This window comes from Ciconia boyciana, chromosome 4 (genome assembly GCF_034638445.1).
Source record: "Ciconia boyciana chromosome 4, ASM3463844v1, whole genome shotgun sequence".
NCBI lineage: Eukaryota > Metazoa > Chordata > Aves > Ciconiiformes > Ciconiidae > Ciconia > Ciconia boyciana.
This window is the reverse complement of record NC_132937.1, coordinates 91,736,094-91,841,254: the sequence shown is the minus strand read 5'-3', so window position 1 is coordinate 91,841,254 and position 105,161 is coordinate 91,736,094. Positions and strand designations below refer to the sequence as shown.

General features: G+C 45.1%; 1 protein-coding gene across 3 annotated transcripts; it reads left to right on the top strand.

Moving 5' to 3' along the window:
- The first annotated feature begins 41,224 nt into the window (after window positions 1-41,224).
- Window positions 41,225-95,668, top strand: MUSK (muscle associated receptor tyrosine kinase). 3 transcript variants are annotated; one of them, XM_072859682.1, is made up of 17 exons: window positions 41,225-41,303; window positions 45,544-45,670; window positions 48,917-49,068; window positions 50,502-50,629; window positions 51,153-51,294; window positions 67,298-67,422; window positions 71,321-71,480; window positions 73,013-73,019; window positions 75,826-76,092; window positions 80,715-80,890; window positions 81,307-81,330; window positions 84,428-84,516; window positions 84,857-85,016; window positions 86,248-86,437; window positions 86,782-86,973; window positions 92,594-92,742; window positions 94,992-95,668. In XM_072859682.1, the coding sequence occupies exons 1-17, from the start codon at window positions 41,225-41,227 to the stop codon at window positions 95,666-95,668; spliced, it is 2,844 nt and encodes a 947-aa protein (XP_072715783.1). The 3 variants fall into 3 exon arrangements, with proteins under 3 accessions (XP_072715783.1, XP_072715785.1, XP_072715784.1); XM_072859684.1 differs by lacking the exons at window positions 75,826-76,092; window positions 81,307-81,330; window positions 84,428-84,516; window positions 84,857-85,016 and adding exons at window positions 62,303-62,324; window positions 65,295-65,302; XM_072859683.1 differs by lacking the exons at window positions 75,826-76,092; window positions 81,307-81,330; window positions 84,428-84,516; window positions 84,857-85,016.
- Window positions 95,669-105,161: the final 9,493 nt, after the last annotated feature.

The following is a 105,161-nucleotide window of genomic DNA, read 5'->3' as shown; positions in this document are numbered from 1 at the left end:
CTTGGTGCTCTGTTCATGTTCTAGGCACACTTAACTGAAACTATGTTTTAAAGAAATTATGATTTCATTTTGGCCTTCAGTCCTCTGTTCACTGAAGTTTGTGTGACTTCAACCACTGATTTACTTTACATTAGATGCCAGGATTTTAGATAGATTTGGTCTAAAGATCTCCATTCTCTTGCTGTGATGTAGTCTTTGTCATTGGTGAAGACAAAGGCCTTCTCTGTACCAAGTGCTGTGGGGGAGGAAAGAGGCTGAGGGAGGGAAGAGCTTCGGCTGAGGGCAGCCAGCAGCAAACCTTTATTCTGCTTCAGCAGTGTCTCATTCTCAGACATTCCAGGGTACAGAGCTGTTATCAGGGCCATGCAGTAAATACCACTGCATGGCCAAGCTTGGCTTCAACTACAATCTACTGCTGTTGGCAGCTTTGCCATCTTCATCATCAGGGATGTTACAGCCCCATTTTCTAGATGAGTTATAATAGCCTGGTGGATCTTGATAAAAGTCTTATGGCTCATGGACTTCTAAGAGAATCAATCAACTTCAAGTTGGCTTAGACCAAGCCTCTTAAAATCACAGGAGTGAAACTTTAAGCAGATGTTTTTACCAGAAATGTGGGATGGAATCACTTAGGGCAGTGTGGAGAAGTTGTTTATATCCAACAGGATATAAATAGCCTTTATAAATACCTAGTCACATGTTGGGAGGGATATGTCAGGGCTTGTTAGTAGCCATTAGGTAGGAACTGAAGGTCCTGGATCATGCACTCTCTGTAATGAGGTACTTTGGCTCTCTCTTGTTATTTTCTTTCCTGCTCATTGGTGGTTTCAGTTCTCCTTCCAAACTTAATGTTTACATTTTCCCTCCTCATCCTTTGTATGTACACATAAAACCTATGCTCTGGATTTTGCCCCTTCTTTTAAACATATCCGTGCAATACCCTGATACCAGTATTCAATAACCAGATTGCATTCTGATCTTTCAAAGAGCTCCTTCAGGTCTGCAGATAACCAGATGGCACCTGTACAGGCTTCGACTCAGAGTAGACCCATACTATTCTCGTATATACACCAAGCAAATGGGGACAATTTCTGTTCATATCTTTAAGACACCATTATTCACAGAAGGAGCCAACAAAATGACAGAATTCCTTGTTAGATACAATGCCTAAAATATCTTCCTTGACATCAGCAGAAGTGTCACAAGAGAACATAATTGGTTTGAAACCTCTCTTTGTGAATGGAAGCAATGGCTTATTTCACCCCAACTTAAACTATCTTTTAGACTCAAAGCTTCTTGTTTATAAACACTGTTTGCCTGCTTATTTACAATTAATGGCACATACTTGCAAAATTATTCCACAAGGAACACATTTTTTTCTCCAGAAGTACAAGAATTGCTTCCCTTCTCGTTGCTACGTTGTTTTGCTTGTGCATGTGCAAGTGCCAGCCCATGGGTCACTCCTGTTTGATACAGCTGGTCAAGGTGTTTACAGGTTTTATCACATGACAACATTTCAAAAGGAAAGAGTGAGATTTTTAGAAACAATTATTTTATTACTTAATAAAAGTAATGGGGGCACACACAGTTTTCAATGTTGTTATCTTCAAGAATTAACAGACTCCCAGCAGTAACTGTCCCTGCCCTTCCAAATTAACAGAGTACACGTAAACTCTTTAAAGATAATTGACAGAGTTGGTACCCATAGCAGCTAGCCACTTATGTAAACTGATCACCTTAAAGCACACCAGCTTCACTAAGACCCAACCATAAAATGGTGGGTTTTGCTGAGGATAAGATCGCTTTTTTCCTCAGCTGCTATGTGCTAGAGCCATGCTAATAGAAGTTTACTTTCTCTGTCTTTCCCTCTCTTGTCGCTGTTGATGAGAATTTTAACTTCCAAGGAGACATGGTGATTTGGATAAAAAAATTTGGAACAAATCCCACTTACTTAAAATTAGAGGAACAAAGAAAATGGCAGTTGGGTGCCAAACATATTTGCAGACCTCTTACCACAATCTCTGAAAAAAAAATCTTTCTTTCCCTGGAGATTTCTTCTCATTAGGTGATAAACCCTTCAAAAGCTATAAAAAGTCAAAGTATTTTGTTCCCTCTAAGAATTTTCCAGTTTCCATGACCAGGAACTTTTGCAGGTTTTCGTGTTCCACTTGCAGAAATAAACAGATTAGCAGTGTACCATTATTGTAGTTAAATAAATATAAGAAAAAGGAATACAGTATATCACAAATATACATTGTTTATTACAGCTTGGGGAAGTTTTAATGTTAAAAAATGAAGTGTAAAGTACATTCACATGCCTGGTTTTAGAGTTCCCTGAATTTGCCAAACACTGAAAAAAAGGCTATACAGGCAAGAGGGAAGAGGAAGCCTAATGCTGCATGAACTCTAAAAGCAAGTTTTACTACTGTGGTATCCTTAAAAAACTAATTAGTTATGGTACTGGACATGTTTCTTAAAGTCCTATAGGTTTATAAACCCCCAAATTATCGATTTCTCTTATTTCCTTTTTCTGTCCTATGCAATCTTGAGTTCACAGCTGCAGGAGTTGCCAGCATGCCTACAGAAAGTCATGAAGAAATTGATATGCATACATGCATTTAATGCTCCAGTTCAGGTATGTAACCCTCCCTGGTCAGGAAAGGCATGCATGATAAAAAGCTCAAAATCAAAGCCAAGTTCAGTGACAGCTCAAATTCACACTGAAGTCATTAAATAGTTGGATTTAGAGAAAGAGTGGAAAGTTTCAACTCCCAAAGTAAAGTTTGCAGAACTGAAAGGGAGGTAGTAATGGAAATTGCTTTTTGTCCTTAATGAAAGAGTAAAGGAATACAAAAATGTTCCTTTCCACAAAATAGTAGTGTAAAGTCGTAAAACTTGCTAGTTTCATGTACTATATTTTATTAATTTATTACCAGCTGCATAGGTTACAGACCAGCAAGCAAGAACCTTTTAAAATAACAAATGTAGCTAGGACCTAGTTGAGCATTAGGGTTTTTTTTTTTCCCCTCCATTAAATAGAAAGAAGAAAGTGTCTTTTCTTCTTTGTTTCATCCCTTCCCGATCATTATTTGCTTCTGCTTCTTTCTCCTGCAAGCACATTTAAAAGTTTACATCTTTCTGGAGTGTTAAAACTTAGGGGAAAAAAAACCCACAGAGAACAGCTCAGAAAGATCCAGAGTAGAAGAGAGACGATGAACTCTTGGAAAGCTGTGAGGGGTAAGGGAAACAGTTGCCCTTAGGTGTGGAGGCTAGTTTTCTTACTCCGGATGATAGGGAAGAAGGGATGCTGCTTTTCAAGTTTTAAAGGCTAGGGCCAACCATCCTTTTCAGTATTGAATACACCATTATGTGTGTATATGATTATTACTCATGAACTATCCCATAGAAAGCAGTGGGGCTGGAGGTGCTTTCTAATGTAAACACTGGAAAGGAAGAACATGAACTGAAGTATCTATTACAAAAATAAATACTGGAGTATTTCATACTCTTCCTGTGTCTTTGTCATGGCTGCCTGTCTCAAGCCGTCTCCCCAGTGCACAGATGGAGTGAAGTGGACTGGCCACTGCTATACCTATGAGAAAAGCGTGGTGATTCCCTACCATCTAACCATTACCTCACCTTATAACCTCAGGGTGAAGAAGGACCTGTTGATGGCTCTTTGGATTGTTGCTTCTTAAGGATGGCCAAATACAGAGGCTTATAAGGTCACTAACAAAGGTTAAGATAAAGAGCGTAAGGGCAGCTGGAAAACAGAAGGGGCTAAGGATTCCTTTTTTCAATGATGTAAACCTAATCATGGAGGCTACAGAGGCAAAAAAAAGCCAACCCACTACACTAAGCTTAAGCAAAGCCAGATCAATTGCAAATAAAGACAGATGAACTTTATCTGAACAAAACAAGGAGGGATTTGAAGCTTATCTAGATAAATGGGATTTTGATGATAGAGCATGGCTTTTCTCATGGGCATCATTTATTTTAATTATCCTACACATGGAAAAAAAGGATGCTTTGGACAGAAGGAATTTTGCTCAGACATCTTGACCTAATTAAGAGTGCATTGACATTTTATATTTGAATTCTGTCACTAACATGCACATGACCTTGGAAAGTCACATTGGTTATTGTTTCATAAAACAATCTTAAACTGTCACATGAAGCAAAATGGGAAAGCTCATTTATTTTTCTGGGCTTTGAATATAGAAGGATTTGACCACTTGCACATTAAAATGCTAAGATCACTGCACAAGTATGCCTAGAAACTTTTAACTTCCTTGGCCCGGGTTGTTAAATACTCTGCATAGTTGTGGCAAAAGGTTAAATGGCAAGATGCTTAGTTCACCAGTAAAGGTTCTGGCATAGCATGGATGAACATACAGAACATACAAAATCCACGTGTTATTCACTGTGCTCCTATGCTTCGAGAACAAATAAAAGCAGCATGAAGAGCATGTGTCTTTCTGGAAAGCTTATGGCTCTGCTCTTCCGACATGATTTTTCTACATGCTCTCCTCACCACAGGATTTGTTTGGGGTTTTTCTTGGCAAGAAAAACAGGAAGAATTGTATTCGGGCAGTAAATGTAGGACTAAGAAAGTAATATAACAAAAAAAATTCATAGCCTAGAAAAGTTATTAAGAGCATTTCTACTGTTACCTTGGCCTTTGGTTCAGGGCTTGTGTGGTGGAGCATTCAGCTGCTGTCAGATCCACAAGGTGGCACTTGTTTTAGAGCTGATAGACCCACTAGGTTTACCCAAAGGCTTTCCAAATAGGAAAAATACTGTCCTCATTTAACAAAAAATAATTTTTGATAAAGTCTTGCATACAATTTGAGAGGATTCTTGAACCGAACGTGACAGATCTGCTGCTGAGAGGTGGAGAGCGTGTGCCCTGGACTTCTATGTCTGGGGAGAGCCATTTTGTCATGATTCTGCTTCCTGAAAGCATTGGAAGAGCTTTGTTTTTCCTCTAGCACACATTGAAAACAAGTTTTGAAACCTTGAGAGCTGTTGTGAAACAGTCATCCTCTGGCAAGCTCTCCTACTTTTGCTTTCCAAATATTTTAAAATTTATATTGTGTCTAGCACACCATTTTTCCAGAGAGCCATGGGAAACATGCAATCTCTGTCTGCTACCTTAATCCTATATTTAAGACTACTTGAAAAGTTTGAGGGATACATTCAGGTTGCAAAAGCAGTTACTCTGAGGCTGGGAAATAACACAGCTAGGTTGTCGTTTTGACACTTGGGACACAACTGCTTGCACTGAGCAAGGCAGCAGTATCATGAATAAGGAGTCCTGACATAATTAGTCTTGCTCCATATATGCACACACCTGGATGAGTCTGAATGAAGGCTGTGCCTCTCACATGGCCAGCTACTCCATACAATATTGCTGGATTCTTTAAATGGACCAACAACTATTCTTAGTAGCTTGCCAAACACTTAACAGGCATATCTGTTGATAGAAACAGGATCAAGGGGCTTGCAGGTCTATAGGCTTCATGCTGTTCTTCTGACTTTGTTTATAAACGTATTCTTAGTGAAGGTTCAGCATTATGTGGATGTCCAGAGTCCTTTAAAGTCAGCTTAAGCTGAACATCTGGTTTACTGTCTTATACCCAAACACCAAACACACGGTAGTAAGTGAGCATTTACTACTAATTTTAAAAAGTGTCAGACTTCAGCTCCAAATTGGAAAAGGGATCAGCTTTTTTTGTCATGCAGTTGTTTTGAAAAGAAAATCCAACAGGAATAGAAGAGACACAGGGAGGAAGCATCTCATTGCCATTCCACAAATACATGAATTTTGCAATTAGTACAAACCGGTGCATATATAATGCTACACGCTACTCAGATAAGCTCCAAAGGTTACCTACGTCACGCAAAGTAATGCAGCCACCACTGCAGCTCTCCCTGCCTTCAGTAGAAAGAGGGCAGTATTCAACATTTGAGAACATGGCTCCCCACTTCCATACTTTTATGCCAAATGAAACTCTGGTGTACACCTGAAAAGTAGGTTTTCATAATGTATTATCTGCAATTTATTTGCAGAAGAAATGCTCATGCTGGGCCAAAGTAAAACTGCTCCTTCTGAGCATGATTTGACACCCACATCCATCAAACTTTCTGGACTGCTGCTTTTTCCTGGTTATCTCAATTTTGATCGCAGGTTGAAAAGGTGAAATAACACCCACTGCAGCTGACACAGCTCTTGCAGTGTTTGTTTTATAGGAGTACCTCTTTTTTGGCTGAGCTGGTTGTCTTTTTCCTGCTCACTTAGGAGCCTCATGAGCCCACTGACTCCAAAGAGACAATGCAGGAAATTGCGTGGATCAGTTTATTATTCTGAGCTGTTTGTTTAGTTATGTGGGGCTTTCACTATCTCTGGCATTCCAGAGCAGCCTTACTTTGAGGACTGTGCTGATGCTAGTTAGCAAATAGGTGAATTAAGCTGTCTGTTCTGCTCACTCTCTTTTGCCTGAAATACATCTGAAAGAATCAAGACAAGGTGAAGCAGTTGCACTCCAGGTCAGAAGTCCAGCAGTTATTCATTAAAGCTGAGTTTCAAAAGCTAATGAACCAGTAAATTTATGACACCTTCGTTAACAGGGTACAGTCAGTTTAGTAGGATGGATGTAGAATTGGACTGGCTGCAACATACATTATGGACAGCATTCCTGAATGGTTGAGTGAAGAAATGAGCCTGAGCAGCAGAAGAAATGAAAATCCAGACGGCTACCAGATTTGTATTTTTACAACAAGCATAATTTCCACCTGCTTTCTGCTGTTGTGGTCCAGATGGAGGCCTAATCCAAATGAAAGAAAAAGAGAGCCCACTATGCATTATGTTGTGACAGTATTCTTGCACTTCATGAAATTTCAAGAATTTCATGAATTGCCCAGGAGCTTGCGGGGCTCATTGACAGGGCTTTAAACTAGATGGGAAGGGGCAGGGGGAACATATCAGGCTTACCTGAGGCAAGCCATGGGAGGACACGCAATGGTTAGAGGGACAGGGTGCTAGTATAGGCCCTCAGCCTGTTGCCCAGGGCCATGCTGGGGACACTGCACCACAGTCAAAGTCTTGCGGAGATGAGCTGGGGCTCCTGAGGTAGTAGGAGCCAACAAGGAAACTTCTGTGGAACACCTTAAGGGAAATAAGGGGTGTTCCACTAGGAAGGTGACATGGCCAGCAGCCCAGATGAAATGTCTCTACACAAATGCACGCAGCATGGGCAACAAACAGGAGGAGTTGGAAGCTACCATGCTGCTAGAAAGCTATGACCTGATTGCCATTACTGAAACCTGGTGGGACGAATCCCATGACTGGAGTGTGGCTATCGATGACTACAGGCTATTCAGAAGGGACAGGTGGGGAAGGAGGGGCGGAGGTGTTGCCCTCTATATCAAGACATGGATAGAGTGTGAAAAGCTGTCCCTGAAGAATACCCACGAGCAAGTCGAAAGCTTATGGGCAAGAATTAGAGACCGAGGCAACAAAGGGGACCTTGTGGTTGGTGTCTACTACAGGCCGCCCCATCAAGGGGAGCCTACTGATGAAGCCTTCTTTCTCCAGCTACAGGAGGCTTCACACTCGCAAGCTCTTGTCCTACTGGGGAACTTCAACCACCCTGACATCTGCTGGAAAAGTAGTACTATGAGCTGTAGGCAATCCAGGAGACTCCTGGAGTGCATTGAGGATAACTTCTTAACCCAGGTAATAGACACCCCTACCCGAGGGCATGCAATACTGGACCTGATAGTCACCAATGCAAGTGAGCTCATCAGTGACATCAAGATTGGAGGCAGCCTAGGCTGCAGTGATCACACATTGGTGGAGTTCACAGCCCTGAGGGATATGGGACAGGTGCGGATTATAGTCAGGACCCTCCATTTTAGGAAAGCAAACTTCCAGCTCTTCAAGGAGTCAGTCAGTAGGACCCCCTGGGAAACAGTCCTCAGGGACAGGGGAGCAGAACAGAGCTGGCAGATCTTTAAGGATGCTTTCCATAAAGCGCAAGAGCTCTCAGTCCCCAGGTGTAAGATACCAGGCAAGGAAGGGAAGAGACCAGCATGGCTGAGTTGAGATATGCTGGTCAAACTCAAGAGCAAGAGGGAACTGCACAGGCAGTGGAAGCAGGGACAGGTAACCTGGGAAGAGTATAGGGACATTGCTCGCTTGTGTAGGGATGGGGTCAGGAAGGCCAAGGTGCAGTTGGAGCTGAACTTGGCAAGGGACACAAAGAATAATAAGGGCGGCTCCTACAGATATATCAATCAGAAAAGGAAAGTTAAAGAAAGCGTACCTCCACTGATGAACAAGAATGGTGACCTAGTATCAACAGACGAGGAGAAGGCTGAGGTACTCAACAACTTTTTTTCTTCAGTCTTCTCTGGCAACCGCTCTCCTCACCCCTTCCAAGTCAATGGACAACATGTTGGGGACCAGGGGGGTAAAGCCCCTCCCACTGTAAGGGAAGATCAGGTTTGTGGCCACCTGAGGAACCAGAACATATATAGGTCTATATACTCTGGGATGCATCTGATGAGATGCATCCCAGAGTCCTGAGGGAATTGGCTGATGTAGCTGCCAAGCCACTCTCCATGATATTTGAAAAGCCATGGCAGTCAGGTGAAGTCCCTGGTGACTGGAAGAAGGGAGACATTGTGCCCATTTTTAAAAAGGGTAGAAAGGATGACCCTGGGAACTACTGACCTGTCAGCCTCACCTCTGTGCCTAGGAAGATCATGGAACAGATCCTCCTAGAAGCTACGCTAGGGCACATGGAAGACACGGGGGTGATTCGAGACAGCCAACATGGCTTTACCCAGGGCAAGTCCTGCCTGACCAACCTAGTGGCTTTCTGCGATGGAGTTACCACGTCAGTGGACAAGGGAAAAGCAATGGGTGTTATCTGTCTGGACTTCTGTAAAGCCTTTGACACGGTCCCCCACAACATCCTTCCCTCTAAATTGGAGAGACACAGATTTGATGGGTAGAGTGTTCGGTGGATAAGGAATTGTTTGCATGGTCACATCCAGAGGGTAGCGGTCAACGGCTCAATGTCCAGATGGAGATCAGTGATGAGTGGTGTCCCTCAGGGGTCTGTACTGGGACCAGTGCTGTTCAATATTTTCATCAGTGACATTGACAGCGAGATGCAGTGCACCCTCAGCAAGTTTGCAGATGACAGCAAGCTGAGTGGTGCAGTTGACATGCCAGAAGGACGGGATGTCATCCAGAAGGACCTGGACAAACTGGAGAAGTGGGCCTGTGTGAACCTCATGAGGTTCAACAAGGCCAAGTGCAGGGTCCTACACCTGGGTTGGGGCAATCCTTGGCTTCAATACAGGCTGGGGGATGATGTGATGCAGAGCAGCCCTGTGGAAAAGGACTTTGGGGTACTGATGGACGAAAAGCTGGACATGAGCCGACAATGTGCACTCGCAGCCCAGAAGGCAAACTGTATCCTGGGCTGCATCAAAAGAAGCGTGGCCAGCAGGTCGAGGGAGGTGATTCTGCCCCTCTACTCTGCTCTGGTGAGACCCCACCTGGAGTACTGCGTCCAGCTCTGGAGCCCTCAGCACAAGAAGGACATGGAGCTGTTGGAGTGAGTCCAGAGGAGGGCCACGAAAATGATGCGAGGGCTGGAGCACCTCTCCTGAGAGGACAGGCTGAGAGAGCTGGGGTTGTTCAGCCTGGAGAAGAGAAGGCTGCGGGGAGACCTTATAGCAGCCCTCCAGTACTTAAAGGGGGCCTATAGGAAAGACGGGGACAGACTTTTTAGCAAGGCCTGTTGTGACAGGACAAGGAGCAATGGTTTTAAACTAAGGGAGAGCAGATTTAGACTGGATTTAAGAAAGAAATTTTTTACAATGAGGGTGGTGAGGCAATGGAACAGGTTGCCCAGAGAGGTGGTAGAGGCCCCATCCCTGGAAACATTCAAGGTCATGTTGGATGGGGCTCTGAGCAACCTGATGTAGTTAAAGATGTCCCTGCTCTTGCAGAGGGGTTGGACTAGATGACCTGTAAAGGTCCCTTCCAATCCAAAGTGTTGTATGATTCTATGATTCTGTGATTCTATGATTCTGTGTTGGAAAAAAGAAAAAATCCTATCAGCTTCCTCTTATAGATACAGAGAGAGAACAGAATAAAAAGCATTGCATCCTTATATAAACCTGTCATGTAGCTACATCAATATTCTATGCCTCTTGTCTTGCCTCATCTCAAAGACAAACTAACAAAAGAATAGCAAAATCATCAAATGTGTGAAATAACTGTTGCTCCTGGGAATGCAATGATTGAGAATGCAACTATACAAAGCATAGGTGCAGAGGATTGAGAATTAATGCTGTTAATAATTCAAGGGCTAAAGGCAACAGACTTGAAATACAAGGCAGCCAATTTCAATCAACAAAAATAAGTTCTTTCCCCTTTTTTTGGCCTCTTCTCCACTATACACACTACACAGGTTAGACTCTGAAACTCGCCTAGAATGGAATATTGTAGAGGACCAGTGATATGAATGGTCTAAACCAGGTTCAGTAGATTCAAGGAAGAGAAATATGTATGGCTATTAAACTCTATTGAACTCAGTACTTCAAGTCTAGACTCAGTAGCTGCCATGCCAGAAAGTTCTTACACTGTTAGGCACTGGAAGCTGAGACTTTTGATAATAATAAGAAGAAAAACAAGAGGTTTTAACTTGTCCTGTTGTATGGTTTTCTTAAGTTGTCATTAGTGGCCACTGTTGGAAATGAATGCTGCTCAAAGCAGCATTTGGCCTCACCCAGCATGGCAGTTTTTACATTTTTTGGCAGTGCATTTTAGAGCTGGTCACTCGACGTCTTTTCAAAATCTTTTGCTGGCTTTTGCAAGAACACATTGAAACCCCTTGTTTCGGTGGCCAACAGCCCATGGTTCTAAAGAAATCAATTTGTGTGTGTGGAGGCAGCAAAGGGAACAGCACACACAGAAGTTAAGTTATGGACTAAGCTAAAGCCAGCTTACTCTAGGAATGCAGAGAAAAAAAAATTCTCTGCTGTTTACATAACTGGAATGTTTCCCCACTTGTAAGCAGGTCAATACTTTTATCATGGCTGTTCAACAGTGCCAAGATGGAAAATCTTGTTTCCTTCAGGTACCTCAAAGTACAACAAACACGTGATAGAGCAGCTTTACAGTTTATCAGAGCAAGCCACTTACTAATGGAGCAGGACATGTTCTGTTGTAAACCATATCTAGCTTGTCACTGCAGGAGTTGTGTTCTTGAGTGTGTTTGTGCATCCTGCTAACCTGGATGGAGTCAGCAAGAACAGAGCACAGTGCATATCTGAGAGCTGAAAGTCTGTTTCCCACCCATGTTAAAGACAGACAGAGAGGGAAAGCTCACTCCCAGAGGCGTTGTTTAAACATAACAATTGTTAGGTCAGAGCCTTGGAACAACAGACAGACCTAGAGATACCACCCAAGAGATGGGATAGCCTGAGAGCCCTGTACAGAGAGCAGAAGAGATTTGGAAATGTCTGACAGAGGAGGAACCCCACCCAGCTTCCAAAAATAATGCAGAACAAGTCTCACTATGCAAACTTATGAAAGGTTTGTACAGACTATATACAAGTTCACGGTAACTTGAAACTGTCATTATTCATTTTGCAGGGGCATTTCTTAATCTGTTTCCCTTTGCTCCCACTTCCTTGATTGCAAAAAAAATTCTTAAGCTTTCTGTTCAAGATGAGGAACAATGAAAAGTACACACAAAGAGGGTATTCAACATCCATTTTGAAGAGATTAATTCTTATATATGCAATCCAGAGAACATTTCTGTTATGATGGCTCTTAGTTATGCTGGTGCTTGCATCTGATATGACAATGCATGTGCTTAGAGTGCACATTCATACTAAAGGCTTGGCTGGATCACAGCCATGATACTTGGCTTAGAGATTTTGAGGTGCCAGAGAACAAACAGATTTTCACCATACTAGTGTCAGTTAAATCATAAAGTATCTTTGCACAGAATTAGCTCTTTCTGTCAAACTGACAAGGATTTTTTAGACAAAGCATTAGCAGTGCTAAGGCAGAGGATGGCTGTGTAAAATCCTTTAGATTTCTAAGACTGTGATATAGTTAATCCCCATGATGAGAACCAAGGGCTACCGTACTACAATCTGTTCAGCTCCCTTCATTTGCAACCCAAGCAAGGGAGCTCTTGGGCCAGTTGTTTTCTTTGGCTGTAAAAACGATCCAGAATCTATTGCAAACCTCTCCTTGAATCATGCCCATTTTTATCAACTTCAGAGTGAAACTTCAGATGTAGCACAGTTGCAAACCTAAAATCAGGGCCTTATGTTAAAAGAACTCACTAGCAGTCAATTGATTTGCCTTGCCCACATGCGTTTGTGTAGATCGCATGTTCCACCCTGGGCTACAACAGCAATAATCAGCTCTCCCGACTAACTTCTTATATCATAAGCAGCTTTGAAGATCAGGTTTTTGTTTTCACATACATACATCTTACGGCTTTCGGAACTGAACTGCAAGCACTCTGGTTATAAACAAGTCAATAATTAATTCTAATATATTGTTTATGACCTTTTCAGCATAAGGAAACTAAGTGCAGGTGAATATGTAATGTGTGCATCCCACATAGTCTTTGAACTTGAGGACAGCCCTTCATGACAGAGTATTAGAGAGTCTCAAAGACACTAACAGATACTGAGTTACTGTAAGCTTCATGGGAACAAGCAGACCTTAGGAAGAGAGACACCATAAGAAGGAAAGACAGCTGTACAAGCTTAATCTTTACTAGACATCAGGGAAGCTGAATTGCATAGAGGGAACCCCCAGCAACACAAAGCACATGGTGTTTGCAGCGGGCATTTCTTAGGTGCGGTGATTCCCTCCAGAGGACACAGAGCATGAGGACAGCTGTTCTTCAGCTCATGGAGCAACTTGTTATATGCACTGTTGCAGTACTGCTACCACCAAATCACTGATACGTAAAAGCAATAGCATAAAGGGTGTGATTTAATTAATTGCAGGCACACACACGCTGATATTTCCCGTCTGTTTTTTCTGTCTCATAGGAATTCCTTTTTGACCAGATACTCAGGAGCCTTTTTTACAGGTGTGCATGGTCTTGCTGACTGTAAGGACAAACCTGATGGCAATGTTTCTGGCTTAGCATGTCGGTTTATGAAATTTCCTTGTTCCTTTCTCTTAAAGAAAGGAGTCAGGCAGGTAGGGAAGGGACAGCACAGAGACAGTAATGTCCCCCCCCAACCATGGGGTCAAGGGGAGAGAGGCTAGCACAACGCTTTTGTCTCCTATCATTCATCCAGCCACAGGCCTCTGTCCTGTAGAAAGTGCATGGGGGGATAAAAAAGTGATGATGGTTGGCTAGGACATATATAATCCACAGGGGAGACCAAGGGCTTCCTGAGAACTGCTTTCACTGTTCATGTGGAAGCATCTGAGATCACTTGAACATGCTGATCTTCTCCTGTTATGCTCACAGTTTTAAAATACTATTTCTCCTTCCCATTTGTCAACAGTTTATCCAGGAATGGGTATCTCAAAGGAAGTGGTTCACTTTCATTTTTCTTCACTTTTTGCAGCTGCATGAATTGGAGCACCAAGTCATGTATTTTGGTCAAGATCAGAAAGAGTTTGTACATCATCAAGGATTGTCAGCCAAGATCTTCACAGCTATAACCAGACCCCAAAAGATACAGTACTGACCATGTGCCTTGGCCAAATATGGATCTAACTACTCCCTGTGAAGTACCTGTAAGGCCAAGGACAAATCAGACATCTTAACTTTTGTGTAAACACATTTGACGTAGTCTCAGATGTCTTGAGAAAAGAAGAGGAAACAAAAGCCACAGCCTGTGTTCCAGAGGGCAGAGGTAAGTGTAAGTAAGTGTGGTAAGAAGAATTCCTTAATTAATCTGGAAAGGCAGAATAAATGCCACCAATACATACTGAATAGATCACTGTAGAAAAAGGAGGTGATCACAGGATGAGAGACTGAGGGCTGCTTCAAGAGTCTAACTACCACGTGAATACACTGCATTAAAGCCTGTAACAGTTTTTGTGATGCTGGAAATGAGCACAATTAATTTAATCTGGTGTACCACTCCCTCATATTTTTTTAGTCCATCAGTCTGGCTTCATGTGCCCTCTCAAATTCATATCTATTGCCATCCAGGCTTAATTTCTCTCAGTCCTAAGCTGTGTGTGGCCAGTCTGGGCTGAAGTAAGATTCTTGCCTTATTTCTTTTTCAAACCTGCTGGCAGTGCAAGACCAGCTCCATGTGAGAAGTCTGTAGAGCAAAGCCTTCTCCATGCCATGGCCATGTAACTACATGCATGGGAGGGCAGTAGGAGGCACCATGGGCTAAGATGGAGACTTGGCAAGTTATGTTTTATTTTTCAGATGTTGTGCTGAAGCAGGCTGCTTGATGGAGCCATTGGCAGGCTGTTTCTCGCACTTGGTCTGTGTGTCACTCAGCAAGCAGAGGAGAACAAGCCTCACTTTTAAGTCGAATTGCTTGTGATTAATTCAGACAGATATGACAGCAAAATGTAAACAGCATTTGGCAGAAGTCACTCTTAATGAGAGTGTCATTAAGAAAGTCACTCCACGGAGGACGTGCACACAACTTCCCTCCCTCTCATTTTTCTCCCAACCACTACAACATGAAAGATGACAATCTGGGTTTGTTTTCCTAAAATTATAATCCCCATTGCTACCACATCACAGATTTACTAGAATAGTTGTTTCAGCTTCCAGCTAAATGAGGCAGGATTTTTGGACATCTGCCCTGCTTGCTGCTGCGGATGTATGCTGGAAACAGACCACCAAGCTCTGATGTTAGGATACCCTAGATAATGTCCCATGCAGAAGAATGGAGGAGAGAGATAGAAGAGAGCTGGAACTGCAGGCTAGCACTGGAAGTCTGCTGCCACCCAGGCTTGATTATCCTCGTGTTAAGTAGTGAGTGGTCTGGGCTGAAACCTCAGTTGTCATATATGCAGAATACCTTGGTTAGAGTACCCTGAGGATAAGACTGAAGAATAGGGTTTGGGTGTGAATTAATGAGCAGAAACAGTGCTTCAGCTAAATTTGTAGTTAAAATTAAGAATGTATTTTTTTCCCTTCTAACAGCAACAGCCTCTGTTCCCTGGAGTGGCTACAGCATCATCTAGTGGAAACTGACCAAAACTATTCAGGTCATGGTTGTATGATCCAGCTGTCAAACATCAATTCATGCCCATACCATTTTTTACTTGTGGCAGGAAATATTATTCCATTTCCTCCAGGGAGAAAAGGTTACTTAGGAAGAACAGCAGGACCAAGAACTTGGTCCAGCCAAGCCAGACGCAGCCTGGTGTAGTAGCTTCTAGATCAGCTGTGTATCTCCACTCAGGCTGGTCCTCTCCTTCTGCAGAGCTCTTCCTAGACAGTCCCAAATTAAGCCTGCAAAGGCAGCAGTGAAGAAAACCATGCCAGTACACCTATGAACAGTTCTCTATCTCTATGCCAATGAGTGGAAAGTGTTTTAAGTGCATTGAGGCTCTTTTGGCTTTTTCTTTTGCTCACTTTCTTACTCTTTTGAAAAGAACCACTTCGGTCCTAGCTGGGAAGCCCCCAAAGACCATCAATGCCAAGGAAAAAACAAGTCTGTACTGTTGTGTAGAAGCATGCACCTTGGGTCCTGTAAGAAATCATGACTAAGCAGCAACCGTACAAAGCTGTGGCAAACTGCATCCTGGAAACTAGCATTTTAGCAACTTCTTTCCATAGAGGCAACACTGTAATGTGTAGAAGACAAGGTCCCATTTCAGTGATTTTTCTCTTGAAGCTAGAAGGTTGGAGAACAGTAACTGCTATTGCTACCACATGAGAAGAGTGAGTCTAGTCTTCCTGCTAAATCTGAGCAGCATTGCACAACTGCCACACAAGAGCAATGACTAAGGCTCTTCTGGTGGGGATTTCAGTCCCAATTTTCTGTGATGTCTTTCAAAAGAATAAAGACAGTAAATAACATTTACTGTTTCAGGAAATTAACATGTCTTGTGGATCAAAAGAACAAATGCAGGGCAAGGGGTGTTTGTACAAGCTCAGCACTGCAAAACTGCATCAAACCCCAGGAACACCGGCCGCAACAAGGCATCCTGCTACCCTCTGGTGATGCTCTGGTGAAACTGTAGACAGCAACAGCAGTTTCTTGGACGGTCACAAACACGACTGCTCTCTTAAAATGTGATCCAAACCTGGAAAAGACCGATTTCTGTGATTGCCCATCTGGGTCTGTTGAACAGAGCATGCTTGAAACTACTGGTGAAGATTGATTAAAACTGAGGAGTAAGTCAGAGCTGTGCTTTGCAATATAGCTGGGAAAAAAAAAAAAAGAAAAAAAAGAAAAAGAAAAGGCATTTTTAAGATATTGCTGCATGCTCTGTGATTTTACATATGCAGGACTCAAGGTGTGGAGATGGATACAAGAAAGGCTTAAAATTATGCAGGCTACAAATATTTACATACTATACACATAATGACATTTGAAACTGCTCTAGTGCCCAAGGGCTCTCTGAGCAGAATTTGAGCACCCACCAGTTACTGAGATTTTCAAGTATTATTATTCCACCCACAAGTGATTTGAAATAAGCAGCGCAAATGAGGGAAAAGAAGTCAATAAACCAAGCAGCAAATCACTTCTGCTTGCAGACATAATCTCATGTCTCTTCATCGTTTGGGAGGCAGGGAAAAGCCCTGCACTGCAGAGCAGGCAACAAAAAATGGCAATTTCCCAATTAAGTCTTTTCCAGAAAGATTACTTTGTTTTGAGACTGCAAGAAAATAGATGGTTTAAAGCAACTTCCTCAGAAATGCATGTTGTTTGAAATGTCAGACTGTGCCATTTCAACACTTCTAAAATTATGTTTATCCAAAGGGAATCTGACTCCATAAATACTCAGTTTTATTTAAAGATCAATAAGATTTTGTTTCTTTTTCAGCCCAATATTCCTGTTTTTCAGAAGTTTGAGATCTTTTCCTCTCCATTTCAGGATGGTAGAAGAATAAACAGTCTTGTCAGCTGAACAGCCAGGAAAGTAGTATTTTGTCCCTCTCTTTTCTTCATCCCCTCTTCTATCTGCCCGGTTGCAGCATCCATGATGACTTGCATCACTTGAGCCACAGGAAGTGTTCCTGTGGTTGAGGCCCTGGTAGATGCACGGGCAGAGATATCCATCAGCAATGCTGGTGTCACAGCTTTTTAGGTGAAGGGACAGAGAATGATGTTAAAAGCGATGAGGACAAAATCTAGTTATGAACAACTTTGAAGGGCTGATCCAAAATCCATTGAAGCAGATAAGATCTTTTCCCAGTCCCAATTTTGTGTGACTTCTATTTGCTGCTCTTATTTTCCCCTCGTCCAGGACTTTATGAGTTGAAACAACATTTTATAGTACTTTTGCTTTGATACCTTCTCCCCCAGGCCTTTGCGATCACCTAGGGAATGGGAGACTACATAACAGGGAGAGCACCTTAGAGATCCGAGAGAGGCCAGACCTGCAGGGTAGCCTCTCCACCCGGCTATGCACTCCACTCCCCACAAGGCTTCTTTCTGGCCGGAGCTGACAGCTTGACATTTGCTTGTTGCTCCCTCTGTCACGAATTCTGCCCGCCATCCAGATCAAAGGAGCCCACACATGGCAACCTTTGCTGTGGGTGGCCGTGCACCCTGCCAGAGCCTCTCCTGTGTGGGCATCATTAAGGTTCAGCCAAGCTGGGAAGAAAAGCCAGGAGGAGGGGCTGGCGTGGATTTTATGACACGTTATAAACACAGATTGTAAACAGTGAAGTCTCACATGCTTTTGAGAGAAACCTCCCCATCCTCTAAAGGCTGCTCACATCTCTCCAAGCCTGCAAGTTCTTGTGCTTTTAGGAAAATCCCTCACAAAATAACTAAAATGCAGCAGACCCGCTGTGAGCTGAGGCACTGCGCAGATCTTGCTGAGGACGGCAACGTGGGTCTGCCTTGGAGTAATACACTCTTCACAGCTTCTGAAAGGCTGGAGTTGAGAGGAATGCACTCTAAGCATTAATAGGAATGACCAGAGGTACAATCTCCAGCCTTTTCCTCTGGAATAAATACTTCGAGCTTTCTAGCCATGAATAGTTAATTTAACTCTGCCTAGCTGGAATACACTTTTCTGGGGAGGCAGACAATGACCTCTGGCTAATGAAAGATGTAACTAACCATTCAATGCAGTATCATCTGTGAGCTCATGAGAAAACTGGAATAAGACTATTCCTCACAAGATTTCTGCCTTTTTTTTCATTTTCAGGAGGTGCTGAAGTGAGCAAGCAACAGTTCTTCCCCTGTTGTACCACACGGTACAACCACTCTGGCTCATGCAGTTTGCCTCCTGTACCATGTCCCCTGCAGTAACAAGGGCCTCTCTGAGGGAATTTAAGTTGCAGTGTAACAGGCATGACTGCAGGGACCTGGATGATAATTACAGCCTGAGCCCCAGACTCACCCCTAGCTATCCACAAAAGTTAGCTTGGCTTTAGGCAAGACATTCCTGCATGTTCTGATGGACAGGGATGAATATTGGGCCTGCTCCCCAGCATACTGACTGGTCCCAGTGCCTCCAGGTTACCTTCCTCCTGTCTCAAGCAGAGAGAGGGTTTAGAAATGTCAGCCCATCCCTAAATGAGCACTTTTTGGCCTTAGATGTTTTCGATGCTACGTCCCTGGGGCCAGCGATGGAGGCCAGCCAGGGAAAGGGCAGGGCAGCTGCCTGTGCAGCAGTCTGCCGGTGTACACGGGGCACCCCGACCCTCGAGGGAGGCACCGTGCCCCACGGTGAGCGGCTGTAGGCTCCCCGGGCTTGGCCTTTGCCAAGTGCTGCTGTTCAGCCACAAGCTCTATGCGTGGACACAGCAGCTGTTATATGATATTTGCATGCAGAACGTATGACTGTTTTGTAAACACCTGATCCACTTTTCACTGCTTGACAGAGCTAGAAATTGTTCACATAATCTTTGCTTGTGTTAAGAGCATCCTTGTTTCTTGTTACCCCCACTCCCTGTGACTACCACTCTCACGGGGAAAAAGGTCTTTTTCCATGAAGCCTGCAAGAGACAACTTGCATGACTGAGTCGGAGTAGCTCCATGACAAATCAATAGCATGTGAACAATCTCCACAGCAAGCATCATATCTGCTGGCTTTCCTCTTCACGTGCCTGTCTATTCCCTTTCATGACAGCTTCATGATGCCGGTGCTGTGTTGGCTCTTCTGATCGGTGTGGAAGTCCATCTCCTGCCAAGGGGTGAGGAAAGGGAAGCCTGGCCGTCCCCATGGGACTCCGCCTCGGGGTCACTGCTCGGTGGGAATGCCCCTCTCAGCACTAGGTCTAGAGGAGGGTCAGCAATCACACAGAGCTTGTCAGCTCCCAGGCTTGCTTCTTGCAGAGCCTCTTAGCCAGGCCTTCCTTTTCAGGTCTTTGGTGAAAAATCCCCCACTGAGCTGCCTGCAGTACAGCCTCAAAATCAATTCCACCGCCCTCCTCAGCCTTCCGCAGCATCCCAGCTCTGCTTATTTCTGGCTTTGTGGAGGGAGCAGATGTGGCCACCTCGATCTTCCCTCATTCTCCACAAGCCTCCAGCAGCACTGGAACCCTAAGAGGGACAACACTCCACCCTCAGACATAAGGGAGATGATCGGGGACCAGCTCCCAGGGTTAAATTTGCTTGAAACAGATTAATTAACTGAAGTTAGATGCAAGAAGATTTTCCACAGTGCCCTTCACCAGGCAGGTGGTGAATATGCCTTGGTGAGCTCAGACTCAGCCCCCGCTCTAGGCTTTTTATATCTTATGCAGAATGGCTGAGAACTAGCTACATGAATGCAACTTACCCCTATATGCACAGAGTTGTTTTCTTTTTTAAATGACATTTCTCACTTTCTTCTCACTTCCAGTATAATGCATAACAGTTGCATATAGTTGCATAACAGAATTTCATTGACTAGAATTGCAGAAAATTCAACCAAGTCAGGCATCGTTAAAAGGTTTAGCCCTAAGCGATGCTTTACTAAGAAGCTGAGTATATTTACTGATCAAATAAATCAATATAACAAAGCAGCTGAAAAGTCTGTACATTTTCCTTATTAGAAAAGCAGTTAAAGATCAGTAAGAGCTCTGCTGAGAGGAACGCAGGAAGAAAAGGAAGGACACAAAGTCAGACCATCTTCTTTCAGTATTTTTGAATAAAATATTTCAGCTGTTCACACTCAGGAGTTTTGTTTTTTCTTGGAACCTTCTGAAACCAAAACCACAATAAAAATTGCATCTACATACCAAACACAGACTTTGTTAAAGCTCCTTGTCTGGAGAAGTTGAGGTTTTTAGTGACAAAAGCAATAATTTGTGGCCTGAATTCCACATGTCACTCAGCTGTCCTTTGTCTTGATTTAGCCAACTTTTTGGAAATGTTCTCTGGCATGAACAGAACTGATCTTCTAGGCATGCATGATCACACCAGTGGTCTGGGTCAGTGCACGTGTAAGTGCACCTGCAGGGGTCTGGGGAGAAGGACGAGACTGGGTCACACTGAGTCAGCACTCCCCTATCTCCATCTGAAGACAGTGCAGTGAATGGTGGAAACAGATTTGAGTCTTGCCATCGGTGGCTCTGCCAAGAACTGTGAATCACTGGACTGCAGTGCTCCAGGCTTCAGAGTCTGTTCAGGCACTTTGGAACAGCTGGCTTAAAAAGAATCCCTGCTTTTCAAGTTTCACATCTAATTTTTTTCCCCCTCTCAGTGGTCTACCTTCCTGCAATCAGCCAAAACAATGCAATTTATGTAAAAAAATTGGAGTATCCCTTACAGAAACTAATCTTTTGTACATGATCTGGTCACAGTTTCAGATGCAACCAGGAGATGTCAGTATGCTCACAAAGAACAAACCACTGGAGGTGGTTTTAAGCAGTGCAGAAGACACTCTAAGGAACAGATGCTTAGTTTCCCTTTAGAAGTTAATACTTGGATGATATCTTTTATCATGGCTTAGGAGAAGGATTCTTCCTGGAGAATTAAAATTGTTCTATATTCACATGGGAAGGCTACTAGCACGCCTGCACCTGTGTTTTACTCACGGACAAGGTCAGGCAGCGGCCGTCCTATTTCTAAAATATAGCAGTTTGCTCTCCCTCCATAGCTCATACTCCATGAAAGGGCTGCATGTAAAGAGAAACCAGAAGAAGAGCTGAAAATCAGAGCTGGTCTTTACTGAAAATGCTCATGACCTCCATGTTGCTGGCTCACACCTGTCTCAGATTTTATTGGTTGGATACTGTTAACATTTGACAAGTGTTTTGTGCCTTTGATTTAATGATCTCCATGCAATTGCTCGTGAACCGACATCCCCCATCTCATAAATCAGAGCTGCTAACAACACCCAAAGCAAGTGCGTCAAAGAAACCAAGCAGTGATGCTCACAAAGAACAAGCTGCTTGCTTACAGGCAGCCTGAGGAAGCAATAGGGACAATCGCAGACCTTATTCATGTCTTAGGCAGTCCTCCCATTCTCTCTCACCCAGGAGAACATTTTCTAAGTTCATAAGATCAGAGGTAACAAATAGGACTCAGTTATCGCCTAGTCAAACTTGCAAGAGAGCTCTCCTTGACTTGAATCATGCACTGGACAGCTTTCCATATGTCATTCAGTGATAGCATCTATACACCCACAAAAAAGTAAAGCACCTCTGAAAAACAGATATCTCGAGAGCTTTAGGAACTATTGCAGGCTGAATGTGCTCAGCTCTGCTGCTTAGGTCTGTAAGAGTGGCTAAACCTCTCTGTATTTGAAGGAAGCAAGATGGTGTATTCCTGAATAATCTATTAGGAGCTGAAGCCTGTTTCTTTTAAAGCTCTTTGTTGCAGTCCATGCCAAGTCAACAGAAATCATCTGTGATCTACAAGAAGAATCCAGGTTTTCTCATTTTACTTAGTTAAGCAAATATTCATGTGTTCATGGAGGCTCACTGTTTGCTTCCATCAGCACTGCAGCGTAGCATTTGACCTGTGATGAGTCCAGATGCTAAAATGCAACATCTACTGAAATAAATTTGTAGCTTTCCTCCACTTCTGCTATGTGTTATTTTGCCAAATGATGAGATCTGTTCATTTAGGAAAAGATATGTGGGTGTATGCTGTGAAAGTAATGGGTCAAGAGACTGAAGGTCTGAGAGATGGAGGAATAGATAGAAAACAGCCAGGATATGACACCTTTTCATGTTTGCTACCAACTATTTGGCATCTTGTTCAGTCAATCTGAGAAAATGCCCTTCAGGTCTTAATTTGTGGGTGCTGTGAAAGCTTTGGATAACATACTGACATTGTGGTCACCCTTTTCACAGGTAGTGGTTAGAGAAACTTTCTGCAGTTTTGGGATCAAACCCCCAGGCCCAAACATCTTCCAGTAGAACTGAGTTAAATGAAACTGCTACTGGGATAGAAAGAAGTCACGCCAACCTCTCCTAACCCCCAAGATGAGCAGCCATGTTTGGCATGTTCTAGTCTGTGTTCCCCTCCTCAGGTCCTTCTCTGATAAGACTTCTCTGCCTGATGCAAAAGAGAGCCTTGTTGTCGACCAATATACCATGCTGACTATCAATGTTCTGTTTTTTCTCAAGTCTTAAATACGCATCTGTATTGCTGCAGTGCTAAAAACCAGACACCCATGGTGAAATGAGGAAAATGGTGTAGTTTACCCGTGTCATGAGGGGGGGTACTGTATTGTTTCAGAACTTATGGAATATGCATCAGGCTCACAGAAAGCCCTGTGGAAGGGGTTTCATAATAGGATCTGGTTTCAAGAGCTGAAATTTCACCTGAAAAATGGAGTTTGCAGACGGAAATCCCACTGTTATTTCCTCTGTGTATTGTCAAAGCACATCTTGGGATAATGAAACATTTAAGTGTTAAACTACATGTTTGAAGCAATGAAAAGAAGTCTGACATTTCCTATGTCCACGGGTCCTTTCATGGGTGGATGCATATGCCCTATGTGCAAGCTGCCGGGAGAGTATAGCATGGTGCTGAAGGTGAACTATCATCTTCCCAAAGATGCTCAGGCCTATGCACCAGCCTGGGTGAAGGGAGCAGATGGAGGTGTGCTGTGCACTCAGGTCTTACCCTTGAAGTACAAGGCAGGAAAGCTATTGGCTATGATTCATCGTCGGTCACAGAAAGTAGACATACTTTCCCAGGGACAAAGCTGGATTCCTGCATATGTGGATGAGAGCCTCAGGCTTCCTCAGACCTCACTGCTGGAGTCTGTTTTCAAAAAAAGTTGTTTTTCATCATAAGTCTAATTTCTTCCAGCTTTTCTGACTGCGTCACTTTCAGACATTAAAACATCACAAAACCTCCAAAGTACACTCCTCCAACTTACAACAAATTCAAGTTTCAGTAAAAGCTAAATTTAATATATAAAATAAAATCACTTAACAACAGAGAAAGGCTTTTTTGAGCTCTGAAAATGAGAAAAAGCTCCTCAGTAGAAACAGTGCAGCATTAGCACTCCTACTTATTCACTCTTCAGAAAGAGAATTTGGAAGCAGAGCTGGAGAGTGCCAGATGAAGTCAGCTAAGTTTGCAGCAGGCTCAGTCATAATACACACTGGGAAACGCAGGTTATGCCACCAGCTAAAGGCTGAACAGGCTGCTGAAGTTTGGGTCTGTTGCAGAAAGGGCTGAACATATCCACAGATAATGGCAAAATGGATGCACAAAAATAGAAAAAATTCCTGTTTCAACAGGCAAAGGAAAAGTGAAGAGGAATTTCCTCTTCAAATATTTTTGCCTAGGACTCTACCTATTTTCTCCTATTGGATTTTTTAGGAAAAAAAACCCTTATATGGAAAGCTGGTCAAAGACTTTGTTTGCAACATTGTGAGGTTGCTAAATCCAAGGCAGAGAAAGTAAACAGGGATTAGAAGCCAGTTCTTCAGGCAAAGAAACAAAGCAACAAACCTTCCAAAGACTTCATTAACCCATGGAATAACTGAGGTGGGAAGGGACCTCTGGCTGTCCAACCCCCAGCACGACGCAGGCCCTGTTAGAGCAGGTTGCTGCATGCCTTATGCAGTCAAAATTTGAGTGTTTCCAAGGCTGGAGATCTGCAACATCTGCAAGCCCCTCTTCCAGTGACTGACCACCCTCATGATGAAAAACTTTCCTTAATAGGTAAACCAGAATGACCCTTTTTGCAAATTGTGTCCTCTTGCCTCTTGTGCACCACAGAATGGCTGGACATAAGGTCTGCCCTTGCTCTCCTCTTCTCCAGGCTGAACCAGCCCAGCACCCTCTGCCTTCCCTCATATGCCCTATGCTCCAGCACCAACTGTTGCAAGGACCTCCTGTGGTCACCAGGTAGAATATGTATCTTCTTGCTTCTTGCTTATTCTTTATATAGTCTCAGCGTATTTTAGTTTATCAACAAGAAGCCTTTGAATCACAAGAAGGTGGCATCCTGGAAAAGTTATGAAGGAATGAAGAACTACTGCCGACTGCCAAGGAGACCACATGGGCTCCATGCACCACCATGCTGGCAGGTGAGTTTGGGCAGAGGACAGCTGGCTTTGCTGTGAATTGATAGAAAATGAGTTCCACTTTTGTGGAGGCACAACTTTTATACCACAAAGTCCTCAGAAGCAAATTTCTTTGTGAAGACTGTAAAAATATACCTTTTCAAAGGCAGAAGGAGTTCAGAGCCTTTCCGTGAATTTCAGAGGTGCCTTCTCCAGGCCTCAGTTTTCACATGACTGTTCCATTACCTAAGCAAAATGACATTTTAAATGCCTTGGCCACGGAGAAGGCAGCACGTACAAGGATGTTCAAGCATGTTTTTGGTTTATTATTTCTATTACAGACACTCGAGCAGATGAATGTAAGAGGAGAAACTGGCTTTATAGTAAAGAAAGAGACCTACAGCAGTGACAAATTAATTTCCATCCTGTCATGACTCATGAAACAGCACTACAGTAACATTAACAAAACGTCAGTTAAAGCGGTAGTAATTATTTCCATTGCTAATACTGAGTCTGGCTTAACAACATTTACTGGCTTTGTTACACTGTCATAAAATAAACAGTAATACAGAAACAAACCAGATTGTCCGCTTTTGAAAGAATGGACTTTTTCCCCATCTGTGCCCATGACAGAATCATGCCTTGTGAAGGAAATCAGAGATGGAGGCATGAAAGCAGCTCATGAAAAATCCCGATGACGACTTGCACAAGGTTTTCAGCAGCATTATATTCAGTGTCAGAAAGGCCATGGTCTTGTTTTGCCAGGCACACCGTAGATGACGACTGCAGGAGTAGAACCCAAACAAAGTCCCATCCAGTCCAAGTCAAGTCTGTGGTTTTTCTTGTGTGTTGTTATAATGGCAGACTGGGAGGAACTGATGCCCCAGCAGTCAAGATTTTCTTTCTCCTGTTAGACATGTCAAATTGTGTTAATTTCTCACAGTTTTGCATGCTATCGGTGCCCTGGCTCTTTAGCTGTCAGGAACAGGCCTGCAGATGGATTTCCTTGTAGTTTCATACCAGAGTATTCAGGATCATCCAGCAAGACATTAAACAGAACAAGCCCCGACAAAGAAATTGTCATAGGAAAACAGACTTTCTTCATGAAATTTCATAATAATGACCAATTCTGAGACAAAAGGGCCCCAGACCAATTATCTTAATTGTTTCGATTTAATCCTTGTATCATGGATGCCCAATATTATCCAGTTGCCAGATGCTGGTTTCTAGGACTACTGGAGGGTCTTAAGACTGCATGTTCAAACCAGATTTATGACACCCACCAGACTGTATGTAATTTCACATCACAGAACAATATTTCTTAAGGGCTGTGATCCTCAACACAGGGCAAAAAGGTGATCAAGCCTGAGTGTTCCCCATGAAATGTCTTCAACCAGCTCAAGCCTGACTCTTGGAAATGGATGTCTTCCTCTCTAGGAGTTTAATGAATATTAAATAACATCCATGTCCTTTGAGTGGAGGGCGTGTGCAAAGGAAGCAGATTATTCTGGCTCTGTGTCTTTAGCCAACACAGGGGCACAGGAGGGAACTCACACAGCAATGGGTCTTTTTGGATATAGACAGAATATTCCTTCCAAAACAACCTTATTGCACAATTGAACCTCTCACCTGCTTCTGATATGGTGGTAACCTCTGAAGGTCCTCCTGAACATTTCTTCAAATGGCCTTTAGTTCGGAAACTTTCACATCCCCAATATACTGCTCTTATGTGCCTCTGTCCCTGGAAATTCAGGTACTGTGAACCACAGAAGTTTCTTGCTGAAAGAGCAAGCTCGCTGGAGGTAAATAAGGTGCACAACTTCAGGGATGTGCCTGAAGTGCTGCCTCATTGTGGTGCACAGAGTGAGTCGCTTCAGTCTTTGCACTTGCCATTGCTAGGGACTAGGTTTTAAAACCAAACCACAAGGGATGTTGCATTTTGTACCAAGTGAGGGCATTATTCACATCAGCAAATGGACACTGCACTGCAGAATCCCATTCATGTTGCCTTTCCTCAAATCTGAAACCCCTCTGCAGATGTTTTAGTAGTCCAAACTCAGTTAGATTTGAATTACCAGGAATCAGACTGTAATTAAATCAAAGGAAGATTATTCATGGCCTATTCCTATGAATTATCAGTACATTGAATCTAATAGAGACTTTGTATGTCAAAAATCTCCTGGGAATTAGTCTCAGACCGCATTTTTCTTTTTAAGGCCTCACTTATTTTTCCTAGTGTTTGGGAGAGTTTAACATGGCAATGTTCAATGATCCCTATTATCTGACTTGAAAAAAGTAATAGCTTTTAGATAAAATCAGACATTTCACACAGTATTAAAGAACGATTATCTGAAGATTGGATAAGAATCCAACTAAAAATCAGGAGACTTTCTTTACATTTTCATTCATTGCCAGCTCTTTACACGAGGATCTATAGGACCAATATTCAATGCACAGAAAAACTTCTGTAGTAAAAGCTTCTCTGGATGACTCCCGTTGTAATTGAAAGCCTTTTGAAATTAATGCATATCTCTGCAAAAGAAGTGGAACAACAACTTATCTTTTTTTTAATTACAGTTGTTACTTAACTTTTAAAAATATGTTTGTAATGGATAAAGACATCAAAATTAAGGTGCATCACTAGAACAAAATTTTTGGCACCCTGGCAGCCCTTATAGGACTATCCCTTTGTCCAGATGTCAGGGTTTGCTCACTACAGGTGCTTTGTATGTGATACAGCTCCTCCCATGCTGGGTAGCACTGCAGGGCTTCATAACCTTATGGCTACACTGCCAGGAGGAACAGTGTCCCCTGGAAAATCCTGCAAGAGGCACAAGGCACTCACGCTGCCTCCCAGGTCACCAGTTAGCTCCAATAGGGTACAAATCTACTGGACCTGGCCATTGCTGCTCTATCCTCCCACCCAGCATTGCGCGAGCCTTGTGCGATGGGTACTCTCTGTGGGGTCTGCTGTCTCACGGTGCTGGGTACCACAAGGGAAATGCTCTCATGCCTTGGGCCACAGCAGTCAGGGATTTTCTGGCTAGATTTCTTATTCCACACTCTCTGTCTAGCACTAAAATGGCTGCTCACAAGGTGACTTACAGGACAGCAGCTAATAAATGGAGAAGCTATTTTTCTAGCAATATTTAATCACTGCCTCTTTGACTGGTTGCGCAGTCACTTGGCTGCTGCTGATGCCCAGTGGTTGATGTGGATACTTATAGATTAATACCCCCTTACTGGAGCAAGGGTTTAAAGAGCATTACTAAGCCAGCAGGCTGGCAGGAGACTCAGACTGCCAGCACAAGGATGGTGAGAAAGGCACAAGGTGTATTGTAGTTTGTGCTCTAACAGACTTTCTACTGACTTCAAGAACCCTTGATTGGTCCTTAGTTTCTCAATTTGAGATCCCCAGGTTACATTTTTTAGCTTGTGTGCAGCAAACAAGGGAAGTCTCTCCATCTCCATCTGAACTTTCGCTAAGAAGGAATTAAGCTGCACATTTTACAGTGGTGTTCCGCATGGGCTTCTGACCTCTCCTAGTGTGGGCAGCATTGGAAATGTGTGATGTGCAGCCACTTGGTGGGAAAGTCTAGGTGAGCCTGCTTGTGTTGCTGGGTTGCAATTTCAGAACAGAGCAGGCAGGTTGCATGCGCTGGTTAGGTCAGCGTAACCACACCAAGTCTCATTCAGCCAGACATCACTGAGGGCTGATCCTCTCCACTAGCACAGTCCTCCTTGGTCTGTGAGATCTACTTCCAGCCTACCAAGTGCCTTTATCTCAAGGCCAGTCTCTGCTTCTCCCCACACCCCTGGCCACTCCACATCTTTTAGGATCCATCGCTTCCCCTTCTCTGTCTGCTGTGGCTCGGCTTGTTTCTCACTTATTTCTTTACTGCTGCCTGTGCTAACTCCTTCCTTGTCACGTATAACTTGTGCTATGCCACTGGCAGTAGCAGTAGCTACTATCATACCCAGCTTCATCTCTGGTTACATGTACCTGTTCATTTCCCCCAACACTGATGGTGGGATCAAGTAGTTGCAGGGTGGAGGCAAAGGAGTGTTTCCGATCCTGCCTGGCCATCAGTGAAGGCTGTACATTGTCACAGACAAGTACTACAGCCTCAGAGAGAACAGCAGGGCCATTGCCATAACACAGAAGGTCTTCATTAGCCCTCACACCAACTTCTCTTACCTCACTGAACTTGAGGTACTGTATGTGACAGCCTAAATCCTGCTATGCTGGAGGACAGGATTGGTAGATGTAAGTTCTTGGCTGGCACACAAGAAGGGCCACAGATCCTTTATCAAGCCTTGTAGAAGCTTGGACTGGGGCAAAGCCTGTGTCTGTGATGCCTCTGAACTCACATAAGAGAGAAGAGAGTTTAGACGTTACCACAGTTGCTTAAATACCAGCTGCACAGAAAAGATTTTGTAATTTTATGCTTCTGACAGGCAGGGAGCAGCAGATGGGGATGGCTTCAGCACAGAGTGCTATACTGGAAGCACCTTTGCTTTTACAGGCAAAGTCTGATGAGGAAAAGCCATGTCCCTTTTCTTAGCAAATTAATATGGTACTCTGTCTTTTGTAACAAACTCGTGGCCAGATGCAGCATCACTTGGCAAAGAAGTTGTAATGAAGTGCACTTGCTGGAAATGTTGATACACACTTTCTGAAAAACATGCTGTACATTTCGTCACTGTGTGATGTATGGTAACAAACTGAGGGTGGGTGGATCCGAGGGGGTGAATGAAAGGTCTGGCAGAGTATTATAGTTATCTATGTTCCAGAAAAGAAAACGTGGAGGATATGACGTTCAGGGTAATTCTGTGCTTCTGGAATTGTTTCTAAATATGGAATTGTCCCCAGTCAAAAATGGGAATTCTTTCTCCCCGTGCAAAGGGCATGGTGACATCCTTAAAGACTGGAAACTCATCCCAGGTCTATCCTCAGTGTGATGGTGGAGACCCAGGGTTCCCAGGCCATCTCCCAGCATGAGGGGCTGGTTGATGGGAAGAGCTCTGATCTGCGCTAGGAGAGGCTGGGCATCTGCAAGGGCTTGTGGAAGTGTCAGAAGCTGAGACTTTTTCTTGCTTTTGAACCAAACTTTAGATCCCCTTAAAAGCCAAGTTGTTAGCAAATAAACATATTTTAGCCAAACCTCATGCTACACATCAATGTCACCACAATGTGATACACACGGGACAAGTTTTAGAGGAACCCGGTGCATCTATTGAAATACAATGGGATTCATTCTCCCCGAGTAAAGCCCCTAAAACCTCAGAAGGTCTTTTGAAACTCTACACTTTGTTGTGCTATTTAATTTGTCACTGCAGAATTCTGTCCCTCAGGGGCTTTTCTCCTATTCAGAGAGACTTTTTCCATTGACTGGAACAGGGCTATCATGTAAGTTCTGACAGCCACCATCCGAAAACTGCAGCCTGGAAAAATTATGGCTGTGAATCACTGCACTAGAGCTCACTACTCCTGTGGATGTGGGTTCTTGAACCAGGTCCCAAAGCTATTGCCAGGGCTACACAAGTTGGTTTTGCTCCAGTGTTTCCAGCCGTTGGGATTTTGTCACATTATCTGATGTTCTGCTTAATGCCTCAGCCCCTAGGGCTATAAGATTATGTAAGGATCTCTGCTTTTATTACAAAATAAAGTTCATTTTCTAGTTTTTCCAGAGGAACTTAGAAATGTGACCCTTAATAGTGCAGACAACGCAAGGTTACTAAACCCCCCAACTATTATGTTTAAGCCAACTATGATTTTTTTAAGACCTGACTCATGATTTTTGAATGCCTGAGGGACGCTAGTGTATTCTCAAAAATACAAATATTGTTCAGCTTTTCAGCTTGATTTCTTATTTCCTCAGCCTGACAGCATTGCCTAATTCAGGGATTTTTGTTTCTCTGAATGTTTTGAACGCTGTAGCTCTGTAATGCATTTCTGGCATTCCAGAAGCAAGCCCCCAGGAGCCTCTGTCATGCATCTGTCATTGGAGGTGCCTTAACAAATGTCCTACAGCATGTTTACAGTTTTGAAATCACGCTTGTCCGCAAAAAAAGTGGTTGCTAGATATGTCACTTTTGGCACCATTTCCATCATGAAACTTTCTTCAGGATGCAAATTTCATCAGGTATAGCATGGATCTTTCTTTTTCCAATGTCTGAAAGCACAGACATAACTGCTGTGAAGTACCGATGTGTGCACCTTGACTCTATGAGCAGCCATCCCACGTGCTTTTCTGACTTTATAGGTGCAATTGATTCCTCCTTTTGCTGGCCCACTATCTGGGGAGATGAAGCTGTCTGTTGCCCCAAGAGCATGTCCTCCTCACCCTGAGGTGGCTCCTGGAAGAAAAAGCATCCCTGATGTCTTTTCATGTCTGACCCCTGACAATGCTGGTGGGTGGTATTGCTACTTGCAACCACTGATGGACTGTGCAATGCTTTTCCCTGCTTGTAGGAGGCAAAGGAGAGAACTGGGTGGGAAGAAGACAATGTCTCCATCAAAGTGTGACACCACGAATTATTGTCCTACAGCTTTGTGCTAAAGGGGATAGGCAGCAGTGTTTGGGAGGGGTTTACTGAGATGAGCGCATGGCATGGCACAAGCATCTCCAGCTGGCACCGGTGACAACAGTCCCCAGAGCTAGGGCTAGGCTCTCTACAGAGAGCTGTAGACAGTTGCCTAATAACTGCCCAACTCAGCTGGACATAGAAAGGAAAGTGACTGTCGGTTGTGAAAGGCTGTCCAGATTGCTCCTGCTGGTGTGAAATGCACACTGGCATGAGTGGGGAGAGCAGCTCTGGGGTCCACGTACGCCAGAGAAGAGCCAAACACCCAGATACCTCAAAGCCATTTTTTTTGCCTGGACTAAAATGCTAGGCTCTCCTTTCTGCACTAGAAGGGGGTCCCTGACTTCGACTGGATGTTGTAGCCCCGTGTATACCTGTAGATTGCACAACAGCAGGAAATGCTCCCAGTGCTGGAAGTTCAAGGTCTGTACTATTCGGTGGTTTACAAGCTCTTTGGCATGGTTTTGGGCCATGTTAAAACAATTCTCAGGGGTGGCTCGGGTTTTAGGATGGGCCGTTGCCAGCAGGTGGTCAGGAGGCTGTCCATCTCGTGTGGTTCAACAGCATGGATGTAGGCTGGTGGGTGGTGGTTGCTGTTATAGACCTTCTTCTCATTTCTTCTAGGCCTGGTGAAGAGAAACTGCATTTTGCCCCACACATGGGATTATCATGTTATAAAAGATTCAGACTTTTAACAGAAACTTCACATTCAAAATGCAGACTCTGGCTCCTGGTATGATTTGGTTATAGTAGGAAGATACATCCACTGAAGTTGTAATTTAGGTGCCACACAGCCTCTGTGGCACAAGTCTTCACAGGGGCTTAATTTAAAATATCTCCATGGGCTAAAATACTTCTTTTTCAGCTGGAGATAAGGCATGGGAGAGCAGAGCAGTTTACAGAGCATAGCAGCTGCACAGAGAACCTCTGATGTGCAGATAAGACAAGCAGCTGAAGTCTTGGTGATGCTAATCAAATATGAAGTACAGACCCAGTTCTCCAGCATGGGCAAACTGGCATAGCTCCAGTATTGCCAAGGGAATGATAACAATTTACACCACGTGGAAGTCTGCAGACATTTTGTGGAAATTCAAATCCATCCTGCTTTTTCTGTCTTGCATCTTGTGCTGGTTTTGGCTGGGGTAGAGTTAATTTTCTTCATAGTAGCTAGTATGGGGCTGTGCTTTGGATTTGTGCTGGAAACAGCATTGATAACACACTGATGTTTTAGTTATTGCTGAGCAGTGCTTACACAGAGCCAAGGCCTTTTCTGCTCCTCACCCCACCCCACCAGCAAGGAGGCTGGGGGTGCACAAGGAGCTGGGAGGGGACACAGCTGGGACAGCTGACCCCAGCTGACCCAAGGGCTATTCCATGCCATATGGAGTCATGCTCAGCATATAAAGCTGGGGAAGAAGAAGGAAAGGGGGATGTTCAGAGTGATGGCGTTTGTCTTCCCGAGTAACCATTACGCGTGATGGAGCCCTGCTTTCCTGGAGATGGCTGAACACCTGCCTGCCCATGGGAAGCAGTGAATGAATTCCTTGCTTTGCTTTGCTTGTGTGCGCGGCTTTTGCTTTACTTATTAAACTGTCTTTGTCTCAACCCACAAGTTTTCTCACTTGTACCCTTCCGATTCTCTCCCCCATCCCACCGGGAAGGAGTGAGTGAGCGGCTGCGTGGTGCTTAGTTGCCAGCTGGGGTTAAACCATGACACATCTTCAGCTGTCTTATTGACACTAGTAGGAACTGGGCCACTGGTGTCAGCAAAAGTGGGATTTCCAGCCCCTGCTGAGAGAGGAGCAGGTCTTTGCACATCCCTCATGGACCATCTCCTGCATCCCCAAACGGCTGGGGAAGAGTGATGGATTTGGGATGCAGTGATCCACCCAAATCATTGCATGGTGTAGGTGTAGGGCAGGGAGGGCCCCGGGGCACAGCTGCCGGCACTCCGTGGAGCTGCATGGCCTAACCTAATGCACATGGATGGGACTGCAGTTCAGCGGACCCGGTCTGCACCGATATGAGGAGCCTGTTGTGGGAAAGCCCCCGCCTGCTCCAGACATGCCGGCAGGCACTGCTCGGCAGCTGCGGTGCATTAAGCATGGTGTCGGGGAGGGGGAAATCCAGCCCTGCTGCACACCTACTCGGTCAGAGGAGACACCTCGGAGATTAATTTGACCCAGTGCATTTTTTATTCAACCACATGCTCCAGAGCTGCCACTGATACTTACAGAAAAAAGGTGAATACTGTGAAAATACCCTAGACAACAACAGACTGATTGCAAGCTGTTTTGGGGACCAGCGCCTGGTGCCACTTGGCAAGTGTGATGTCTGGGACAGGGTGAGGCCTCAGCCATGGCTGCAAAGATGCTCTGGTATCTTACCACGCTGGGGGAACATCTGCATCGTTAAACCCATGTGGGTTTCCCTAACCTGACCTCCTCTCCCAGAGACCACCCTCCCCCAGCAAATCTGCTGCTGGTGGGGGAAGAAGGTCAAAATGTGCTGGAGCAGTGACCAGAAACCCCCTCTCCATCTGGGGTGGGATGCAGCAGGTGCAGGGGAGAAAGGACCCTCACCTGGACAAACATTCCTCTCTAGCTGCCCTCTGGGGACAGCACATCAGGGCAGAGGTATGTAGGAGAAGTCACTCACCCCTCGGCAGCAGCAGCTGTGGCTCTTGGGAAGGGCTCTAAGCCCATCTTCCGAGTCTCAGCCTCTCACAGTTACCCAGGGTGGCTTCTGCCCTGTATGGTTTTTGAATTGAAGTATTTTGCTTTATGACCATCTTTTCAAGGTATAAGGTGAATTCTGTCCTTTGCCACTCCCTCCCCAACAGATGGATATCAAATGGTGAAGCAGTTAGCCACAAGGCAAGTTCAGTTTAGGTTTTGGTACAACCCTTTGACCTCCATCTGTATTATCTCCTGACCCGCGGTACTGCTGATCCACCATTCATTAATTATTCACAATATCTTAAGTGACAGAAGCACATCGTGTTGGTCAAACACTTGGGCTGCAGGGCCAGGCTTACAGACTGTGGATGTTGCCCTTGCTTCAAACAGGTTTAATGATGCTACGTCAACAACAGGCAGGGACAGGACCCTCAGGCCAAGTCCACTGAAGCTAAAAGGACTAATCCTGTGGATGTGCCACTGTTTTGGATCAGGTCTTCTATGCTTTAGCTCTTTTTCAGGACTAAACCAACTCCTAAGGAAAAATACTAGACAATGCTTATAAATACGGGGCAGAAGAGCATAACATCTCATGGATGGTCATAAATGCCACCTGCTATTCAGAGCCTGCAGAATTTTCTTCTCACCATCTAGTCTTCTCCCCTAGGCTTGTCAAGCATGTGCAAAATCCCATGCCTGTCCCTCTTTTGTAGCATCCTAGGGGCTCCTGGACTCCCTCCTCTCAGCACTCTGTGTGCCCCACAGGCTTCTTTGCAGGGCTGCCAAAGCTGTGCAGGGGTGTGCGAGCACGGTTGTGCTGCCAGGGCACAGAACCCCGCTGTGGTTCCTGCAGAAAGCAGTGCCACGGCTGCTGCCCCCCCGCAGGTGGTGCAGGGGCCCGTCGTCCGTGGGGAGCTGTGCATTGCTAAGGACATTTTCCTGAGGCTTGGGTCTTTGGTTCTGCTCTCCTTTCTTGCCTCATGTCAGACATCCAGGTGCATATCACTATCGCAGTGTTTGCTGTTAACTGTGCTGAATGTGTTGGACGAGTCTTTCAGCTAAAGACCCACCATTTGACTAAGGAGACCTATCCACACATATTGCCATGCTAATTGTGGTGCTTCCAAATAATAGGCAGCAGTGTTTAAATAGCAGCCAGTGAGACTGCTGTAGCAGGTAGATATTGGGATGGTCCAAAACACTATAGCCAAGTGTCGTGGCTTAACCCCAGTCAGCAACTAAGAACCACACAGCTGCTCGCTCACCCTCCCCTCGCCCTGATGGGATGGGGGAGAGAATCAGAAAAAAAAAAGTAAAACCTGTGGGTTGAGATAAAGGCCGTTTAATAGGACAGGAAAGGAAGAGATAATAATAATAATAATAATGATGATGATGATGATGATGACGGTAAAAGAATATACAAAACAGGTGATGCACAATGCAATTTCTCACCACCCACTAACTGATGCCCAGCCTGTCCCCGAGCAGCGATTGCTGCCCACCGGCCAACTCCCCCAGTTTCTATACTGAGCATGACGCCATATGGTATGGAATAGCCCTTTGGCCAGTTTGGGCCAGCTGTCCTGGCTGTGTCCCCTCCCAGCTTCTCGTGCACCTGGCAGAGCATGGGGAGCTGAAAAGTCCTTGCCTAGTGTAAACATTACTTAGCAACAACTAAAAGATCAGTGTGTTATCAACATTATTGTCATCCTAAACCCAAAACACAGCACTATAGCAGCTACTAGGAAGAAAATTAACTCTATCCCAACCAAAACCAGGACACCAAGTATGCCTCATTGAGTGAAGTCCACACTGGGACCTGATCTCTGCAGTGCAAGCCTCTCTCCCATAGAAATGACTGGGATGTCACAAAGGATTATGGCTTCAAATGAGCAGCAGGTGAACTCTTAAGAAATAAAGATCACAGGCAACCTTCTGCTCTCAGTTACACTCCATTGACGTCAGTGGGGTTGCCTGGGGTTAACCCAGAGCAGAATTTAGTTCCTTGTTTTTAATGCATATAGCTGAAGCCCCCCAAAATGTATTTCAGCATATGGTACAGTATCTAAAAATGTCACCAGTTACTCCTGGGCTACACATGCTGCAAAGTTCTTCTTCCTATCACAGCAACAGAACAAAGCTATCTCGTCCAGAAAAAGCTTGTGGAGCTGTTTTGCATGTTGCAGCATGCTGCGCGCGGTTCAGTGAAATGAAAGGGGATAGGATGCCCCTGGGACTTGTGTGCTGCACACCTCCTGCAACCGGTCATGGCAACCTGCCATCGGCTGGCAGGACGTGGCTGCTCCGTTTCAGGTGTCCTGTTCCACTGGCAGACATGCTATTGCATGGGTGCAGGTACTTTTGAAACTTGAGTGTTTCCTCATATCACACCCATATGTCGTAACACCTCCCAGATCCTATTTGGCTCCAGAGAGATGCTGCGGTGTTTCAGAGATGCCATAGCGATGTGTGGGAAAGGTATTTACAGGCCTATGAATACAAATCACTTAGGAAAGCTAATTTCTACGCTGTGTACAGGGCCACAATCTTCCACTCAAAGCCAGTTGTGCTAGAGGCTGTATATCTGAAACCAAACTGGTTGTTTGCTTGTGGCACGCCTGTAAACTCCTGCTTCTTGGCATTTGCTCCTCCACACTCTAAAACAGCAATCAAGAACAACAAATAATTACAGCCAAAAGTTGAAAATTGAACATTTTTCAATCTGACAGTGGGCATCACAGTACTTAGATTTATTTCATTGTGCTTTTCCTTTGTTTTAGTTTTGATTATTTTAAAGAGGTGCTGACAATAATTAAAATACTTGTCACAGGAGTTCTGGTATAAAATAGCCAGATTCTATTTCGTAGGGCCTGTATTCATGCCGTAACTGCCAATATTACCATCAGATCAAGGATCAAGTTGAGGTTGAATTTACTTCTTGGTGAGAGTGAGATTTTACAAGATGCAGTATTCTGGGATCGAAGTCAATGTGATATGTTACATCCCTAATGCATTCCTGTCCTGAAGCACCTCCTCATTTCTGTAAGGGATTCTGTAGGGAGATGTTCTCCTTTGCATGGTCCCTGTGGCTTGGAAATCCACACCGCGTCCCTCCTTCCCCCACTTCCCTGGGCGTTTCACTCAGGGCTCTGCTGTAACTGTTTCTAAATGCAGGTCTTGTTTCTTGCTTGCCAGGTTGTGGTACCATGCGATGGAGAGCAGGTTTCATGCATCGGCAGCCACCCTGGCCACAGAGACTGTACTCTTCTGACAGCAGCCAGAGGATGAAGGACGGAAGTCAGAGGCTGGGGAACAAGGGGTGTGCTTGCCTGTGGCATCCCTGTTTGGGGAAACATGGGCATCTCGGACTCCCCCCAGCTCAGCACAGCAACAGCATTACTCTCACAGAGAGGAGAGGGTTATCGAAGGTGGGAGCTTTCCCCATGTTATGGTGTGGGGCTGGCTGCTGTGGGCAGCAAGGTGAAAGAAGGGGCAGGTCTCCCAGCAGAGAAATTAATTTCATATATTATGACAAACCTGCATTCGGCTCACCCTCTGTGCTATATACACCAGTGCGCAGTTAGCTATCTGCATGACAAAGGATCTTCCTCTTTCATTACAGTATTACTCTATTTCACTACAGTAATTACACCTCATAACACTACATAATGTTGCCTTACCACAAAACATAGGACAGCAGATTAGATTGGCTTTAGCCAGTGCTGGCAGATTCTGTGAGCTGAAAAATTACAGAAAAGTTTGTAGCAAGACGATAACAAGAAATTAATGCAAATCTTAGGTTTCCCAATACCCACAAACTCTCAAGAGAAGAAAAGGGGACCATTTCAGATTCAGGCATCAGAGCTCAGTAAGTGCTGAAATATTAGTAGGAGATCAGAGATTGGCCCAGATGGCTGAGGGCAGAAGCCAGCCCAGTGCACCTGAAACCCTGCAACTTAAATTGCAGATTTAAGCTGCAATTTTAAATCTGGTTTCTGGTCCGATCTGGTCTTATGCTTCAGAGGCTACGTCTGTGTTGCATTCAAAAGGGTGACTGCAGGACTGGCAGCACCAAAGCTGAAGACAGGTGGCCCCCGTATTTACCCAGGTAGGTTGCCAGCACCAACATTCACATCATTGCATTAAAATGGACATTGGTCAGGCTGGGTTGGTGCTGACTTGGACATTTCTGTGTGAATCACCAGATGCTGGGTGACTGGGGCCATTGCCAAAGCAACTTCACTGAGTACCTCTGCAAAAGGAGTTTATTCCCTGGCTGGACACTTTCTGCTGGAAATATCTGCCCTAGCCTGTCTACTTGGATGAACAGCGGGGACTATCTAGGGAAAAGAGGGTGATGGTGGTCAGAGATGGTGATGTGGGGCAAAAAGCAGATTTCAAAGTATCCAGTGATCAAATCTTGTTGCATTAGCGTGTAAAACTGTCAGCCTCCAGCACAGCACTTCAGAGGAGGGAGAGGTGTACAGAGAATAGGTCCAGCATGGTTCTGTCCTGCAAACAGTGAAGAGCAAATTTGCCCTCGTCATGGTGGGGAGATGCTAAGCAATTAATTAACTGGAGGACAGTTATCTGAACTATTCAGCAAACTCAAAAACTCTGACTTTCTTTGTATTTATGAATTTATTAAAAAATACTGTTATTTATTAGAAGTCACTCTGCAAACAATTTGCAAAGGGAAAAAATGGTAACTAGATGAATGAATGCTCCAGCACACTTTGTGCACCGAACTTCATGAACCGGCTTTGGGGGAGGTATTTGCAGTGCAGAGGGCTAAGCTGCTGCATAAATCTTTGTGGGAAAAAAGCTTCTGCTGCAACACGTGAAAGCCAGGGACTGCTTCTCGTTATTAGTTGTGTAGGCTGCTGGGACCTCATCTCGGCAGAGGCCTTGGGGCATGACTACAAATAACAACAGCTGTAAATAACGATTAGCTTGCACGTGTCTCAGCTTTGTTAGAAAAAAACCCCCAACAACCAACAAACAGCAAACTCATAACGACTGGGAGTAAAAATTAAAGGAGCATTTTGCTTTTATAAGGTAAGCCTGGAAAATGCTTGGAATCAAAGAAAATTTGGTGTCACCGGTATTTCATTTCCACTGATTTCACTCTATACAGAAGCATCTTTCCATGATGGACACAGATGATCACCAGCTTCCCATATATATTGTTTGTTAGCTGTATGGCATGTGTAGCTGGAGAACAAAATAACTCCACCTTGTGCATGTGTATCCTCTCTACTCCCTTTATAATGTAAATTTATGTCCTTTCCGTTTAGAGCAGTGTAGCTCGCTGTGGTCCTTAATAAAAATTTATAAAGCAGAGGAAATGAGAAGGTAGGAGTAGTTTGGTAATCCTAAAAACAACACTGACAGCCATCGCTGTCAGTGTTGTTTCTAAATGCTGCAATTGGCAGGCAAAAGGGAACGATTAATTTTTTGACTTGTATGGGATGGTGCAGTTTCAAAGTCCTCGTAACATGGCCCAGACAGGAATCCAGTGATGTAGAAGTCTTTGGTCAAGTCCCTCCACAGAGGGATTTTTACCCTAAAAGACCAAGTTGCATTTCTATGGAGCAGATTAATTGGATGTGATTGGACTTAAACAAAACAAAAGAAATATTTGTAAGTTCAGCCATAAGTCAGGATTTCTCTGTTCCCTGGTAGGATTATTGTTGTTTCATTATTGTCTTGTTGTTTTGCTTTGTTGTTGTTGCTAGCTCCAGAATTCCTGGAAGATCTTTAACACGTGTTCGGCGAGTGCTTCTGCCTTTATTCATCTTCAGAGGAGCACTTGCCTAGGGATCTTTGCTCCTAATCAGCCGTTGCGTGTCCCCAAAGTAACATTGCCATTATCACACCATGCCAAACCATTGGGATTCACACATGCATAGCTCTGGCCAGCTTTACTCTATTTGCTCCTCAGAGGAAGCACTGCCAAACTATGTACGTTCATTGCAGAAATGACTGTTAAGAAGCGGTTGAAATTGAGAGGTTCAGCAAATAAAGGAAATTCCAGAGATCTCAAAGTACCTTTTACTGTGATATGTTATGATTGCACATTCCCTTTCCTCAAACCATGTCTGTTAGTGCAAAGCTCACATCCGCTCTGCTGATAACATGATGAAAAGTATTTGGAGTCATGTTCCTAGGGCACCACCATCAATTAGATTCTCCCCAGCCCGATTATTCATCCTTTTCTTTTCTGCTCATGCAGATGTTGCTCCCACATCAGCCTTTCCACAGTAGTAAGACTGATTGCAAATGCTCTTCATATAAATATTTATCCTGGAAAAACAGGGAGTACAAATGACTTAACATTTTTGAAAAGGATGATGTCACGTAAACCGCTGTGCTAGGATGCAGCAAGACGGAGTTAGTCAGGAGTTTGCCTCAAATGTGGTGCTCCTCTAAAGCTTCCTAGAAAATGAGCTCTGATTTTCCATCTTTCACTTTAGGCAGAGGCCTGGTGGATAATAAGATATTTCTGAGGAATTAATTATGTCAGTACCCAACAGTCATATTTCCTACAGCAATGCCTCTACCCGTGCCCAAATCCCCTGGGCTGCTGCTGATGTTGAAATTAAATGCTCCTTTTCTCCCAGGGTGTACATGTCACTCCTGCTGTGGATATTCACTTTTCAGGGGGCCTGTTTCCAGAACAAGGTTCTGTTTTTTCAGTGCGCTGCAGCGGCTCTCAAACACTGACAACCTCCTTGGCAAAGAAGGGCACTTTCAGCCCCCAGTGCCAACCTCTCCTGCCTCAGCAAATACATCTGTTAAGAAAAGAAATGCTATCAGCAGGGCAACAGGTGGCATATTGCAGCCAATCATGAAAGGTTATAATAAGACAGAGGGAGTGCGTGCGTGCGAGAGAGGAGAAAAAATGAAAAAGAGTGGGACTAAGCTGAAGGAAAATCCAGTGGCAAGCATTTTTTCCACTACTGCACTTACATGGTGCTGAAATACAGGCCTGGTGACTTTGCAGCTCTGGGGTAGGGTACTGCCCTGGAAATGCATTTGCCCATTGTACTCCTCTCTGTTTGCTTAGAAGGAATTCAGAAGGGATTTGCTTTCTCTTGTTTCACGAGCCCCACGCTTTCACACTGACCGAAGTGGATATGCACCAGCTGGCCACGTCCATCACCGCCGCCGGGTGGGAGAATTCCTGATTATACTTAGATCCCGCAGACCCTGCTCCGTCAGTAGCGGAGAAGCTCTGCTTGCGCACCGCCGTCCGAAATGCAGCCGGCCGGGAGCTCCGCACGCTTCGCCTGAAGGAGCCGGATGCCTTCTGGATCGAACATGAATGACCTGCTGAAGGTGCCCCTGGTGCACGTCCTCACCCTGGCAGCCCTCAGCTTGGCTGAGACACTCCCGAAAGGTTTGCTTGGAGGGGCTTTTGCCCCGCTCTTCTTCTGCCACTTGCCGAAGGAGGTTTTGCTAAGGGGAAGGCGTCTCTGGTAATGGTGGGGTGGGTGGTGCGGTAGCATTCCCAAAAAGGGCAAAAATGTGCTGCTTTTGGTGGTCACTTCACTGCTTTTAGAACGATAGCAGTGAAAAAAATCTCATATTTGTGTCTGGGATTTAAGGTTCTTTGTCTAGGAAGAGCACGTAGTCCCGTTGTAATGGGCAGGGGAAAACTTTGGGTTCAGCCTGGGTGGGATGGACATTTCGCATGTCAAAGGAAGCTTACAGGTTTTAATGGCTGGTAACACCCATTGCTGCAGAGCCCAAGATTTGTGGTGTTCTGCGTGCCTGTGTATGGTTATAACTATATAAAGCTCAAAGAAGAAGTAAATAGCTATAACGTCTTCACAGAGTGTGTGTATCTAAATACAAATATACATGGTTTCTATTGCATATAACATAAAAGTTATTATACCTTCTTCCTCTTGTGTGTGCACACATGCACACGGACACATGCACATATACTTTTAGCCAACACAAGAACTGAAAAAAATCAGTTTAGAAAAGTCTTTGAGGTACAAAGTGCAACAGTGGTCTCCTGGACATATTGTCTGGTAACCCTGTGGACAAAAGGTTTTGCTGCATGGTGATTGTCAGGAGCCATTCAAAGCATACCAGAAACTTTGCAGCTTCAGGAAAACAAAAAAAACCTCAAGGAGGATGCCAGTAGTCACCTGTTAGGCCAACATCGCTGCTCTTGCAGTGCTGTGCTCTTACAATTGTTAGTCAGGTTGGCCTCAAAATGGAAAAAAAAAAGGTCCCTTCTTTATAAAAAACTTTTGAAATAGAAATGTTAATTTTTTCCTAAGGCAGTAAAGCAAGTTGGTGAACCCCGGTCTTTTGAAAGCTGTGGTAAGACGTGATTGGAGAGACAAGAAAATCAAAGAGGAAGGGGATTGATTTTTTTCCTGGTGGCACAGTGCAATGAAGAGATATGCATCCTTTCCTAAAACATCATGGGTGGCTGAATTGTTCCCTGAGAAAGGCTGAAACACGACTACAGCCCAGTGGTGCGCTGTAGAGGTTTTGCAGCATTAGCTGGAAACACGATTGAGCAGTTTTTGACCAGAGGAACTGCAGTATCTCCAGGTGTCTGCAGTGCTGCAGGGGAGACTGGCTCTGTTTTCCGCTTTGTTTTGTTTGCCTGGCTTGTCTTGTTTCAAAAGTGTGAATCCAAAACCAAAGCCAAGCAATTTGGGAGCTTCTGGTGGGCTGGGGATAGAAGGGGATTTGGCTTTTTCATGGGCCCCATGACTGGCCCTGGGTCATTTTGCTATCTCAGGAAACTACAGCTGACATCCAGAAAAATGGCACCTGTGTGGCTTTACAGACTTATAAGTTAATTGATTTTCAATGTTATTTAAAGCCACAGGGCTACCTAAAAAATGTCAAGAGAGCCCCAATGGGTGCGCACGGAAAGGTCTGGGGACATTTCTGTATGCTGATAGAGATGTCCTTACATTATTTGGATTTTATTTGCCCACATTAAAAGCTGGTAATGAAGGCATCATAAGTTTTGATTGCTTTCCTGAGAAAACACAGACTGACACCAACGCCTGAGCTTTTTGGATGGCTTTTAGAAGCAGGAACCATCTCAGCCATTTTGGGCTCTCTTGCCGCCTCACAGCAAAATGGCGGCACGCTCTCCACGCAGACACACTGCGCGTCCTCCAGCCTCGTGCCCTCTGCCCCCTCGTCCCGGCTACAGGAGCTCTGCCTTCACCTCCCTGCTGGCCCAGCCCTCAGCCTTAATATCGGAAAGGTAAAAAAGAGCATACGAAAAAATGACCCATTGCTGTTGTTGTCACAGTTGCTCTTTGAGGATGTAGAATTTGGGGAGGCAGCTGTAAAAAAAAAGCTGCCTTTCTGGTTTTACCATAGGTAAAGTGCTGTCGGTTTGGACAGTGTTTTCTATGAGTATGCGGCTTGATGCTGCCCTATGAGCTCTGTGCTGGCTTTCAGGAGATGCCAGATCAGACCCCATGTAGGCAATATTGCTAAGGATAATTCTGTTATACGCTGAGTTAAAGAGGTATCATGAAAGTACTTAACTATTGCTAGTGAATTTATTTAATACATAAAACTGACAGCCCTTGTTTGCCCGAAGAATAAAATACTGTCATTATGCATACTGGCTCTTGGTACAAATCTAACTTTATTCTTTGTGACAATGGCCATGCTTATCGTGACAACACAGTTACAAAACTGGTTGCTTTGAATTTTGGTTACTGTAAAAATTTACATTTCTCAGGGTTAAAAAAGCATCCTTCCAGAGATCAAGGCATGCGGACAACAGCAATAAAAACATACTATATAAAAATAGATTGTAAACCTCTATTTCAGCCAGGCTTAATGCCATCAAAACCCAATAAACCCTGTCACGAAATAGCAACATCCGCTTTGAAGTAGACAGGATAGCCATTGGTGGAGGTTATTCTCCTGACAACCTTCAGTAGCAGGGAAATTTAGGCTTTATGAAAATCTTCCATTTGGTTTCACTGGCATGGGATTCATCTGGGGTGCAATACAGATGATTACTTCTATCTAGTGTGACCCAAAATGACCCAATAAATTGAAGCCTGATACAATTTGAAGCAGTGATCTTAAACAACGAATCTGACACAGATGTGTTTTAACTGATGTTTAGTTAATATAAACTTTAGTGCTACCTTAGCTGTAGTTTTAAGATATTTTTATATAAATATAGTCATTACCAATTATGCAATCTGAAGTCATATAATCTAGAAATATTTTTGAGGCAGATTCATTCTAATGACATTTCAAAAGCATTATGACTTTTACATAAACCTGATAGTGGAAGCCGATCCTTTCTCCTCTAGCTTCATTCCAGCTGAACTCCAATGACATTTTAACTTTTACTCTCATGTAAATTGAAACAGCATTAAGGTAAAGGCTTTCTATTATTCCCAGTCACTTAAATTGGAGCGTCTTGTATTTCGCCTTTTTTTAAGGAGGGAGGGGTAAAATTGATGTAGTTTATTTTTTACCTGAATTTAAATCTTATTGTACTGAGGAGGGCCAGCAGATACAGTGCGGGCAGGATTGTCCTGTGAAAAGACACGCAGTGTGCCAGATACTGCTACAGTCAGTGAGGAACAGGAAGATTCCTGCATCCGCTGTACATTTTCAAGGTGGTGTTTCAAGAACATGGTATGAAACTAGTTCATCTCAGCACAGCTGTCAATGAAATCCAGTCCAACAAATATTGGATGTGTGCCCCTTGCAGCCATAGATTAAAAGTCATTCAAGTATCTTTGGAGGCAGTGGCTGCAATGCATACCATGCACAGGGAAAGAGATTCGCTAGACGTATCCTTTGATCCCTTCCACCCATGCTTCAAGTCTTTTACCAGAGCGACGGAAAATGTTTCTAAAGATACATTCAAATAAAGTATGACAACAGGTCTGTGATAATAAGCGTCAGACACAGCTATTAGACTTCTAACCCTGGTGCTACTTGGTTAGAAAAGGTGAGAAAAAGAGAATGTGTGCTAGTCATGCCACAAATCTGGAAGATCTGAAGAGCCTTTACAAGCCTGGCTTTGGAAAATATAGTGCTATGTAAGAGGGTTTTTTTTTAAAAAGAGAAATAGTTGAGTGGAACAAATCCCGTATTAATGATGAGGAAGCCCAAATCTCATGCATTGTGCGTTAATCAGGGGTCCCTGTGCCCAGTCCAGGGGGAGGTCAGCTTGGCTTCAATTTGTGTGCCGTTCCATGCAATTCCAGCCCATGCAATGCCACCCCTGTAGCAGGGGGACAGCCTCACCTGTGTCCTTGCAGTATGCCACCTGGTGCCGTGCACCTTGGGGGAGAGCAGGGTTAGAAACAAGGGACACACGGGGCTTGTTGGAGCTGCCCCATGCTTGGGTCACTCTGTTTTGCACCCTATAGAGAGAGCACAAGGGAAAATGCAAAACCTGCAGCAAACAACAGAAGGCTGCAGCTACAAATGGAGAGAGACCTGTGTTACAGCCAATGCGTGGAGGGTGTGCAAAGCACCTCTGTGCTGAAAAAAAGCCATGGAGTGACCCTGCAAGGACACAGCTGCCCCTGCCAAAGGGGTCTGGCAGGCTTTGTGCCTCTCTCCAGGAGGCACCGGGAGGTTTTCTCATTTTCTCTTCCTTCGCACAGCTCCCTTGATCAGCACTCCTCTGGAAACTGTGGATGCACTGGTAGAGGACGTCGCCAAGTTTGTCTGTGTAGTGGAGTCGTACCCTGAGCCAGAGATTACATGGACGCGCAACAGCATTCCCATCAGGTAGGGAGCAGCCCCAGCCCTCTCCAGCATCTCCTGCCAAAACGGTCAGTGCTTTCCTTCATGAGAAAGGAGATATCTAGAAACATCAAAATGGGTCTGTGGCAGGGAAGAGGGTGAGTGGCTGTATTTATAGGAACCTGTGTTCCTTAGGGAGTGATAGGAGCACCTGGAGGGTGCTCTTGCAGATTCACACGCTTGAGCTTGGAGACAGTTGGTTTCTGCTGCAAGCAATGCAAGGAGTTTCCTCTCCAGCTTCAGACAATGCAGTCTGTTCTGTTCCTCAGTTTATGCATTTACTAAGGAGGAGGACGCTGTATAATATTTAAAAGGAGCATTGCCAGACTTGTTGCCCGAGTGTCTGCAATGTGCTTGGAAACTTTGCATGGAAGGCGTCGTATCATGCCATTCTTGTTTGCTTCTGGTTCTGGATCTGACCATAGGAAACTGGCTTCTCATTGTCATGCACTGTCAGACATTAACCACCAGGCATCAAGGTGCTGCTGAAGAAGGCAGCCTTGGAAACGTGTTATGGAAGTTGCTACCATTGCTTTAGCTCTGTTGCTGTAGACAGGCTCTTGCAAAGTAAACTGTACCTGATCTTCCATCTCTGAAATCATATTACATGTCACATGGCTTCACATCAGTTTCTTATTCTAGATTGCTGTTAGTGACTCCCTCTGTAAGGGAAAATTACAGAACAATCTCTGTGTAACACAGTTAAGGCCTGTTCCACACAAGAGATGTCCACGTTAGGCAGATGGTTGCCTGAAGCACAGTTCTTGCTATCAGGGTCAAGCATCCAAAGAGCCCTTGAACCATTGGCTCAGAAGACTCCAGATAAGTCAAAATGGTCTTACCGCTAGGAAGACCATTTTAGAAAAGGAGAAAAGCAGAACACTACACATATGCATGCTGGCATTCAGAAATCTTTTTTCATTGCCTGCAACAGAACCTCAGCAAAACCACAGTTCTAAGCCTCTGACCCCGGCCTTGTTGCAGGATGGAGGTCTGAATTTCCACGGATGTTGTTTCCAAATCAGGTCACCTTTCTGCTAATTCCTTCCTCATCAGTGACACCTTGCCTGAAAATCAAAGCTGGGAGAGGAAGCCATTCATGCAGGACCATGGAGATTACATGCCTTTCTCTCCCCATGGTCTTTAAAATTTCACTCTCTATGTTCTAAGATCACATGAAAACCAGACTGCTTCTCACCCTAATCCCCACTTCCAGAAGCCCAACACACCTTTCTAAAAGCCATCCCACTCTCTGAGACACAGTAACTTTTTCACAACATTGACCAAAAAGGAAAATACCAATCAAAAAAGCTCTGATGGTGATGCCAGAGAGCTCAGGTGCTTCGTTCCTTTACTTGGGGCTTCTGGAGCAAGTTTAATAGCAGCAACTGTTTCACTTTCCCAAAGCTGTGTTGGCATTAATAGTCAGTGCTGCTGGATACAAAAGCTCAGACAAAAGACAGAGAAATAGATAAGCTGAAAATATTTCTGTTCCTTTCCAAGAACGTGGATGAAAATATTTGCACAATGGAAAACGATCAGATTGGTGGACTTTTTCTTCTGAAAAAAATCCCATATACATATATTTATGTGCTTCTGTCTGTGTATGTATCAAACTTCAAAGGGGCTAGTTATTGCAAGCAATAAATATAAGTTATTTTATTTACAAATTTTTCTTCTCTTGCCAAGGTCCCAGCACCCTGAACAGACGGCTAAGCTAACCTTCAAAACAAAACAGTATGTAAACATTCAGCTTCAGTGGGAATAGTGCCAGGACAGAGGCTCTTGTCAGCACTAGTCTTCTGGAAGCGCCTTTTTTTTTGGCATCAAAACTTGTGGAAGTAGACCAGCAGGTGCCCTGTGCTGAGTGAAATGGTTACCTGCCCCATCTCCCAGGAAAGGGCTGCCCGGGGTGAGCCTTCCTCAGGGAAAGAAGGGAATGGAGCCTGCATGTCTTTAACATGATGGATGAATTCATTGTACTCTTTCTTCCCAGAGTGAAAAAGAGGAGACAGATACAAGTCTGAAAGGCAAAAGGCTGTTGAAAGGAAATAAGTGCCTGTAACACCTATTGGTTAAGTAGCACATTCAGATTACTTGGTGACTGCTGTATGATTTTTAACAGTAAAAGACAAAACAGGACATACTTAGGCATCAGGTATTTGTGGTAGCTTGGGAGACAATCCTCAGGTCAGATCCCTTTTGCTACCGTTTGTCAGAATCCAAGGCCAATTGCATGAAAGTGCTTCCAGAAAGCATCAACGAAGGTGTGAAAATCAAACATGGAGGAATTTATGAAATGTTATGCAAATCTTGTTCCACTGAAGTTTACTATACTTTTCCAGTTTTGCAATGAAAATCAGAGATCAGCCCTCTGCTTTCTCACCACCTTTCTTTCTGTCTCTCCCTTGCTCTTGCCCATGTACGCACACACACACATGCACATGCACATCCTATGCTCACATATAGAATTGGTCTTTGCTGCACAGACTTTGTTACAATATCCTGTACCTTTGTTGCTCCAACTTCAGGGCTTTTCTTGACTTCTCTGAAGTCTCCAGGTTAAAGCCTGCTGTCATTACACTATAGCTATCCTGGCATCCACTAATCTTTAGATGGCTTCTTTTCTTTGGCACATTTCTTTGCTTGTTTGTTGGTTTGGTTTTTTTTCCAAAAAATAAACAAAACCACTCCTGGATGCAGACACAAAATACTTGGGTTTTGGTTTGCATCTTTTTTTCACAACAGTAAAAATTTTTCCATAACATTATCTGTTTAGTGAAAAAAACATTTATTTTTTTAAATATGAAGAAGGTTTCTTTGAAGAACTTCAGCCAGTTCCAGTTCCTATATAGGCAGTCCTTCCTGTGCACTGAGTGATTATACCTAAAACGGGACCCAGCTGGATAAGATTACTTGTGCTCATGCCTGTCCCTGGCCAGACAGAAACCCAACTGTGATACCTACTTACTTTACCAATACCTGACTGGAGGAAGAATTGCCACCACGCTGGTGGCAGTCAGGAACTGCATGGTCTAGTGAGGACCAAACCAAATCTTAAGGCCCAACTAAACATTTTCAGTGTCTTTCCTTCTCTTTGCAGGTTGAAAATAAAAAGTAAAACATATTGCCATTTGTAGTGCTGTCAGCGGGCTGCAGATACAAATGCAATTCCCCCTCTCCGTCCCTGGCTGTCCCCCCGCCCCTGACAATCTGTGCTGTGCCCTCCAGGCTGTTCGACACCCGGTACAGCATACAGAGGAATGGGCAGCTCCTGACCATTTTGAGCGTGGAGGACAGTGATGATGGAGTGTACTGCTGCACGGCGGATAACGGGGTTGGAGCGGCTGCGCAGAGCTGTGGGGCTCTCCAAGTGAAAATGCGTAAGTGGGAATGTAATTTCTTCCTGACACCATGTGAGCATGTAATTGAGAGCCTGAGCAGACCCCCAGGTATGGCCCCTGGAAGTCCGTGTTCAGGGCAGACTCATGTTCCTGTGGGGCTGGGTGCAGTCCCTTGAGGCAAAGACATGGCATATTGGAACCTATCTTAACTAAAAGCAGTTGTGATTATTCGCTTTGAGTTACACACACTTGTGCTAGGATCAGAGGAACTGCTTGCATAGCAGAGGATAAAAACTGATGCTTTGAAGAACGCCCTTTGTACAAAACTTCATAAAAGCAGCACAATTTGATAGATTAGACCTCCATAGCAATACTGCATAAATCCCTTGTGAATTTTAAACATAAGATTTCACTAATTAGATTTATGCCTGAGGATGGCAAAAGCAAGTAAATGCTGTTCAGATGTTCTTAACAGCAGTCTTGAAAGGTCTGGAGCACTGCGGTGTAAATCTCATCAGCCCACGTGGAAGGCAGAGGACTGGTTCTTGCAAAGGGCTATACACATGCTGAGCTTGGTGAAGCTGAACTCACATGGCTGCAGTTATTTACACAAACACTTGAAAGGGCAGCTGATATATATTCTGGCCAAAGCATCTGTTTGTAGGAAAGGATTTGTTTGTGCTAATGAGCATGACCTTCCAGGTCTGGTAATTCTGGGGCTCTCCAGCACCCCAGTTGCCTGCAGGTGGGGGCCAGGAGGTGGTGGTCTCTGAAGGTCGTTTTTCTGCTGGTTCGGTGTCATGCAAGGGAGGCAAAACTTCAGATGTCCCAAAATGCTGAGATGAAGACCTTTTTTACTCCCAGCTCAGAGTAAGCTAAGCCATGTTTTTCTTTGGGTAAAATGAATTTCAATTTGTCCCATATTAACTTTAAGGGAGTTTGATTCTTTTATTCTTTAAGGATCCTTTCTCCTTTTTACTAACATAGTTATAAATCCTTTAATTAGGGACATTAATTGAGTTTACATGCCCTTCTTGTTGAGCTAGAGTCAAGCCTGGGTTAAAACTATTTCAAAACCGATTTGCTCCAGATCTGAGCTTTCACACAAGACACTGTGTTTGCAGTGAAGAATGTCAAAACCTGGAATGCAAACATTCTTCAATATTGGAAATACTGTTATCTGGATTTGGATTTTAGCCCAGGCCCTAATTCAAACAACTGTCAAACGCCACTCCTGAAAACAAATAACCCATGCAAGTTTGCTGCTTTTGCATCCATAAACTGCAACTCTGAATGCTGCGCTTAAGAAAGTTTTTTCTTTCCAGAGCAGCTCATGACCTACTAAGACCACTCTATCTTTCAGCAATGTACAGAAAAAGCAGCAGAGATTTTTGTTGTCATTTCTGAACTTGTCCTTTTCTAGTATCTCTTAGCTTCAGTTCAACTTTAATTTTTGACTTTTAAAATTTTAGGACCCAAAATAACCCGACCGCCTATAAATGTGGAAATAATAGAAGGGTTAAAGGCTGTTCTTCCATGCACTACAATGGGGAATCCAAAACCTTCTGTTTCCTGGATCAAAGGAGAAACAGTTGTAAAGGTGAGCAGAGAATGAAATTTAAGTAACGCTAACTATTCACTCAAGGTACTGTCTTAAAATATTAGCATCAATTACAGCATTTGTAAATTCTTGTTGCTAGGAAGCAAGCATTTGGAAAATACAAGGCTCATCTCGTAAATGTCTGCATCTGCAATAATTCTGCCTATAAGCCAAACATTTTCTGTGTATCTCTGTTTTATATTATACGTATTTATTACTACTAAGCACGGCCAAATGCTGCTGAATGCACTTGTGAATGTTCTCATAAATAAGAGCTACTGAGCTGCTTAGCTAAGATTCAGGGCTCTTTTGAAGCCATAATTCACTGATCTGCAAAAAGAGGGATAGGTGAGTGTCTCATGACAATGCTGAGCAGGAAGAGCTGGCCCCAAGTACTTCAGTTGTAGGACAACACAAATAATTTTCATGTGTGTAAGCCCAATCTTTGCAAGCAGATATTTGGTGCTGCTTGTGTACAACTTGCATGTAGAACCATCACCTTGATCCCTCCTTCCTCTGGCAGGAGAACGCTCGCATTGCTGTCCTTGATTCCGGGAATTTAAGGATCCACAACGTTCAGAGAGAAGATGCGGGACAATATCGATGTGTAGCCAAGAACAGCCTGGGCACAGCCTATTCGAAACCTGCAACGGTGGTAGTGGAAGGTGAGTAACCCTTGCACCGGGCTCCAGTTCCATGTGCCAGCTCCTTGTGCATACCTGGTTAACTTTAATTAACCTGAAGTATCACATTGATGTCGACAAAAACGTCCTAGGGGGTGACCAAAAAGGCAGAAGAAGGGAAAGGAAAGCAGAGTGACAAACAGAAAGTTTGTCCACACCTGCTCCCGTTGCTGGCTGATGGTGAAAGGGATGGTCTGTGGAGGGTCCTTGTCCATGGCTGCTGTAGCTCTGGTGGGATCTTTGTCTGAGTGAGGACTCCCAAATATGTTTTTCCTTCTGGCTGGTGGTTTCCAAGATGCCAGCTTGTTTCTTGTTTGAAAAGTCCCACCAGACTTGTGGGTTATACACTATGGCTCATGGAGATCGAAAAGTAGAAAGCTAATGGCCCTGGAAACTCACTTCAAAGAGCCTGATCAGAGGGACCTGCAGCTGCAAACAGTGAAGCATTTTACAGCATTATGTGTATGTCCCTCTCCCTTTCCTCTGATTTTCCATCTGAATTGGTTGATTCTTCAGGTAAACAGAGCTTTTCTCTTTGAGGACTTGAACATTTTCTGTCTGCTAAACCAAACACTGGATTGATTTTTCAGTTTCTGGTCTTTATGTGCTCAGTGTCAGTCTCTTATTTACAGAAGGTGTTTGCTTTGTGGTATAAATCATCACCAGTTTCAGAGTGCTGAGACCAGTGGGCTGCAGGGGAACCCAAATGTAGGCAATGAAGCGTTCAATGTTCCTGAATCCTATAAGGGAATTTGGGTTAAGCAAGATTTTGCCGAGTGGGAGGAGGGATGACTGACTCCGTAGATGAACTCATTTTTATTTCTTATTCAGCATGACTGTACTGTAGTAAGTGGAGAAGGGTCTCCATTTGCCTAGTAAGCTTCAAAAGATTGTTGTAGGTTACATTTGGCCTGGAACTATCAGAGGTTACTTAGGGTGCAATCCCATTTCTAAGATGACCATTGACTTTCTTCTGGGAACAGGATCAGGTGTATTAGATCCAACTACAAATTACTGTAGGTCTGCTGTTTCTCTAAAAAATACATTCATTTTTCTTTTTTTTTTTTTTTAATATTTACACATACAGACTTCAAGTATGTTAGAAATTCCTTAAATAGCTTTAAAACAGGAAGGCAGCTATTCCTAATCTAGAGTCAGAGCTGTACTTCTGAGCTAAAAGCGATGGGGCAAACTGAAGACACTTGGATCTGGCTGTGAACAGCTTGGGTCCTGGGTTTTGGTTTGGCCCCATCATTGAGACAGTGGCCAAAAACTTGTCAAGAATTAACTGTGAATGGCAAATACTCAGTCCCATGCGTACAACCCCCCCCTCTATGCTGAAGGGCCTCAGGCACTGGGATTTTATTGCTCCGGATCTACCAGAGCCAGTTAGGGAATCTAAAAGCGGGCTGGAACCACACCAAAATCCAGGCTGCCAAAGTTGATATCTTGTTTTGTCCCTGCCTCCAGAATTATGCAGCTGCCTGTTAATTCAAGGAATGGCAAAATAATCCACAAATATCCTACTTGCAAAGGAGAGTCTGTGTGTGCTCTTTTTAAAACGAGGAAGATTAGTTCTTAATTAATCAATGGGAGCTCAGTGCTCCCACACAAACTATGCCCTCATGTTCCATTCATGTGTTGGGTGAACAAAGCAATGCTGTTTTCCAGGCTCGCCTTGGTTTCTCTGGTAGGGCACCCATATGATATACCCCGTTTCAGGCTACCACCCAAACTAGACTAATGCATGTTTGTTTTACTTTTTTGGCTTCCAAAATCCAAATGTAATAATCCTGACTGCAGCTTCCTATGTATACAGATCTCTTCCCCTCCCGGTATTTTAGATTAATTCTCATGGATATTTAGTACACATACGTACGCATGTACCTGTGTATGCATGCACGTATGTGCACACACGAGCATCCCCCTCACGCACCTTTTTTATCATTATTTTTAGTATCCCTCCCCTCCTACCTCTCCTACCCCCTTAGTATCAGCATTTTAAAATAAATCCAAGTAAATAATAATAATCTAAAGTTACTTGATGCAGAAAAATGACACTTCAGTCAGTCGTCTTTGAGCATTTGCTATGTTCAGAAAACTTATGAAAATATGCTGTTTATTGCTTTTCTGTAATAACACTACAATATTTTTTCTTAAATCTTGGTGCTACCATTCACTGGAGTTACCACCCTGCATAGTGTGGCTTAATATTAAAATAAAGTGACTAAGCATGGCTGGTTAACTACAAATATTTAATCCTGAAGCAAATGGCCTTTCAAAGAGTAGTGCAAATATTTATGCCTAGCTAAATCTAGATCAGGTGGGTCCTGATTTCTGAAAGAGGTTTCTAATTTTTTGTTGTGAGCTTCCATTTTAACAGGTTCAGCATTAGTCCTGCAATTAGCTTCAGGCATTGTTCAAAGTGGAGCCTTGTCTAACTTCTTGAAAGATTGACCCTCTGCCTCCTGCATGCGGTCAGGCTCCTTAACGCATGTAAGGTCAGGTACATGCTTAAAGTACTTGCTGAAGTTGGGCCCAGAAACTACAGCAAGTCTCAAATAAGTAAAATTATCTATGCTGGATCCAGTCATTCAAACTGATGATAATCTTGGCCCAAGCATTTACACCACTGAGGTGCCTCACAGTCCTACTTCTTTTCTGGTTTCAGCGGTCCAGGGTAAAACAGTTTGAAAAATGCTGCTATTTTGATTTTCCAAATATTTTTTCTCTGTTCCTTGTTGGTTTTCCTCAACATTTATAATACTGGCCTCTACTTATTACTTTTAAAGCACAGCTTTAATATTTTTAAAGCTTTATTATTTTTAAAACAAAGTTGAAATAATTTGAGCAATGATTTTAGATGAATATTCAGGTGCAGTTCTTGCCAGGAACAAGAAAGCAGTGGAGGCCTTTCTTAGTGGAACAGGTTTTTGGTTGTTCCTGATTTTTGTCAGTGAATGGGGGGAGGGAGATAAGGATCCTCTGGGTGCTGCCCCCTGCATGGGCTGGTCCCTAGCCAGTGCAGCCTGCTTCCTCTCCTGGGGCACGTTTCAGGCTCCAGAGTTCAGATAATGAACTAGTGAACTCTAATCAGTTGATGAGCTTTAGTGTCCAGAACTGGGTCAGGATTTTAATTAAAAGGGTTGAAAAAAGCCTGTCCTTTTGGACTGTGTTTTTCCCCAAGTTTGGGGCAAACCCACATGAATTTGGACACGTGATGGTGAAACAGATTCTCTCCTTAAAAGGCATAATCCGTTAAGGGTGGAAACATAATCGTAATGGACCTGCCTGCTGGGTCTGTGGGAAGAGCCGGGATCTTCATCGGGAACCATGCTGAGCCCACGGACAGCCCTGCCCTCACCGAAAGGCTGCCCAGGGTGCCTGGAGGGTGTTAGGAGGAGAAGCAGAGCATGGGGCATCCCCTTGATTTGACACCACGGAGCGGACACAGGAGGTGAGGGATGGGAAAGGGACACAAGACACAAGCGTTGGCCAAGAGATCCAAGTGAGCGACCATTTAAGGTAGGCAGCCCTCCCGCTGAAGGAGGGTTGCACACTATTTTTATAGTGTGTCTTGGTGCGTCCCATAGCAATAAAATGACGCACGCCTCTGGTTTAGCTCTGAGGGGACACCTCGGAGGAGCAGGGTTGGTTCTTTCCGACATGTGCTGGGATCACTATGAAGTGGTCCTCCACCAGCACATTCGTTTCCAGCTGTGTGGAAGCTGCATGGGTGTATTGAGTCGGCTTTCCCCTGTTCAGTTCCTTTGTCAAATTAGTTACAGCCCACGCAACTTACAGAAAAAAGGACTAGTAGAAGTACTGGCCTGAGGCAGAAGTGCAATAGGCAGAAACAAGCCTTCTCCACACTGCTCTGCAAAGCAAAACAGATGACTAATGATCAGTTTGGTGGTTCTGTTAAAATTAGCATGTGAGGATGGCTTCCTGTTGCTCATGTATGTCCAGAGATGGCTACAGGAGGTAGTATGTGCATTGAGATAAAGGAACAATATTATAATCCTGGCTGTTTGCCAAGAAATGCATTTTTAATTTCCTGGAGGCAACATTTCTGACCTGCAGTTTTGTATTCATTTTCTATCATCTTAAGCATTTTGCTAACTAGCCGTTTAATTGCTACATTATCAGTTTTGATAATGAACACTTCTGCTAACCCTAGAAGAGAAGAGCATTGACACACTCAGTGAAGCAGTACCTTGCCAAAGGACTTATACAAACTTCCTGTTGATTGCTGTACTGATGCCCAAAGTGAATCTGTGGCTGAAAGGTTCCTGGATGAATCCAAGATTCAGGACTATGGTAGAACAGAAGCATTTGCTTGCTTACCTGATCTGTAGTTCATACAGACATCTGAAGGCTGAAGTTTATTGACAAGATGTTGACTAAGATGGCTAAGATGTTCCATCCAGTTTTACCTGAAGATCACTCCTTTGGAAATAAATAGGAGAGCAGCTATTGCCTTCAGTAATGTTGAGGCTTGTCCTCAAGTGCAGAAATTCCCATTGATGTCAGTGAAAATTGAGGGCAGGGTATAGACTTTTAGGCTCTGCCAGAAATGCATTTCTTGGCCCTTGTCTGAGCATTTGAAGTCTGTAGGGTTTGCATGATAGGCAGCATTAGTGAGGCATTCATCTGTTTTTTCCTTCATGCATTGGACAGCTGTTTATGTAACATAGGCTGTAGAACAGGAGGAATTTCAGTTTTCATTGCTATTTGCAGTGACATTGATCCAGTCCATTAATAGGACCACTTCAGCAAAAGCTATGCAAGAGCTCATCAAGTTCAGCTTCTGGGCCTGCTGCCTAAAACTCTACATCCTCTGCAGTCCCCATGGCTTGACATGTGTAACAATGACATTCTCCATACCCATTATGTATAAATGTATGACATTGAAAGAATAAATTCAAAGCCATGAGCTCTTACCTGGTAAGAGGCATGGGAGTATTCCTGTTATGAGTGTGCTTGTCACTCAGACACAAAGAGAAGCTGCCTGGTAGGGTGTTGGGTTTTTTTTAATGTGTGAAATAAAGTCCACTGGATGGTTTTGCTTTAATCTTTTGCTATCTTTTTCAGATGTATATCTTTTTCAGATTTTTTATATAGAATAATATATTTTTTATTAGAATAACTAATATTCAAAGTATATACAATTCCTGCATCAAATAAGAAGCGTCTGTTGCAAAACAGCAGTAAACCAATACATTTTGCGATGACTTACAGGCTTGATTGCCTGACCTGGGCCCTGTGTTCTGGCAGAATTTTTTGCTCTATTTTGGAGAATGTTTCCTTCTCTCCCTGTGGGAAGGAAAGTGCCACTTTATGAATTGGTAGAATGGACTCCTGTCCTGTATGTTCTTCATTCTTCAAAAAGTCACAAAAGAAATTGAAAAGTTGGCTGTGAATTGCTTGCAGTTTAGAAGTAACAGCTCTTTATAGATGAGGCATAAAGCTATAAACCATATGTTTCTTTATCAGCCTAATTTTTAGCTTCAACTATGGAAAGAGCATTTTCTGGAAATGAATGGAGCTATGCCATTAAAATGTACGAAGGGTTGTGGTGGATTAGGCACTAACACAACTGAAGGTAGTGTGTTCTGAGAGGTGTCCTTCCATTCCAACAGAAGCATGTGCGTGGAAGTCCTCTGCTGTAGGAAGACAGTCTGAATTGTCAATTGTGCTTTTTAGCCTTGCATACTGGGACTTTGTGTGCAGAAATCCTGAAAAAAAGGTTTTTCTTCCCCTGAGGATGAAGAACAACCTTCCTGTGGTGCCTTTCTAGCTGTTGCACCCAGCCAGTGAAACCTCCAATGTTCCCAGTTTGCCCAGTGATGCATTTTTAATGTTGAACAAGAAAGAAAAAGGCCATAAATACATGGACTGTAATGTGAAAAGAAAGAGTAGACAGATGGTCCTGTTGGTTGTGTACTGAGTTAGATGGACCTCCATCTTGTGATTTACATGAAGTTGAGCTCAATCTCCAGCCTGTGGCACCAGAGAGTTGTGGAATTCAGGAGTTTTGGCATATACTGTGTGATAAGGTTTAGTTTTGAAGTCATCACTGTACAAAAGCATGTCTAGAAATTATCAACCATAAATCTGTCAGGAAACAAACAAACAAACAAATTAGCTAGGACAAGTATTGGAAGATTCAGCATGCTCATCAAGAAATTAACTGGATTCTCCATGGATTTAATAACTTTTTTTGATCAAATCTTTTCTGCAGTTTCCAATTAGCTGAATGGGGCATTGGTTGAGGGCCTCATCTTTCTTTATCCAGGCAGTTTCATTCATCCCTCTGTTGAAGTGTTGCTGCTCCATTCCCTCCTGTGCTACTATGGGACAGCACATGAAGCAAACAAATCAAAAACAAGGGTAGAAGCAACGCTCCTCATGCTCCCCTGACTTAGACGTTTGTTTTTGCGTTCCAACCCTGGTAGGCAGAAGTCTTTTCCTGCCCACAGCTTATTGCTTATTACTAGCTACTAAAATAATACCCTGCCACAGGCCACAAAAATGTTCCCCTATAAGCCACTTGTGAGAACCGCCTTAGCCTTAAAAATAGGAAGGTTTTCCTTGGAGAATCATCCCTTCAGAGGGAAGGATCTGCCAGGACATGGGTAGATCCGGTCTAGATTTTTGATTTTTTTTTTAGTCGTTTTGTCTAATTCTCGGAGGCAGTGAAGGGACAGCAGACTAGAAGACAATAGAAAGCAGTGCCTTGGCTATTTAGTTAACAGACTATGCCCACAAAGTGTAAAGCACTAGCTTCCTTCAGCTGTTTTGTGGACCTCTGATGTAGTCTTGGGACAAATTTGCATCACAGATAAATCAAAAGACAAGAAAGTCACACCATAATTCAAGTAACAAGAATGAAAGTATGTATTTAGTCCAGCTAATCTATCCATTTGGATGGACCACATTCCAGAGATGGGCCCTATTTCAAATGAAAACTGACTCCAGATGTGCCATCCAGAAAGTTTTCTACAGTTCTGTGTCAACACGTCTGTACTTGGCGTAGACGAAATAGGAAAGGGAGATACCAAGAGACCACCAAAGCAGCCAGTCAGCACTGTTACTCGCCGCCTTACCCATAGATCAGCTATCGACATGAAATCTGGACTTTTATCCTTGCCATCTTCTGAGGTAGGATGTTTTGGGTGAGATGGATTGCCGAATAGCAGACTGACGAGGAAGTCTGCAGTTTGCATTTAAGTGCTGAGCAAAATTTCCTCAGGGTAATTCTGATACCAACGCTGAAGAATAGTGTTTGCCTCTGCCATGAGCAGAGACAGAAACCCTGGGAAAGGATTGCCTTCCCTGTCCGTGGTGATGCTGGTGCATGTACCTGCAGGCAGCGTCCTATGGCAGTAAATGGTGAATACTGCAGTTTGCCGTTAAAAATTGCACAGGGTTTGGGGGGAGGGAGCATTACAGGGAAAGAAAATAGTACCGAGCTTGCCTGTAATTACACTAAAGTAATTGACTGGCCTCAGCGGGGTGGCATGGGCGTAACTGAAAGCCCAGAATATCTCATTAAATCTCCTCCTACCTACTGCATTCACCATCGTCATCCCGAGGTTCTCAGATGCTGCAGATACGACCATAGCACTAATTACAGGGTAACAGGGCAAGCCACAGGAGAAAAAAAACAGCCCCAGACCTTCAGCAAATGAACAAACAAGCGTAAGCTATTCAATTTATTCCTGAGGCTTTCTCTGCTGTGACACAGCTATGAGGTGCATGCTGCCTTCGAGTAATTGTCGCCGGGTGGCCTCCTGCACTGAGGAGCTCCAAAGCAGACCTCCTGGGAGCATGAGGTTTCTGACAGGGCATGTATGAGCAATTCTTCTTTAATGGGCACTTGAGCCTGCTATTTCCTTTTGCAAAAACCTCTTTCCCCTAACAAAGAGTTTGGAAAGGCACTTAAAAAAATATATGAATTTCTTACATCATTTTATGAATTGTGGTTTTAAGAAAAAAAAATAGATATTGCGGACAAAATCCCTCTGGCTTGTAAAGTGTGTTGAGTAGCTAGGAAGCATGTGTTTCCTGCACAACAACAAAGAGAGGGGGCCAGAGCAAACTGAGACAACTATCCTGAAGTGACTGCCTTTTCACACTGAGAAACAAAGACAGAGCTGGGGTGGAAGGTACAGAAAGGAGGGTTTTGAAGGCAACCTGGAAATTTTATAGAATCAATTTAAAAGTCCAGTTTTGGTAAGTTGTCTGTGGACCAATACCATTTTTCTGAGGCTGATGCCTTCTGTCTTCCAGGGACCTCCTTCCATCATTCTCGTTCAGGTAGCCTTGGTGGAGGTGAAAGCCCCACTCTTATTTTCCTCTCTAACTGACTTCCAAACTGCACAACTCTAGATTTTGCTTCTAGCACTAACGCCAGTTCTAGTGTCACACAATATTTCTAGGCTGTGTGTGCCTATACTATGCAACAGAAAGTGTCTGTTGTTGTGCTGTTCTGTATAGGAACAGTCCCCTTGCATCTCTGAAATGGAATGCAGCCCCAGGCAGCCCCTCCCGAAAAGGGTATCTCAACCTAGGAGGTGAGAATAGGGAACAAAGATGGATCTCTGTGTTAGGAGGGACTAGCAGAGTTTTCAGCGCTGAAAACCAAGCACACATGGTGGATAAGGTGAGCAGGGAACAGGCTACTTGTTATCACCCCAAAACAAGAAACGTCCTAGCAGCTACTGCTAGCAGCACTTTAAAACAGATGAAAGGAAGTACTTTTCACATGGCATGTAATTAAATTTATGGCACTGCTGTTACCCATTGGTGGAGACCAGATGTTAGGATGCTGCAGGGCTTATCTCAGTTTTGGGTGTCCCAGTGATTCCCATGACTGCCTGCTCCATTCCTGAGAGTGGGAGAGAAGGAGACTTGTGTGCAGCTGCGGAGATTTCAGTATGTGCAGGCAGACTGGCAGCCTTGGCAGCGGTTGTGATGGGTCGTGATCATGACTGGAATGAGCAAAAGGTTTCTTCTTTGACTCAGGAGACTGGGAACTTATTTTCCAGTTTCACATGCAGTAACGGGTAATGGCAGAGTTAAATGGCACATGGAGTGTGTCCTGTCTCCATACTGTGGAAAAGCCAGAGCATGAGGAGGTTTAGAAGGGTCTTTCCTTCAAAGAAACCAAACACATATATAAGACCAATACTGACATGAAAATAATTTCCTTATTCATTTCCTTGGGAAGTAATTTGAACATGTTATCCTCGCTTGTCCTTGAATCTGGTGTTTGCTCTGTATATAGAAATGAATACTTGTACAGTACAGGTTTTATATAGTTACACAGGATATAAGCTATCTATTTACATTTTACTCCTCGTTATTATAGCTTTACATATTTGCAGGGTCTGCTTTTAGGATTCCAGAGACATCTACATGCGATGCAAAGTCTTTCACAGCTGACAAGTTCCTGTGCTGGCTGGTGCATTTAACATTATGTGAGTCCTTCTGCTGATGCAAATTGTCCTACCATCCATAAATCTTGGAGCTCACCCTAGAATAAGGTTACCTTGAAAAGCTATTGCCTTGCTAAGAAAAACTTGCTTTGATATTAGACACCAGAGCTTAGAACCTGAAGGCATATACTTCAGGATGGAGATGATGTGGTTTCCTCCATCTCCCTTCCACACAGATCTTGAATTGTCCCTGCCATCCATCTCACAGCCTCCAGCTCCAGGTTGAGTGTCTATGTATTGCTGTACTGTCTGGCCTGTGCTGCATGAGGTGTTAGAACTACTGCAAGCCCCAAACCTCCCAAATCATGTATCAGGAGCCAGAAGAGCTTGGAGATTTTGAGATTTTGTACAAATCGCTGATATTTCAAATGCATTGGGGGGTTCTCCTCCCAGATTACCATGATAACCAGGTGAGGGGCAGGTGGGTGGTGAAGTACCACTTGCTTACAGTGCTTCTGCAGCTTGCTCTTTTGGGGTCCACACCTAATAGTGCTATTCCTTGAGAAATAATACAGTGGTTGAGTGCATTTCCTACTGCATTTGTACATTTTTTTTCTTTTGATAATCTGTATACATATGGTTCTCTGGCAATAAACATGTTTGGATGGGGATTAAATAAAAATGGGTAAGCAATTTGACAGAGATAAGTGGAAGTGTCTCATATCATCTTTGCCTGTGGCATTTTGCTCCTCTGTGATTACTTGGTAGGCTTGCAAAAAGATAAATATTGCAGTTTTGATAAGAAACACTCAGAGATCAAAGGGAAACTGACCTTGCGGTTATCTCGGGATTTAATTATTAACCCAGCAGTTTTGGAAGGGGATGGGAGGGTGGCAGCACGCCTTGAGCAGTGGCAAAGGTACAACGTGAGCCGTTCCCATACGGAGGCGCGTGGTGAGCCATGCGCAGAGCCCATCGCTGCTGCTGCGAGAGGAGTTGCTGACCACGCTGACTGAAGAATGTGTTTGTTCTCCGAGCTGGGATTTGGTCCCGCCGTGTCAGCTGCGGAGACTGTGCCTCGCTTGTTCAGCCCCGGCTCTCGGCATGCAATTAGCCGCTGCACACAGCTCAGCGTGGCTCCCCCTGTGACCGCTGATCCACGAGCGTGATGTGCGGCCTGTTCTCAGCCCTGTTTTTTCAAGAATTGTTGGGATTTTACACGGACTAATTTGAAATGTCAGAAAACGCAAATGCTGTGGCTTTCTATGTGTTTATAAACATATTTGTCAGACCTCCCCTCATCTCTCACCAGTGGGAAGGAAATGGTAGCACCTCTGCTTGTTACCTCCCCTTGACTGTCTGGTTTAGACTTGTCAGGAAGAGTGAATAGATGTGAGATGAATGAATCTGAATGGGGATTTAGACTACTGGACTTCTTACTGGCAAAAGATTGCAAACATATTGACACAAGTTTATGGTTCTTCAGAGCATATAGGTAGCAAGCATAAATGATTTTTTACGGATTAGTAAGCAAAGTCCAAGCCCAGAGAACTCCTCTGTAGAGAAGGAGTCATTTCAATCTGTCACGCTTCAGGTACAGAAGAGCTACAGGAACATCGGTGAATGCGAACAAAAAAATGCTTGCAGTTTAGCTCCTAAATGCTTACACATGAATAGTATGCAGCGCAAAGGCTTTACCAGGGTATTTATATCAGGAAAGTTTCCGAGGTGATGTGTAGCTTACCAATTCTCCCAGCAATGTAGACACATCGGTTCTCAACACGGCACCAGCTGTACCAGAAGAAAAGGCCTTTTGCACATAGGAGTTGCCTTTACCCATTGTGTTTTGAAGCTTAGCTGGAAAAAATTTTCAGTGAAAGACCTGGCCGTAATCACCAAAAAGGCCATTTTTTCATGATAAAACCAAAACAACTGGGGAAGGTGGAGCAGGTTGAGATATCAGATCTGGCAGTACGGACACGCGAGGTCTGGCTCACCTGTTAGACCAGGCTCAGACTGCAGTGCGAAGGGAGCGTGCACCCACTCTCGCCAGGTGTTTGCTAACACAGGTTTAGCTCTCGGTGGCCTTATCTCAGTTTGGACTATCAGATACACTTTACAGTATGCCAGGACTAGCAACAAACTCTTGGATGTGAATACGTGTGGATGTTGACAGGATGGGTTAATTCATGTACATTGGCAAATGTTGCTCGTGTTCTCTGAAAGCCGAGGTTCACCAAAGCCAGTGGAGGCTCTGGAAAAAAAAACAAAACACCCCACACTCCAAAACCAGTGCTTGACTGGGCCTGGTGCGTCAAAGCCAGCATTAAGGCTTTATGAAACCCTGGCTAAAAGGGGTGTCCTCCTGCAGCGGGGCTGTGTGCTCGAGGGGTTCCCGTGAGCTCTGGGCATCACTTTGTCCTTTCCCGACAGCAGCAGCGTGGCCCCAGGCCACCCAGGCTGCTGCCTGGATGCGAGTGGCCCGATCCAGCCTGCTTTAACAAAAAAACGGGCCTTACCCAGTCAGGGGGCAGGCATCTGCCAGGACTGCAGGATCGGGCCCCAAACCCTGGAAATGAAACACAGCGCAGTCAAAGGCGACAGGAAAACAAAGTCACCTGGAAAGAGTTAGCTGTTCAAACCGGGGGCTGGGGGGCGACCCTGCTTTAATCTTTTTATAGTATAAAAATTTCGTGACTGAATTAAAGCCCTACTGTTTGGACTGGATGATGTTACCTAATTCTCAGAAACGAGAGCAGCTGGCCACGGTGCAGATACCTCCTAGCAAGCCCTGCAGTGCACAGCACATCATTTAGCAGGGCTGTAAAAGAAAGGACATTTATTAGGGGGCTTGGGAGTGAAACTTAACGTGCTGGCTTGGCTTTTAGCTGGCTGGATTTCATTTCCAGCTCCTCTGTTTTATTTTCCACTTAAATAAATAAATAAATGAAGCCTTCTTCACTAACTGCTTTTTGGCATGCCTTTGGGTAAGTCCCGTGCTGAGAGTCTGGGGGGTCTTGACGTGAATGTTGTTAACCTTGTGGTGATGTAGCTAAACAGGCAAAGGTCCTGTCAAAATCCACTTTTGGGAGGATCTGGAAAAGGAGAACAAGTAATGCAGGTGTTCAAAATAGCCTGATTGTTGGGAATTTTCACTCTGAGGCAAAACGAAAACAAAAACATGTCCTGAGCCCACCAAATAATGTGAATTTTGCAAACATTTATTGCTATTTCCTGTTCCTTCCTTTCACCCGCCTCTCCCCGCCAGTTGCTTAGGTTGGCACCATCAGGGTCGCAATTTCTTCCTCACCTTTACCTCTTTTTTTCTTTGTGTAATATGGTGGAGGAAAAATGTCATAGTTTTGGGGGCTGGGTTCCTCCATTTAGCTACAGGACAGATTTGCTCGCTGATGCAGTTGTCAGTATGGACCTTGAGCTCATCCTGGTGGTCTTGCCCCGCTTTGCACTGGTGGAAGGTGACACTGGCTGCTCACACAACCCATCCTGGCTTTCCCACAGCACCCGAATCTGCCAGCAATGGCAGTGTGTCAATCATCCACCCATAGATGATGGGGCTTAGAAATAGCTGATGCTATTTTTTTTTAATGTTGTTTCCCAAAGTGATGAAGAGTCCTTTGGAAAATGCGTCCCTGGGTGTGCCAGTCAGCGGTGCTCCAAAGCCTGTCAGGACCTGGGGAGTCCAGCCCTTGTCCCAGGGAATTTCTCACTTAAAAATAAAATAATGTAAAGCACCCGGGTTATTCCATTCATGGTATCTAGAACTAAGTACTTAAGTCAAATAGTTAAACTTTAAGTAAAATACTTTTAAAAAGCATGCAAATATAGGTACTTGAAGTGTTAAAGTATTCAATCTGTAACTGCAATTTTGAAAGTCCTGGAAATGCACACAGTGGCACTGGGGCTAGCGGTAGCTTCCAATCTGCTACACTTTGGAAATCAGCTTATTTCCTTACAGGCCCACTTTTATTTAGCCATCCCTCCCTGTGCTAGACAATACACCTGCAATACTTTCCACAAGAAACATGTGAACGCTTGTGGATTTTTTACCCCTGTATTGGGTGTTTTAGGCTTGAATGCCTGACCCTTTGCCTTCCCTATGCTGGTGGACGAGCGCTCACACCAGCAGTGTGCTGGGCTACTAAAGCAAGTGCTGCGATCATCGCTGGTGGGGGACCCCAGGGAGCGGGATGCAGCTTTCTGCCTCCCCGCAGGCGCCGCACGTGAGCCGGGCCAGCCGCTGCGCTTGCTGTGGCTTTGCTCCCCGCCTGTGCAATTGCCATCATTTTTGAAGTGCGCCTTTTTTTCTCCTGGCTGACAGCTCTTTGCAGATTTGGGGAGAGCAGCCGGTAGGGGGAGAGCAGAGGAGGGCATATGTGCCTGCGTCTGGCACCGGCTAACGGGGTGCTGTTAATTTGTCACTTTGGTATTAATTAAGCTGGGCAGCATCCGAGCAGCAGAGTTGTCAGGTGGGCAGGGTCCCAGCAGCACACTGAGAAACCAACAGCAGCATGAGAAAAGCACTAAAGGCCGTATTCTGGCTCTGAGAGCTAACGTGCTAGCTTCAGCGGGAGCCATGTGCACGTAACTGCTGTCAGGGGACAGGCCCAAAAGTTTAGTATTTCTCCGAACAAAGTATAAAAGTAATTATTAGCTTGGACTGGGGCACTTGGGGCTGAATTCATAACCATCTGGTGTTAATGGCCTGAAGTGAAACTTCAGGCAAAGGTTTCATTTTGCTTCTTATTTGTCAGGAAAGTCCCTGGCCAGCGACTGCAGCTTTCCTCGGTAGCAGTGGAGCTTCGTACGTGCTGCCTCGCTGAGGGGCAGGGGGGATGCAGCAGCCCCGATGCCGCTCTGCTTTGACTTGAAGCAAGTGGCACTGAGTGTCAACAGTGAGGGACTGCTTGGAGACCGCAGAGGAATTAAGAAGCTGAATATAATACGTATCTTCCCACCCTTTTCACTTCACTTACGTTACATTTTATCTTCCTAAAAACCCCTTCCCAGGAGCCTATTGAATGGCTGTGCTCCTAAGACAAAAAGGTTTCTATGCTGAAATGTACTCCCAGTGTTGCCTATCGATGAGCAAAAGCTCGTCAGGTTTTAGCCTCTTTGTTAACACAAATCTCAGCCCTTTACCAGGACAAGACTGGGTGGAAGGACTATGTGGAAAGCATATACTTTTTTTTTCCAACTGAAATTTTGCAGACGAAGCCTTCCCATCCCAAGTGGTGGGGACAGTTGTTCAGTTTCTGAAGGGACCCTCATTGGTCTCCTACTTGCTCTGCACTGGAGGTGTCCGTCTGGGAGCAACCAGTGGCCAGTGCCAAGAGGTGAGCTGGGCAAACAGAGACACAGAAGACAGTGACATAATCAGATATGTTGGTAAGGGGAACCATACAGATAACAAAAGTGGCAAACAAGATATCAGGCTTGTCTGAGAACTCCAAGAGAAGCTCCCCTGCTTACTAACAGTTCTGATAGAGACTTTTAGCCATTGCTGTGCAGCCCAGAAGGTAAAGAGCAAGCATTACACACTAAGCATGAGAAACTGGAGTAAGAAATGGCACAGAACTATTCAGCCTGCTTCTGCACAGACATTCAGGCATCTCCATTAAAAATTTTGGGTCAAAACTCAAATGTTCCGCATGGGAAACGTCTCTCTTCTCTGCTTTCCTCTATGTGGTCCAAGTACAGCAGCTGAAATACAGCTTGTGGAGGCCATCAGAGTGGTGTTTCTGGATCAAAATACGTTTTCAGCAAAAATGCTTCAGTTCTTCCTTTTGCCAAGAAAAAAATAATTTCTTGGAGCAGGGAGGCACTTATATTGCTTATCTTCAAACTGCCCAGTAACCATATTGCTACAAAAGAAGCAAGAGCAGCAGAGATGAAAAGTCACTTTAAAAACCTACTTTTCCCCTACAGTCTCAGCTTCCCAAAGTCTTTGCCAGCTGTTCCCCCATAACTCAATGTTAGACTCTCCCCTCTTAGGGCAGGTTGTCATGGCATGGGAAATGCTGGGGTTTGCGTCTCTCCATGGTAAGTCCTAATCACTATGATCACACTGAGGAGCTTATCTGACCCTTAACCTTCACAGTTTGTGAACACACTGGTGGTCTCCCATGATGGTTTTGAACAAGTTTTGCATGAGGTCACCCTTGGCAGGGCAGCATGGTAAATTGCGGCGTATTTGCTATAAGCTGTCCCATCTGCACACTACCGATGAGTCTGCCCTTGCTTTTCTGCACGTTACCTCCTCTGAGGCGTCAAACTCAGATGATGTAAAATTTCCAGAGGTAAAACTTCGGTCTGTAAGGTGCAGAACATAACCACACTGATCACTTTCTTTCTCCTCCTTGTCACTCTCCCAAGACTATGGCTCACCGGGAAGCCCGTGCTATGCTCTGCTTTTGTTTGTGGGACCGTAGCATATTTCAAGACCTGTCAGGGAGGAAGCATCCCCACACCAGCACAGCCTCAGCTTTACATCACTGTTCAACTAGCACCTTTGTCTTCTGCAGTTTTTGCCAGAATCCTGAAGGCTCCTGAATCCCAAAATATCACCTTTGGGTCTGTGGTGACGTTGCGGTGCACAGTGACCGGCCTTCCAGTCCCCACTGTCACCTGGCTGGAAAATGGAAAAGCTGTAAGTGCCTCTTTTTGCATGCTTTTGGCCCCAGAAGGCTGCTAGCAGCCGGAAGCACAGCCCAGGGATTAAAATGTGGGGCTGGGAGCCAGCACCCGTGGTTTCTATTCCTGCCTTACTTAGCGCCTTTCTGTGTAATCAAATTGAGCCTGTCTCATCTCCCTGCTGCAGTTTTCTCCTCTGCAAAACACTCCTCCCTTCTCCAGGGTGTTGCATGGGTTAATTTGTTAGGGTCTGGAAAGCCCGAGATGAAGGATGCTTTAGATGCTTACAACCTTTCTCTGAGCCAGGGTTTCTAGTACTTCGTTGTGGGTTTAAGTATTTCTGCAGCCACTTTTCCTCTCCTTTCTCTTAATGTGGTAACAGTAACATGGCAAAATTGCTTGTTTGACAAAATAACACAAACCAAGGTAGTTAGGCAGAGCAAACTGTCTTGAGGCAAAATACCTGTGGGACAGCATATATGCATAGCGTATTTGCAGATGAATAGATCTGAACTTTTCTAGACTGACCTAGGTGACACGCTGAAGTATGTCATCAATTTATTCCTGGCTAGCAGCATGTCCTCAAGAAATGCGCACCCTCTTCAGCGGCAGGCACCGAGAGATGCAAATCCACTGCTTCTCACAGGAAATTGTTCCGTGGTCTACTTATCCTGACCATTTAAAATAGGTGCCTGCTTTGAATTCGTCTGGCTTTCATGTCCCTGTGTAGGCTATTGCAATGCGTTCCCTTCAGCTGAACTGAAGAGCCGCTTGACACCTGATATTGCCTCCGCGGGAGTGAGCAGTGCACCACAGTCACAGCGGCTCTGCAGCCTGAGCCTGCCATGGGTTTCCTCCAGTGTTCACATGGTTATGGTGGACATGTTTTATGCTCTCTGTGGTCTTTCAACAGCTTTTTTTAAGGATGTGAGCCCCAGGGAGTGATGCTGTGGAGGCAGGTGGAGCAGCTCCTGCGTGTAGGCTGGCAATTTGCCTCTGCTCTTTCTCACTGACCCCCTGTCAACCCCAAGTCCTTCTGGCCACCAGCTGGCCATGGCCATTCCTGTGGACTTGCTTGTCCAACAGGGCTAATAAATCCTCTCGCTCCAGTTCCTTACTTCAGGAGGCTGTCTTCATCCTGGTCTGTATCCCCTCTTTGCATGTATTAAAATACATTATTAAGGAGCCTGGGCTACTCTGTAGGCTGTCTTGCCTTCCTTATCTCATATAAACCTTATTGTGTCCTCCAGTCTGATTAGGGATAATTTTCTGTATTCACTCGAGGTCATTAAGGAGAACAGCAAAGGAAGCAGATTAGCCTCCACAGAGCCCAGTGGGTCCTTGGTAGTTTCTGGCAATAATTATTTTGAGACAACTGCAGGCGTTCATTAAGACTTCTTCCCCATTGGGGAAGAAACCTTTTGGGGGGTCTGGGGTCACTGGCAAGGGCAGAGTATTTCTGGAGCACAGACCCATGCTCTGCCAAATTCCCACAGTGCGTCAGTCCCACAGAGAGCTGTGTGTGAGATGATGCTCAGCCCCTGCCCGGGGCCACTGCCTAGATGGTCAGATCTGCTCTGCCCCATTCCTGTCTGCAAGGCAAAGCCCAGTCCCAGGATGGTGGTGCTCCACACTGCCTCATTTTAAATATGGCAAGGAGACCTTCACAAGAGTCCATCTCTGGGAAAGTCAGGCCAGGAAGTGGGTGGACTGGAGCGTGTGCGTTTGAGGGCTGGCTCATGGGCAAGCAATGTGCCTGCGGCATTACCGTCTCTGAACGCCGACCTGTAATTGTCCTGAGGTTTCAAGAGTGGGACTCTGCTGAGGTTCCTGAGCTGCCTTTGAAGAGAAGGATGGAAGCTCCTCTGTGCAGCAGCTGCCTTGCCTACCTAAACAGAAACACAATTCCTTTTCCTCCTGCTATGCACCATGGGGCATCAGGGACCTTAAACTGTTGTTTTCTGCACCACAAAGAATGAGTGAGCCAGGTATGAAGATGTGAAGAGGTCTCTCTGCTTTGGTGGTGGCTGAGGTGGCGTTTTAAAGGCTAAAAAAAGACCTGCTGGAAACAAAATCTCAGGGAACGTATTTGAAAAGGGAAGGGAATCAATTAACACAAGGGAATGGCTTGAGGTTCCCAGTAGAGAAAACGACAGCTGGCCAGTGTGGAAGTCCTAGGCACAAGTACCTGACACTTTCACCTGTGATTTTCCATGGTGCCTGTGACCATGCGTACTGCTCGTACTGCTTGCAGCTAGCTGAGTGCCCTTTTCCTCCCACGGCCCAAGCCCGGAGGAGCAATCCTGGCTCTTCGTGCTCGCCAGGCACGGTCCAGTGCTGCCGGGAGGGGAGCTAACAGGATGGGGTACACCCGAGGCCTGAGGGGTAAGGAGGGAGAGAGGACCAGGTCAGCACAAGCTGTCTCAGGGCAAGTGGCCACCTGTCCCAGCAGGATGCTGGGAGGCAGGGGCAGCCTGTAAAGAAATTCCTCCTTTCCACCAGGAAGGTCCCGGCAGTGTCTTAGTGCTGAGTGGTTTCTGGGGAGAAAAAAAATTCTAAAAAGAAATCTGACCAGTGCTGTAACAAAAGAGAAACTTGTGAAAAAATACCGCCTGAGCTGCCAACCACCTGAACTTTCTTTACAGCATACAGCCAAAAAATATCCCTGGTCCCTGCATTTGCACAGTGACCAGCATATCACCCATCCCTGATGCAATACTTAAAATAACTGTGTTGGTCTGGTTATTTAGTGATTTCTTCCCATGCACATTCCCTCACCACAACTCCAAGCTGAGCCTGAGCAAGGCAAAACAAATATATTATTCTCAGCATTTTCTTTTCAGAGAGAAACCAATCTGCTTGCTGAAGATGTGATACAACACTGATGCATCCCTTCTTGCTTTTTCAATTATCCCTGTTAATACCTTTGGGAGCAGACGCAGATCCCATTAAAATCATGTTTCTACTAACTTCCAGGGAGGTCAGACTGATCTCTCTAACCTCTCAGATAAATGTGTAGGTAGAGTGCTTTGCTGGGATGGATCCAGGGAGACAACTCTTACTGTCCTTAGCACCAGGTCGCACCGGTGGGATCCACCGGCAGCCACATATTGCTTGAATTACACTTGATGCTTCCTATCAGTATGAAGGGTAGCGCAGGCAATGCTGCTCCTTCCTACTGCCTTTGCAAGGTAGAGTCTTGGTGTACCGTGTCCTCCTACTTTAATGGATGCCATATGAGCAGGGAAGACTTGAGGATAAGATCAAGCCCAAGTGGCCAAAATCAGCAGGCTCCAAGCTCATTTACCTGGGAATTTCTGACCGGGGAAAAGAGCTGGCCAAAATCACCACATCTGCAGCCCCTTCCATATTTCCAGGTGTGAGATAAGAAAATCTATCGGGTATCTGCCAAAGTGTTGGAGCCAGAGAGCTTGCTTTGCTCGTGACTGCTTTGGAAGTGTGGCAGTGGTTACATTAATCCAGAACCAACAACTTCCAAACTATTTTCTTTTCTCCCTCTGTATAGCTATGGTCTACAAAGCCACCTTGTGCCCTTCCCTGCTGAGGCATGAATAGGCAAACAATCTACTAGAAGAGGTCCTGAAGTAATTAGCCAGTTCAATTACATGAGCAAAACTGAGACTACAGCCCTCTGGAACTGAAAATTAATTGTAAAAGTATTGCTGAAGTGTGAAATAGGAGAGGTCTTTAACCTTTGCTTTTGTCTGTGAAGTCAGCTGCTATGAAAGCACCAAAATAACGCCAGCAGCTTTAGCTCTCTCCCACTTCTGTCTGCTTGCTACATATTTGTCTGCCAATTTAAATGTTTGGGGCTAGGTGTCTTAGATTTTTCCTTGGTTTGTTTGTTTGCCTTTGTTGGAAACACCGCTGCACTGGGCTTTTCACTCTCGTAGGTTTCTGCAGGGTCTATAGCGGAAAGTGTCAAGGACAGAGTGGTTGACTCCAGGCTGCAGGTGTACGTCACCCGACCTGGCCTGTTCACTTGCCTCGCCACGAACAAACACAGCAAAACTTTTGGAGCTGCAAAAGCCGCAGCAACCATCAGTGTTTCAGGTATGGTGGGAAAGAAGGGGTCGTTAATTTTTTACCCTTGCAATTACAGTCCTAGCTTCCCTGCTGGGGGAGAGGAAAGGGGTGTGAAGTACTCTGGAGGAGGAGGGAAAGCCTTGGAGAGCTGATAGTGTGCAGGGGGCTAAATTTGAGTACAAGTGCACCCCCCCACCAGGCTATTTCCTCATATATTCTTACACTTTGGAGACTGGCACAGCTGTCATTTCCTGAATGTTTGATGCCGTCTTGTACTTTGTGTCCTAGAAGCACACTTGGTAAGTTCATCCATGTGGAGGAAGTTGTGGACATGACCCAGCATTGGTATCACCTAACAGCAAGGTGAAAATAGCTTTCGTGAGCACTTTGGCTTCTCAGGGGGCTGCACCCAGAAAGCAGGGAGGTTCATGTCGGAGCAGTACCCCACCGTGCCTGGGGTCACCTCTGCTCCCAGAGCCATCTCCCAAACAGGGAAAGAATGATCCAAAGAGGAGAAATACCAATGGTCTGAGACAGCTGACAGCATTTATCACACCAAGAGAAAGGTGGCAGCTTGTGCCTTCCCTCTTGGGACAGGCAGGAGGATTTAGTTCGAGGAAAGAGGAATCACCTGGGACTCCAGACACTGGGTGGTAGCCCTGGTCCTGCTGTTAACCAGGCATGCATCTGCCCCTCTCTCTGTGCCTCAGCTTCTGCTCTGTTGAGAAAATAACCATGCCCTTTCTTACAGTGGGCATTCAGACCTAGCAGCAAGCTCTGCCCCATAGGAGACTCAGCACTTGGTGCTGTATTTCACATCCCCACTTCTTCTTTTAGCCCAGGCAAGGCTCTGCCCCCGAAGCAGATCTGCAAATGCAGTAGGGAGGCCAGGTGCTTTAGGCTGGTGGGGGAAGCTGCACTGCCTTACCCCAGGCTGCCTGTGCTCAGCAAGATGGGAGCAGCCCCCCAGACATGAGCAGGAGCCTGCTTCGGCCTCGTCCCAGCTCCTGAGGGTCCCACGGCAGAGGTGTCCCAGTCCTTGGCCAATGATCAATGCCTACGCCCCATGCCGGCGCAGCCCAGCTCCCCACGGAGCTGCAAGCGGGGGGCACGACCGTGTGCCTGCGCTACTCCTCCAGCCCTGGTTTCTCCCACCTGTTACAGCTGCTGCCTGCAGTAGTGGGTGCATGGGCGGCTTAGACAGAGGATGCTATCTGCCGGTTATGTAGGACCCAAAGGATAAGGGTAAAGGGGTGGGTTTAGGGTGCAACAGCCCACCTCAACAACAACTGCAGTCAACAACCCACTTCCTCTTCCTCATTCCCTCTCCCCCTACGGCGTCCAGTGTTGCTCAACTCTTCTTCCCCACAAGAAGGTGCAAAATAAGGACAGAATTTAGCTGCATCCTTTTCAGACAGTTTACAGGTCTCAGTCAGATTTCCTAGCATGGAAATCTTAACTCCTACGTCTTAGGGGGGCAATGAAGTGTCACTGATGTCTTTTCCATTTCTTCTTTCTCCTGGCTCATCACAATTCCTGGATCCGGTGCCTCCTGGCAGAGTGGAGGTAAGAATGACTTTCTGTGGCTGCCTGGGGGTTTTCTCTGGGCCAGGGAGGAGAAGAATGATAAACCAAGGGGATTTGGTTACTTTTGCTTAAATGAAGGGAGTGGGTTTCTGGATGCCAAGCATGCAGATGAGGTTCACCTGAAGGGAACACTGAGCTTCTTTATACAGGCAAAATTGGAGACTGGGACCAGGCACATAAGGATGTTTCTGTATCACGCAAGCAGTGGATCCCACATCAGGAAGGATTTTTAAAATATGGTAGTGGGCAGAATATTCTGAAGCAAATTCTGCTCACAGTTACACATCTGCAACTTCACTGACCTTAAAAGTTTACAGGCAAAAGCTTAACTGCAAGTTAAACTCCTGTCTGTACGCAGCCAATGTTTTGGTTCGGTGATCACCAGATCAGGGCAATAGAGGTTTAGATATTTGTTCCAAGCAGAGTTATGGATGGGTAAAGCCACTTGTATGTGATCAGACATGCACTTTTGCTTAGTATTTTTCAGAGTACCAAAAAATTTGGCTGACTTTTTCTTTCTAGAGTCCTAGCATATTTCTGCGTGCTGCATTGGCAGATCAGTCTGGAAAGAAAAGGAGAGGTTTAGCCTGGGAGGAGGGCTGGGAGCTACTGGCCCTCAGAGCAAAGAGCAGAGCCTGAGAAAGTCTGAGCAGATGGCTTTGCCACTCTGCTGACACAGGCTCCCTGCAAGGGCCCTTGCCTCTCTCACAAAGGCTCGCAAGATTGATTCAGGAAATTTGTAAGTGATTTAATGACCACCTGATGATGATGGCAGTCTTATGCCTTACTCCTGCACCCATGTAGGTGTGACAGGCATGGGAACAGTGATCAAATGCTCAGCCCTTCTGTCCCACAGTTGTTCTCAACATTTGCTGCACGAAATTCCCCTTCTGTGACAAGGCGTTGTGAGAAACACATTGTTGCTGCTTCTCCATCGTAGCCTTGTCCATGTCTCCCTGCAGGTTTTAAAAAAGCGAGGAAACACAACATTAGTGCTGGCGGCTCTGGTCAGGCTGCTTCTGCAGCCCACTGAAGTCAGCAGCACAGCTGCCCCATGCACGCCTGTGCCCTCTTTTGTCTCTTGGGGCACAGGAAGGGTGCACCTTTCAGATTAAGCACAACGGGCATCATCAGGAAAATGTGAATAATGTGACCCCAGCCACGTCAGGTACGGCTGTAGCAGGGCGCTGGGGACAGCGCGGTGCTGTGGGGACACCTGCTCTGTGCCAGGGAGATGTCACGGGCTGTAGGACTGGCGAAGGATGCCAGGGGTGCCTGTGTCACATGAAGGGGTGTCCGTGAGCCATGGGTGATGCAGCGTGTCTCAGCATCGCTGCCGTTTTGGTACTACCTCAAAGAATCAGTGCCTTCCTGTATTTTTAAGCCCATGTGACATATAGGAAAAAATAATAATAATTTTTTAAAAAATTGACATTGAGCCCGAAGTAGTGCGGCTAAACCAGGGCCAGAGAGTGTAATCTGCAGAGAGCGGCATCTGAAAAGCTGAAATCTGGGCATCCTGTATAATCCCTTGTCTGCGTACCTCCAGCTTTCTGAAGAAAAACAGCAAGAACCCCCAGGGTTGACAATGGCTGATTATTTGGACAGGGGAAAGAAAGAAAGAGAAGGCAAAGATACAAATAGCTCTGCTGGCTACTCCAAATGGTTGGCATGTTGTGAATTGAACTCCCTGACCCCATTTAAACTGGCTGAACGAGCAGTGGGGACAGCTGCACCCAGCCCTCCTCCCTCCCCAAATGAGCCGTCCCCACACACAGGGGAGGCTGTTTTCCCAGGTTTCCCCTCCCACCGAGGGCACTGCATCCCACAGGCTGCCTGAGCGGATGGCACATCCCCACCCGCAGACCTTGCTGCCGTGGGGCGGCCGTGGGAGCTGCTGGGAGCACAGCTGACCTGTGTGTGCCCTCGCCCTGCTGCTCCCTTTTGATGGCCGTGGGGAAGAAGGGAGGGAGGGATGACAGCCGTCTCCTGCTCGATGCGAAAAAAGTGGGAAAGATAAATAAATGGCCCACAAAGGAGCCGACCCTGCTGTGTTTTTTATTGCTCCGGCATAGCTCTGGCCCCATGCTTTGTGGCAGGAGTTCGCAAAGTGGGAGATGTGGTGAAGAGAGGACCTGGCAGGGAAGCGCCAGAAGGAAAACTGCAGAGGCTTGTGCCTTTCTCCTCCCTGCATCTCCCACCTAAACATGCGTGGAAGAGAGGCAGGTTCAGGAGGGGTGCAGGAGCTGAGGAGGGGCAGCCAGGAACTTGGCTGGTCTGATCTTGCAGAGTTTCCTGGCACATGTTGGGTGGGACTCACCTGGCTTCTGCTCATTGAGTCCATCCAAAATTAAACTCTTGCTAGTCAGGAGAGCAAAAAATCCCGAGTTACCACAGGTGTGCAGCAAGCAGCACGGCTGATCTCTACTGCAGGGAAGCAGGAAAACTAAAATGTTTTCTCATTAGGGCCTGGGGGCCATGCTAGGTCACGCTTCTACATGATAGCTCAGTCTTTTTGCACACTTATAATGCTAGCAACCCTCGGCCAGAGCCTCAGCCCTGGAGCTCACCAGGAAGGCCCTGCGCTCACACCAGGGCTCCCTGCAGAAATTTCATTTTTGGATGGTATTAGGTGTTTTTAGTCGTTATAACCGTCTCCCCTCTCCTCCGCCCTGTGTTATCCTTACAGATGCCACTTCATTCAAAAACAGAGCCTAGGCGTCCTGCTCCTGCAGGTGTTTAGGGCTGTGAGCTGACTGTGTGTGTATGCTCTTGTCCTCGACAGCAAGCTGTACAAGGGTGATGCAGGCTACTGCAGCACGTACAGAGGTGAGGTGTGTAGTGCTACCTTGGTGAAGAATGCTCTTGTTTTCTTCAACTCCTCCTATGCTGACCCAGAGGAGACCCAAGAGCTGCTTGTGCACACTGCCTGGACTGAACTGAAAATGGTGAGTTCATTCTGCCAACCGGCCGCTGAGTCTCTGCTGTGTAACTACATCTTCCAGGAGTGCAATCCCTCGGGAGCTGGGCCAGCTCCAAAACCAGTATGCAGGTAAATTTAAAAAAATGCTCGTCTTTCACTTTCATTTCATGGGGATGTGTAGGCAGCAGGGGTTTGGTGAGGGTCTGTCCAGACCTGCAGTAGCGCTGAGTGAAAATGGGCCCTCTAGGTTCGCATGGGTTTTCCCTTTGCTCTCTCCTCTGTACGCACAAAGATGACCTGATCCAGCTCTCTCTGTGTTCATTGCTAGGATATAGACTGACTTTCAGGCCCAGATGTTTGTGTTATATCAGGCTTTTAGTGGCCAGTGTTGAAAAGAAATATCCATCTGAATGACATAATTGATTTAAATAATTAACATACTGCTATTGGTTAAATCTTACTACGGTCAGTATGTACTCACTATTACTATCAGAATTAATTGCTTGTTTGGAATTTTGACTAAATATGGTCACAGCGTGTGCAACAAATCTGGCTAAGGCAATACACCCATCATTCAGCACTTCCCACCACAACGAAGATGAAACAAAAAAAGACAACACCAGAGACACTGCCAGTGTAATTGTACCTGTGAAACAAAACCTCCCATCTGGCTTTTGTATCCTCCCATATGCACAGAAATGTGCATTGAAACAGGGCTGGCAGGGACCCCGAGGAGTCCAAAGCATCTCCCACTACAGCTAATCCACTGATGACAGGTGTTTGTGCAACATGTCCCAGTGACAGAGACACTGTGCAACCTCCTGAGCAGCCGTTCCTCATTGCTCCTTGTCCTCCCACCATGGCCACGGAGACGAGTTTCTTCCCTTCCTCTTTGCAGAATCTTGCAAAAAGCAAGATTTTATGTCTTCCACAACTTCTCAGACTAGAATAAAGCAGGTTTTTCCAAGCTCTGCTCATAGCTCTTGCTTTTCTGGCCTCTGAAGGTTCTGGTCCTCATCTTTCCTTAAGCACTAAATATATATAACCTCCAGCCCAGGTTCTGTTAGTGTTAACTATAATGGAACGATGATTGGTGTGCCTTGCAGAGGACAGCCCCACGTAGACGTCTCAGGGTGAAGCTTTCTTTTTTCCTAACACAACTGTTGGCCACAACTGATTCATATCCATTTTCAGCGCCTGAAGGACTGTCATCTGGTCATTACCCATTTCACATTTGGGCAGCTGACATCCCTGCCTAAGTGCAGTACTTTACTCTTGTCTTCCTTGAACCACATCTTAAAACAGATTATTCAGATTTGTTTTTATTGGGAAAGCAGCCCCAACTCTAGTGTCTCAACTAAAATACAAGTCTTCTCTGCAGACACAGCAAGCCCTCTGCCAGCTGGACTTGGGCCAGATGTAATCTATTGGCAATTATTTTTCCAGTTATGTAGGGGCTTTTTAGGACAATCAGCAGCATGTTGTCTTTGTAATCTGGAACCTTCTGATTGCTTCTCCTTTAATATCTCTAAAGCAAAGGCACAGAGGAAAATCCCAGTATGAAGCTTGACAATACATTGTGTTCTCTATTTGGTGCCTATGCTGTTCGGTATCCCTGTGCCAGCACAGTAGTGGCATATATCCTACAAAAGAAGTGTATGTACAAGTATCCACAGATAATCATGTAGCCAAGTACTGAAACTTGCTTTTTGCTGGCAGATTCCTCCCTGCCACCTTGTTGTTCTGCTCTTTGTCATTGTGCCCTTTAGTACATGATCTCTCTGCCTTTTTTCAAGATGTGTGACAGTATTTATATCTGAGCCACACATGCACAGCACATTGTCAGCTAAGGATTTTGCACAGTGCTCCACGAGGCATTTCAATGAGATCTGGGTCTCACTTCATTTACCCCTGCTCACGAGCGGCCCTGCAGGACCAGAGCTCGTGGTGATTCGACTGAAGACCTGCACTTCTGGGGCACTTCTGAAGTCAGACTGATGTAAATCAGTGTAAATCTGCACTTGATCTCGAGCTAACAGGCACAGCATTTGTAAATATGTCTAAATCTTGATGGACTTGCCTGACATCATTTTTCTTCAAATCCATGAGTCAATGTTATGTTTTTTTCCCTTTAATGATTTTTCCCCGTGATTTTAATGCAGATTTAAATGCAGCTTTCTTCATGACAAGAGCCCTGGAACGGCATCCTTCCTGTTTCCTGTTCCCAATACTCCTTTTGATAACTCAGACATCTAATACGTACTTCTGAACAGTTGAGACCTCTGGGCGCTCTTGAACACATTTCACATGGTCTTGGTTACTTTCCAGTTATCTTATCTGCTTTTTACTGACAACTTTATACCTCTCTGCAGAAACTGGCTAGACTACACCAGTTTACAGCTGAAATACTTGATGAGTATTTAACTATCTCAGAGGCCAGAGAATTCTCCCAGTTTTTGGTGGGCATATTTCCCTTGACATATTTCCATGTGTTTTTGTCTTGTTATTTATTCTCTGCACCATTTTTTCTCTCCCCCTGTCATTTTTTATGTTCATTTTGGTTTGGAAGCTAGCTAGCAAGAAAAACAACTGACAAACAGCCTAAGTAAAGCTTTTATAAAAATAATCAGGTGGTAAACCAAGATGAAGTGAAACAAAAGAAAACAACATGGGAAAGATTTCACTTCATGTAAATTAAGATGCAATTTGATTAAAATTAGAGTTTTCCTGTTTTTAAGGGAAAGTGATCTCTCACTTCATAATTCTTGATTACATCTGCCTTTTACCACTGGCTGCTTCTGTGATAACAAAAGAAAAAACCTCAATTTCTGTTTCAAACACTGCTGATATGAAATGACCAGGCTGCAGGGAACAGTCTTGTGTTGGGAAATGTCTTGCTTTGGTTGGGTCCATGTGTCCCCACCTCCCCTTAAACAGTCCTTTGTGGTCCCTAAAATGCAGCTGGCCCACTTGTCCTCTTCTGCTGCTACTGTTCTTTGTCCGTCTGTCATTTACGTGACATAAAATTTCTAATAATAATCTGAAGTAATCTTTGCATATGATCTCATCAAGCTCTTGCTGCTCAGGATTAAGTGTTATAACAATGGTATGAACCCAGCTCGAGGATACTGACCATCCCTCCCTCTGGCTGCCTCACCAGGGTGGATATGTGGGTGAAGATAACCTGCCTTTAATGCTGGAGTGGACAGGATTGCAGAGGAAGAGTCTTTTGCATTTTGCAGTTGCACACTGAATAAGGGGCTTTTTTAAGGATGCTCAGGCTTCAGGAGTGAAGGCAGCTAATGCAGTCCAGATCTCCCAAGCGTCAGCCAGCACTTCAAATGCAAGATTTTCTCATTTCCCTAGCTAAACATTTCTTTACTTCAGAAGGTCATTCCCGTTCCACATGTTTAACATAAAAAAGATAAATTACACCACCTGGCTGCATTCTGGCTTTCATGGAAGTGAGACAGGAATAAACCAGCACTGGCTAAAACCAAGCACAAGGCAGCTGGGCTTTGATGGCTTCAGCTGGCAGACTTGAAGGGCATGCATTGCTGTTGCAGAAACACTGCTGCCCTGGTAGAATTCCCAATGGCCTCTGTCCTTCAGGTGCTTTAGAGGGTTTGCAGCATTGGTAGTCATCACCAAAATGCATAGCCATCTAATCTTGCCAAAACTGTTGGCAGACTATAAGTAAAGAAACTACATCAGCCCATCACGTGATGTATTTGGCTAAAACCTTCACCGCAGACCCAAGCAGTACCCTTCTGCATTAATGTGTCCTCTCCCAAACCTGCCAGCAGGCGTGGTGGCCAGAAAGGATGTGGATCCACAAAGGACTTCAGCTGAGCTCAGAAAAGTAATCTCCGCACATGACTTCAAAGCTGGTTTTGCAACTCAGGCTCTCAAGAATGAGTATATTAATAAGCAAATAACTGATAAATTGACTAATGCAACAAACAAACAAACAAATGCAAGCAGAAAAAAATGTATGGTATAGTTTCTTTTTTTTTTTTTTTTTTTGCTAGAGCAGATATATCTGCCTTGGCCTTCTTCACAAACAGTTTCTGATCTAAGGAACATTTAAACATCCAAAGCAATTCTTGTCAGTGAATGTTTCACGTTGGTATGGAGGTAATACATTAGGTAGGAGACAGTTCCGTCTCTTGTTTTGCCAGGCACTGTGAAAGCCTTGCTGCAGACAGCTGACAGATAAAAAAGGGACTGAAAGGTCTCTGTGGAGAAAAGAAGCAAATTGGATGGGTGACTCTGTGAGATTAAAAATACAGGCAAATATTTAGTTTAAGAAGATTAAGAATTGCAGCTCACCTTCTGTCTTTAATAGATGACACTTTAATGTACAATTTACAGAAGACAGGTGAGATTTTTAGAATGTACTGAAAAATGCTAAGATAACTTCCAGACATGATATTTATTAGTAGAAGATGACAATAAATGTGTAGGAAAAGATGGGAACGAACTCCTCACAGACTGTGATGTGTGTTGTGTTTTGAGCATAACCCTGCTTCATTAAAAATGTAGCTTTGTGGGTTTCCTAAAGGAAGCTGTTACATTTTATACAGAATTTCCTTTATGGTTTATGAGCCAGACAGAGTGGCTTAAAGAAGTGTAGCCCCGTTAATGGATTTCTGTCAGCCTGCATAACCCCTGCACACCACTGCTAAGTGCAGCCATTGTTATCAAGCCATTGACTGCTGTATTTCACTGTTTTTTGCAAAATAATGTAGAGAGAATTGCCTTGCTGTAAAGGATCTCTACTGCTTTAAGGAATGGCTCTCAATGGAGGAAAACTCTCAGAAGGGGATTTACAAGCCAGGGCTGATGCTACTCACTCTTCCAGAATGCAACAGGCTGCCCAGCCTGCACCAGGACCCCAGCGCCTGCACCCACATCCCTTTCTTCGGTAAGCTGGCACACGCAGCACGTTGTCCGGAGAGCTGTGTTCTTGGTGAGGGAGGGGGGAAGGATGCAATCCATAATTTACAACTAAAGTAAAGGCTGACGGTGGATACTGTCCTGTCAGCACCTGTGCACGGCACTGTGACAGCCGCATCGGCTGTTTGCCTGTCTCGTCTGACGGGTGCAGGAAAAATCCCTCAAGCAAATAAAGCCTGGCTCTTTATTGAGAGGGTCATAACAACCTCATTGCCAAAATCAGTCTTAATGATGGCAAAATTGCCATTCAGGTGCCATTGCAAAGAACAAGCCGCTTAAGCACAGCTAGGAAAGAACTTTTTCCCATAGCATGCTCCTAAGCAAGCACCAGTTATATCACATCCTGGACAATCCCTCCTTATGTCTTCTCTTGTCTTTTTGCAGATTTTAAGAAGGAGAATATAACCAGTAAGTAGACTGCTCCAGGCTTTGTGTTTCTAGAGGTGGCCATGATATTCTTTGTTGAAGATGCAGCTTGCACAGCATTTTTGTATTTTGCTCTGGTCCTGGCTGGCTGGATCCAGGTTATTACCAGGGAATGGCTGAGCTTCCACATCATAGGCATGGGGAAACACATTTGCAGCTCTTCAGGGCTTGGGGAGAACATGGGCTGGTAACTGTTGAAGGTGATTAGAGAGGCGTGGTGCTTTTAGGTGGTACCGTCCCCTCCAGCTGTTCCTCCTTCATTCTACCCATTGCTTCTAGTTTTGCTTTACCCATATTTGGTATTTCTGATACTGCTACCAAGGTCTTCCCAGCCTTATCTGCTGTTACTGATATGGTTACCTACATCAGGCTGGCCTTGCAAGACCTTATTGCCCAAAAGGCCCCAGCACTCTCCTCCATTCATCTCTGAAGTCCGGCTATTTCTTGCATGACCACCCCATGACCAACGGCAAGACCCAGCCATCCCCCGCGGCGCTGCTGTGACTTCTGTTGGCCTCCTGCCCTGCTGCTGGTCACAGCTGAAACATGCATATCCAGCTCCTCCAACCGACATGCAACTGCAGTTTAAAGCTCAGCCACTGAACTTGTTCCATTGGAAAAAGAAAGAACAGTGCCTCCCTCCTGCCATGCTTCTGAGCAAGCGAGGTCTGCAGGTTCGGCAGTGGCAGGCACCTTCTGCGTGGAGAGAGAAAGTGGAAAAGGTGAAATCCAGACTTTTGGGGAATTTTCTTTCATGGGAAGACCTTGGCTCCACCTGGCCACCCAAGCCTCAGGTGTCCGGCGCTGCACACCTGGGAGACAAGCGCTTTAGCACTCCAGCAGCACTGCCCAACCTTACAGCCCCCGGCTGCAGCCATCCCCTTCCTGGGGAAGGGAGCACGAGGGAGGGATGCTACAAAATGAGTGGTGCATTCATGGGATGGTTTCAGCCTTCTCTTGGATGTTTGCAAGTTCAGGACCTGGCCTCTGTCTCCTGTGTAGATGTGTGACCTTTTTGTTCAGCTTTCACAGTATTTTCCCAGGGTCGCATTGCACAGAAGTGCACTATTTGGTCATGAATCAGGGAGACGTAACAGTAACATTTTAGTGAGATTGCCCCCTCTTTTTTGCTTTAGAGTCACTGTTATATGCACAAAGGTTTGGGGAGTATGAACCGAATTGTTTTCTAGCTTGCCCATCAAAGTTATTAATTAAAGCCCAGTTGGACCACCTGTCCTCATTGTAGCAAGACCATGTATGAGAGCGTCTGCATTTTCCAGACCACCAAGGACTCAGGGGTGCTTCCTTAGTGTTGCTGTTGCCCCTAAAGCTCTCCACATTGCTCCTTTAAGGTATCACATTGGTGTTTATTTCAGATCTGTGCATAAGTTCTTTTCATGTTGGTTACTAGCTCAGTCATGAGGCAGGTTTCAGGCGTTGCTTTCCTTGCCTTTGAATGTGAGACATTTAAAATGCTGGGCTGAGATACACAGCTATGTTCTATGGCAGCTTAACAAGATTTTACACCTCTGCAGAGCTCCAGGTGCTGGTCATGTGGGGGCTGCTAGCTTGTTGCAGATGTGAGGCATAACGTGGTAGCTTACATATCAGTCAAAGAAGTCCAAGTTAGAGCATTTTACTTTGCATTTGTGGTAGGTTAAGTGTGCTCGTGAAGTCCACGGCCATTCCTATATTGAGGTGTTTGCGCACCTTGGGCTACAGGAACTTGATCCTGTGTTTTGGACACTACCTACCCACATGTAGTGCCTGGTGCCTGGTGAAAGTTCAGAAAGCTAAGGGTCTATAAAAGACCCATAACCACAATTCCAAGTACAGTGGGTGATGCAAGAAGAAAAGAACAGATAGTCATCATGATGCATTTACTGTGTTCCTCCTACAGGAGAAACAGGATAATCTGTGAGGATAAATTAAAGCACATAGCCTTTGTCTCGAACTTGGATCAAAACTTATACAAAGCTTTCAAGAAGCTGAAAAAGATTTGCTTAAAAAAAATCTTTATTTTAGGACAGGTCAGGTTTCCTCTGTTTTTCTGAGCTGCAAGTTTAAGAACACAATAGAAAATAAAATTATGACAACAGTGTTTGCTGGCTTGTTAATTTATCTACCAAGGTTAATAATGCAGTGGACCCTAATGCATGCCATCAACCAGAATGTTAGCCCCTGGTCAGCAGAGTTTATGTAAGATTAGCTAGCATGTGTTAAAGTGTGTAAGGCTGCATCTCCTCTGTTGTCTTCCTGTTTCCTAGATTATGCCAGCATGCATTAAAGTCTCCTATGAGGCCAGGTGGTGTCTACGTTTATGTTTTGGGAACATATTCCCACAGTAAAAGTCCCCTCAAGAATTTCTGCTTAATTTTTCTGCAGCTGGAGTAAGCCTTGTGTATGGAAAATAAACTATACATTCTTCATTACAAAGAATATTATTTTATACTGATACTATTCCTTCAGATCTGTAGTTGCCTTCAGTGTGTGGCTTCCATGCATGCTGGAAACCATAGGCAGTTTCCAAACATTCAGCCTAAGAGGAGAAGCACTGTACAGAGGCAGGGAGGAGGGATACCACCATGGGACTTTATGAATCTCAGCCCTCTGCTACCTACCCCGGGAGTGTGGGTGTCTTCCTGTTAGTGCCCCTGTAAGAGTGCAGGCTGGGAATCATGCAACCAGTGCTGCAATTTGCTTTCTGCCTTGCTTTGGCATGGGTGGCTTCACTGTGTTTCTGCTCTGCACCTTCTGTGTGGAAGCGTTGTGAACTGGGTAGATGCAGCGCAACCATCGCAGGCACATGGCCTGTTTTCTCAATCTGAAAGAGTTCCAGTTCCCTTTTTGGAATTTTACCAGATTTGATCTTATATATTGAGCTTAAAATCCATTTAAGTGCGAACAGGAGGCTAAGCCGTTCCCTGACTGCAGTTGTCTGGTCCTTTTATGCACTTCAGATCTGTTGCTAATTGCCACATGCTCTCGTGTAACGACGTGAAGTTGACTCTTGTTGAGTCCCCGTTGCAGGACATGGTCTGAGATGCCGTGACCCCATGTTTGGTTTTTTTTTCCCCAGGGACTTGCTACAGCGGCAATGGCCAGTTTTACCAGGGCTGGGCCAATGTCACGGCCTCCGGCATTCCCTGCCAGAAGTGGAGCGACCAGGTGCGCATCAGTGTGAGACCCACCGAACGGAGAGCCATGCTCGTGGTCTGCTTTTCCAAAGAGTATCCCAGAGCCGGGCAGCCCAGTCCCAGTGGAAGGGCTGAGCAGGGGACAGGTTGCCTTCATTCTTGAGTTCACTGGTGTTTCACACCCTCTTCATATTTTAATCTGCAAGTTCCCTTCCTGTGGCAAGATGCATTCTCTGTCATTCTGGCAGGCTACTGAAAAGCTGTTTTACCTCTGCCTTTCTTTGATCCTTTGTTTTGTTTGGTTTGGTTTTGTTAATACGAGCAGGAAAAATTATACTGAAACACTAATTGAATTTGTCTCCTCCCTCAAGGCTCCCCACTTGCACAGAAGGACTCCTCAGGTTTTCCCTGAGCTGTCTGATGCTGAGAATTACTGCCGCAATCCAGGAGGTGAGAATGAACGTCCCTGGTGCTACACAAAAGACCCATCTGTGACCTGGGAATACTGCAGCGTGTCTCCCTGTGGAGATGGTAGGCAACCGCAATTTATGATTTCTGCCACTGTGGTTGTTTTGGGGCCATGCAGGGTGTTTGCATCCTGAGCACTCACGGCCACACAGATCTGTTCTGTCTTCTGGATTCATCCAGTCTTGGTTCTTCTCATAGATTCACTCAGCATCTTTAACCAGAAGGTGTAACATTCACCTTAAAGATGGGAAAGTGAAGATAGGCAAATTGAGCACCCTGCCCCAGATTATATTAAGGCCAAAGGATGAAATCAAATTTCCTGTGGTATTATGAGCAATGGATTTGCCACACTGTGTTTTGAGGAGAAGGTAGGAAGGTTGCAGCCTTATTTGCCAAAGTTGTTTTGCTTCTGGTGATTTTTTTCAATAATAAGAACCAATTCTAACTAAAAGCAGATCTGAAAAAGATGGAAACATCTTCGCTCTGTGATGTTGAAGCTAAATCTTTCTGTTATTTCTTGTTCAAAGACCAGAACAATTTTTGAAACATATTTAATACAAGATGCACAGTTTCTGGATCTCAGTGTTTGGAAATAAGACAATTGTGCTTACACAGAGAACAGGGGTGCTGTGGACTTAAGGGAACACAAGTCAGTATCAGTTTAGCTGGCCTTAAATTTCTTTCTGTTCTCAATCATTGCATGTACAGATTAGCATTTTCTAGAATGTCTCAGAAAGTACTCAGCAGGTGGCTACTTGAATATTATTATTTTTTTTCCTAATGATACAGCCAAATGTATTTTACACTAGTTTACGATATTTGCCCCATAAAGACACTGAGATGCAAATTGTTGGAGGCAAGGGGATATTTCAGGAAAGTATCACTGTGTACTTACTTGGCCTTACACTCCTCCCTGCAGATTCCTTTTAGGACACATGATACATTGTGGTCTGCATTGTAGACCATTGATCTTTCCTATACTTGAATACTGTTGAGACCATCAGATGTGATCTCCCATCTGTAACTCTTGCAAACATTCCTTACCAAAATTGTGTTCCCAGCTCAATGGGAACTCTGTTTTTGTCTTTAGGAAGAGTTTTCACATTTGGCAAGCAGAAATGGGTTTTGCTTCCTGCAAACCAGGCTTCCCTAGTATGGTTCTGTCATGCAGTCATACGGTTGTATCTGTAATGTCAGTAATTCCCAGGACATCAGGCCGACTCCATAAATACCTCTTAGAGAAAGCCCTATAAACTACCAGAGGCATAATCTTCTGATTTTCTTTGCATTACAGCATCGTTATCACTAGGAACAAGAAAACCAAATGGAGACAATCCAAATCTCCCCCTTCCTCCTCCCTTTTCCCCTACATACTCCATGACTGTTATCATCTCGATCATCTCCAGCTTTGCCCTGGTCGTGATCCTTGGCAGCATCACCCTGGTTTGCTGCCGTCGGCGAAAGCAGTGGAAAAACAAAAAAAGGTAAAGGTCGGGACTTAATTTAAGGCAACAAATGCAGCTTTGAAAGAGAGCTTGCCTGTTTCTGAGATCATAGTGCTGCGAATGCCTGGCAGGGGGGGAGCAAGCCTCTCTGCTCTGCGTGTGCAAGCTCTGGCGAATCCCTGTGCCAGAGCAGAAGGTGGCCTGGTGGCTGTTTTGGGGACGTGGCATGACGCCTTGCTGCAAGGCTCTTTCAACAGCCCTGCTGCACCTTCCTTTTCCATCCCAGAAGAAACCAGCCCCAGTGAAGATCCAGATAGTTATCTCCAGGCTGGGGGCTGTGCACATGCTGACCAGCCACACTGAAAACTGCTCCATCATTTCAGAGAGTCAGAGACACCGACGCTCACCACTCTGCCCTCCGAACTCCTCCTGGACCGGCTGCACCCCAACCCGATGTACCAGCGGATGCCCCTTCTCCTCAATCCAAAATTGCTCAGCCTGGAGTATCCTAGGAACAATATTGAATACGTGAGAGATATCGGGGAAGGAGCATTTGGGAGAGTCTTCCAAGCAAGGTAAGAAGCCTGTGTGTGAGTCCTCTCTATCTGAAGGTACCTGGGAAAAATTGGCAGTTGGGCAACGACTTATCTGGGCACTGGAAATTCGTTCACTCAAACCAAAATCAAATGCATGTGTTCCAAATGGTACACTCAGGCTTGAATAATTGTTTCTGTTGTGCACTGCTTTCTGTTGATATTTGTTAAACTTTTGTCACAAATTACTCTCCTGTTCTTCTCTTTAGTAGAGGCAATGTCTTACTCACATACCAAAGTCTGGTGTAAAAGCTTAGCTAAATTTATCCTCACTGTTTTTGCCAAGAGTATTGCCTGTGACATGTGACCTATTGTGAAATTCTTGCATTTCCCAGTATTTGCAAATTGTCAGTGTGTGGTGTCCTCCATTATAACGCCAACACTGGCCAGTAATTACCACAGAGGGCAATGTCTCATGCTACAGTTAGGTCCTGACCCAGTTTCCATTTGATTCAGTAGCAAAACCAAACAAAACCAAAAATCCCCTAAAAACCCAACCCACTTAGGCCAACAATATTTTTTGTGTATGTCCCCTTTAGTCACTCATTTTTTATTCTTGGAATTTGCAGCCATTGTTGCCTGTTCTAAATTTAAGGTATTAGATGAGATCCCAGTTCTGTTAAATCTCACGGGAGGTGAGATCATGCACTTCTTCAAATGTGAAAAATGTTTCACTGAAAAACCCAGAGACGAACCCAGTCCTGCCTAGACTGAGGTGGATGGAGGGCATCATGTTAGCCTTGACAGAGTCCTTAATTTTTGCAGGACAGTCTTTGACCAGTACTGGTCTCCTCGGAAAATCCTATCCCCAAATTCCTGAAAGAAAGTAGATAGACCGTCCAGTTCCATGTTTACTCAGGATGGTTTTCTTTGTCCTTTACAGTTAGCAAGTCTGGGATGTGGCTGATTTTGTAGCTGTATCTGGAGTAGTGTATGATGACCTTAAAAAAACCAGGGGAGTTTCAGAGTCCCACCACGGGCCAAGACCTGCCTGGTGGAACTGCTCCCATTGGCTTCAAAGACAAAGGACTCTCCTTGCAAAAAGCAGTCATAATTGCAGGTACTTTTAATGTTTATAGTTATGCTGTTGATGTATCTGCTAGGAAATGAGTTACACGCAGGTTAAATGTCTTAGAGCGGAGAAACAGTTTCAATAGCTGTGATGGATTTTTTTTCTAATGAAGGGATGCATTTTTTTCTAATGGAAGAAATGCAGACTTATTTTCTTTAATACAGAGAGAGCTAAAAATAACAAAGTTTGAAGCGTGTGCAGTGGGAAAATCACAGATGCTTAGCCTGTGATTGATTGTTACCCTGGATGGCAAAGCCGAACGCGTCTGAGCTTGAAATGAGAACAAGGCTGTAGGAGCTGCGCCACAGCTGTGCTTGGGGTGCCGCAGGCCAGCCGGTGCAGGGGCACAGGGCAGCCCTCGTCCCAGCCCCAGCACAGTGCTCGGGATGCCCTGCGGATGGTAGAGCTGAGGTCTCTGCTCGGGATGCCCTGCGGAGCATCGTCTTCCCGCTTGCGCAGCGGGGGTCTTCACCACGCTGCGGGTGTGCAAGCAGGGCAGGCAGTCTTCCTGCCAAGTACTGCTTTGGCCCTGTGCTGGGACCTTAAATATAATTCAAGTGCTACACAGACCTTTCTGAGCTGTAGATGACTCTCACCCACATCTATCAGGACCTCTCAAAGCGCATTCAAATGTCACTAAAGCGCTGGGTTAAGCAAGTGCTAAAGTGGTGTAGAGACCTTTTATGTGGATTTCATCCACCCCAGTGCTGCAATTTCTTTTAATTATAATTTTAATTTTTGCATTTTTGCAAATTTTTGCAAATTTTGCAATTTGCATTTTTGCATTAATTTAATTAATGCTGCAATTTTAATTTTTGCTATTGTCAGTGGAAACTGGGAGAAAAAGAGAAGAAAAAAAAAAGGCAACACATCTTAGCCAGCTTTTGCAAAGTGGAGAGTACCATACCCTGAGAAATGGCTGCTCTCTGTGGCTCAGGGAAGGAGCCACAGAAATATTGCTTCTGAGGGGCTTCTTTATTTTTATTGATATCTCTATCGAAAGTCCCTCCAAGGCCTTATATTTCCAGGGAACATTTAAGCCACTGGCATTTCTGTGCACCGCTGGCAGATCAGCGCAGACTGCTGATCCAGTAGCACCAGCTGTGCATCCCTCCAGGTTACTGAAGCTATCACAACTCAAATGGTTGCCTTCCCATCTCAGATGGATAAAATGTACTTGTCTACGTGTGTTAAATGGACATCTCAAGCTAAGTTTAGCAACCCTCTTACTTCTCCTGGTCTCATGTTTCTCCCTCTCCCGTAAACACAGCTCTGTGCACGGTGCCAGCAATGCCTTTGCCAGTTGGCTTGCTGTGAGTCCTGATTCAGTGTTTACTCACTCCTGGGTCAAGCAACATGTTAGGACAGGAAGTGTCTGGCTATCATTTACTAGCTTCTCCTGAAAGGCTGCCGTCTTCACCGGGGGCAGCTTCACACTGGAAAGGATGAGGAAGTAACCAGTTACCCTAACAGATGTCCTTAAAACAAGATTCAGGACCTGGCTCAGGACTACCCCAACTGGGTCGTGATGGCCGACTCAGAATCCTCTGCCCCCGGGAGGACCACGCTGGCCCCACATGCCACCAGGGCAGCAGCCCTGTGCGGTTCCAGCAGCAGACCAGCATGCAAGTTTTCTCCCAGAGCTGGAGCTGCATGGTCCAGGCTAAGCCTGAAGCCCAGGATTGCCTAAAAGTCTGGGTGTGGGGTCTTTGCTAGGAGGCCAGTAGATCCCACTGCAAAGGCACAGCTCGTCATCTCTGCAAGAGACAAGGCTGTCCCTAAGGTCGGAGTTTCTCTGACAGAAGTCCCCTCATGTTCTTTCCAAGTGCAAAGGGTGTTTCTTCAGCCTGCTGTCTCAAATATAGCTGAAAAACAGTGTGGATGTTAATTAAAAAAAACCACAACAAACCCAGCCCCGGCCAATTCAGAGCACTCTCCTTCTCACATACAAATTTCTCCAAAGGATAGGGTAAAGGTAGGTCTCCACCAGCCTCAGTAGATGTTAGTTGCATCATTTAATGATCTAACAGAAACTACCGAGCTGTGATGCTGAGGAAGATGGGGGACAGAACACAATCTCAAATACAGGTTCAAGCTGCTCCTCAGGTTTTTCACAGTTACTGCTCTGGAAGGAAAACCTGACTGGAAACTTAAAGTCAGGCACTCTCTGTAGGTAGGCTCGGGGTGAAATCCCTAACTGCACCGCTGGTTAGTTCTTTCAATGGCAGGTACCTAAAGCCAAATGCTGCCAGTGTTGCACAAATCCATTGATGGTGAAGAAGGCGAGGACAGCTGCTGTTCATTCTGTGTGCAAACAGTGGACATTTCTCCTAAGCATTTAGATAATCTCAAGACAGGAAACTGAAGGTAATGTCTGTTGATGCTTTCCAGTTGTAGAAGAAATTTACCTATTTTCTAGAAAACCCTCCACGTTCTGGCCTGCCTCCTGAATTCTCCTGGTTAATTTAAGAAGCAGCAGCTTCCCGTTGCTCCCCTGCAGATGTGCCCCTGTCCCTTTGTGCAAAGACCGTCTTTTGGGCACCAAAGGGGTCAACTTCAACAGCTCTCTGCCAAGACTGCAGACAGAGTCTGCCTCTGTTCCAGATCAGTGTGATTTTCCCAGATCTGCTAAGAACTGGGCTGAAGTTACCAAAGGTGAAATTACTTTCTGTTGCCTGAAGGCCCATTAAAAGGCTTTGTGCAGCTTAATCTGACTTACGTTACATTCAGGTTAGTTTACATTACAGGATTTCAGTGAAGAGTAGATGGATGGGTCTACTTCAGGCTTTAGGCTGGGGCGACTTTCTCTCTGAAGCATGCAAGACAGAGCTGTGCCTGCCCCTGCTTTGGCACTGCACTAGGTATGCACTAGGTCTGCTAGCCAGTGATGAGTGGTAATCTACAACGAGGCTGCTTAGAAGAGATAAAGGCCCTCGGTTTTTTACTTTTAAATGCTGTACTGGTTTCTTCAGGCTGTTGCTGCTGACTTTCTCGAGCGCTGAGATTAGACAGCAGCTGGTAGGTGCTGGTACTTCTCCCCTCCTACTAGACTGGAAACTAGCTGCCAGCACAGGGGTAAAAAAGGAAGACATTTTGCTGTAATGGAGGCAGTAGCAGACAAGTGTGGAGTCTGCTCCTCTGTTCCGGCGTGCCGGACCTCCTTGCCCGAGTGTCTCAGCTGCGATCTGGCCACCTGTGAGATTCCTTTCTTGATGGGCACCCTGCCATCTTCTGACATTTGACATTTACAGCACCCAAGTGCAACTGCCATATGTCTGGAGTAGATGACAAGGAAACTGGAAGTTTGCTTTGGAAATCGGAACCTCCTCTTGGGGCTACTGGGCAGTAAAATAACCTGGCATTTGAGCAACGGGAGGGCAGTCGGGCCGGTGCAGTAACATGACACGTAAATGGGTGCTGCTCTCCACTGGCTCTGGCTGGCTACCTGTAAGGAGCGTGTATTAACTGCAGGACCCCTGGGAAGAATTTGCGTGGGCAACAAAATGCACGCCTGAGGTTTGATACGTATTTGAAGAGTGGAAAGTTACTCTTCTTTGGCAACAGCTGCCCCATAATCTTTGGCAAGCCCATTTAATTAAACTTGTTGGGGGCGCAGTGACCTGTGGATAAGAAAACAAAATGACTCTGTGATTGCTCTAAGCCAGGAAGCTCTGTTTCCTATGGATTTGTGTCTCTAAGCTCTAGCTGAAGATTCACCAGTGTCTTAACACGGGTGTATTCACACATTACCTTGTTCTTCAGACAGGGCACATGTACACTTTTGTCCCTCTGTCCTGTCACGTGTTTCCACAAAACTTGCAGGAGCATAACTATTTCCTAGACCTCAGCTCTACCACGTTAAATTCAGCTGAAATTAGCTAATGGGTTTATAACTTGTTGAATTACAGGCACACACATGCCACACACGCATACAGAGAACAGTGGCAAAAGAGTATTTTCCTTACAAAACCAGGGGAACGTACTTACTGTAATTGTTACTTTCGCTCTAATAGTAGCCAGACGTACCAATGCCACCATTGTCCCAGGTATGGGACAAGACGCAGTGAAAACAGGCTCTTTCAACATTTTTATATAGAATAGGTTTATTTTTAACTCTGGTAAGCTCAGTCATTACACCCCAAAAGTGACTTGTTTGGAGTGAAGAGTCCACCCTGCCCTCCATGAAGTTTCTGATGTGACCTCCAACCCAGGGAGAGGTTATTGCTTACCAACCTGTTATTTATTTATCTCTTACCAGTCATGGTAAAGAGTCCGTAAGCAGAAAGAGCAGTGATCAAAAAAACCTATACTGGATTTAGTCTCCCTTGAACTAAATTAAATGTCTCTGTACCATGCAATGCAGACATGCCCGAGAAGTGAAGATGGTCTTACATGTTCCTTCAGTTGGTGCTGGGGCCTTCCACTTTTTTTTTTTTTCTGTCAGCCTATCCTTTTGCACCAGAAACAGACCTTACATTTGGTGTGCATGCATGCATTACTGATGCTTTCCTTTCTCCCCTCTCCCTGCAGGGCCCCAGGGCTGCTGCCGTACGAGCCTTTCACAATGGTTGCAGTGAAAATGCTGAAGGAGGAAGCGTCCGCAGACATGCAGGCCGACTTTCAGAGGGAGGCAGCCCTCATGGCAGAGTTTGACAATCCAAATATTGTCAAGCTTTTAGGTATCTGAATGAGGCATCCATGTGCAGGGCACCACCTTCTGCAAATCTGCTGTGGGGTTGTTGGGGGTGCAGGGGTGAACACACATGCATGACTGGCGCTTAATGCAAATAGCAATGGTGGTCTCTTTTGCAAGAGAAAATGCCTCTTGCAAAAGAGGTGAGCTTTTCTATGTGCCACTGCATGCTCTGCTAAATTGTTCACCAGAACAAGTCTCAAAATGTAGGTCTGATGGTGTTCCCTTAACAGGATGGTGCATCGTCATAAACCCTCCTCATCCTGCATTGAGTATACTGTTGACCATCTGGCTGCCTAGTTCTGCTTCCCGTTTAATAACATTGGCACAGATGTCTTACAAGGAAGGCATGAGCTTCCTGGAGCTGTGATTTATTTTACGGGTACTTAAAAAAAACAGACACCAGTCTTGTTAGTTTTATGGGTGCCACTTACTATTGTGATGTCTGAACACTCACCAGCATTAAAAAAACAAAATGAAACAAATAAACAAAAAAAGCTAACTGCAAAAATGGTATCTCCCTTCCCTTCCCTTCCCTTCCCTTCCCTTCCCTTCCCTTCCCTTCCCTTCCCTTCCCTTCCCTTCCCTTCCCTTCCCTTCCCTTCCCTTCCCTTCCCTTCCCTTCCCTTCCCTTCCCTTCCCTTCCCTTCCCTTCCCTTCCCTTCCCTTCCCTTCCCTTCCCTTCCCTTCCCTTCCCTTCCCTTCCCTTCCCTTCCCTTCCCTTCCCTTCCCTTCCTTTCCCTTCCCTTCCAAAAGGAAACCCCAGTTTACTGGGTTTTTTGAAGTTTTGATGCCGCAGCTTGGCTAATAGGGCATTCTTCTGTGAAGAAAGCTGCCAACCAAATTTTATTTCAGTAAATTTTCAGTTTTTGACTGACGTAGATGTTGCTAGCCACCCTCACCTGGCAATCCTGCTCTAAGTTGTTGTATGCAGATCTGATCCCTGTGAACAGGCAGCTGAGATCTTCATTTATTTCAGTAGGAAACTCCACAAAATTTGGAAATAGATAAATCCCAGTTGTGGGAAAGCTGGGTTGATACAAGTACTTTGGCTACAGAAAAGAAAAGCAGGAAATGCCCCAAACTCAAGTAAACATTGTGTTTATTGTCAACACATTTTAGGTCAGAAAAGGGCAAAGGTACAGGAACAAACTAGTTCACATTGTGGGGGTGTGGAGAAAACAGCCACATTGTTGAAGACAGCTTAGATGTTAAAGCTCTCACATACACTCCTCATGCTTGTCAGATCCTGATTTTATCACACTGGGAACAGCTGTCTGTTTTTCCTCAAAGATTCAAGTGTTAGGTCATCAACAAGAATTTCAGATTTCACAATAAGTTGGATCACCAATTGCTAAATGATGGCCCTAAGAAAGCAAAACACATACATTTTTAATGTTGGCTTTTGTTGGTTGGTAATTTAATAACAGGCATGCAAATATTTTTGCCATATCACTGTATGCTCAGTAAAACTGGTGGGAGTGGGGTCCTGTACTGATGCTGGCCCCCAGTAAAGCTGGTGTAGGGCCAAGCATGTGCCCTTCAGTGGGACTAGGTTCTGCATCTATCAGATGTGGCAAATCTCTCCTTTCTGATGTCTGTTTTTTCTTTGTCTTTCTTTCATTTTTGAGTATCTGTCATGCCAAAAGTAATTTCTGCAACCAACATTTTTTGCATGAGCTGTTTAAAAAAAAAGAAAAATCCAGAAGAAGTTGTAGTGGGAGTGTCTTTGAATTTCTAGTATCCCACTGAACCCTTGAACATGCCCCTTGTGATTACTCCTGAAGTCTTCTTGCCTATGTATAGCCCCTACACCTGTACCAGTATAAGTACAATAATTACAACAAACAAAAGAATTAAAATTAAACAAAAGAATTAAATCAGGGAAGAGGCAATACTTCTGTTAATGCCAACTAAAGCAGGATTGGGCTTTTAATTAAACATAGCTCCAAAAGTGTATCTTCTTCCTGGGATGTCCAGACAAATCAGGCAACTGCATGACTTGTTAGCATCTCCCACAGAGCTCAGTATTAGATCTGGGGTGAAGGACCTTCAAAGACAGAAAGGGATGCATACAAACTGATGGTATTTGCATGCTTCACTTTTCTCTCTGTCCATTCATGCATTATTGGAAGTCTCCCCTTTGTGTAAGTATTTTTGGATTGTTTTGGGTTTGCACAACAGAACCCTCTCTGATACCCAAATGACCTGCACGGCGCATCTATCTTCTTCCAGGTGTGTGTGCCGTTGGGAAACCAATGTGCCTGCTGTTTGAGTACATGGCCTACGGGGACCTCAACGAGTACCTGCGTGACCGCTCGCCTCGCAACCTCTGCAGCCTGGTGCACAGCAGCCTGGATGCGCGGGTCCGCCTCCCCAACCCCCTGGCTCTGTGCTGCACCAGCCAGCTCTGCATTGCCAAGCAGGTGGCTGCTGGCATGGCGTACCTCTCTGAGCGCAAGTTTGTCCACCGGGATTTGGCTACCAGGAACTGCCTGGTGGGGGAGAACATGGTGGTCAAAATTGCTGATTTTGGTCTCTCAAGGAACATGTATTCAGCCGACTACTACAAAGCAAATGAGAATGATGCCATCCCCATCCGCTGGATGCCCCCTGAGTCCATTTTCTACAACCGCTACACCACAGAGTCTGACGTGTGGGCCTACGGGGTGGTGCTGTGGGAGATCTTCTCCTACGGCATGCAGCCCTACTACGGAATGGCTCATGAGGAGGTCATCTACTACGTGAGGGATGGGAACATCCTCTCCTGCCCAGACAATTGTCCTCTGGAGCTCTACAACCTGATGCGCCTTTGCTGGAGCAAGCTGCCGGCTGACCGGCCAGGCTTCGCCAGCATCCACCGCATCTTGGAGCGCATGTACGAGAGGGCTGTGGCCACCCCATCAGTCTGAGGAATGTGCCCGGGGGGTCCCCCATGTCCACCTGCCCAGACTGACTTGGACCGGCCCATGGGCTCCCGAGCGGCGGCTCCATGCAAAGCCCTGCTTTAAGGGGAGGAGAAACAGCTTGTTCCTCTGCCAAGCAAGAAGTGTGAACTGCACCCCCCTATAGTGGGCTATACCTCCCTGAGTGGGACTATACCTCCCAAAGGACAGGGCTGACCCCTGGCCAAGCCTGGACTCCTTGGGTTGGCGAGGGTGCTGGCCATGCTAACTGAGTACCTATATTAGGCACTTCCAGGAGCACAGAGTTCCCCAGGGAAAGCAAACCAACATTTTGCTGGCGGCACTTCCCTTCCAAACAGGTCCCTCCATGTCCTTCTGCATTTACGCTCTTGGCTTTTACCTTTTTTTTGCCTTTCTCATATGTTTTCAAGTATTATTTTAAAAAAAAGATTGCAGAATTCAATCTTTTTGGGGATACAGTTTACTATTTTATTTTTGCATACTCACTTTTGTAGAAAAAGGATGTTTCAGAAGCCATAGGCCACTTTCTTTTTCCTTTTAACTTCCACCTCCTCTTTGATGCTCATGAATATAACGTTGACAGAGTCAAAACAGGAGCCTTCAGGACCACTGGCAGCCGTCTGCATCTTATGTTACACGGATGAGCAAACTCCTGTCAAGCACAGAGCCTCACATTTTCAAAAGCGGGAAGTCCACAGTGAGGTTCATCTGATGTTTGTTAAGATCTTACCCAAAAGCTTGCCTCAAGCATTGCAGCCCATCTTTCCTGCCTTCCCCTGCAGCAAAGCCATTTGGTGCCAAGGGAGAAATTCAGCCCAAAGGCCTGACCCTGCACGGTAGATCTCCAAGGTGTATTTATCTGCCTCTGCCTCCAGTATGGTCCTTGCTGTGCTGAGAGCAGGGAGAAACACAGCCCCTCTTGCAGAAATGTGGCAGGTTGTGTTACTTATTTCTCTCCTTTTCCCTTCCTATCTTTGCCTCCTGTTTCTGATTTTCCTTTCCTGACAGCAGCTCCTAACCCCTGCAAGCCCCACTGCAATGTTTGTTGGCCATCTTCCCTTGTGCTACAGTTTACAGGCACAGGGGTAAGGAAGATGGATGCCTGCCATCAGTGGCCTCCAGAGACAACCTGCCAGTTAGGAGAAGGTGGAAAAAGGGGGAGTTCACACTCCACATTACGTGTTGCAGACTGTCCATCTGCAGGGCAAAGATGAGACTGCCTCGGTTACACATGGTCCACAGCCCACCTCCAAACACCAAATGTCGTTTCTCTGCTAAAAGTTCTCCAAACTGTAATGGATACTTCAGAGCCAGAGAAATTGCGTTCCTCTGAGGACAGGTTTTACCTTTTAGTTCCTTGGGCGGTGAGGAGCAGTTGTCCCAGAGCCTCATCGCTGATACGAAATACATCTGGAGGCAGGGATATGCAATTATCCCTGCAGAGCAGGAGCGCCAGTGAGTGAGCAGTCGGTGTGGCTTCCGCAACTGGGACACACTGGTCTACCCAAGAAACAGCAGTGGAGACAGCCATCTGTGGGGCTACCAGGAGCAGCCTTGGTTTCTGAAAAGGAAGCTTGTAATGTGAGCTGATCTCTGCTACATCATAACCTTATCTTCTTCTTTTATTTAAAAAAAAACCAAAACATAGTTCATTCTGGTTGTGGCCACAAGAGCATAGTTTAGCGTTTTCAGGCCACTGGTGTCAATTTCACTTGAAGCAAAGAGCTCACAGCTACCCAAGACAGTGGGAAGAAAGAGGAAGCTCTGCTTGGGCTGCAAAACATTGAAATGCTAAAAATGCTTGGATACCTGCACAGTGAGCACAAAATGACAGTGCTGTCTTACTCATTCTACAGTCCTGCCATCATGCTACTATGATGCAACAGTTTACTGAGATCTGGATGCTAAAAAAACCCAAACCCTAGAGAACCCCAAAGGCCTCAATTTAAATAAAATAATTACTGGAGATCCTTACATAGCTCCTGTTACCACATTATGACCACCTCAGAGTCCTCAGAGTTAAATTCTGCTAGGTTTTGTCAGCTTCCTGGCTGTCCTCCCTGCTCTGCGGTGGCGGGGGTGAGGAAGCGGGTATGGAGGGATGAAGGGTGAGCTGCGTCCCCAGCTGAGCAGAGGTTCCTGCAGCCTCTGCCGAGCTGAGCCCCGGTGCACAGCCCAGCAGCTGCTGCATCTCTGCAACGGAGGGTGCAAATTCAAGAGCCTTGCAGTGCTCGTGGCAGCAGGGGTCTTGTCACTCTAGAGAGGGCAGGGTCAGACCTTGTATGTGGGTAGCGGTGTGGGTCCAGGTACCCAGCACCTCCTCCTAATCTGGAAAGCATCTTACACCAAGCAAAGGGCACAAGAACAGGTTGTAAAACCTGCACCATCTGCTAATGTGAACAAACACAGCTATTTACAATCTGAAGGACTGTAAGTCTGCCTTTCTGCCTTCTAGGATCCCAGCACTGGCTTCAGTCGCTCGCTCTCCATTTCCCCCAGCTAGACTGCTTTAAAACCACGATCATGGTTTTCTTCTTGTTTTCATGTGGGATGAAGTTAGATGCCTGTAATGTCACGTGCTATGAAGCTTCTCTCACTTTCTTTGTGAAAGAAGGACTCCCACAAACTCAGAAGTGTAGCCCTTTTCATTGCACTTTCCTAGCCCAAATCCTTATCTCAGTGACCCCATGTTCAGGTCAAGGTGGGCCTGCAGTTATAAAAGAGTGGAAAATTTCGTTTTCCTTGTCCAGCACTCCACCCTTTGTGTTATAAGCACGCATTGAAATGTGTGTTAGTGAGTGACTGCAGGTCAGGATGGAAAATGCTTCCTGCGTTGTAAGAGGAAACAGATCATTTCAAGATCCACTCACAGAGAGGCTCTCTGCAGCATGCTCTCCAAGGATGATAGTCACTTCTGCGTTGCAATCCAGCAGGAGGGCTTAGCACCTAAATGGTGATGTCCTTTGAGGATTAAATGGTAGACAGACCTTATGCTGCCTTGGCGTGTAGCTGGATTTTACCCTGAGAGTTTCCTCCTGGTGTACACTTTTCAACTTGCTAAAAGCTGGAGGTCGAATTGCTTTCACCATTTGCCTTCTTTCACAGCTTGCTTTTCTCCTCCTTTTGTTTGAAACTTCTGCTTTCTTCAGTGTATGTTATACAGTGTGCTACTCCAGAGACTTCTAGACTTTCTGCATAAATATCACATAACTCAAATTATTTTGAACGGGAGTAAACAAAGGGATTGTGAGAGAGTAGAAGAGAAAGAAAAATCTGTTACTCAAAAAGTTGTTTGGAAACAAAAGTATTTTGCAGTCTCTAGTTTGGATTTGTAATTCATGCAGAGAAAGAGGATGAACCAAAAATGAACATCTTGAAAATGAACATTTTTGGTGCTTCAGTTCCCATTCCCACTGACGGCAGAGGGAGCCTTGCAGTCAGTGGCACTGGATGAGAAGCCAGAGGAGAAGAAGAGGATTTGTAGCACATTTGATGTACCCATTCCCTCTGCAATTGCCCTGCCTAGAGCACTTGCAGCATGTATACAGCTTTATTCTGGATGACATATTGTGAAATATGATCAACCAAACAGCACAGAAATCCTCTCATGTTCCTATGACTGTAACAGTTGCATTTAAAATGCATGTTAAAAGCATAAATTCCATAATTGATTGGACACTGCCTGCAACATGATCAAATTTGGTTTAGAGGAATTGCCTCTCAAACACATTGTGGACTAAACTTAACTGTCTGGTCTCATTTCTCCAAGGGTATATAATAATTATTATTCTGTGATTGTTTGTTATACATTTCACAAATGATGGCTTTGAAAGACATCCCAAGCAGAGATGTACATTTCTCATTATCCCAACCTGTGTAACTCATGTGTGCAATATTTTATAAAATAAAGAGATATCAGAAAAGGGTAATACTAATTCTGATCTCTCTGTTCTCTTTCTCCTCCAGCACTGAATTTTTTTCTGAAAATGGATGCACTTAATTTTATTAAAACAGCTTTATTACAGCTTTAATATCACAGTGCTTATACTGTAGGCAATTGCAGTTATAAGTTATCCTGTTATGTGTCCTCAAAGGCATGTTGTTTTGACGGGTTAAATTGGGTGCTATGGGAACACCTTAAGAGACTATAGACTGAACGAGGTGCTTCATATGGAGAAGCCAGTCAGGTTGCTCTGGAGGAGGCTGTTTTGCAGGACGGCGTCCAGGTCAGAGCGGGAGAGCGCTGGGCTCTCAGCATGACGAGTCCCTGTCCTGACACTAAAGATGTGAGGAGAAGAGAAAGGAGGATGTTTCTACAACAGTGTAGGTTGGAGTCCCTTGACCACTTCCCCAATGTGAAAGATGTCTCTTGTAGATGGGGATGACACCTGCCTCCCTCCCAGTTTCTACCAGCATTTGTGCCTGGATTCTGATCTCACACCTAGATGTGCTGGGAATTAAAGTGCAGTATAAAATCAGAAGGGAACTGAGTTTGCCGTCTGTAGAACACAGCTGAGAAAAGTTTCTCACTGGTGGGTTTATCTAAAAGGTCGTAACTCCTTTTTCTGTACATGATTCTTGAACATGAACTCATTCAGCAAGTCTATGGGAATTTTAACTATTTTAAAATTAATTGCAAAAATTTGACAATCAGAACTGGGGAGTAAAAGCAAACTTCCTGACTACAATTAGCCAGGCAAACCATGAAGTACATTCTTTCTTTTTTTTTCCTTTTGTCCAAATACGATGTAAAATGTTTTCTGCAAATAGTCTTGCTTGAAATCTCAGAAAAAAACCAAGTATTTTGTAAATATTATCCTCACTGAGAAAGTCAATAATGAACTAGGAAAAGATTTACTTTTTTGTCCTTTCAATTGGGGTGAATCATATTAAAAGGGTTGGCCCTTACGTGCCAAGTTTTTTGAAGGTGCAAGAAGAAGTGGCACCCTCATTTCCCATCACAAAACAAAGTGGTTTTTGAATCTTTAGAGACACTTTTTTTTTTAGCCTGGGATAAAAGGTTGACCCTATGACGGAACCCATTGTCTTCAGCAGCACGATGACTGCCAGGCTCCCTTCCCACCAAGCCCTCTGAGATCACCTGCACTGGCCAGCACAAGCAGACGGCCCCAGCATCACGAGTCACCCTGAGTATTTTGGGTAGTACAGCGGTAATGTCGGCTGTCCTGCGTGAAGCAATGAGAGTAACACGTGGCTGGGGAGAGCAGAAGTGTGTAATGGATTATTTCATTTTCCTTGGCTTTTATTTGTGTTCTCGTGAATGCATATGCCTCTGTGTGTGTATGTGTGTGTATGGGAATGGGCAGGGTGAGGAAGCATGCTTTGTGCAGGGGGAGAAAGAGGATTCAGTCAGTCCTCTGTGCAAATTTCTTGTTGTGTCTTTCCAAACCTTCACTTCACCCATTTCCATTCTGCTTAAAACTTCTCATCTTCAGCTGGACATAATGACGTCTCGCTTCCTCAAAGGAAACTTGAGGTCCTAAGAGGCCTTTGCAAAGTCTCTGACATTGCAGAGATGTGGGAGCTGCTGCCTCTCTCTGCTGCCGGTGTGGAGCTCTGGAGTAAATGCAGAACTGCTTTTTTTCATAAAGAAAAAAATATTTTTCATAAAGAAATCGGAGGCTGCCAGTGGTTCTCAAATGCAGGACTAGGATCTTTTTCTTAGTAGCAAGAAGGAAAATAAGGGAAAAAAAAGAAAAATCCTGTCAATTTACCAACTCCACCAAAGACATAGAACCTGCTGTAATAACGTCATGGATGTTTTTCAAGTTTCTCAACCTTGGGAGAGAAAATACGCACTCATTCACTGGAAAATCTTTAGAAACTGATTTTTCTATACAGTCTTGCTGTATGTAGCCAAGAGCATTCCCTAAAGGCAGCTGTCCGTACTAGTGGTACAGTGGCCAGCTGTAGCTGTATAAAGGGTAATATCTGAGGAGCTCAAAGCTGCCCTTAAAGCCAGTACCCACAACTTTCTTCAACGCAGGAGGTGGTAGCCTGAAGTGAAGGTCGTACTTTATACTGACATATTTCTGTGCTAACACAGCATCTTCTAGTGTCCCACAAATTTAGGATTAAGTAAATAAGAGTTTCATCAGCAACTGATAGGCAGGATGTTTTATGACAGATTTGGACTAACATGCAATCAATTAATTAATTAATTATGTTTATTAAAGAAATATTCTTTTCTGTCTGCTGGGATGCTTTAAATCTCATGCCATTTATAGGCTGATGTGTTTAATTTGACTCTGAGATAACCACACTATACATTTCTTCTGGGCATGAGTGAACACGTTGAGGCACTTGTATGTTTATCTGCCCTCTCTCATGGCTCTTATGTAAAAGAGATGTTACAGCTTGGGAGTTTATATAGGCTAGCAAACTTTTATGTAAACAAACAACTTAAAGGAAGAGGGGATCTGTGCAGAAACGAGGAGCGCCAGATGAATGAATGGGGGTTATTCACTCTCTGGATGGTGAGCTCATGCTGTGCTAAATTTAACTTCTTATTTAAAGCAGTGCTAACTTCACAGCAGCGACACTGGAGAACAGGCGGGCTTTGGTTATGGTGAAGACGGGGAACTTCCCGTGGCTGGCTGGGAGCAGGCAGGATGACACAGGATCTCTGCGTGGGAAGGGCAGCAGGGAACGGGGCGTTCCTCACCGGAGGAGCATGCCGTTTTCCCAAGGGATGCGATGCCAGGTGCACTCGCTCCCATGCTGGATTCACTTGGATTTGGCTGGGATTTACTCCCAGTGCCTTTGCTATTATTCCTCCTGTTCTGGAGCACAGTGAGCTGTCTTGGTGCTCCAAGACCCTGAACTCCCCACGCCTTGTGCTCTTCTCAAGGAAAGCAGCAGGACAACCCTGCTCCCTTCTCGCTCCCCCTCCTCCCAACGCTGCACTGCTTTCATCTGACTGCAGGGTCCGGGCAGGTGCACATCTGCGGAGCAGGCCAGCGCCGGCAAACAAGGTGCGTGTCTCCACGACTCCTACGGCAGCGAAGGGATGTTGGCTGTGTGGCCCCTGCTCAGATCGGCTCAGCCCCTGCCCCAGGCAGGTACCTGACGTGTGATACGGCTGCAAGTCTCCGTGGGGCTGGGAGGCTGCGACTTGTTGAGAAAGAGCTCCTGGCAAGGACTGTACAAAATGTTCAGATCAAAACCTCCAGCAATGCGAAGCCACTTGCGTTTGGGTGTCGTTACTTGGCCTGATGAGGTTTGCTAAGAGGATCTGCGAGCCGCTAGGCTGCTGCTCGGCTCCATTTCAAGAGAAACTGGCCTGATTTATAGCTTGGCATCGGTAGCACGTCGCAGTCCAACAGTCGTGGACTGGCAGGGGAACGGACAAGACGACTTGGTATAGGTATGTCTTGCATGTGAGACCTTCAAGTCAATAGCATGCTAATGATCTGTCCTCTCATTAATCTAGGATGTGAAAAATTGTGAAATACTGCCTGGGCACCAGGTGGCACCTGTCTGGACAAAACAATAAAGTTTTTGGCCAATCTATTTTACTGTGTAACACACCACATGCAGACATGACACTATGCTACTTATACACTGTGCTGAACAAGGTGGCTGTCTCTTTTGCAAACAATGTGCACTATTTCCCTGAGTGTGCAGGGCAGCAGAGTGCTGGATTTGGCTTGCATGAGATAAATCCTGTCAATGAAAGGCACACTACCTATTTGGAAACATACACTGACTCAGCAAGACTTGCACAAGTATTTTTGTTGGACAGCTACCATACAGTCAAGTAGCTGCTACTACACATTTGCCCTTTTATGCCACTCCAGACAAAAGATTATCTGTTAGCAAGAAGATTTTAAAAATAACTTGACATAAAATGTTAGATTAAAATCTTACACATGAGATAAAAGCATCTCTGTCTACGATAAAAAATATGCACAGTTCATCCTTTTGGGATTCTGAGATCCTCTTTGGCTTCAGTGGCAATCCTTCTAACTTTACTCAGAGTTTAGTGGGGCTGATAATTATTCACTGCTTCTCCCAACACAGGAATGAAGAGGCCTCCAATGAACTTTACAACAGGGAAGCAAAAAATCTTACACAGCGCACAATTACATGCACAGGAGGCCAAAAGTATGAACAAATTTAAAAAAAAAAAAAGAGAGATTGCACAAATTCACACAGGGAAGGCCTGCCAATTTTTATTAAATTTGATGGTTTCAATGCCTTACATTGCTGTTTTTGAGAAGCTTTTAGAGGAGCACAGGGCAAAAAACTTACTTTATGGATGTAGGTGTGACTTGATCTGGTGCTTTTCTTAAAATGTGTGCTGGTGACAGTTGGAGTCAGGATACCAAATGTCTGACCTTCTGATGCCTGATTTACTACTTCTGTTGTGAGATTCGTTTGCAAAAGGGCCTGGGTTGTAAAATCTGGGCTCAGATCACAGATGTCTCCTACCTGAAGGATATTTGGTTGGTCTGAGCTTGACATAAGGCATGTGACTGGACAAAAAAGGTTAACTTTCTGTTTTCCTGCGCAGTGTTTTAGTGTTTCTTGGATAATGCTATAATACCAGCTGAACCAACATCTGAGCACCCTTCAATGGGCAAATGCCTTGTGTGCAACTGCAGGGCCCAGGGGATCAGAAAAACTCTTCCTGGTGTAACTTGAAGTGTTGCTACCCACTGACTTGTGTCAATGACTTGAAGCTTTTACCATGTTTCCAGCTGACAAAGATGCAACAGTACTAAAAATGGAAGGGAAATAACTAGGAGGTATAATGAAAAATAGACTAGAGGATGCAGAGCAAGGAGCCAAGCTCATCTGCAGAGGCAACTGCCAGAGGCCAGGGCTGAAGCCCTACAGCTGCCCTACAGCTGTACCTGCACTGCAACGGGGGACTCCAACCCTGCGATCCCGCTGGGCTGCTGGGATTGCACACAGCCATTTGCCAAGTTAAAATCAAGAAAACATGCATTTGGAGCCCTCACCTCTGAGCCAGCCGTAGGGAAACACGTGCTGAAAGCTGAATGCACACCCCACCGGTTTCTGGAGTCCGGTCATGTCCCTAAGGCTACCCCTGCGCTGAACTGATTTGGTGCACTGACATTTCAGGATCGAGTAATTTTCTTCCTGCGGATTTGGCAATGCCATTACTTGTAAAACACTGACACGGCATCAGCAGCGGCATTTCTTAGCAAGTGCTCTTTCCATTCAGTCACTACCAGCTATCAGTCCCCTGGCTTCAAACAATTGCGGCCAAACGCAATTCTTTCATTTCCAAACGCTTGAAACTGTCGACCTAAGCAGCTGGCTGCCTCGTCTCCCCAGGGCAGGCCTTTTTCCAAGGAAATCCGTGATTCATCCGCAGATGGCTCCCTGGATCGGCAGGCAGCTCCACCCACAGCCAAGGAAACTGGCAATCCCAGCGCTTGCCGCCCCGGCAAGGACGTGACCCTCAGCACCGGCATGGATGTCCCCG

Bases quoted from the DNA above. Each gene is read 5' to 3' on its own strand.
- MUSK (XM_072859682.1), top strand. From the start codon at position 41,225: ATGAATGACCTGCTGAAGGTGCCCCTGGTGCACGTCCTCACCCTGGCA. The intron at 50,630-51,152 runs GTGAGCAGAGAA...TTCCTCTGGCAG, and splicing joins AAGGAGAAACAGTTGTAAAG to GAGAACGCTCGCATTGCTGT. The intron at 76,093-80,714 runs GTAAATTTAAAA...AAAATAATGTAG, and splicing joins GCTCCAAAACCAGTATGCAG to AGAGAATTGCCTTGCTGTAA.